The sequence below is a fragment of the Thunnus albacares genome, chromosome 2, assembly GCF_914725855.1.
Source record: "Thunnus albacares chromosome 2, fThuAlb1.1, whole genome shotgun sequence".
Taxonomy (NCBI): domain Eukaryota; kingdom Metazoa; phylum Chordata; class Actinopteri; order Scombriformes; family Scombridae; genus Thunnus; species Thunnus albacares.
Genome location: NC_058107.1, coordinates 30,916,106 through 31,056,196, shown reverse-complemented (window position 1 = coordinate 31,056,196; position 140,091 = coordinate 30,916,106). Strand labels below are relative to the sequence as shown.

General features: G+C 39.4%; 5 protein-coding genes across 6 annotated transcripts in view; 2 read left to right on the top strand and 3 right to left on the bottom strand.

Moving 5' to 3' along the window:
- The window catches only part of LOC122971096 (calcium-binding protein 7), a 23,658-nt gene extending 6,872 nt beyond the window's left edge, over nucleotides 1-16,786 (top strand). Inside the window, exons 2-5 of the mRNA XM_044337581.1 lie at nucleotides 10,379-10,522; nucleotides 10,680-10,792; nucleotides 11,910-12,060; nucleotides 13,885-16,786. Of these exons, the coding sequence (XP_044193516.1) occupies nucleotides 10,379-10,522; nucleotides 10,680-10,792; nucleotides 11,910-12,060; nucleotides 13,885-14,015 (539 nt within the window). The 3' untranslated portion in view covers nucleotides 14,016-16,786. The remainder of the gene's footprint in view (nucleotides 1-10,378; nucleotides 10,523-10,679; nucleotides 10,793-11,909; nucleotides 12,061-13,884) is intronic.
- A 17,595-nt stretch (nucleotides 16,787-34,381) lies between these two features.
- On the bottom strand, nucleotides 34,382-37,031 carry zgc:112294 (transmembrane protein 17A). The gene is made up of 4 exons (XM_044337566.1): nucleotides 36,767-37,031; nucleotides 35,930-36,036; nucleotides 35,188-35,301; nucleotides 34,382-34,880 (listed from the first exon to the last, which is right to left on the bottom strand). The coding sequence occupies exons 1-4, from the start codon at nucleotides 36,891-36,893 to the stop codon at nucleotides 34,554-34,556; spliced, it is 675 nt and encodes a 224-aa protein (XP_044193501.1). The 5' UTR covers nucleotides 36,894-37,031; the 3' UTR covers nucleotides 34,382-34,553.
- Nucleotides 37,032-37,417: 386 nt separating this feature from the next.
- selenoe (selenoprotein e) lies at nucleotides 37,418-39,703 on the bottom strand. Its single transcript, XM_044337681.1, has 4 exons — nucleotides 39,557-39,703; nucleotides 39,134-39,210; nucleotides 38,764-38,842; nucleotides 37,418-37,832 (listed from the first exon to the last, which is right to left on the bottom strand). Exons 1-4 carry the CDS (start codon nucleotides 39,662-39,664, stop codon nucleotides 37,689-37,691), a joined length of 408 nt encoding a protein of 135 aa, XP_044193616.1. The 5' UTR covers nucleotides 39,665-39,703; the 3' UTR covers nucleotides 37,418-37,688.
- An 8,867-nt stretch (nucleotides 39,704-48,570) lies between these two features.
- On the bottom strand, nucleotides 48,571-70,243 carry scarf2 (scavenger receptor class F, member 2). Its single transcript, XM_044330191.1, has 11 exons — nucleotides 68,551-70,243; nucleotides 65,938-65,996; nucleotides 65,739-65,840; nucleotides 65,010-65,529; nucleotides 64,261-64,479; nucleotides 63,866-63,994; nucleotides 63,418-63,521; nucleotides 61,955-62,069; nucleotides 61,525-61,622; nucleotides 54,697-54,852; nucleotides 48,571-52,283 (listed from the first exon to the last, which is right to left on the bottom strand). The coding sequence occupies exons 1-11, from the start codon at nucleotides 68,658-68,660 to the stop codon at nucleotides 51,046-51,048; spliced, it is 2,850 nt and encodes a 949-aa protein (XP_044186126.1). The 5' UTR covers nucleotides 68,661-70,243; the 3' UTR covers nucleotides 48,571-51,045.
- Nucleotides 70,244-71,735: 1,492 nt separating this feature from the next.
- On the top strand, nucleotides 71,736-83,637 carry prodhb (proline dehydrogenase (oxidase) 1b). Of its 2 annotated transcripts, XM_044330203.1 has the most exons (14): nucleotides 71,739-72,390; nucleotides 73,441-73,649; nucleotides 75,777-75,811; nucleotides 75,901-76,050; nucleotides 76,308-76,372; nucleotides 76,477-76,593; nucleotides 76,720-76,793; nucleotides 77,005-77,086; nucleotides 78,421-78,513; nucleotides 79,027-79,173; nucleotides 79,990-80,165; nucleotides 80,934-81,032; nucleotides 81,151-81,239; nucleotides 82,350-83,637. In XM_044330203.1, the coding sequence occupies exons 1-14, from the start codon at nucleotides 72,022-72,024 to the stop codon at nucleotides 82,538-82,540; spliced, it is 1,896 nt and encodes a 631-aa protein (XP_044186138.1). In that variant the 5' UTR covers nucleotides 71,739-72,021; the 3' UTR covers nucleotides 82,541-83,637. The 2 variants fall into 2 exon arrangements, 1 of the variants encoding a protein (XP_044186138.1); XR_006398346.1 differs by lacking the exons at nucleotides 81,151-81,239; nucleotides 82,350-83,637 and adding an exon at nucleotides 80,551-80,642 and having other exon boundaries at nucleotides 71,736-72,390; nucleotides 80,934-81,022.
- The last annotated feature ends 56,454 nt before the right edge of the window (nucleotides 83,638-140,091 follow it).

Here is a 140,091-nt window from a genome sequence, read left to right as displayed (position 1 = left end):
TTGGCAGAATTTATGGGACTTTGCAATTCACGTTGACTGACAGCTGTTCCAAAAACACTGACACTACTGTGTTCCTAATGGCATAAACTGCCTGTGAGGCGATCTTGATGTTTCTGCTTAACTCCTACTGTAGCTGCAGCAGAAAACATTGACTCATTCCTTCGCCCCGCGGTGGAGGGTTGACTTCCATTCCTTTGGAAATACTTACATGAATACAAATGAAGATATTTAAAGACACCGGCATCTGCTTGGCAAGACAGAAATTATGCACATAACGTATTGCTGGTGCAGAATCAGTGGGTGTTGTGGGGGTGTACTTCCAAGGGGTCAACTGAGACCATTTTAAAGCATCTGCTGCTAAGAACAACACATAATAAAATGACCAATCATGACGGTAGCGGATATGCTGGCTCATTTTCAGGAGGTGGAAAGGATCCAGATGTGTTTACCAAAAACCAACACTTGTTTTTCTTTCCTGTTCACTCTCAGTTATTGACTGCTATTAGCACAGCTCTCTCCCAGGAAGCCAGAATTAATTCAATGATTGTTCTCTTACGGAGAAAAACTCCTCATGGTATCATTTAAGTGGATACCCTAAACAAACTGTTTATTTCCCCTTGCATAGAAGAGTTTTTTTCATACCTTCCTAGAGGAAAAGTTCTTCATCAAAGCATCTTCTCCCTGAAACAATATTGAAGCAAAATTGAAGAAAGAAATGAATCAAGTTAACAAATTAAATGTTTTTCCAATGCCAAGACCACTGCATTTCCACTTTCTGCCTTTTAAATCCTTTTGACAGTGTAACAAGTCTTGCAAATATCAGTTTATAAGTCAGACGGCTTTTGTTAATGATCAACAAAGAAGAAAGACATGCGGCATCAGCAGCATTGACTGCTGTAATTGTTAAATTACAGTTACAGTTAAATGCCTACAAAGCCTGTGCTTTATTTAGAGTTCACTCTGTCAGAATTTGGCTTTAGTGATGTTCGACTTTGTGCCTTTTTATTCAATAAAACAGTGATGCAGGATGGTGAGATAATGTTACAGAGTGGAGGGAAGGTAGTAAACTAAAGTGAAATGAAAAGCCTCAGAGGAGTTTTTGACTAAAAACCACCAAAGAAGAAAAGCTACAGACCTGGCTAAAGAAAAACAAAACCCCACAAGATTAACTTCATCCATTTTGGAAAGGGACATGGATCGTGACATTACAGATGTGCGGCACAGGGGACACCCATAAAAGCATCCTCCTCCTATCTAATCAGGCCAAGAATAATAAATCTCACTTTGTACGTCTACCTGTCACTCAGCTCCATCCTCAACCGTTCTTACTCTACCTACATGATGGAGGGCCGTCTTACACAACCTGTCAGACAGACAGGCAGGCAGGCAGGAAGGCAGGCAGGCAGGCAAGCAGGAATGGATTTCAAAATGGCTCTCTCGAATGTATCACCTGCCTGGATGAGACAGGCGGCATATGAAAAAGCTCTACTTGACATAGATGGTGATAAAGATGTGAGCAGAAACAAGCCGTTTCTCGGGGGTAAGGTGACCCAGCACTACAGCTGGTGAGCCACAGGTCGTATCTGTAGAGTAGTACCGCTTTTAGAAGTGTGTACAAGACATTGTGGTCATGATTGTGAGTTATAAAATTTGAGATTCTGTAAAATAAGAGAAATATAAAGGATTTGGGGGAATCTGTGATATAATTGGTTAAGATTTTAGTAAAAAATATGTAAAAAGACACAAGAAAATTGATAATTTCTTTGCATTTATTATGAAATGGGTACATATTTTAAAGCAGAAAATCAGCTAAAAAGTTGAAAATTACATTTTTTACTTTTCGCTCACTTGACATCTCATCACATCAACAACCACAGTCACATAAATTTTCAGTTAATCAGTTGCTGCTATCTGCTATGACATCTTACCTTGGCAAATTGGGTTTTGATGGAAAACGTGGTGCAGATTAGCGAGGAATATCATGAAGTGCTGTGATTACGGCTGTCGGGTTGGTTAAAGTTAAGTCATTTATTTCCATTGTGATCGATTGCCATGAAGGAGTGGATCCAGCAGACTTTATTACCTGTGAAATGAACTCTGATGAGTTCTGGAAGGTGAAGTGCTTTTTCTCCGGGGTAATATTTCCTCACTTTTGATGAACAATACTGCAAAGTCTACACTAGACAATAACATAATACAGCAACAGAAAAAAATCATCTATCCATAAGCGAGTGCATACAGTTAACATGGTGGAACTGAGGGAGTGTTGGATAGACTGTAATGCATAGTGGAGGCTTTTGATTGTTCACATCTGACCTCTGTTTGAGGTGCTTCTCACGGGGTTTTTCGCCTCGTGGATATTGGCGCTGGCTCAGCTTGGTATCGGCTGTGATGATGAAAACTTGCAGCTTTGAAAACATAAGAGCGAGGGAGGGAAAAGAATGGAGACAGATCAATGATTCCCCATCCCTGCTGGAAAAGAAAACTGAAAGAAGCAACGGAGACGGGCTAAAATTTCACAGCCTTTCACTGACTTCAATCATTCAAGGTCAAGTGGGGTTTAAGAAGTTGGCTGGGGGATTTCTACTTATTGAGGATAAAGCAACTCGACCTTTCCAACTTTTTTCCCCCAGTATCTCCCTATGGTTGTGTTAGTGTTGCACTGGCGAGGTTAAAGCGTTTCAAATTTCATAATGGAGGAAGGAGTTTTTATCCAAACCCAGAACTGAGATTTTTTCCTTAAGACACAGATGACTTAGACTCTGCCATATACCCCTTTTGAATACTCCAGAGCCTTGTTAAAAGCCTGTTATGGTAATATTAAAATCTTCTGGGTGCCCAAGTCGGCCCATATCCAGCTAAAGATGGATTAAGGTTGCTATGGGTGTTTAAAAATAGTCACCCGAGGTTCACACACACACACACACACACACATGCACACAGCAAAGCAGTGTTTTTCTCACACTGATAAGGTCTTACTCAAAGAGTGGGTGTGCTGCAATTACCGATCCAAAGCAGCTCTAAGTAGATGCAGGTCTGACAGAGGCGAAGAGGATCTCTGGCTCTGAAAAACAGGCCCTGGATTACATTCATGGACTCTTCACCGCTACAAAAGCCCCAGCATTAGCTCGCTCTGCTCAAAGTAAACCGTGCGTAATTAGCAAAAGTTTTCATTGATGCTAAATTTAGCCAGAAAAGGGGTAAAGCTCTGCTCCAGGCATGCCTCAAAAAACTCGTGTAAATATTTCCCATGTGACGTGTTTCTGTTCTCTGAGGATGAGGAGAGTTCATTTCACTCATTTTTTATTTGTTTTTTCCCCCCATTGTTGCTATAATAGAACACACCACATTGAAAGTTGATGTCACACCCTTTGTCATGATCCAAGAGTTTTCTATTTGTCTGCATGAATCAGCTCCTTTTCCAAGTGATTCCTGGCTTTGTCTAGTGCCGCGTACAGTTCACAGACTGTTCAGCATCTCTGTGCTGCAGCCAGGATCCGGTGCACTTCATTGATATAGTGTACAGGGAGTACGGTGCGATGGGAGTACGCTGCACCTTTCACTTGTGAGAGTTCAGCTTTAGATGCTTGGTTCTCACAGCTCCCGATCTTAACTTAGGCTTTTCATCCTCTGTCAGATCATACCACAGGGGACCGCATGGCTTTGCATCTTTGAAGGCCAACAAGCACCTCTCTACATCAAAGCGAATACCACACGCTTTCAACAAAAATATTCACACCTCCCCGGTGTAGCAGTGGTCCCGGAGACTGAGTGGAAGATGCAGCATCAACAGCTTCTAAAATAAAAAAATGCTAAATTTTCTTTATAAGGAAAGTGAAATGTCATTGAAGCTGAAAGTGAGAGTTGCTGTAATTTAATTAGGTGAGGTGCTGTAATAATAGCTGCAGCAGCAAAGGAAAAGTACAAGACAGCGGCACTTCAGTTCACATAAGGTAAAATTTAACTTTAACAAACATAGAAAATCACTCAGCTTTTTGAACAGCTTCACACTTTCCTGAAAGCTTTGAAGGAATTTGTAGCAATTCTAAAAATTTCAGGCAGTAGGAAACTATTTCTATTTTAAGAAAAGGAAGGAATGTTTTTCTGATTTGAAACCTCCCCAAAATGTAATGTGTAGTACTGTGTTGCCATTCAAGTCACCGTTTTTTATTATAATATGAAGGTTATTTTAAAAATCTATAATGCTGAAACTATTATGTGCACCAATAGTAATGAGTTTCCAGATGAAGACTTTGAAAATACATTTTTATTTAAAAAAATACTTCTAAAACTTTCAGTCGACTCATTATCAGAATATTAGACATCAACAATTTTGATAGATAATCATATAAATTATTTATTAAGCAAGGATGACAAACAGTCTTTTAGTCCTGCTTCTCAAATCAAATAGGATATAGCATTACTGTCCACCAAGGTGGAAAATTGTCCCACATGGCAGACAAACCTTAAAACATATACACTGACAGTATGAACACTGTTATTAATAAAATACAGCACACACAAAACTTTTGATTGAGGAGGCCAATTGCCTGTGGAATAAATTACTTTCTATGTTTTGTGTTGCCAAAAACATCCAGCTCAGAGTTGTTAACCTGTTAAACTTGGAAAATGGAGACTGTGAAGGTTCGTCAGCCTCAGTCAGTCCACCTCCGTTCCCAGAGAACCCGCAACTGGCTCTGTGGCCCTCTGATTAGTTTACTCACCAGATTGATGACCCTTTCCAGCTTGTTGTGTATCTACTGTTCAGGTATACCATGCAGAGATATTTTATGACTGCTGATTATTTTATAGACTACTTGTAAAATTTATGGGCTTATTCCAAAACTGTTAATAACATAATAAAACAAAACTATTCCAAATGATACTCGAGCGTTTCTTTATTCTCTCTGTTTTTAGATCATTGTAAGTTGAATATATTAGGGTTTTAGTTTGTTGGTCAGACAAATCAAGCAATTTGAAGTTGGAAACATGAAAGTGGATTGTAGTTATACTGACCCACTGTCGCTTTAGTTAACTATGCTTCACATTTCTATCTTTTTATTTCAAGGCTATATGACTATGTATATATATACCTCTCTTTGACTCTCTTTGGCCAGTATAAGTCAGGTCATTTGTGCAATTTCAGAATTATTCTTTTTATTTTGCCTGAGCATTTATTCACAGTCAGGGTGAGAGAGTTTTTTTATTCTGACAGAGGCTATTTGTCAATTACAGTAGAGTCACTGCTGGGGCATACATGTGAATTTGGACTATTTTGGGCTCACAAATGAAAATGGGAAAATATAGTTTTCTCTCCTGAGGACAATGAAGATAGTTAAACTTTCAAAGAGATAACACTATCTGGATGGCGTGTGGTCAAAAAGAAATTCATTCTTTTAGAGGATGATTAGTCAGCCCCTTTTGATAAATTGTTCGAGGAGGGATTTTGTATGGTCTGCTTTACTTCAGAGGTTTGCCATTTCATACTAATAGTACTCTGGCCTGATTTCAAACAGAGCCAAATGGTTTGATAATGTATTTGTAATAGCTGTATATATTCCAGCATTAAGGTTGTATATCTCACTGGGCTTGATAAACCATTCATTATATTTCTGGCCTATACAGCTTCAAAGCATTTGTATTCTGGGAATATAGAGTATAAAATCCTCCTACAACAATTTTTCTCGTATTTCATCACACAATACCAACTATTTATATCAAATATAATATACACCACTCACCAGACGGGATGTTTTGCTCACCTTGACCTTTGATCAATAAATAAAGCTTTCAGGGGAGATAGAGTATTCGCTAAAACTGTTTTGGCACCTTATTTAAGAGTGTGTTTGCCTCCTGCGAGGCGGCAACATGTTGTTTTTCTTCTGTGACGGTCTGCTGGAAAGCCCCTCTTTCTAAAGTAAACAGATGGTGCAAGGACCTCAGGTGGATACTGAGGTATTGTTATTCTATAAACAATAAGATCACACCCTGGGAAGGAAAAAGCATAGCTGGAGGCTCTCAATGATTCAAACTATACCTCCAGTAAGACATTTTGTGGGGAAAAGCAATATGAAAAATAGCTGCTGCGAATGTTACTCTGCTTGGTATTATAAACTGCATGCCCAGATGTAGTCTATTGTAATACATGATTGCCAAGTACCCTTGTCCCTGTGGCACAGTTTCTATTCTGTGGATGTGTACTTGATTACAACAAACTATTTCCTGAAGCCCTGCTACCACATTATACACAGAATGACACACAGTTTCCTGCCATCACCGATATTTCATGTTTTGTTTTCCAACTGAAATATTTGTCACAGAATGTCACGCTGTGGATTTTAGCCCGAGGCTTGACCATTCGTCGCTGTTCTGACACTCCGGTAAATCACCAGAGCAGCAATTCCCATTTACACGACTTCAGGCTTTGCAGCGGATTGATAAAGTTTGTTTAGTATTACACTTCAGTAACTTAACAAAAGCTAATTGGCTGTAAACTGAGAGGGGAAAGTCACATTGGACTTTTTTATTTCTCTACCTAGAAGGCTGTTACTGTCAGTTAATTGTATAACAGAGACAAGTTACGCATTATTTAGCAACAAGATTCAATACTTGTTTTGTTTTCATTAATCATTCAAACCTCACTCTACATTTTCTCATTTACAAACTTAAATTTGCTTTATCTTTTCTCTGACCTAATGTATAATTATCTCTCAGACCTCTGCAAACCACCATATTTCCATAAAACTTATTTTCAAAAAATTATGACTCTTACATGCACGTGTAATGATGCCTTTTAAGGTTCCTGATTCCAGCAAATGCTAGATTAGAGAGATTATACACATTACATGTAATGTTCAGGAGATTTACTCTATGCATCATTTCTATCTTAAGACTCATCTCCTGCTCTGCTCTTTTGTGTGCTAATCAGGCGTGTGACACGAGGATGTGACAAGTCTGAAATAGTAGGTGACTTGGTTGTGGATGTTATTGCATATAAATGAATGGATTCAGTTCCTAATAAGGAGTTAACAAGCAGAGAAGATTTCTGAATGAGAGGAAATATGTTGTATGGCTGAACTGAGGAATTAACTGCTTAAAGTTTTCCTATAGTGATTGTGGCTCTGTAACAGCAGGGGCCATACACGCGCTGGATTTTATATTGCTGAATTTGTCTTCTGTTATTGCTGCTGCTGATAACATAAAGTACCAGTGAGTTATGTTAAAGGGGTACTCCAGCAATTTAGTATTGCGCTTCCATAGAGCTTAGGGAGTTACAGACAGATTAAAAAAGTATGGTCTAAATCGGTATTGAAGGCCAAGATAGTTTTTGTCTTAACGATGAGTTCCTAAAATCCCCTTACACTCAAAAATGTGTTTTGCTTCTTGTTCCCTCAGTTGGATGTTTGAGCTTCACTGTGCAGAATGATGTATGTGTAGAGTTTGAAGAAGGCTGTTTTCACATTTATCTGCTGAAGAGAAAATTCTCTGTGCTCACCACAAAAACTGGATTTAAGACATGTACCTTCAAGCATGATTAGTGACATCACAACTAGTCTAGATCTAGTCGTGGTCCAGTATGCAACTTATACAAGTGTGATGTGGAAACTTGAAAGCTCCAGCGCACATATACTAAGAATGGACTTTACAGTAAAGTAGCAGACATTTTTTGGCCAGCAGCAATATTGACATATTCAAATATTCTCAAATATTTAAGAAGGAGAAGATGGTAAATGGACTGTACTTGTATAGCGCCTTTCTAGTCTTCCGACCACTCAAAGAGCTTTTTACACTACAAATCACATTCACCCATTCACACACATTCATACGCTGAATGGTTCAGGGGCTACCATGCAAGGTCCCAACCTGTCCATCAGAGGAAATATAATCATTCATACACATTCACACACTGACGGCACAGCCATCAGGAGCAATTCTGGGTTAAGTGTCTTGCCCAAGGACACATTGACATGTGGACTGGAGGAGCCGGGAATCGAACCGCCCATCTTCCAATTAGTGGACGACCCACTCTACCTCCTGAGCCACAGCCGCCCTAAGATGTCATTTTAATAATTTAACAAACGTTTTTTTGTGGAAAAACCATATTAGACATCAGTTATTATTCAAAGTAGAACATTTTATATACATCTTAGAATATGTCTGGAGGGATCTTTATGTATCGATCAATCTCAGTCATCACAAGGTTGAGTGTCTTTAGATCATGAGAGCAGGGCAGCATCCTGTTGCTAAAGACAGAATAGCTAGCACTGATTCAAACTGAAAACTTATTTTATGGACTAAAACTAAAAAGCACTGACCAGTCCACACCTGCAATCCTTCGATTTAAAGATTGAACATTCTTGGAAGCTTTCATTGACCACTATTACTACACATCATGGATACCAACACTGCCAACACTACACCAAAACCATTCAAAAGAAAGACACAGAACTCTCCCACAGACACAGATGATGTTCAAACTAGACAAACGGAGGTTGGTCTCCTAGCGAGTATCAATTAAAATAAATGAATTTTTTAGCATCACTTCACAAAGAAATAAAAGACCTCTGTTCTGACCTCGAATTTGCACACAATAACATCATCTGTTGAAAAAGCAAACTGTAATCCTCTGTTAAATCATCCAGCGAACAGACTGAAACCGTCCCAGAAGAATATGGACTGATGAAAGAACCCAAACTCAAAGCATTTGTGACAACCTCATCTTCTCTGGTATGCCAGAAAACGCACTCGACAACCTGGAGGGTCTAATCAAAGGCTTCATCAAACGCGCACGTCAAACTTCCACCAGACACTGTTAACAAGATTCCCTTTCAGTATGCCTCACCAACACATGATCAAGAAAAGGATATAGACCCATCACCGCAAAATTCTAACATTTTCAACAAAAATAATGAATCAAAAGTTAAAGGAAGACAAGAGGGGTTTTATGGATCAAGTTCAAAAACACTGAACCATATATTTGCCATGATGCAACTCGGTAGCATAGTATTATCAACGTTCACAATGACCATGAATGTTTGTACCAAATTGCATGGCAATCCATCCAATGAGGTATGTCACTCTGAACCACAAATGGCAAACTGCTGGTGGTGCTAGAAGAAATGTCAGGGAATCATCAGCGTCATTCAAATTCATCCTCCGAGGATCTGCACAAAATTTAATGGCAGCCCATGTAATAGTTATCGTGACATTTAACTAAAAAAACTAAAGTGTCAACTTCATGGTGGTGCTATAGGAAAAGTCATTAAAATTCATCCTCTGGGGATCATGAATGTCTGTACACAATTTCATGGTGATCTATCCAGTGGTTGAGATATTTTGGTCTGGACCACAGTGGTGGACCCACAAACTGTCAAACAAACTGACAGACAGACACTGGCATCCATAGAGTCATTTTGCTAGCATGGCTAACAACATGTTGTCTTGCTGAGATGACTATCATCAGAGTTATTTTCTCAAACTGTATTCATTGTACTATTGCCTATTGCCTGTTCTGGTTTCATGTTGTAACGGACTTCTTTGCTATTCACTTTGTAACTGCTGTTCAGAAAAGTGCTCTTTACATAAAGCTTCTTCTTTTTATTATTATTATTCTACATAACTAACAGATATATAACATGATGGACATCCTACTGGGGTCTTCTTTTACACAAGCATTACATGCAAGGCTGATAATCTCTCGATTTTAGTTCTATTTGGTCCACTAACTCTTGAAACTAACATTTGGCTCTCTAAATATTGACTTATCTTAAGCACTCACATATTTATCATTTTCTGATAGTAAGTTTGTGCTGTGGAGGAAACAGTTCATCAGTGGCACTACTAGCAATCTTTTCACAGTACAGGGAGGCATTTGATTTTATGTTAATGTCAGCGATCTTTTTTAGATAGCAGTAATTGTTTCAAATAGTGGGCATTTTCTTCTAACCTTTTTGACATTAATTTGTCTTGCTTTCTAAGAAATTATTAGAGTGATGGGAATCCAGGAAATGCAACCAGGTTATTTTGGCATCAAGGCTTTTTTCAGATTGTGGCAAGAAAGGAAGTTTTACTCATCCCCATGAAATGTAAAAATACACAGAGGTGAGGAAGAACTGCACTATAGTGTTGACAATTTGTTCTGATCTCAGCTCTTTGTTCAATTTTTACCCACTTTTTTTTGCAGGTTTTTTATCTTATTTTGGCTCTTTTTTGTAATTTTACTGGTGGAATTTATGCTTTTGAGCTGCCAACCCCCATATAACTATGACTCAAGCACTGATGCGGCATAACAAATGTGTCTTTGGTGCGTGGAACATTTCCCATTTTCATATCCTGCTCTGCCGTAAGCAGCTCGTCTGTGTATGTGTCTTCTCTGCAGAGATCCGTGAGGCCTTTAAAGTTTTTGACCGCGATGGGAACGGGTTCATTTCAAAGCAGGAGTTGGGAATGGCCATGCGCTCACTGGGCTACATGCCAAATGAGGTGGAGCTGGAAGTCATTATCCAGAGACTGGACATGGATGGTGAGGCAAACACACACACACACATGGTACTACAGCTTGGATTTTATCTTAACTCACACAAGCACAGAAGCATTGCTCTCAATGTGCCCACAAAACTGGACTGTACTAGGCAGTAAAACCAGCTACAGTAAGTGCCAACTGTTCCTTTTTCCCGCAGGCGATGGCCAGGTGGACTTTGAGGAGTTTGTCACTCTTCTGGGCCCAAAGCTGACGGCAGCTGGGATGCCAGATAAGTTCAACGGCACTGACTTTGACTCCGTTTTTTGGAAGGTGCTCATTCAGTTACTCATTTCCTGCCTATTAGAGAAAAGATAGACAGTAGAGATGCCGCTGTTGCAAACCTCCAAGCGCAGAAACATTTAGGCGCTGCCGCTGTACAACTTTAAAAGAAAACCAGTTTAAATAGCCACATCCACTGGTTCTTTAATGAGGGATTTAATTCTCGGAGAGGTTTAGGATTCCCTTAAGAACTGTGTCCTACATCGAGACTTTGAGTTGATATCTCAGCCTCTGTGTGTGCGGCGGCCGTCTTATTACGTAGAACATTAAAGTCTATTTTTATGTAAAATACATATTAATTTATTTACAGACATCTCATTAGATAATCAACTGCTCACTTTGACAGTGGGATGGAACTTAATGGGATGTAGCTCGCGTCAAAGCCGCCTTTGTTGTAGCTAAGTGATAACGGCTCTAGAGTGGCTGTCAGAAAGTGAGGCTCAAAATCAAGTGTGAGAGAGAAGGGATTTATAGGAATTCTTGGTACAGTCCATGTATGAAAAAAGAATCACAACTACAGACACCTGCTGGGAGAGACAAGAAACCCAGGGGACTGTTGCAAAGGCTGCATAGCTTCACATAACATTATATAACAGAATAGTAGTATGAAGCATGTGCTGCTGGATTGATCACACAGAGCCTCTGGTCACACTGGTGAGCTGAAAATAAGTAACACAGATGAGCTTTCCAACAGGCGCACATCATGGATTGGTATTTTTGCAGGGATTTTGTTTTTAGATTTGTCTTATTCATTCACAGAGCCTTTACTTTATTTACCCTCAACTTTACATAATTCCCACAGTGGATTATAACCAAGATCATTTACTGAAGACCTATACTTTAGTACAATTTTAAAGCTTTTTACTAAACTAGATTTATCTGACAGCTGTAGCTACAAATCAGATTTTACATGATTTGTGCTTATAAAACATTTGTATTTTAACTTAAGTAGACTTTTGAATGCAGTTGCTGTTATTGCGTGATATTGTGTGAGTGTGCATATACTGTCTGCATGTATGTGTATTGTATTTGCGTGTGTTTCCATACACACCAGCCTCGTGTCTATATTAATGTTCAGATACATGTTTGTGTGTGTGTGTATCTCCAGTGTGACATGCAGAAGTTGACGGTGGAGGAGCTGAAGAGGCTTCTGTACGACACCTTCTGCGATCACCTTTCCATGAAAGACATCGAGAACATCATCATGACTGAGGAGAATCACATAGAGAACCCTGAGGACTGCCAGGTGGATATAGACAGTAAGGAAAATCCTCCTATACTTGATTGAACAGAACACACTCCAATATTCACCTTAAAACACTTCAGAATCCTGCTTTTTACAATGTATTTTGCATTTCTGGGGCAGTTTTGTTGTCTGTTATACATTGTTTACATACTTATGGAACAGACAAAACAATATCATCTCATTACATCATCATTGCACACCCTACGGGTATAGAAATGCAGATAGTTTTAGTTTTATTTATGGCAAGATATATTTTCATTGTTATTTCTCAATGCTTTGGGAATTACTAACCTTACTTGTTTGAATTATTTAGATGGTAGTTGCATCTTTTTGACAAAGTGATTATGAATATATTGTTTAAGGGAGTTATGACATTATTGTGCAACCCAGCAAACATCATTTGTTGTCTTCCACCACAATGTATTAATAATATTGTTACAGTTAAAAAGAAAAAAAAAACATTTGGGATTTCAGCTTTAAATTATCAAGTCATTTTTATTTTTATAGCCCAGTATCACAAATCACAAATATGTCTCAGGGGGCTTTACAATCTGTAGAGCAAAACAATGTTTCCTTAGATACGGATAAGGAAAAATTCCCCCCCATAAACCCTTTAACGGGGGGAAAATGGAAGAAATCTCAAGAGGAGCCACAGAGGAGTGATCACTCTTTCAAGATGGACAGAGATGCAGTAGATGTTGTGTGCAGATAGCAAAATTAGATAGCAAAAGTACAGAAATACAGCATGGAAAAACAGGATGACGAAATTGTAGAGGGATTGATAACATAAGAAAAGTAAGGGCTCCTCTTACTTACTCACCATTTTGCATCAACATCCAGCAATCACAGGGGAAGAAGAACTGTGTTGTAGGAACAGCAGAGTGACCAATTTCTCCTATTAGCTGTCTCACTAGATCATAATGTACTTGTGCAGCCAGTCATAAGCAGTATATGAAACACTGTGCCCCTGTTCAGCTTTTCTTCAATTTGAGCAAATGTGCACAGCAAAGCATAGCATTGTTCTCTCTCCCTTCTCAGTTTTTCCTCACTTGTAAAAATGACCGTATTAATGCTAAAGCTCTGTCCACCTAGGAACAAAGGAAATCCCTCACTGAGTTAGAAGTGTAGGTATAGGTTTTGGAAAAATGTCCACACAGGGTTAAAGTAAATTACACCTTTTCATGGTTGTTGAATATGGCACCATGGTATCTCAAAAGAGTGGAAATGTATATTGATGATTAATTTACAGAGGGCTGTGATTGCAGATGCTTTGCTTTGAGGTGGATTATATGGCATTTAGATTTAATGCCTGCTGCAGCCATTAAAATTTACATGATTCACAATAAGAAAATGTTTTATTTATTGTTTCTGAAGATGTGAGATGTTTTTCTCCACAAACAGCAATGACCTCTGGAGGAAATAAAGATAAATCAAACGCAAGATCAATTTCAAGGATTTTGAAATGTCACAAAGTTTCTGTTTGAACCTCTTTTTTGCCTCAACTGCTTTAGCTCTTTCTTCAGATGATTCTGCAGGTATACTATATCTTCTCTTGGAGTGCCAGTGTTTTGATCAGCATGTTTAATATGCCAGTCAGGCACTAATAAATTTGTCTGTTGTTCCAAAACTCCAATCAACATTTCAATCTCCATGCAGTTATGTACCATACAGGTGTGAAAACAAATTTTCTTGGCAGCGTTCATCCCTTATGATTGTGTTTATGTAATTGTGATGAGCTCTTTCATTCAGAAATTATTATCAAATATCTTGAACGTGCCCTCAAGTAATCTCTTTTTCTTTCCCTCCCACCTCCTCTTCTTCTTCTTCTTCCCTGCAGGTTCCAGCCCGACACAGCAAGTCAAGCAAACCTGCGTGCGCAAGAGCCTGATATGCGCCTTTGCCATTGCTTTCATCATCAGTGTAATGCTCATCGCAGCCAATCAGGTGCTGCGGAGTGGCATGAAATAAGAGTTGCGGCATTTTCAGCCTTGACCACCACCCAAAGGCTGCCTTACAGATAAATGACTGTGGAGATAAAGCTCAAAAAAACAAAACAAATACAACAGACAATCACACAGCTGTAAAACAGGCCGACATATGACTGCTGAATAACGGACATCACCAAGGACACGTGCAGGAATTTGTCTTGGTGACAGAGAAATGACGACAACTTGCAGAGTTTCAAGGACAACAGGACCTCACAAACAAAGAGGCAGAGTGTTTAAATTGGACAGCTGACTATACATATCACTCTTCATAATACAACATTTAGTATTCATTAGCTATGTGCATTTGAGCAGTGTTGCATTCAATATGGTGGCAGCTATAGAAAGAAGTGTAGTGACTGTCCAGTTTTGTATTTGTCCAGTGTACCATGCGGTTATTATAAACAAGTAGAAAGAAATCTGTGAAATATTGTTAGGGACATTGGAGGAAATGTATTCCTTAAGATGGAAGGTGTTGTCATGTTCAAGGTCAGGAGTGCACAGTGTTGTGGAGTTTGCAACATTGTTGAAGAACCACTTGGGAATAACAATAGCTTGGTAAGAAATAGAGGTAATAGGAGGGGTTTGCAGGGAGGTGCATGTGATTGTATGGATGGTTTCACTCATTCATAGTCTGTGGGGACTCAGTATGAGAAAGATGGAGTAGGGTGAAGCAGGTTAACGGCTCTTGGGAGGAAGATGTTTAGATCTGAATGGACAGGTAACTGGCTGGAAAGTGGCTGGACATGCAGTAAACACTCGACTCTTTCTGTCTCCACAGCGGGGCTTTGCAGGCCTCAGAGGATGACCATCATCTATGCATGAAATGCATGGATTTAAACAGTTGTCTTGACACATTTGTAAAAGTTCTTATCAATGTATTAATCATTATGACTGTGTAACAGAACTGTTTTCAATTACTAAATGACAACTGTGAGCAATTGTGTGTGGTGCGAGGTATCAGCAATCACAACAAAAGTAAAGCATACAACTGCATGAAAAAGAAGGGCTGCTTTAGTACACGCTCGTAAAAATTATTTCCGGGGTTTCTGAGCTATGGACCTTTTGCCTCACTGGGCACCTGATGATCATCTCTCACTGCCACCGCATAGCGAACAACTTCAAGATATGTGCCACTCAACCATTTAAAGAATATGCATCAAAACTGATCTGGTTGGTAGTGAGGATACAAATGTGCAGGAATCTGTTTTGTTCTTTCAGTTGTTTTCTGTCTGGATGCGTTGCTATAGAGCAATAAATGTATGTAAAATAGACATCTCACAATGCTTTGAACAGATATGAATCCTTGAAAACATTAGCACCAATGGACCTACTAACTGGTGAGGTCTTTAATAATAGAAAAATGTCTATAGCACTTTTCAAATTAAGGCTTTGGCAATACAATAGAGACATTGGTTCTGATGTTCAAACATGGAACCTATCACTCCTATTTAGTGAGATACAAAGATTAAACAGATGAGTGGAAAGCTGTGTGTCAGAAGCTGCCCAGCGTGTTGATGTATGACAAGGGCCAAATGGTGTAAACTGTTGCAATAAAACATTAATATCTGTGAATCACCACATGAATTTGATTGGGTGTAGTTTAGGATTGTTGTGCATGCATCTGAGTAATGTCTGTCACTATAAATGTGAGTTGTACATATACTATATACCAACTTCAACCAAAGCTTTGTAGGGGTCTGTGACATCAAAACTGGGCCAACTTATACATTGTCTTCAATTAATGTTTGACAGCTTTTAAATTAGAATTAGAGAGAAAATGGAAATCCTGCAGTACCCACGCAGTATGTAGTTACAATGTGCTGATCAGTTGATGTATGTCAGGAAAGATTGAACCTAAACCTGAACTTTTAAAAATTTGAATCTTTTGAAAGGGCCAATACATTTTTGGAAAGTCAAAACCCTTCAAAATGCCCTCAAAAATAAGACATAGTAATATAGAGATGTAAATAATTCACATAATATAAATATCCCTATTTTGGTTCGCTATTGGCAGCTCCCCAAACTAAAACTTAGATTTCATGCCAGTGCCTCAAAGAGGCAACAAAATTAGATTACCCTATCGCCCAGAGCCAGGCAGGATAACGATTATCTGATGCGCCCAGGCAATTTGTCATAAGTGTCAACTCTGTGGAGAGCCCAGTTTTTAACAAATACCTTTGTTTCCATTTTGCACTTTAAGAGGCGCTGCAGCGCACAACAACAACTCACCGCCATGATTGTTCATCCATTTCAAGATATAGTTTAGGCATAAAGAATTACTTTACCATAGATGTATCTATTTTTGTGATAAGAATGTGATGGAATAGAATATTAACTGACTGACAAATGATACTGTCTCATTCCTTTTCTATTATATCGTTACTGAGGGAACATTTTCATGGGGAATAAAGTTATGATAATAATTATTTGAATTGTTGCCTTATTCTTTGACACACTTTGGCATTGTGCATACACATAACAATACACTAACCATGGGTTCATTATTTACTACCAGAGAAAAATGTACAAACCAATATTTATTTTCTTTTTACAGATGAAAAAAAAAACTGTATGAACATGTTGATAGTCTACTAAATGTTCTATTTCCATTGTACTGTACTTTGATACTTGTCTTTGGATCTTGCAAAAAATGTTTATTGACCATGTGATATATGTTCATTGACTCCACCCCGATGCTCTTCTGTGTCTGTGGAATGGTATTTCACATGAATAAAAATCATATAACGACGACGTTATGTGTGTGTGAAATAATTTTCGATTTGTCAAATCCTCAATCACAGAGCTTGAGATGACTCTATGAAATACTGAGGATCAGTTTCGTGGTATTGATTGACATCCTGACATTTTAGATTGAAATCCATAGAAAGTGATGGATTTTTCAAGCTTCAGTTATACCATTTTGAGATGCCCTTTGGTGTTTTGGGCCCCTTCTGTCACATTTACCTCAACAAAATCACTTATTATATCTCTTATGTCCACTAGCAATGGTCAGGCTGTCTAAAGCAGATTGGGAGGAATTACCAGCTAGAAAATGTTCATTTAAATGTGCTGTATATAATTGGTACCCGAGTTATCTAGACAGACACTTGCTATTATTATAATTTCAAAAGGTAGGTAATTTAACCTTTATGAACTTAGGCTGATGCAGTGACAGGCAAAGACTGAGGCATTCCCCACAGCTTTCCCATTCCCTCATGCTGCAGCAGCTTGTAATGGCCAGTAAAATAGTCCAGATGTCACTGATTCATCTTGTGAGGCAGTTTTATATCAGCATACAAATACTGGAAACATATTGCTGCAAGGACATTTGTTTTTCTGGCTTGAGAAGGAAACATCTCAGCCTTTTTTTATTTTGATCATATACTGCTATGATGCTGGCCTCTTGCTCAAAGCACCATGCTCTGTCTTTTAGCTGCTGAAAATGCAAGTAGGTGGGAAAGGAGATTAGGAGTGTCTGAAATTGCCAGGAGGCAGAGAGTTTCTTTACCAAAACTGGGATTCAGCTAAACAATACATCCTGAATGCAATTGGATGTAACTGTGTGCTATACACACAGAATTTTGGTCATTTTGTTCTATTGTTAAATAAAAAATTAAGGTGGTGATGAATCTTTTACTGAACAAACAAATGTCATTGTGGAATTATTCATATAAAAAGGTTGTCTCTAAATTTCCACCCATTCCTATTGGCGTTGTGCTGCATTTTTCTATCTTAGCCAGTAGCCACACAAGTCATTCAGATGTCTCAAGTGTCATTTTTTATTTATTTTTAGTTCATTTACAGGGACCATAAATATGAACAACAAGATAAGCGATGCAACAGATGTAATGTACTGCATGTATTGTATATGACTGTATGCATTAACTTATGAGTGTTATGTTGTGTGTGTACAATATGTAATCATATATTTAACAAGTGAATCCAGTCAGATATTATTCAGAGTTCACATCTTTGTTGTTCTGCATATTGAATGTAAAAAGGGACTCATACTGTTGAGAGACAGTGACTAACATTCCCCTGGAATCAGACAGCAGTATAATGATCGATGCAGCGTGTTATTGACGCCTCAAACAAAAGTAGCCTAAAGAAACTATATCTGCATGCTGAGAGACACATTATACATGTATTGAAACAGTAGCAACTGAAGATTTCCTTATCCCCCGTGGAAATGTCCTCATGAATTATACTAGAAAAGAATATGAAAGATACAAATTCATGTAATAAGTCAATACCATATTTAGAGTTGCAAAGGAAATTGCAATTCCTGCAGGGAGAACTGTACAGCATTGTTCCATTTTAAGAGTGGGTCACTAATAATGATTATTCTTTATGTCCTTTAACACATTTTGCCAACCAAATATGCTCTACAATGTTCCCAATGGTACAAGCCCTTGCCAGAATGAATAACGGTTTTGTCATTCCCAGAGGGAGAGGAAATGGGAAAAGTATTTCATTTCTTTTGTCTCAACATTAATCAGTTGCTGAATGCCTCAAGGTGAACACTAGTAATCAAAAGGAAATAACTGGCATGACATTCATCTTTTTTGTGTGCTGTGTAAAAACCTTGGAGACACGAGACAGAGAAAAAAACAACAACAACAACAACAAAAAATAAATAAATAAATAAACGCAGCAAGCAGCTGATGACCAGCGAACCATTACAGTGACCTGATGATCAATGGAGGTCAGAAACTGAAGTTCCACATGAACAGATAAATCATAATGGAAGAAGATGAGGTACTTGTCAGTTTTTACATGGTGGTGGAGCACCAAAGTTGAAAGCCTTGTTTTTTACAGGAGAGCCAGATTTATCTCAGATTCCTCTGTGGTATCAGTGACTCACAGTAACTTTATTACTCAACTGCAAGGTTCAGAAAGAGCACTACTGTATTGCATCAGTCCGTAAAGGGCTTTCACTGAAGTTCTTCTGCGTACTGTACCACCAGTGGCTTTATGCACCCAGGAACGATCTCCCTCCTTGGCAAAGCTTAAAGGCTTTTCATTAAAAAAAAAAAAAAAAATCTTGATGCTGTTTCAAAAGAACAAGCCAAGGTTTGACATGGTTCTTAATATGACTTGAAATCCCGAGATGGCAAAAGCCCAATAGGTGGTGGTATGCTACAATGTTGCCTCCGTCTCAGTCCTAGAAAGGACATGAGATGTTTCAAAAATACCCAAGATAATACCTATGAGCTATGTAAACCCTTAGAGGAAGTTTTGTTAATCTCATCAGAGCTGCACAAACAAAATAGGCAATTGAGCATGTTTTCCTCTCTACCATACCTAAATAAGCACTAGAGCTAAGCCGATATGGTGCAGTACCAGTGGTAATCAAATTTATTTATGGAAGGGAGCACATTAGAGAGCAAATAAGTTTGTTCTGGGGATCTCCGAATCCATAAAAAACATATTTACATATCTAGGCAAATGTTCACAAGGGAGGACAGCGATATTCATGCAGGAAAACATTGAATATTAAATTGCTAATTGCTTGACTGTTGCCAGTCAGGTGCATAATGTGTATTTGTGTGCAGATAGTGAATGTGCATGCAAATGTTTGCAAAGTAATGGTTCTAAGTAAGGCTCAGCCTCGGAAATAAAGGCTGCATATTCTTGTTTTAACCAGTTCTTTCAATCGTTCCTGCTCTCCCAGGCTTCAGAGTACTGAGAACAGATCATTATCATTTCCCAATAAGGTGCTAAATACATTTGCTCTATCCAGATAACTTAATTGTCAAGGGACTGTCTGTAGTGTTGCCAATCACCATCAATTTGGACCGCCCAGTCTGCATACAAATTGCTGGTTTGTAATTTATATATGTGGCAAGCTTTCTGGAACAAGAGTACTGTAATTTGTAATGGTACATATTTCAGCATCAGATCACATTGTCTACAATGGGGACATTAGTAGTCACATCAGGCCACACTATGAAATCCCACAGAGAGTGAGTGATTAAAAGGACTGCTTCTCATAGCAGCGGCAGAAAAAAAGAGATATTTTTCATCCATTACTGATGAGCCTGTTTAGCCTCCACAGATGAAACTATGGATCTGTACTTATTAATGATTTATTCTTTCAATCTCAAATTTCAATGAGGGCAGAGCTACAATTGTTTAAATGAGCTTTTTGAAGTCATTACATCAGCCAGAGTAATCAATAGCAAAACAAAGGTGCTGAAAACTAAAGCCATTTAGGGAAGTTCAAGGTGATCAATTAAATTGACCCGAGTTATTGTGAGTCACAAATGAATCTCTGTAAAATAGATTCACTTTTCTTTCTTCTCACTAGATGCATCAGGCTGTATCTGTGCTTGCTCTACAAATTTAAAATGTGCACCAGCCATTGCTCATCCTTTCAAATGTATATTTACCCAAACCATCACGTAACATCTCAATCTCTTAAAACTCAACAACCAAAAAGCAAGCATGAAGACAGACAAACGCTTGAACACGTAATGCAGTGATAGCTTAGAGCAATACTGGAAACAAGTTAGACCTACACAAGGCACAGTTTTTGTATCTTTGGTAGAACATGCTTTGTTAATTAGACAAATGATTGTGATCCCTGTGAAGAGGATCAAGCGGATATCCTAATTAAATGGTTAGCCAACTCTAAACATCCGTAGTCAGGGTCAACTATAAATCTCAGGGCAGGTATTTTGTGCAATATCATCTCCACCACCACACTGCATACCACAGTACACCATAATGTCTGTAAAGCTTCATCTCAATCATCCAGTTGGATCACTGCACTGGGGTTTTGATTCCAAGGGTTATGCTCTGTTCACACATGGATTCAAACACTGGATGAACCTCCAAACAACATCCTGGCACCTCCTTCAGTTATTCAAGACTCAAAAGCTGGAGAGGTTGAGAAAGGTTTAACTTTGCGTTCCCTAACACACAGGAGTGTGTTTTCTACACATCCTGATTTCTACTCCTCTCTATTCTACGTAAAAGCACCTCAAACAGGTGTTAGAAAAGCAGATCGACAGGTTCAACGGCTTCCCCATTCAGTATGACTGAACCTTAACTAGCTGCAGGGATTTGAATAAGAAATACAATACGTGGCAACACATCGCTTGGGAAATGAGCCACTGTATTGTGCATCTGTACAGTGTCACTTGGAGCCAAACATGTATATTGTGCTTAACATACTTAATGTTAAATATACTTGTGAGAGGAAAGAAGGCATTTGCTACTTTGAGTCTGTTTACGTGAACATTCATGTAAACAGAATTGGATTGAACTTTCTCTAGATGCCCAATCTAACCCTCACTTCCCAAAATTAACTCATTAATTTGATCCCTTATCGTAACTAAAGTGAACCTGAAAATCTTAAGTACTAAAATGATTATACCTTATCTAAATCTCTAACCTCAATTCTAATTATAGCAACACAAAATTCATCTGGTTAAGGTGAAACCAAGTGGAGGATTTTCCAAATGGACTGTCATCAGGGCTAGGACAATTTCTCCTCTCAATATTACACCCACACTCGCATGTCCAGCCCACACAGATACATTTCAGTCAAGGCGAGCAATATTTCAGAAGCCATAAACATGCCACACACACACACACACACACACACACACACACACACACACACACACACACACACACACACACACACACACACACACACACACACACACACACACTTAAAGATCTCATTTTGCTAATTTGCTAAAGATTTTGCCAGATGTAGTGTGAACTAAAACTGCATGAAAGCAGCTCTTTTCCAGCTTCCACTTAGAAATTACCCATCACTGGAACAACACATCTGTCCAGCTCAAGCTGCCACTCCTTCCCACCCTGTGCCTTGTCTGGCATGTTCACAGCTCTAGCAATCAACAGACTTCCAGGAAGTCAAACAATGTTATATTTCCTGCCTCGAAGAGATGTCATTCAAGTTGATCCTGAGGTCAAGGCCAGTTTGATTATGTGAGTGAAGACCTGTTTAATGCCATCAGTGCTGGACTTGATGGGAGCAGATGGAGCACTTGCTGCTGATGTTAGGACAGCTGCAGCTGCCAGAGATTTAGAGTTTTATTTTCTCTTATCCTTAGTAATTTATTGATGTTTTTATCTAATTCATGCATGTTCTTTTTTGACAGGAGGTCCTGCTGTTCCTCTTTTGGACAGAAGAGGTTGTAGTTTTACCCTCCATTCCGCGCAGTACAGTTATTGAGACATCTGGGGGCAAAGGGAACTATTTGAAGTCTGAATTAATGTATATCTTGTCTCCAAGTTGAAGTTCATGGATTATTCAGTTCACAAATGGTTATCATCCTTTTTACTGAAAAAATCCACATTTCCTCCACTTGTTAGATTGAAGATTGCTGATGAAAGGAAGCTTTCCATATGGGCCACACGGGCTTATTACTCTTAGATTCTGTATGAAACACTGTTAAAGGGAATGTTACTTGTTTCTTCCTGATGTACTTAGCAATAAAAAAATAACTGCAGTGGGTTAACAAAGATTGCTTACTGTACAGTGATGCAAAAAAGCAGTGTTTTGTGTGTTCTCTGTTTTCTCCTCTATAACAGCTGATATGTTTTGGACCACTTTATGCCTTATTTGTGATATGTTGGCTGAATTTGTGCTGTCTTTGAACTGGTTTGAGCATATATGGTTCCATCTTTAGAAGTCTTTTTTCCCATTTTTCTATAATTAAGCAAGAAAACAATAGGGAAAACCATCAAGGAGAACAAGAGAAAGTAAAAAGACCCAACAATAGTATTTGAAGTCCTGTGTTTGTGTGTGTGTGTGTGTGAATGACACAAAAAGAGTTTGTGTACATAAAAAACACATGTAGTGCATGTTCACTGACATCAAGTGTGTGGTCTAAAAGGATAGATTTGTTTTCAGATTAGTGTTGCTGTTGTACAAGCTGGCCTGTTGAAGATAGTGTGATTTTACCAAAAGTCGATGTAATCCCTAGCAGCACTGTTTGAGCATGAGGCACTGTAACTTTCCATTCACACAAAAGGTTATTAAGTGCTCCGGTACCTAATGAGACCTAGTTGGAAAAAATGCCTAATCATTTCACTTTTAAAATGCTCTTAATTGAGGTCATTGCAAACCAAAGGTCTTGCATAGTCAATTTCATGAGCGCTCTAATGTCTTGAATATAGGGAGCCTGGGTTTCAACATTCAGAGACATGACCCTCTGCCTGCTTATGGCCATCAACCCAGTCAGGCCCCTCTGCCTGGATAATACAGCACAACTCCAGATTTAGAGGCTCAAAGGCTCTGTGCTGCAGGAGTATCAGGCAGTGGTGCTGCAGGAGGTCACACAAGGTACTGAGGGATTACAGAGTGATACTAGGCTTTGTATTGTGTGAGCTTCCTCCACAAATTCACACAGAATAGTGGTTATTCCTTAAACCTGCATACTGTATATCCTAAATATATTGAATATCTTTACCATCTCAACAAAGTAGACAGTTATTTATAACTGTCAACATCTAAGAGGAATGAGAAGTTAAATTTTCCAAACATTATACAGTATATCTACGTTGAAGCAAAAAAAGCAGGAATGGTGTATGTGAATTAACTGCTTTGTTGATTGCAAAAGTGGTAAACAAACTAAATTTTTGTTTACTCCAAATACTTAACCTGACAGTCAGACTACCATTTTGTTTCTCTTCATTCGTTCATTCAGCCTGACATCATTTTCATGTAGTCTATTTCTATACAAGTGAAATACTGTATATGTCCTGCCTATGTCATAAGAAGAAGTTGTGCTATAGCAGTTGCTAAGAGCATTTAATGTTTTCACAACAATCTGAGAAAATGCTAATTTAAGAAATGTCATTTATGTAAGTTCACTTACAGCAACCTGTATAGCTGTTTCTCTGTTGCTGTTGTATTGTATTATATCTTTTGCTATCCAAACAAACATGGATGCGTCATGTCAGTCAAGGTAATTAAACCTAAATTGAATGGTTATGGTGCTATATTGCACTTTTAACCCTCACATGGACAACTTTGCAATCATACAATTATCTTGTGTTGTTTAATGACGTGTATGTTTTCAAGTCATAAACATGGGAATCTGTCCCATTTCTTCTACCATTCATTCCATACAGTATACCATGATCACTTCACAATCTCCAGCATAGGTCTGCCCAATATCAACCTGAGCGGCAGAGGTGTAACCCTTGGAAAGATCTACATGAATGTGCAGGTCCACAGAAATCCTTCCAAATAGTGCAAATTTGACTGACTTGAGACTAACTACAAACTAACTAATTACAAACTAGACTAACTTGAGATTGAAATGTAAAGTTGAGAGCGATTATAATATAATAATAAATACTTCAGTACTACTATGATTCAGTTCTACTTTTCCGCTACAGCATGGTCTGGTATGACTAGTAGCTTATGCTGGCTAATGTTACCAATTCATTACATTGACTTAATGACTCTTCTCTTCTTGTTGTGCCATTTCATTTTGCTGTTTTGGTTTATATTTCTGAAATGTTATTTACACAGTACAGTAAATATTGAAATTTCAGTCACATCAGTGCTGTTTTTCATTTTGCCATTGGTTAATGTTATCTTTCTTTTCTCCATTAGATTGACAAAGCAGCGCACGGTGCAGCATTGGAGAAGATTTATTATTCCCTCTGCTCAACCTTCTCTTCTAGCATTGAAACTGAAACAACATCATTATAATCTCCAGACATCTGGTCATCATGCTGCAGTGACTTATAGACATATGCTTGTGCTCATTGTTTTTAATTCATCTCACTGTTATAAATTTCCATCACGGTCCTGCCTGCCAGATTCCAGTGTGTCATATCTCTGTCTGTCTCCAAGATTGTTTTTGGTGGCATTATCATTCACGTCATGGTCATGGACCGGAGCCAGGAGCTTGATTGGATCAAGAGTCACCGAACTTCCAGATTTAATTGAATTGAAGCCTTTCTCTCCCTAGGAGTCTATCAGTGCCCATGGGTAGAAAATACTAAGCAGAGCATTAACAATATGCATGAGATAGTCAAGGTGCATTAACTGCAGCCTTTAATGAGGTTAATAGCCATTGAATATCAATAATACATCAATGTTTTATGATACAGGCTATCTGTAAGTACCCATTCTCTTAGTCAGAATACATGTGACTGGATTTCAGATTGAATATAAACAAACCATTACTTTAGAAACTATATAGCCTGAATAAATATTTAATGAAAAATGTGATGATGAATGCAGCTCTATGAGATGGAGGTTGTGCCTATATGGCTGATCATAAATTTGAATCTCTATATCTTGATTGTCAAATATTTTCCGCTTTTTATTTCTCTTTGATGTGTTGGGCTTCACATACAGTATTGTCAGGCTGGAAAAGGACTTTTGAGTTTTTTGTTTTTTTTCCTCAAAAGCCTGGCATCACTCTCTGCCATGTTTTCCCTCAGCTGTTTGTCAGCTTGAAGGCAGCTCGATCATCCGACTAACTATCACAGTTAAAACATGTTTTCCCATAAGCCCCTGAGGAGAATTCTCAGAAGCTCTGTGGCTTCCGTTTCTGCTGTCGCTGCCCCCGACAAAAACACAAACACACCAGTCATGCATAATACTTCATAAAAGAGTATTTTTTTAGATAGTTGGGGGTAATGAGTCTTATTTTTCCTGAATTAATTATTGTTATTCAAATAATTATCACTTTTGTGTGTTGGCACACATGCCACATGCTTGCATCTTACAGATCAATTAGCAGGAATTTCACACACTAAAAGCTTTAATAGTTTTGTCAGAACACACCTCAAACAGATATCAGAGCCTCGCCTGAATCAAACGTCTGGCAGGCTCATGACTACTTCATCTCAACTTGGAAGTGGAGCTCTGCTGCTCTGTTGTTTAATAGAAGGGCTCGAATAAGCCCTCAGAAATCAGATTTCTTTTAAGCACAAAGAAAGCATTAGTAAACAGTGGATTTAATTGAGGAGTTGTAACTTTATGTGCAATATTAATGTGAGATTTAAGAACTTATTTACAATGAAATGAAAAATGACTTTTGACCCGGTATAATTAACAGCAAATGTCACAAATATTATACATATACAAGTTAGATTGCATAATGTGACTACATCATAACTGATTTAGCATCTTCTGTTCAATAACTGCGGTGGCCGTGAGGTGCAAAACACAACAACATTTCAGGAAACACGACATTTCGGAAAACACAACATCATTTCGGAAAACACAACAATTCACAAGACAACACTTCACAAAACACAACATTTCAGAAAATATTGTGTCATTGTGTTTTGTACCTCAGGGCCACCGTACACAACACCTGCAATTTCACAACTTTCAAAGTGAATCAAATTGTGAAAAATGATATGTCATAAATTTGCTGCTGGAATCTTTTCATTTCAATACAAACTACAGCATCATTTTCCATGTTTGTCATAGTCCAACCACACCTCAATTTATTGTACGGCTATATACCTATATAACTATAGCTATATAACTGAAGAGCAGCCACTCTGGCTAGAAGAAGCAACGTTAAATTTCCTTTAATTTCCCAAGATATTCGTGTCAGTTGCCCTAAAGATGTCATCAGTATGCGACTTGATCGACAGTGAGTGGAATGGGATTACAAGCAAGAAGAAACAAACACACATAACAGCTAGCTTAGGTACAGTGCTTTTACTATTTTTTAAAGACTTTTACAATAAAATTATTAAAATGTTTATCTGTGACATGCTGAAATGTTGTGTAATGACAGCCCAAGTTAAAAAGGAGTAAAAGTCAGCAAATCGAGTTACACATCCATCTAAAGTTTGCTAACATTAGCCACTATAAGCTACTGGTCATACCAGACCAAGTAAGGCTGTACAAACAAAACAGCTGACTGTTTGAGTTTGAGCAAGAGGGTGTTTTATCATTTATGATTGCAATGTTTATTTGTAAGAGGAAGATTGTGATTTCTTCTTTGAAAATTACATACTGTTGCTTTAAAATATGTGTTCTAATTTGAGTCCCAGTAAATATTGTGCTGCATTTAGTTCAATCAGCTGTTGAATACTTACTTTGCTACATAAAAAAACAAACGAACAAAAAAAAAACATCAGTTAAAACTCTTAAAAGTGTGCACAAGTTTCTTTGTGACCTTTGTGTCTGCCCGAAGCAGGAATGATGATACTTCTAAGGTGATGAAAGAATTCATGTGTTCAGTCGCTGCAACAACTGAGGTTACTGTCGATCCGTCAAGTGTCAAGTAGTAACCTCAACCTGCTCACTCAATGACAGACCCTTTGATCATCAGATAAATGGTTAAACCGCAATTCACACACACTCAAATACAATGTTTTTGTCATCTGTTCGATTATAAGTTGAACCGTACTCACTGTGAGTGACAACTGTCTCACAAACCTGGGATTACTGACATGTCTACTAATTAAATAAGCAGTCTTGGTAAAAGTAGCAACAAATCACAGACTGGTGACTCTGAAAGAAAGCTGAGGATAACTGAGAACAGTTTTTGGAATTCAGTGTGTCTAGAAATCATGTCATAATGTTGGTCAGTTGCACACAGCATGTTTGCATTTACCAACTTGGCCAGGCTGGGATCTTAGTATGACTAAGACAGCCAAAAGGACAAAAGGTTTCTTTGAATGAACTGCTTGGTGTCAGATGTTCAGGAGCATTATTTTGCCTTGATACATTGCTTCAAATAGTTACTCTACTGGGCTGCATTTAATAGAGTTGGGATGTTTTTGTCAGTTGGACATCATGATCAAAGTAGGTAGGATCCAGTTACACAATCATTTTGCCTTCTGCAACTTATCTCACTTTGGTAATTGTCCTTTAACTGAAGGCTCACAAGTTTTATATACACACTACAGGTACTGCGTCTCAGATTGTATATTATATTTAGTGTCCGCAGCTATTATCAGAATCAGAAACAGAATCATCTTTATTGGCCAAGTATGTTTACGCATACAAAGAATTTGACTCTGGTTTAGTGGCTCTCAATGTACTTACACAAAAAAACACAACAGTCTTCAGAAATATACAAAGAAATGACTATATACACAGGTGAAACTGTTTCTGTGAACTGTGAGCAAATACTGTGTACAAATAGTGCAAAGAAGTGAAAAGTGCTGAGATAAATAAAAAATGATAAAAAAAGAAAGACTTTATATACATATAGTAGGTGGTCATGTACAGTATATACAGCCTGTTCAAATATACAGTAATGAAATGTATTGCACATTTTGTATTTTAAACTAAGTAAATATGTATAATTTGTAGGTACAGTGGGTATTATAATACTTTCATTTAGCTGTATGCATTCTCATAGGCCTGTTTCTCCACACATTTCTCCACACATTTAATGTTTACAGTAATAATTGCTACTTGTAGAAATCACCAAGGACAATGGATCTGACAGGCCGATGGATTACATTTATGGTGTAGTTAGGTTTTATCTGTAATGGTGGGGGATGATTTTTATGTTTGCTGGCAAGAGTTCTGGCTAGTTCTGGCTCTAACCAGACTAGAGTGAGATGCTTTTTCTGTTTTGCCAGTTTGTGTATGCCATTAAAAATGAATCCCTCATTTTCTTTATTCATACTGGTAGCTGGTTTGGTGCAATAAGCAGAATTCCACACATACCAGGTCCTTATCAATATGTATAATACTTGTTTCTGCACTCACCTATGTGTGGAGCAGTTTCAGTTGGGTTTACTTTATTTCCAGGCAGTCATGTGGGTACACATTTTATGAATAAATAATAAAACATAAGACAACTGGTCTATTAAAGACCAACAGCCAGGCTTCCAGCACTATACCATATATATATGATTTGGGCTCCATCTCTGGCCCTTTATGGTCACTGATTCTGATTCTTTGTTAAAAGGCAGATGTTAATGTATTAAAAATTTTATATTGTATAATGTATATTTGTCATATTTTTGCACATCACCATTTACAGATGCATTGTGTTCACCAGCCGCCAGTCAAAACTCAGCCATCATTAAAATCTTGTCCTTTTTTTGAGGTCAACATTTACATAGTCTCCAGTATAGTAAAGGGTGGGAAAAAATAGCTGCAGCATTCCAGACTTCTAGTAAAACATGGACAGAAAAAAAAACAAGTGTGCATTAGAGGTGAAACTCTCTGCTTTCCTTTTTCTGCATATACATATATACCACTTCGGCAAACCCAGTCTGAGCGTATAATAACATTTGTTAGAATTCTAGCACCAGGAGTGAAACAAACCTCCCTCTTATGTAAAGAGCAAAATCGGGTAACATGCATGGCTCTATTCAAAACCCTCTCAAAATTATATCAAAAATAACCCCCCCCCCCCATAAACTGAATATAACAGCCTTTAGGCAGTACATTTCCCCATGACATCAAGCTCTGCAGATTTAATACTGTCGCCCCTGATAAAATATTCATCTGTACAGTACTGCATGGTGAGTGGCCATTTAAACCACAGGGAGAAGTGAATTGCCCTGCCATTCCCCCTCACCCAGGTAATCAGACCCAAATTGAAAATATCCAGCCGCCAATTTCAGTCTGAGTTTCAATATTCCCTGCCTGCCAGTATGATGTCACATTCTCTACGGCGCCTGGTGGCTATAAAGGTGGAGACAATATAACTGGCTTATGAATGAGATTTGAATTTCATGGCCCAATATCATTTAGAGTCCATAATTGTGCAATATGTATCCTGTACCCCTAAAAGGCAGCCCACTCATTCAGATTTGAGTGGGGAAGCACTTGGGTCATAGGAAAGGCATCAAAATAATGGAGCCATACATGTGTTCCTATCAACAATCATATTGCTATTTCTTTGCAGATGCCAGGTCCTATTCTATCAGCCACATCTTGATAAATGAGAAAGGAAGATTGAACAATGTCCTGGAGGATTTGCAGCAGGCTTGCAGCTTGACACTCCCTGCAAGCCTGCATGTCTGTTATCAATACTTGCCAAATTCCCCAACCTATCTGTGGCTCTCAGCCCCAAGCCCATTAATTTCTACTGAAGACATAAATGATCAAAAATGGGTCACAAATACACAGTTTATCTTTGAAAGAGGTTTAATAATATCCAAAACATTTCTACTTTATACTTTAGTGAATGCTACTCAAACAGAAGTAAACATGATTTTGTTGGAGATTATTTTCAGCTGCAGATTTCATGCTCTGTTGAGAACACAAGAAAATATGTGGTTATATATCAAAATAAATACAGTGCCCATGTTAATGCTATTGAAGGAATATGTCACCCAATGCAATACTGTGGCTCATGGATCAATAGTTTTTGGACAACAATGAAGCTTCATGGCTCAGTAGAATGAGCTTTGGCTACACAGACAGTACTTGTTAGTACGATCAAGGATAATAGGTTCATTGTATGTTTGGACCTTTTCATTGGATTTGTTGACAATAGAGAAAATTATGAAATATCACCAGACTTTTCCCTTAAGTGAGAAAATTTTGTGCTCTTGTAATTTGACTGAACTAACCCTTGAAATGTTGCGCATAAGGAACTTGTCATCACAGTTTGTGAATGAAGCTGAACTACAATAGTTTGTGAGAGTTAAAACTCATTATGTAGCCACCTGGGATTAAAAGGATGGGAACATTTCCAGTTGTCTTGGCAGGACCGGCGGGCTCTCCACTGTGAGGGATTACTGAAATAAGGGATGAGGATGTCGCTGTGATGTCTTGGATATTGCTTCCCGCTGGTGCTTAACACAGCCTCGTCAGTCACATTTTCTGAATACCTCTGAGCTGCACCCAATCATAATTAAGGTGATGCCAGAGTCACCAAAGCCCAGCTAACGATGCTATGCCGTGGCATTGTGGAGAAGATGTAAAGAAGAAAACTTGATCAGAAGTTTTTAAAAGGATACTAATAAGCATAGAGGGAAACAATATGTTTAGTGAAATTGGGAACATTATGTCCCCAGACTATACCAGGCTATTATTCACTGCACTCCACCAAAGAAAGACAATTTGATGAGACAAAAGGAGCGAGGAGCTGCCTCAGATGTGACCACTGTGCCTCAGAGGGGAATTTCTATTCTGTTTTTCACCACCAGCTGGTTAATCTTCTTCCTCTCCATCACCTAATAGAGTTCATACTTATTAAAACCGGACACAGGGGAAGCTGAATGGGGCAGAGCATCCTGGTGAAAATACAACACCCTCTTGAGAGAGGGGAGTGTGAAAGCAATGCTAGTTCACAGGGCACACGTCATAGAGCACATGTCAGTTTTTGATGCTCAACAACAGGTCTATTATTTCATCTTTGCAATATGATCACCATATTTCAGTCGACCATAAAGAACGTTGGCTAGAGGAGAGAAGAGATTTAATATTGAAGGATTCTGAGTAGCATTTAAAACAAATCAATACATGGCAACAAGATTAATTAATACTGCCAGCAAATGAGAGCTTGGTTGAGAGGATTTGTAGCTCCATCGTTAGATGCGTGCAGTTTTATTAGAGCTTTTTCTCTGAATTGTCTCCTTTTTCTGATGCCTCGCTGCATGCATTTGTGTTCTCTTTGGCTTTACTGAAGAGGATAAACATGTTGAAAGTGACTTTGACATAGTGATTTCAGAGTTTTACCCTCTGCCACTACAGGCAATAGTCAAACCCAGGACATGTTTTGCATAGTTATAGCATGGAAGTGTTCATGTCATCGGTCAATTTCAGATGGCAACTAATAATGTTAAGGTGTCAACGAATAATAAGTGGTCTGCTCTGGTAACGCAGGAACTGGTAGCCAAATGAAACAATGACAATCAGGCATCACAGGTACAGACAGTCCTGTACAGACAGACCAAAAACAGTCTTTGAAAGCAACAAATGAAAATTTCCCCTCTATATATAAACTGGGAAGAGTTAATGACTAACACAGTGCAGCTGGACAAGCAGGTGAACAAAATCAGATGATCAACTGAAGAAGAAACCCAGAGAGGAGAGGAATAACAGGGTCTAACTATTGGAAATGATCTGACGCAAAATGTCTGTGTTGTTTTTCAACACTTAAATTACCCTTGGGATTAATAGAGTATAATTTTATCTATTTCCTGCCAAATGAATATATCACCGTTTTCTGATAAATAGTTAATTCCCAGTCGCAATTAAATTCCCGAAAATCCCAGTTGCAATTATTCTTGGATAAATTGTAATCATGGTAATTTCCATATGTGAATGTAGATTAGATCACTATATCTGTATCAAAGCTGTGCTACCCTGACAACACAATGCTAAGCACTTAAACACTGAATAAACTGTACATTTGGTCCTGTTGTTGGCATTGGTTGCTCTCAGTTTATCTTTGCCCTAGAAGCACTAATTAACCGAGCTGCCTAGTTGTTAGTGCTGTTTCTTCCATTTCAGCAAAACAGCACTGCTGGTTGAAGGTCATGCCGGTAAAATTCAAAACATCCAGTGTATTGTTAATTGAGGTTAAAGGGCAACATGTTTTTGGAGCAGCTTGTTTAGTCCACATACACTTGATTTAGTCTTTAGATTTTAGACTATCAACAATAAATACATACATACATACACACATATACACTACATTTTAATTCCCCAAAATGTGTCCACATGTTAAGAGTGTCTTTTGACTACTCACTTAATGAGGTTTCCATGTTCTGTTCTCTAAGAACAGAGCAGCAAACAGTGCATTGTGTTGGTTCTTGAATGTAAAGTAGAGTGGAATAAGTATGTTGTATCACAGAGACTGTAGCTCATACACCCAGCTTGTTGACTACTGTGTACCACACTAATTAATTTCTCACCAACAAAGAAATAATGGAGCATAAAATGCTGTCTGTTCGCTTGTGGTACAGCAAGTACGACATCTGTAGTGGTTAAATTTATAACAAAGTCATATCCAAAAAAGGTAAACAACTGCAGACAACACAATATAAAATTGATTTCCAAGTAAAGTTATAGATGATCAAATAATGTATCATTTTCAAGGGTGGACAGCCTTAACCTTTATTCCTCTGCCAGAGGGTTTCCTGATCAGGACATGTGCTGCATGATAATCTGTTCTTGTTGGACTTTGCAGCACAGTCCTCCTCTTTTGGTCGCTGACTGCCACTGTGTGGTCATAAATATTTAACACAATTCTCATGCAGTCAGGTTGAGACTCTTTCACTTTATAAGCCTTAACAAATTTGATAACCTTCAACAGTCACAGTAATATTTTACACTGTAGGTACAATTTGAGCACAAATTGGAAAAAATATCATATTGTTCCTTCCAGAAAAGAAAGAACAGTTTACTCTGTACCTGGGGGGAAAAACAAATTTTGTCTCGTGTACGAAAAATTTCATTCTTGCTTTGCCAAAACAACTCACATTGTTCCGCCAACACCAGCGTGTCCAGCCTCCATCATCCATCATCATCAAAGAAAAGGTAAAAAAAACCCCACTGTGACATTATTGCAATGTACTGCCTTGTATTTCTGAACCCATTTTGTTGTTTAGTTGTACATTTTTGTCTATTTCTCCATAAAGTCATGTCACCCATGACAGTTTGGATGACATGACATTGGGTTTTGACATTTATAGTGGGGATAAAATGATGCTTTTCACCTTTTTGAAACATCAACAGCATAGGTCAGGATTTGACATCAGTGTTTTTTTTCCTAATCAAATAGTCAGGCCTGTTTCGAGAGATGTCATTTTACACCAGTGATCAGCAATCATACAGGAAGAAGAGGTAGACATGGGGCCAAGAGGTTTCAGGCACTGACCATGTAATCGTAATATCCCCAGTTTAAGGTTGGCGGGGGACCTTTGTTGCATGTTAACCCTTCGCTCTTCCCTGTCAGATCAACTTTATCTACTGTCTAATAAATGCAAAAATGGCCAAAAATATACTTAGTCCCCCTCCAGTCAAAAATTGGCTTAGCTTATTGTTCCTTTAGTTGGATGTTTGAACTTCACTGTGCAGAACGATGTATGTGCAGAAGTTGACACTAGAGGGCTGTTTTCACAATCATCTGCTGAATGTGAAAAGTTTTGCTGTGCTCACCTTAAATCTGAGTTTAAGGCGTGTACTTACAATTATGATTTGTGACATCACAACTAGTTTGGAGCCAGTCGTGGTCCAGTATGCAACTTACACAAGTGTGATGTGGAAACTTGAAGCCTCCAGCGCACATATACTGAGAATTGACTTTGAGTGAAGTAGGAGACATCAGCAGTTAAACTTTTGAAATGGAAAATATTTGCATATTCATAGATTCATAGATTTTTTAATGAAGGAGTAGATGCATTTTCATTAACATGAAGGAACTTTTTGTGGAAAAAACATGTCAGACACAATTTATTATTCCAAGCAGAGTATTTTTATATATCATAAAACAGGACTGGAGGAGATCTTTAAAAAAAAAGAGGCATGGACAAATTTCTTCACACTGTGTTAAAGTATCTGATGAACAAAAATGTGCAGTAATTAGCTATAGACATCACACATTCAAGAAGTTGAATTTTTTTTTCAATGGTACATATCACGAGTGGGTGACATTGACATGGGCAGCACACTGCGGTGGTAGGACAGCCCGTACACAGGACTCATCCTTGTATGACGGAAATTGTCCACCTTGCCAAACTGGCGCAGATGGAAGAGGAGGGTTAGCTTTTGGGTCATGGTCCTGAGTGCCAGGAAGGAGGCCAGGATCTGGGTGAGCAGGAAGATGAGGTAGAGGGAGTGGACAGCTCTCTCCAGAGGCAGGATGATAATTCCTTCATCGGTCAGGAAGAACAGCAGTACTGGCAGCTGGAACATAAAAGAGAGGAGCCAGAAGGCTGCCAGCTCTGGCGTCTGATGATAGCAAAGGAGAGAGAGAGAGAGTTTGGGTTGGTAGATGGAAGCGATGCGAAGATAGAGCAGTCAGGCATCGAGTGCTTCAGTTGTATCCACATAAAAGTGCAGATACACACCTTCATGGACACACATACACCTACACACACACACACACGAATTCCATAGACAGTTGTAGCCAAGAGTTGATTGTTTACACACACAGGCAGAATACTTAAGCAGCCACTTCCTCCGCTCTGTTATTCAGGAGACGAGTTCATAAAAGAGCTCTGTGTTGTGGTTCAGAGAGGATGTTGGTTTGAATTACCTTTTCTTTAAGGTTGCCAATGTAGCCCAGATAAAGTCGGACCACTTCAATGACTGTGAAGAGGATCATCCCAGTTATGAGCAGAGCCTGGTAGTACCCAGGCAGATAATAGAACTGGAAATGAAGCAGAGCTGTAACTTCAGTATGTCAGTGTACATGAGCAGGTATGGAAATATCCTTTCCTCACAAGGAGTTCTGATACTTAAAAAGAGACTACTATTTAGTAGCCAAAAATACCTTAAACACAGTAAAAAATTATGATTTCACTAAGTTTCAGCACATCTAAAGTACAACTCCAAACCACTGTGTGTATAACTTTAATGAAATTATAATCTTCCACAATTTTCTGATGGCATTAGTTTTTGTTTTTCAGAAAGATTAGATAATCCTAGTGAAAAGTGGTGCAGTCTACTTTATTCACCTCAGTGTTTCTGGGTTGGATCTTTCTTGTTAGATGCTACCACTGTGGGGTGCCATCGTTACAAGTTTTGCAGTTTGACACACTGTCTTTAAGTGGTTTTGATTTAATACATCTTTTTACATACTAAATACTAAGTATGTTTTATATACTTGAGTGTACTTTTTCTTTGGTAAAGCCTTTAAGTGCAATAAAGCTATCAGTCACCAGAATAAACTCTGTAATTTGTCATTTGATCCAATCACTCTCATTTTGAATTTGCTTTCATTTTATGTTATGAATAAAAATGTAAGCTTGGTGTCACTTCTCTTCCACCCAACTAACCTTTACTTCCAACATGAAAACCGCTGAGAACCACCAACAGGGAAAATAAAACATGTTGAAGTAGAGGAGCATCTGAAGGGGAAGGTGAGAAACCAACTCGTTGACCACTGCAAGGCAAGTAACAACAGTACATGAACACTAATACTCACTACTTATTATCCATTATCAAAACATTAGCAATCAATCTTTAGCAATATTTTTGATTGCTTTTTTAAAATTTGCTTTTCAATGTCATCAAGACACCATTAAAAGCAACACAAACAACAGACAGAATAATATAAACACCTTATGAAAAAGGACTTAACTCTCATGCAGCTGAAAGACAATTACATTAATTACATTTGGTCAATGCCAGTACTTTATGACTGTATAAGGCAATGTAAAACAGCTAAGTTTTAAAGAAACCCAAACATATTGTATGTGTCTACAATACAGGAACATCAATAACTGAAAAACAGCAGCATTAATTACAAGTTGGAGTTGAAACTAACCATCAGAGATATTATTTATTTCAAAATTTAAGGATAAACCCCTTAAGATGTGCCATCTTGTTTTTGAGGGGGTCCTTGATTATGTTCAGTACAGTGTATTATACATACTGTACCTTTAATGTTTACAATGGTGATTAATTTTCTTCAGAATATGCCCAGTAGTTTATTCCGTTAAACTGATATTGTCTGCCCCTTGAAGTGAGTTTGTCTAAATTATAATTACATGTATTCCATGTCCTTACTATATTTTATTATGACGCATTCTACATCACTATGATATATGTTACAGCATATTAAACTAGACATTTATACAACAGCTGCAAACAGTCTCTTGCCAGTAACCAACCAGAAACATCCTCCTGCTCCCTGGTGAAGTCACTATCTGCCGTCCTGTTGTTGGTGAACACAGAACCTCCCATGTAGGCCAGACCCATCTGCAGGTTCTCGGGAACAGGTGAGTAAAATACAGGCATTGTGGGTAGAGATGGTGATCATGACCAAGCTGCGAAGTCAGGAAGTGTAACCGTCCAAAACTGTGTTCGTGTTTCTATGTCTGCTAATCCTTGTTGTCTTAAGTCACACAAATGCACAAATGCATGCGCACAGAGATACAAATGGACACACACAGACGCATGCTGGCAGACGCTACTGTTAATCAGATTATAGTGAAGGAGGCGGGTTGAGGATTAGGCTGAAACAGTGGCATGGCAGTTGTTAGTCAGTTAGTGGCCATTTATTATGCTCAGTAAATTTGTTTATCTAATTAGAGAAAAAATGTGTTTCTTAAAGTCTACAGAGAAAAAAATAAGGACAAAAATGAAAACCGGAACAATGCCTGTTAAATAAAGAAAAAGGAAATCATAATCATAATATAATAATATATATTTATAGAGCACTTTTCAAAATCCAAATTACACAGTGCTTCACAAAGGCAGCAAATTAAAACAAGACAAAACTATAAAATATGATGGCAAGAACATAATTATTCCATACAGATATGTGATTCAGTTTACTGTATGTACACTGTCCAAAATTCAAGGTAACTGGTGAGAGAAGGAAAATAAGGCTCATCAAATGCATTGCCCCAATCAACATTTATTGTAGTGTTTCAAAACTCCATTTTTTTAACAGCAGTGTCTATAACCCTGCACAGTGCACCCGGCCAACAAGTCCTCAGAATGGTGCCTGGCCTATCGTTTTGGCCTTGGGGCCCCACTCGTCATTAATGTGGCCAGGGTGCAGTGGCAGAGTTTGGCCACAAGGTGTCATCACAGCTCGTCCCTGGGGGCATGCATGGGGAAATGCTGAAACTCCTCTGGCACCTCTTCCCCTTTCTGGGACCTCTTGTAGAAACCGAGTGAGTCTAACAGGCTGCTGATCTCGTCTGCCTTCATTTTCTTCACACGAACAGTCTGAAGTGTCGGGAAGCACACACACAATCACAGAGAGACATGTGGACTCGTGGTTAAAGGCATTAAATAATGAATGTAATGTTTCTATAAATGAGATACGTATATAGCTACACACAAGTATATGCATGCAGACATACAAGATCTTTTGATTCAAGTTAGGTTAGGCTGATTGTTTTGCCAATATCTGTATTCTTTAATTTGTTCTGTTGCTGCTGATATGATGGCTCCTCCTGCTAATTTATTTTCATTTATTTGTTCAATAATATAGTCTCTGCCAAAAATATTAATTCAAAGTCAATTTACGGTCTCACATGAAACAATAAATGAAAACAAACATAATAACCTGAATGAGACAAAATAAAAACTCCCACATAAGTCATAAAATGGAAAATAAAAGATAAATACCCTAGGAAAGCAATAAAGTATGGAAGCAGTTTCATATTAAATCAGAACAATGACTCTTTATGCATTCAGAGGAAGGTTATGCTAAAGAAATTCATTAGTATTAGTTTCAGTGGAGAGTTTTATTGTCCTGTGCTGGTATAAATGCAGGTTCAGGGGCTTTTCTTAACAAAAATAAGTCTGTGGGGAAAAATTGAACATTTATAATTTGGGGGAAATAAAAAGGTTCAAATCTATATCAACATTGGTACCAACTATCCTATTTCAGGACAAAAATATTGCTCAGCTGTCAGAAACCTTTATATACTTATCTCACTCTCCCTCTTTCTTGCCATTCTTTTTTTTTTGTACCTCTTTCTTGCTCCTTCAAACACACTCTATCTGCGTGAGTCTGTGTGACAGAGGATTTGATATCAGATGCAGCAGTCTTAAAACCTCCCTACATGAATGTGTCTTGACTTTCTGGTGCTCTCCAGATAAGCCCCATCACAAGGCGGATACGTAAAAGATCCCTGAACTCACATCTCACCTTTACAACCTCGTCCTTTTCGTTATAGAATATCAGACGGGGATTCTTCTCCTCCGATGAATCATATTCCAAGTTGTGGCTACACAGGAAAGAATGGATCAAGGGAAAAAAAAACAGGTAGGTAGTGTTGTGAAGAATAAGGCACATCCATCTGTTTAGCTATTTTTAGACTCACTCCTCATGATTTCAACTTGGAAGAGTGGAGTTTTGGAAAGCTTTGAGGCACTCATAGAGCTGGCACTGGACTTGGCAGCTTACTAAGAACACTGTTTTGTTTATGAAGGAGGTCATGAGAAAGTCTGTGGTGTTTTTTGTTAAGGTCACATCTCACCAAAAAGCCTGAGGAAAATAAAAAAGAACACAAGGATACTACAAAGCCCATCGCTCCAAGAGAAAATGATGGAGCTCGGGCATTTTCTTTATGCTTCATCCGACCACACTAGGAGCCTGCGGGGATGACAACAGACAGTTGTTAGAACAGCATGACAAATAGCATTGTGCACGTTTCATTCTTTTGTGTGATCAAAGGTGCCAGAAATAGGTTTCGTATCTCAGCAGAATACAAACTGACATGACAGCACAGGGCTTATCCCTCGTCTTACTCATTTCCCCAGTTGCTCGTTGAATGCTATTACTATGTCTCCCCGCCATGTGCATATTTAATTTCAGACTTTTAAAGTGCTCATATATCTGCTCTGATATCACAAAATCCTACACAATTTATGGACATTACAAAACATCCAGATGAAATCTTGATGTTATCCATGCTGCACACGCTTCCATCTGTACTCACCAACAGTTTACCTCTGGCTATAACAGGCTTTTCTTCAACCGCCGTGTCATTGGTTTTCTCTGACGCCCCAACGACAAGGGCAAGAGTGAGCACCAACAAGGCCCACATTTTATGACAGAGTAGTGTCTTACAGTGCTTCTGCCTAAGTTCTTACCAAGAGAATAGTTAACCTTTTGATCTGCATGGGCAATTTCTCAGGGTGGACAAGCCCATGACACATTCCCATAGGGGGGGGCAGTGCCTACCTGTGTTAGATTTTTCTTTCTGTTTCTCAATCATATCATGCTTAACCTAAGCAGTGTGTCACTGTTTAACAAACTGGCCTACATACAGATGTTTTTTTTTTGCTGTAGTCTTGTTTATTTAGCTGTTTTTGATTTTTCAAAAGCTATACAGAGGCCCCTGGCATTATAGTTTCTTCCACATCAGATGTCATTGGGGGTCCAAAGAAACCATGGAACATCTGTGCTCTTATCAGTTTTTCCCATGCAGCAAACGCGCAGGTGGTTGATGACCACTGAGAGCCAGCCACGCACTCATAGCTGCTGAAAGCCAAATTTCAGCTGAGCCAGATTTGAATTGCAATTGTCCTCATGTATCTCTTTTTTTAAAAATAATTATTTAGAAATAAGAAAGGAGTTTTGGGATTTCTCGTAGGATAGTATCCACATTATATATGTGAAGGGGACATTTCTACATTCTTTGACTTAAACTTGCTGTTCACCAGTTGTTAACAACCAAAACTATGTCACAGGGGAATTTAACAAATCATTTCTAGTCACATGTACAGTATATTTTAAGACTTTTTTTTAGGGAACTATGCCCAAAAATCAGGAACATCAGTGTTTCAAATGTCAAGCTTTCCTCAACTGAGGTTCCTTTCGGTTCCTTAATCATTTTTTGATATAGCAAAGCCCCAAAAACTGTCACTTTTTTGCAAGACTTGTGGAACACATTTTTACATTTTTTATTTTTTTGTTTTGTATATTTTCATTTATAAATGTAATTATTTAACATGTTGGGAAATACACAGTACCAGTCATCAGTTTGGACACACTTTCTCATTCATGTGAATGGGAAAGTGTGTTCAAACTTTTGACTGGTACTATATGTTTATTCATTTTCTTGCAGAGAGCAATATGAGAAGATCAATGCCACTCTCATATTTGTGCATGAAGCTGGAAACTGGGGAAATCAGCTATGCTATTTCACTCCAAAGTTCAAAAATACATCTACCAACACCTCTAAAGCTCAGTGATTAACATGTTGTATCTTGTTTGTTTAATCCAGACACAAACAGAAATCAAAGGACGATTTGTGGTTTTTGGCTTACGTGCTGCACTGTACTATTTCTTAGCAAATAACAGCCAGCCATACTGACTTCACGGAGTCTGGTGGTCACAGTTAGGTTGTAACACAAGTAGTAGGCAGAACGATAAACTGTTGTTGTTCATCAAACTGTTGTTCATCAAGACTTACACTCGATAACTCTCTCTAAACCCACAAAATGTTGTTTTTACATCGCCATTAACTCTTATTCTGTATGCAGATCCTTATTTATTAATATCCCCTGTCTCACCATTTTATATCCTAAAATAGTTTTTCAAACCAAAACACAATCTTCACACAGATACAATCAAACTACTACATGGCAAGCCTCCAGTATCTTTCTTACTAGAAGTTGCATGAGAAGCAATGTTTAATTCCATTGTGTACTCGTGTTTGAAATCAGACCTTATGACATCATGACACATTTGCACTGTGTTAACACCCTGAAAGAGGAAAACATCTCTCCCTTCCAAGTTAACCCAACTTTTGTGTTGTGAAAAAGCAACTACATTAGGTCACCACAAGAGGGCAGTAACACCCATATTTACACTTCCTGGCAGTTTGGCGGGTAAAATGTACTTCCAAATCCTAGCCACAGACAATTATGTTTCCAACAAAAATAAACCATTCCTGCCTGGAATGCTGAAGCAAAACCATCTTTCTGTCTCTATCTTTTCCAGACACAGAAGGCTGAAGCTCAGAGTCCTGTGCTCTGCATGTGCTGTTTGAGATTATGTGTCAAATGGCAGTAAAACAGTCCCCCCCTTTTTTTTTAACAAGGTTTCCTCCCCTTGGCAGCCATTGTAAACCTGCAGACCCGTACGCTCCCCTTGCTGAAGTTTTACGTTTGCGTCTTAAAAGTTCTTACGAAGTGGATTTTCCCTGAACGAAGCTTGGACAACTTAACTTAAATTGTTGATTCGGCAAAAGAAAGTTGATGAGAAAGACGAAGAAAGAGCACAATGAGCGGTGGGGGTGGGGTGATCTTGCCATGGCTGTGCGCAGAGTCCTCTATATGTGTGGATGCATACCATATGTGTTCACAATCAGCATGTTTCAGCTTACATCACGTGGTGCTTGCCAAAAGGAGACGTTGTTATATTAATCTGCTGACAAAGTGGAAAATGCAGTCATTTATAACCAGAGGGTTATGGAACAGAGACATAGTCGATGAAAACATTTAAAAATTTGTGGTGAGCAACTTTTTCCAGTAGGAGTTTTTGCAAATTACAACAATTGCAGCTGGCAAAAGATCAAACGCTAAAACACCTCACTGTAATTCTGCCTCCTTCAGTGAGCTTGTTATAAAGACACACACTTCCTGTTCCTCCAAAGCACCGTATGCTGCCTACCAGCTAGGGGCATGTCAGTTTGTGTGTGTGTGTGTGTGTGTGTGTGTGTGTGTGTGTGTGTGTGTGTGTGTGTGTGCTCTCTACTGTACCAGTCTATGATGTGCACACTCATTTGGGAGTGAAAGTATATTAACTCTAGTGTCTATTTCTCTCAATTGTTTGTATGCTTAAGGATGAGCAAGGGAGAAGAATAAAAATATAAGTTTGAGTATAAATAGTTATTGTGTGTGTGTGTGTGTGTGTGTGTGTGTGTGTGTGTGTGTCTGTCTGTCTGGAGCCTCGGGGCAACTGGTGGGAAAGCCTGCTGCCTGTCTGCCTGCTGTGCTCCAGCCTGGTCATAAAGAAGAGAGGCAGTGTTGAAGGAAGTGCAGGCCATGTGGAGGGCTTCATTCAGTGAGAGTACAATGCTAATGAGTGTGCCGTACTGTTGTACAGTAAGTGGACATAACCTCATTAAAGTTCACGTTCAAGGTGCAAAATATTATTTCCTTTTCTTGGAAAAATTGTTTGTCCAGTGTAATGCATAAAATAACATCACATCTGGGTGGGAAAATGAACAGGAAAAGCCAGTTCCTGTGTTTTTGTATTGTTCTCTTATGGGAAGCTTATACATATAAAATACTCTTTTTTTCATTCCATAAATTGTTGGTCTGTTGCATTTGTTTGTCATGATGCTCCTGTATTGTTCATGAGATAACTTATAAGCTGAATAAAGAGCAATCATAGTAAATTAAGCAATGGACAGAGGGGAATAGAGGAAAATGTCTATGCGTGACGGTAACTGTAAGCAAATTTACAGCTCATGGAGTAAACGACAACGTCACCGAGTTTGATTTAGCTTGTGGTTAGCTTGAACCTACGACCTAAAATAAGTGGCTCCATTTTTCCCCACATAGGGAGGCCGCAGAAGGCTCTGAGACGCTGCTGGCCTTGGCAGAGAATCCGTCTTGTACAGACACGGATGACGAGGATGATTTGCTGCCAGTGACCTTATTTGCAGTGTCTTTGTTATGTTGTTGGTAAGATGAGAGAACACTCCTGCTTTTTACTAAGATTATAGTCTATTCACTCAGATTTGTATCTACAGCATATGATACAGTATCTGACACTTGGGGAAGTATTAATTATGGGAAATTGACTTCTCCTGGAACAACTGATTTCTTTTGAAACAATGCACTACTCTAAATGTTGATTGAAATAACACAGCAGTGGTTCAGCTTGCAACTTGCATTGATCTCTTGAACTGGAGATAGTTTTTGCTTGCTTTTCCCTTATTTCTGCCCTTATGTCATTTTTTTCTTTCAGGAAAGATTAGGGTACTTGACATGTGAGTAGTACATTACATAGTTTTTTATTAAAAAAAAGTATTTTGACACAATTTACTGTATATCCAGAGGGCTGAAGGGATTAAGCTCTTACACTTCTGTTCTAAAAAGGTAAACCTGCACAAGCTCAAACTCCACTGACAGAAAAAATGTTAACAGAAAGAACTCAGATAACTGGCAACAGTGTCTGACTGACAAGTAAGATGACAAAACTAGTATTTTATGGATTATCACATCACAATTTTGGGAGGAAGTGTTTTAAAATAAAATTAAATACGACTTGCTTTAATGACAAGTCTAGAATTACAATCTATGTGAGGAATGATCTGCTTTTCGTGTGGCAAGGTGGCCACTGGCAAAGTATTCCTTCAGTCTCACAATTTGCGTTTAGGCCGTGTGACAGTATACATTTACCCTGCTGAAGAGTCCTTGAGGTAATCATCGTGAATCCTCATACACTCTGGGACGTTGCTCTGTAGTTGACCCTGGCCTCTGACTTCTCTAGAGGAAAGGCAAATCAAAAGAGACTCTTGTCCTGAGCCACGACCGTGTTTATGACTTAGTAATAACAGCACATTCTCAAGAATTCGGCAGTGACAGTTTGTTGCTTTCAACACGATATGTGGGTCAAGTAGGAATAATTTCACTGACAAAGATTCCAGTGTTTACATATTTAAATGTGGAACAGGATAAGGTGACAGATAGGCCTGGTAATGACATCATGACAGATGCGGGAGAGGGTTTGGCGTGGAAGTGGGAAGGGGGTGAGGGCGGCGTAGGGATTTGCACTGATGGATGTCCAGTTGCTGGCCACATCAGAGGAGCCGGGGGGCAAGCAGACAGCAACCGCTGCTCCCCTCCCTCTAATCTCTGCCTGTGTAATCAGAAACACATGGCTCCCCATAATGGCTCCAGTGTTGTCCTGTGAAGTAGAACAGGGCTGTGAGGGTCGTGTACACACCAGCACACAGCCACGGTGATGGTAAATATACAGCAAACACTTCCTTTCACATGCCAGTGCACTGCAACCACATATAGTAAATGTGTTCTGGCATTAATATACAAGTAAAGGCAACTTCTCTGCCCTTTTTTAAGTTATCAAACTGTGTCTGACCAAATAAACCATGGATAAGAAGGGTGTGAATAATTCAGACCTGGCCTCTGAGTCACAAAGATGTGATAAAGCAAATCCGATGTGGTCTGAAATAATGGGGGAAACTTTCCTCCAGGCTAAAGGCGAGTAATGCTGCATCGACATGTGTTTATGTGACTGGTCTTGGCAAAAAATTGGAGTGAAAGTTTGCGTCTCAAACAACAAAGCTGTTGTAAGCTACAGTTCGTCGGTCACAGACAGGACTGATTGTCGATACAGTTGGGGTTCAGTGCATAAAAACATAAGACATCTGCTTATTTTCCCTGGGTTTGGGCAGGCACATTTGGTCTTGTGATCATTTTCCGTCCTAATATCTGGAATAAGGCAGCAGCTCTCTCTCTCTCTCTCTCTCTCTCTTTCTCTCTCCGCTGCTCCAGGTTGGAGTGAGAGGCAGAAAAGAAAAAAAAAAAAAAAGAAAACTTTGGGTCAGCCTGTGGAATTATGTGAAAGCTGAAACCTCAAGCCACATTATGAAGTCTGAAGTCCCACTTTACTGCACAGATAGCGGATGGATGGGTGTGTGAGGGAATAAAGGATAGGGGGAGGGGGGAGAAGGAGGAAGGAGTGAATGAGGGAGAAGGAAAATAGGCTACAGAGAAAAACATGAGAGAGGGAGAGAGGGTTTAAAAGACAGGAAAGGAAGGAGAGAAAGAAAGGAACAGAAAGAGAGAGCATCTGACTGATCTGCTTTCTATTAGCCATCCAAATACTATAATACACTCGTTCCATAGAATTATGCTGACAAAGGGGGAAAAATCCAGGGCAATTTGAAGTCCCAGACAACAGTTTGCACACCCCTCCATGTGAGAGAAACGGGAAAAAAGGAAAAGAAAATCTCCATCTGGATAGAGAGCGACTGTGGCCTTATTACAATTCTGGCAATTCATATTCATTTGTATTTCCACATTTGCAGAACTAGTCAAGATGAAAACTGTGTGTACTGTTCGTGTCTTCCAGAAGCACTGTTTGGTCACAGCTTGAATAATGATGCATCGGTTTGAGCTGATACAGACACATCAAAGTGTGCTGAACTAAATAGTAGTTTTACCGACTCATACACTGATTTTAATTAAGTGTAATACTGATCCCAAACCGAGACTCCTTCAATCTCAATGAAGCAGCTCTTTTGACCTAGTTTTAGCACATCACCAGCTTGTCTGAGCATCTGTTTGGGAGGTCGTCTCGTTGTGTAGTTGCTCTTAATTTGTGCATTAAGAGCGGCCTATTTCAGCTTTGTGCCACTGTGAAGAAGTTTTGGGTCTATTATAACGACTATCTTAAATCACAGAATGAGTAGATGTCACTGGAAATCTATAAACACACGTTCGATGCTGGCTTTGTCCCCCCCCCCCCATTCTGGTTGCGTGCTGACCTCAGTTCTCAGTGGTTTTGGCTCAAGAGAAGCACCAGCTCCATTTCCAGTAAATGTCATTTCATAGTTACTGCATTTCCACAGGGCTGAGAAACAACATTTAACGTGTAAGGAGGACTGCAATTAGACAGTGTTTCTCGCAGACAGCGCGTCGACAGGGATAAGAGACGAAAACAGCATTTTCAAATCTCCTCCGGTCGTGTCTGATGCAATGAATCAACCAGGGAAATGACTGCATTTTAGGAAATCGTAGTGCAATACATTTATGTTAGGCAGCCAGTCAGTCGTTTGAACAATAGAAGAAAAAGCTAATTTTCAATTGAAAATGTCAAAACCTCAGACTCTTGGGGTTTTTTCAACAGGTTTTCCAGACAAATAAAGGGATTTGCTTAGAAAAATGTCTTTCTATGACCCCATAAAATCTTTCCTTTATTTCTTGAGCATACGTATGCATGCAGATAATAAAAGCTGCTTCACACTGAATGCCATTTTACAAGATTACAACTCAGATGGAATAAAGCCTAATCTATTATCCTGAACTTACATGGGCACCAGAAAACGGCTATTGACTCAGTCCACAGTAGAATTCATATTTTCAACCCCTTTCAAGTGTAACTCGACTCCACTTTCTTTCTGCTTTGCATTGCAGAAAATATTTGTCTTTTTCCCCCTCACTCATAAATTTCTTTCTTCCTCTCCTTGCAGGGACTGAAATGGCTACCAGATGTGGTTCCAATCTGTTCCCGTTGCTATGGAAACACAGGGACTGGAATAGGTTTTCTGAGTCCAGGGCTTTTGGCTGACTCATAGGGCCTGAGTTTTAAAGCGTTGCTGTTTCTATAGAGTTGGCACACTGAGGGGCGCAACAGCTCCAATTCATGTTTAGACTGGCAGACGACATGTCATTGAACCCCCTTCCCACACTCCTAACCCTGACTCTTCGACCATGCTTTGTGTTATCCTGTATAGTCACTCCTTTGTATTCATTTGTGTTGCAGGCCGAAACAGATTTATGTTTCACACATCGACCTTCAGTACCAAGTCAATAAAAACAGCAAAATATTACTCTTAGCTGACTGCAGAGGGGATTTAAGAATTCCAAGTTTTATAATCATACACAGACTTCTCCCATTTCAATCAATTAAAAAGCAGCAGGCTCTGAAATCCATCACAAGCCGTACACATGCTCAATCAACCCAGTTTATCCTGAAATGCTGTGCAGTGGTGACACGCAATGTACATTTCCAAACTGTGACTTTCCCACAACATGTTGATGAAAAGCAAGAGAACATTGTGTTGGCATGCTCAGCTGAGACTGAGGATGGGCAGATGGAGGCAGTTGTGTCAACATTCCTCTCCATCCTGGCACTGAATCAGACTTTGAGTCACATGTCACATGAAAAACTGGATGATTTGGGGGTGGGGGTGGCGTGGGGGTGTATAGACTCCAGTGTGGGTCTGTAAAAAATACTTAAAGGAAAGATTGATTTGGAGACATCAAGGTTGTGGTAGTTGAGTCTGACGTAAGACCAGGTCCAAAACGAGGCCAGACAAAAGAAAGACCTAATCCAGATCAAAATGTGAAATAGTGAAGACGTAAAAGGGCAATAAACAAAAGAATTTTGCTGAAATTATTTTGCACGCTTGGGCGAAAACAAAGGAGGACCATGTGGTAAAAACCTTTCAGTACTTTCTATCTTTTTAGATTGTTTAAATGTGAACAACCAGTGGTGTTTGAGACCAAGACAAGGCTGATCATGATAGATGCGGGTTCCTGAGAAGTTCAAAAGTGGATTTGAGACCAGAGTGATGTTCTATAGCCCTGAGAAACTCCATACTTTATCATAAAATGCATACATGCATTCAATACACACGTACATAGTAAGTAACACCATGTCAAAAGAATAGAGTCCAAAACAAAGCTGCTTTGCCTTCTGGTTCTAATTACCTATGACATGACCTTTCCATCCATTCTTATATCCATCCATTCACTGCTTCACTGCCTTGTGGCCCAGTCCTGCCTATATCCCTCTTCACCCCTCTAAAAGAGGACACATATGCAGCGCGTGATTAACTCCTTAGCACAGAGTTTCCACTGTTTCTCCCCATGAAAGGAGCTCTTGTCCCCCATCCTGAAGGAACCAAATGAACAGTCCCCTGGTTCCCTCGGGCTCTTTGAAGAGCTGCTGTGACCGAACGACTCTGCAGGACTCCCGCCTCTTCCCCGAGACTCAGCAGCCCAGAGTCACAGGAAAGGGTCAAATATCAATCAGCATTCACATGAATCTCTTTAGAGAATACAATTGGAGATTTATGTGGTTATTACTCAATACATACTTTTTAACCTCACTGTTGTTCTAGTTGAGTGTAGACTAGAATAAGATGCTGGCAAGAAGCTGAGGAGAGGACGTGCCCCCATGAGAAATAATAGGATGTCCATGAATTAGAATCTGATAACTATAAATCGATTAAATGAGGACTGATTTTTAAGTTTTGGTTTCACTATAGCTACATGTATTGCTTTCTTTATTCCAGAGAAGTAAATGAGGAAACACCAATTTAATGACCATACACAAAAGGAAATCGAAGTTGCTAAAAACAAACCACAAAAGACAAAATATACCTTACAGTTGGTAAATGTTTTGCAGCTTTTTAGGCCCTTCTTTACAAAAATGCACTGCAAGCCTATAAAAACAGGAAAGGGCCAGTCAAATAAAAATTGCCACTTCATAATTACACAATGTTATGGTTTTACGTATATGCAACTGTTTCAACAGTGGTATCATATCAAGTATTGTACAATCCTTTCTGTGAGTTATCTTTTATGGGAGGCAATAACAACAACTGGAGGGAACAAGAAGGTTACAGATTTCCTGTGCAGCTATTAATGCCATATAATTACACTCTGCGTCATGCAGTTAAGTGTTACAGAAACAATAACATCAACAGAGAACAATTACAATGCCAATGTAAACTTTACAGGAGGAAAGTACTCATACTGCAGGTTCGCTTCAGAGCCCAAAATAAGCAACATATCAAAAAAAAGCAAATACAACATGAAAGCCAGTTCATTGACATCAAGAAAAACAGAACTAAAGAGGTCATATAAGCACAGCTTACAAAGATAATAAAAAGTACACAATGTATACAAGTAGAAAATGCTGAAAAAATAACCAAAGAACCTTGTTGTACCTTGAAAAAAACACCAAGAATTTTCAATATAGCTGTCCACCAATAACTGGAATAAAACTTTTTCCTCTTGACAAGCGTGAAACTAAATCAGTCCAGTTTAGGTATCTTTGGTTCCACTTTTTTTGGTTTGTTCATTTAAGATAACAGTTAAAATTAAAATTGGCAAAGATATGTAGGCAAACATAGCTTCTTTTGCTTAAACCGATCCACAGTTGAGGCATATTTAAACACTGGAGGCATGGTACCATTTAGTCTTACAGAGTCTTAAACCCTAAAACAATGCAATAAAAGCAGCTTGTTACTTCAGCATAAATCTATGAGAGAATCCTTAAGGGACAAAACATCTCTGATACAAGGTTTTTTTTTTAAACAATACCCTGATGGCATAAACAAATTATTGTGAAATGAGAATAACTCACATGGTGATATTGGCCTAGTTTCTTTATGTAACTGAAAGAGTCTTCTCTCTTTCAGACATGGCAGTCTTCCTCAAAATATGTTTGCCAGAGAAGGTAATGGCCTAATCATGTTCACTGATCTGTAGAGAATGCCACTAACAGCCATTACATCAACAAAAACTATCTATTGCATATGATTTACAGGGAGTGTGATTGTCCTGCAGTATGTTTTTTTAAACATAGCATTGGCAAACTGCAGATGTTGCTGCATTACAGAGAAAGTAAGGGAGTTTAAAGTGATTTATAAGCATGCCATAAAGTGAGGACATAGGATAGCTTGGGATTTCATTTTTGGTTTAGTGGTTTAGCTGACTGAATAAAACCTACAGTAAGAGCACATTCTGGTGATTTGGTGTTAGCAGAAGTATGAAAGAGGTTTAAAACAGCCCTTTTGGAACAAAGATCAAAGACCTTGTTTGGGCTTCAACAAACCATATCTGACAGAGTTGGAGAAAAGGGAGCTAAGTGTTTAAATCCAAAAATATAATATTTCTGTATGGAGGAGCTATACAGAAATAAGTGAGGAATTAAAGGTGACTCACAAGCGCAGAAAACAGCTAAGTCCTTAATGTAGCATAACTTCTATACTTTGGAGTGTCAAATTTATTTGATTAAAGAAAAACTTTCCTAATAACATGGTATATCAACCTGAAACTTTTCCTGGTAGCAAAAAAGAGGACAAAAGTAAAAATCTGTGTGCTTCTTTTGCTGGAGATTTTTGTTTGTTCTAAAGCTTAAGGTATAGAACTGTATTTGTGCATGTTCGTCCATTGAAATGTGAAAAACCCCAAAACAAAATAGCTTGCAATCCTCAGAGGATTTAATTTTTAGTACCTTCAGTACTTGTGGAAAGCGTACACAAAAATATCTTTTTCCAGAAACCTGTATAGCAAATTACAGTTATGAAACCTAAAAAGCAATCCATATATAAATATAGTGGTGGACATACTGCAGAATAGAGATGAATGAACTATGGATTATGTCTGTGCGCCACTGTTCTCACAGTTGTGTCCGGCTTAGCCACAGGTTGTGGTGTGAGACTGATACATAGTTGTTACGCAAAAAATGATTCTTGAAGTGTAATACAATGGTATAGAGGTCATTATAATACAACTCACCAATACAACTCAAGTGCACCCTCGGTTTAAAAGCATTTCTCACTCTTGACTGGTCCTGGAGTTACAGCACACTCAAAGAAAAATGTTTAAATTCCTTGATTGAAAAGCTATGTGCTTCACCTTCCAACAAATCCATTTTAGTCTCTTTGGAATCCATCACAAACTTCAGCAATTTGTCTTATAAAAACACTTATTTCACCATCTGTGGTGGCATAATGGCTGTCTTTTGCTGGGGTGTTTTAATTTCCGAGGTATCCAAAGTACCCTCCTTGCCTTTCTTCCTTGGTGGCTTTTTTATGGGAGTCTTCTTTGGTGTAGGATCCAACTTTGGGTCCCCTGCCCTTGAGCCGTTCAAGTCCTGCTTCTCCGGGCTCTTCATGTCAGGGGTCCCGAGGTCGGTGGTGACGGGCGCCACCATCTTCTGGAGGCTGCTTGAGGTGGGCAGCAGGGGCTTGGTGGAGCCCTGCTGGTTCAAGCCAGTGGAGGGGGCCCTCTTGGCTTTCTGTGGAGGTGTGGGCTTCTCCCGGTTTCCCTTGGGTGTTGATAGACCATTGGTCTTTGTCAGGCCTGTCCCCTCGTTCCTGTTAATGCTTTGGGTTTTCTCTTTGAGCTGAGCAGCCAGGAGTGTGGCAGCCTCAGAGTTCATATGAGGATGGATGACCTTGGGGCTCTTGGGCGGCTCCTTGGGGGTCTCCTTTGGACTGTCGGCACTCTTCTTCTCAGATGAGGAGCTATGGAAGTTGCTAATCTTCTTGAGGGCATTCTGAACCACACCATTAATGTGCTCCATATGACTGGGACTGCTGTGCTCATCCCCAGACTTCTTGCCTCGCAGAGGTTTGTGCTTGCTGGGGGAGCCATTGACGTCTGCCTCCTTACCCTCCTGTTTCTTCTGCTGCTCACGGCTTTTCTCCTTCATTTTCTGCCGCTCCTCACTCTTGGCTGATCCATCGCTGGAGCTCCTCTTTTTCTCCTTTGGAACTGCAAGTACTTTTATTCCCCCCTGCCCCTGCTGATCTGGCTGGGAAGACCCTGTAGTATTTCCATGGATCCATGACACTTTGGGCTTAGTGGATGGGTCTGGTGGGCGTGGTTTGGGCTTGCCAGGTGAAGGTGGTGGCTTTCCATTGCGCTTGGGCTCTGGGGTAGGAGTGCTATCCCCATCCTTGCCGCTGCTTTCATCCTCCTTGGACTGCTTGGAGAGGCGGGCAATGCGGGCATAAAGGGCTGCAGTCGTGGACTCAGAGCCACTGGTGGAGCCTTCACTGTCGGACGACTTCAGCAGGGGCTGCTCGCTGCCTTCTTGTTTTGTGATGCTGGTGTCTTTGAGGGAGGTGTACTCCCCTGCATCGTCATCATTAGGGACAGCTTCTGGCTTCTCTGTTGCTGGGCTGGGACAGCGTTTTTCCTTATTTTCGTTCACAGATTCTGTGGATCATTGGCACATCAACAGGTATTAGTCAAGGTTCAAAATTAAGTTACAACAAAATCCTTTTCTGACAAACCATTTTAACAGATCAGACACTATGAATATTCATGCAAAAAAATCTCATTATTCCTCTTACAAATGAAAAGTTGAATTCATAAAGAATAAACAAATCGTTGCTTTATTCACTTGGGAATTTTGCTAATACCGCCATACTTGGTCTGGTATGACCAATATCCTATGGTGGTTTTTATGTTAGCTAATGTTAGCCAACTTGAGATACAGTAGATATTGCTTGTGTCACTGGCATTACTGATTTGGTTTGCTGACCTGATGATTCTCTACTTGTGCTATTATTACACTGTGTTTTAGCATTTAAGCTATTATCTCATAATTACCACATTTGGCCACAGTGGCCACTGTTCAGCAAAAGTTGATTTGCTGAACAACTTTAGCAGACATTATTGGAAACTTGTGCTGGCCCACAGGTATTATGAAACATTTACAAAAACATGTACTGATGCTGCTATAAATCTTGTTTTTTTGTGGAGTATTTTTCTTATTTGAATTTTTGAATTAAGGATATAGGGTGTCATATATTATACAGACTGTAAAGCCTTTTGACAATCAATCAAAATTTCTCCAATAAAATAAAATATAAAGTAGAAAACAGACTACATAGCTAAAAGTAGCAGCATGACATTATTTTCATCTGTAAGGGGACATTTTTTTCATTTTCACAAACCTTTGACAAATTTCAAGATGCACTCTTTAATTTGAAATTAGTCCTGAATTCAAACAAGACTAAAACTATGCAATTCTCCAGAGCCAGAGATATTGCAGACAATAGTTAGCATACTACCACCCTGAATGGACACAACATTGAGAGGGTCTTAGAGTATAAATATCTTGTTATCTGGCTGGATCAAAAACTTTGTTTTGACACACTTCTCAGCAAGCTACAACAAAAAAGGGATATTTGTACAGAAATGTAGGATGACCACCACTCCACCTGGCTAAATCTTTGTAATGTGGTGGAAACATCAACATCATGAATAGATTTTTCACTTTAGTCAAAGTGAAATACTGAAAAATAGATCTAAGTGAGCAGTAGTGAAATACTGCATAGATCTAAGTGTGCGGAAATCTTTTATCATATTTGTACAGAAACAAAGCTAATTTTCCTATGTTCAGTAGGAAGCGGATAATCAAGGCTGTCTTCTTGTCTGTTTTGGATTATGGTGATGTTATCTATAGACACGCCTCTGCCTCCACTCTTAAACCGCTTGATTCAGTTTATCACTCTGCCCTAAGACACATTACAGTGACAGTTATTCCACACATCATTGCTTCTTGTATTAAATGACAACTTGCCATCATATGTTACTCCTTCATTAAATCAGTCCTATTGTCACTATTCATTTCATTCAAGTGATTAGCTAATGCCTTAGGTCCTGTGCACAAACACTGAATTTGCCTTTAGTTTCTGTGCTGCACACAGAAACTGTTGTTGTTTGTTTTCTCATTGGGTGTTTTTTTTTCTTTATGTTTATTTTATTCTGTGCTCTCTGTAACATTGTAAATGAAGGTTCTGTTGTTTGTTTGTTTGTTTTCTCAATATTGTTTTTAGGTGTATTTTACTCTGTACTCTAAGCAACATTGTAAATGTAGGTATACCCTCAATGTTCCCTGAGAACTAAATACGTCAAGGTTGAAATTTTTTTATTCCCACCAGAAACACACAGGCACACAGGTTATTCAAAGACTGATTTCTGTTCTACGTCATTTTTGTAATTTGTGTACACATACTTGAGAGCTGGAGCATGGAGCAGCTCCAATACAATAGATATTATCAGCACAACTCTAATTCAAAAACCTTCTCATGATGTTTACAGTAATTATTTTGTGCTCAAGGCTTTTTTTTAACTCACAATCAATTGTTTCAAAGTCCTTGAACCATTCATGGGGGGAACTAAACTCTGAGAGACTACTTGAAGTCAGTCAATCAAACAGACAAAAAAAAATCCCCTAAAACAAAACCTGACTTGCACTGTCTGATTTCCAGAATAGAAACTGGTGAAAAGGGTGTTTTCCACCAAACTTCAAGGAGTTAGTCACAGTTTGGATTTGTGCCATATGCTGACTTGACCATTCCATTTCCTGTTTATACTCTCCTTGTTCTCATAGAGAAACCTGGACCTAGATGGCACAAGATAGCAGCCAACTATCTCTGTAATGAGATTTACAGAAGTGGGTGAGTCACTGCACAGTCACACATGGGATCTTGACTTCTTTGGAAACGTATGAATATCAGCAAGCGTGTCTGTGTGTTAATGCTCCTACATGCCAATTTACGGATTTTTTGTGCGTCATTCAAGATAACTAAACAGTTTATTTATTCTTACGATGACTCACCTTCATGGGGCACACAGTAAACTGGCCCCTCATCTCCGCTCTCAAAGGAAGAGAAAGACTCCTGGGATGACCATGAGGAGGGGGAGGGCTGCTCAGCCACTGAGGGGGGCTCGATGAAGCTGCAGTTGAAGGTGTTCTCCGGGTCGTGGTGGGCTACTGAGAACAGAAAACAAACGCAGAAGCCAAAAGGTCAGTTGGAGGGTATTATACCATGTTACAAGAACAACAGTCTGTTCTCACTCACTCTCACAACTGCAGCAGAGTTGTAGAAAGTGTTGGTTTAAGTGAGTCTGTGGACAAAATTAGGTTTTATTGAATTTACTTGTGAGTTAAGAAAGGCCCCAACATTATGGGCTTTTCAAAGTGAATATTGATATTTTTATATATAAGCTTTTCAGCATTTTTATATTTTGACACCAAAAACCTAAAGAAATTCACTTTTTCATTCAGATCTATATTTGAGACTAAAGTTCTCAATTTGCCAACAAGAGGACTTAATGGGTTTCTTTTTGGTCCATCACCAGATCTCTGTTGACCCCAACCATTCTGATTGTACAGGAAAGGCAGGGTTGCATTTGTCCTTTAAATAAGGTATAAATAAATAATGTGAACACAGAGCCCAATAGACAAAAAAAGCACCCTACACAATATTGAAGAGTTATTGTGTTATTGTGTTATTGTGAATTATTATTGTGTACCTGTAGACATTACCACATAAAGCCACTAAGGTACAGATATAAATTTGCTAGATCATCAATTTATGAATTAATAAATAATTGAGGTTATGTGAGCTCTTATGTACTGTTATTTTCTTGATCTATGAGATGCTAAAGTAAAGATTCATAATCAATTAAATGAAGCATAGCGTTAGTTCAGGTGGAACACTGAAGTGGTGCTAGTATTGGCTGATTGGCATCAGCTACATATGAAATTTACAATCTTTGGCTCATTCACAGCTGTGTGACTAGTAACATCCAATCATATTTATGCAGGTGTACATTGTGGACATTATAATCTGTCGCTTAATCACTGTTATTCTGCTGCTACGCTCATGCCAACATCGTTTCCTGCCGCTGCTCCCTCCACCACTCCAACTTCCTTGTAATGTTGATTAGTAGTAATAGCAGAATCCTTGTTCATATTCTTTGAATCTCACTCAGATTCTTTGAGAGCACCATCAAAGAGCAGAGTTTTTTGCCAAATCTAACTCTAACCATTTGCTATAAATCGTTAAATCCTTGATGTAAGTGTCTCTGACTGTAATTGAAATGAAAGTAAAAAGGAAAGTAAAATTTAATAGTTTTCTTCAGAAGGATTATTCAGTATTTAAGGAATGTAACCATATTTGCTTTTTTTCTGAGAGATGATGAGAGGATCGATATCAATCTCATATCTGTGAGACTGACTACAGAGCTGGAATAGCCTGATATATGGACTGGAAACAAGGAGAAACAACTCGCCTGGCTCTATTTGAAGTTAAAAAAATATTCCCACCAAAACTTCTAAAGCACACCAACTAACATGTTGTATCTCGTTCTCCTGTTCTAGTCTTTCCCAGTGTTTAGGTGTTGAGCAACACCTTTCACAAATAATTTTCAATTGAATCCTATCCCTCAATGATATGTAGGTCAAGTCATGTTTCTCTCTCGCTGTCATCGTCTCTCCATCTTCCTTCCTCCCTTTTTGCTGACCCCTCAGTCTGTGAGGACAGCTGTGGTTTCTGAGGGATGGTTGTGCTTGATCTTCCCATCTGGCGTGAACAGTGCAGTTTTGGCCTAAACTGTACTGGGCGTTAACTCGACATGACCGACCACATCAGATGCCCCTGCTTACACGCCCGATGACACATGGGTCCATCCGTTTGTTTAGTCCTCAGATAAACCCTTCATGGAAGGAATCCTCCAACTGTGCCAGGACCCTGGCCAGGAACAAATCTTTGCTCCTTAGCTGTTGTTGTTTGACTGTAATAAAAAAGATGAGCTACTTAAAGAGATCTGCGGCCGGTGTTTGTTGACTTCGTGGTGTTTAGAAGCAGCATCTGATAAAAAACAGCACCGACTTTGTATTTCAGCAGTAATATTTGCCACTCAGATTTTATATAGATTTGTTTATATTTTCAATGCATCTCCGCTTGTTTTTGATATGCATGCACTACTGATGCATATAACTTGAGAATATAATATTAGTTTAGAAGTTCCCCTCACCCTAAAGTGTAAACTAAACATGTCTGGTTTATTTTTCATCATAAGCAGATCTAATGTTTATTCCCTTGCTTCCCGTGTCCATCCCTCTGCCTCATACCATGACTTTCTGAAGTGCCTTTTTTTTTTGCTTTCAACTTCCAGCATTTTCTCAAACAACAACCAGATTTAGTCGCAGCAGAAATTTTGTGTGTGCTGACATGTTTGTACAAAGTGATTTTCAAGGACCCAGATTTGTTTGATTTGTTTTTCCATGCTGACTTTTATCTAGTTTTCCAAATTATAGATTTTAACTGTTACTTACTACCTATTGAACCAATAACTCAGACGGAACATCTGTTTAACTGTCTTGCTAGCATGCTAAGAAATAAGATGCAGATTAATCTTTACTGTAACAATGATCTCTTCTTAAAAAGATTTTCTTACATTTACCCAAAACAAGTAATCTAAACCTCTGAGCAACAGATGTCTTTGTGTGTTACTTCTAGGGCAGATAATGTAAACACAGAGGCAAAATGTCTACAGTAAGCAAGTTCAGATGTGTGTAAAAAAATAGCAGAACCAAAAACACACACATAGGTATGTGTAGTACAGTAAGTGTTTGACCATTGTGACTACATGACATGAAGTCATGCACCAGTGTATTTATAGCAAATTGACATATAGATGTTAAATTAAAGTTTTACGACACAATGCAAATGATTCAAAAGTCTAACATGGTTTAACTATTCTAGTTGGATGTGAAACTGTGAAAAGGAATTCAGCTTTGTGTTGATATGGTAGATTAATAACAAAATACTATATACAGAACCCAGTAAAATGCTTGATCCCTATAGTGAAGGGATCTGTTGGCTCTGTTATGCTGTGGGGGGCATTTTGCTGGCATTGTTTGTGTCCACATGGCCCCTTAGAGGGAAGGGTCACTGCAAATCAATACAAAGTTGTTCTGAGTGATCACCTTTATCCTATGATGCAACATTTCTATCCTGTTGGGAGTGGTCTCTCCCAGGATGACAATGCCCCGGTCACCAGATCTCAACCCAATTGAACACCTATGGAAGATTTTGGACTGACGTGTTAGACAGCGCTTTCCACTACCATTGTCAAAACACCAAATGAGGGAATACCTTTTGGAAGAATGGTGTTCATCCCTCCAGTAGAGTTCAGAGACTTTTAGAATCAATGCTAAGGTGCATTGAAGCTGTTCTGGCAGCATGTGGTGGCCCAACACTTAACTAAGACACTGTATGTTGGTTTTTGCTTTAATTTCTCACCCTTCTGTATATGTATGTATATGAACAGGGTCCTTACTGTGTAGCAGCACACAGATAGGCAGAGACTCAGAGGTACTGAGGAATGTGAAACAGCTAACCAATGCAAAGACTTCAGTTATGTTAGTCAACAGGCTAACACATGGGCATTTTGCGACATAACTTCTGTGCAGTAATGAACAACTGCTGCCCTTGAAAGCTGCTCTTTCCAGACTACGGGTCTAGAGGGGCAGATAGTTCCGCAGAATGGACGCCACTGTGATCCCTCCCTATATGGAGGCCAAAGCACAACAGGGCATTATTGACATGTCCCAGCTGCAGAGCTCTACCACCACAGTTGCTCAGTGGGGGGACACATTTACAGACCTGGGGCAGTGGTAGTCTAGAGGCTAGAAAACTGGGCTGGGACAAGAAAACTGCTAGTTCAAATGCCTTGCCCAACCGTGGAAAAATGGGCATAGAATGGGAATGTTACTCGCTAATAATAATAAGAATCAATATGTTTCAGCCTGAAATAGCCTTTGCAAGGGTTACAGTATTGCATACAGAATCTAAAACAAATACAGCATAAAGTGACATTTAGTATGGTCACTGCAGAGTCTAACAACCAATCACTGATCATATTTATTAACAAATACACAAAGAATTTACTGATAAAGACTACTGCAACATTGCACACATTGGTTCACACTATTAAAACCCGAACAGCTTTATTTTGCGTGCACTTGAGAGTTACTTTAGGGTGTGAGAATGCTTTCTGCCCATTTTATTAGTCAACTAACAACTGCATGAATGTGAAACAGAATGTTGTTGGAAACACATCTGCAATCCAAGCCAACTTTTCCCTGGATAAACAAAGATGAAAAAAGCAGGTGGTGCTGCTCTCAGCACTCATCCATGGCGAAGCATTTGGACACAGAGGATGCAAGGAATGCTGGACACACTTGAATCTGTAGGGTGTGGAGTAAATATGCTTAGAATGGAATGCCAAACTACAAACACAGCCTTAGTTTTGCCAAGAGGGGAATAGGTGACAGAGTGTTCCTGTAGCTACTTCTCTGAGGCTAAGTATGCTAACAGAGGAGTAAATGTTGTCTTCCTCTCCTACTTCCCCCCCTTTCCGTTTTCATTCTGTCTTGCCACATCTGTTGCCACTGACCCTGGTGTGGATAAATCACAGTTCTGACACGGGCTGGGGTAAATTTGACCACTTCCTGTTTCCAGCCCCATCGGGCCCCCTCTGGAATGTGTGTGTGCAGGACTCTGTAGCCCCAGTCAGAGTTAGAGTTTCTAAATGTTGGCAGACCATGCTTCTGTGGGTAGCCCAACAGAAAGCAAACTAGCAAAAATTTGGATAGGACAAACCAGGAAGGACAAGAGAGACTTCGACCAGTTGTAATAATTGACTGGGTATTGAGATCTGTTCTTAAATTTGATTGGTGTGTGGTAGTCTTATTTGTTTTGACAATATATGGCTAGAAATCTTGATTGTAAAAGCCTAAACATTTATTTCTTTGCTTGCAGTGTAAAAAGCCTCCAGTATCTTTATGTACAAGTATGAAATAGATTATTCATTTCAAAAGGAATTTGAATAAGGCAATTCTGCTTTTTATGCCTCTGGCTTGTGGCTTCACATGGTAAATTCAAGCTCTTCACAAACAAGCATATTCATGTCCAACACTGTGATGACAAAGGCAACTCTGTCCCTGTGTTGTATGTTGAACTAGGGCATAATGGAGACAGATTCTAGCTTAAATAATCAGCTGGATAACTGAGGAAGCACATGCTGCTCAGACATGCAAAAGAAACCAGGTCATCATGTTTTAACTCCTTCCACACCACACTGACTTCAACAACCCCTTTTAAAAGCATCAGATTAGAATGTATCACAAGGATACTTAAGCCCAGCATAGTTAGAAAGCACTGCATCGCTTTGAATAGAGAGAGTTTTTTTTAACCAATCAATAAATCATTCTATCTATAAATGTATGAACAAGTTCCTAGAGCCCAAGCTCATGGTTTATTTGGTCCGACCAACAGACCAAATATATTTAATTTAAAATGTCATAAAGTGGACAAAAGCAGCATCTTCACATTTGAGAAACTCGAACCAGGGAATGTTTGGCATTTGTTCTTGATAAATGGGTTTTTAACAATAAATCAATGAAGTAAATTGCTGTATATTAATTTTATGTCAGCTGATTAATTGACTGATTGTTTTAACATTACGGCAAATGTCATCCCTATTTTCTGTCTATGTATTTAGCTAAACATTATTAATCTCCTAGTTTGACAAGTAAATTAAAATATGAAGCCCGATTAATACAATTAGGCTCCTATAGGTTTGTGGGTCTGTACAGAATTACAGAAAAATACTACTATTGTGGTCTAAATGCAGCACATGACAAAACATTTACCTCTGCAATTGACGGTATTGTCACAGTTGAAGATTAATCATGTTATAGTGATATAGAACAACAAATAGGGGCAAGAGAACTACCTGCTTATACAAAAAAATGATCGCTGCCTGCTTATACAAAAGATTGAGGTAATTAAGCGTGTATATTTAAACTGACCCTGAACAAAAACAACCAAGTTTAACCGCTTATCGAGGTTTAAAAGATCAGCATATCTCCACTGCCTACTATAAAAAAGACCGGGGTCACAGACAGATCTGTCACATACCACAAGACCTCCACATGGAGCAAGAGAGCTGCAGCGTCCACCCAAACAGTGCGGCCTTTGATAACGCGTCACTCAGCACCACCCGGGCCCCCCAACAACCACTGGCCTTCTTTTAATAACACAGTCTCCTCCTCAGCCCAAGAAAAATTGTCTTGGGGAAGAAGACGATGGAAACGAGTAAAGAAAATGGGACGAAAAAAAGCCCCAGTTTAGGGTTGTAATAATATGAACACATGGCATTTGAGGGTGCCAAGAATAATAAGGGGCTCTAAAACCAGTGCATTCCTTTCAAATGAAACCCCATACTCGCCTGGCAGCCACCATACACTTTTCAACCCTATTCATCATCTAAAAAGCAGACTAAGGTAGCACCAAAGGAAAATGCTCACTCTGACTGCCATTCATTGCTGTCATAGTCTCTGGTGTTAGGCTAAAGAAATTTAAAAGCACTGATAGCCACTGCAACCACAGTTTTCATAGTCTCTAACATCCAAATTGTGAATCAAAAATCTTCATGACCTGTGCTTGTTACACTACGGCTAATATTGAAGCTAAGAATGATGCGACTTTAGCAGTCTGTATTATACAAGCACCAGAGAGTACAATTACATAAAACATAGCAGCTTCTGGCAGCGCTGCGGTGGGATATGAGAAGGAGTTTTAGGGCTTACCGACTACTTTGGGCAGTTTCTGTCGCCTCAGTGGAATACGGGGAAGTTTAGTGCTGATTCGGCTGAATCGTCCACACAGGATCCGCTTGGCTTTTTTGCTGTTGGTAGAGTTGTCTTGGTTAGGATTGAAAAGGGATGACGCCATGGAAATCCAAATGAATCATTCAAAAGAGGCATATTAAATTTGGCCCTTAGCCTCTTTTGAGGGCTCAGGGGCTACTCACATTGCTACTCACACTGTAATGTCAATGTATAAAAGTATTTAGAATACAATTTATATGCATTTATTCATTTAACAACCTGGCACCTATGAGAGAAAGAAAAAAACAAAACATTTTCCCCTGTTTTCATAACCAGGGCAAGCCCTCCTACTACAAAACTGAGCCCCCATCACACACTGCTACGGTGAAGACACCTATCTGTCACTCACTTGTGGTCGTCCTTGTGTCGACAGAGGCAGCAGCAGCACAGCAGCGAGAGGAGGACAATCAGTAAAAAGGAGACCAGGGTTCCAGCCGCGATCACACCCATCCGTTGGTTGGGCTCTGAAAAACGAGATGCAGGGAATTCTGGGTGTGCCACACTGGCGCAGCGAAGAGAGTTTCACAAAATCTCTCTCTCTGTCATCACTAACACTAAAGACCTTGGCATACAGTAAAATATTATGATGGACTATGTCACTGCATTCAAATGACTTAAATAGCTGGTTTAGATCACTGTATGTAATCTTTATTAATGTGATAATGAAGATAAATCATGGTGTTGCATTAATGATTGATTTTCAATAGCGGCTTGACATGTGATGCATCTCTGAGGAAATGCATCAGGGTGAAATTCACTATTAATTTTATCTCCCTCAAGACATGTGACCACTTACACTTTCACTTCTGATTTCCTGCAAACAACTTCCTCCCATCCTTCCTTCACTACACACCCCTCATCATAACTCATCAATGATTTATTAGCACCCCTCCCTCTTCATGTGGGATACACCCCAAAGATAATAAGTGCTGTATTGCATAAGTATGGACGGCATTAGCACTTGCAAGGACAGATGCCACCAGAAGAGAAGCAAACCATCAGTTAAAGGCTAAATGGTGGTGTCCCTCGGGTCTTTACACTGTCACATAAGTCTGAGATGGATTGTTGGGCAGTCTGGGTGTGGCGTGTTGTCATTTCTCTGTGCTCACAGCTGGATAAAGGATGGAAAATGGTTTGGGAGGGGGGTAAGGTAAAAGTGACAAGGTCTTATGATATCACTATCCCGCCTGCCTCCGCCCATAATGTCCACAGGCCAAAATCTCTACTACCTTTGACTCCTATAAAACAATATTCTTCCTGCCTGCCTCCATCAAACCGTCCACTTTTTCCTCTGCTTTCTGTCTCCTTTCCAAGTTCTCTTTTTCTCTTCCCTTTTCTCTATCCCTTTCTTTATTTTTTCTTCCTTCCTCTCTTGCTCTCTCTTTTTCTTTCTCTCTCTCTCTCTCTCCCCCTCTTCCTCTCTCTCTGGCTGGACAGGAACAGAGCCAACAAACACAGCCATAAAAAGGACACCGGTCTGGGTCTGGAAACTCTATCAAGGCCTCGCTACGTTAACTCTCCCACTACACACACTGACCTGAATAGATGTGTTTGTTGGTACTCAGTGTGTACAGCCAACTATTAGACATTTAATACACAGGCAGCACTAGTTGCTTCTGGCATTTTCGACAAACAGCTTGGAGGGTTATAATTCTTTCTGTATGTGCATCACGAGAACAACATTTTTGTCTCAGTAAAGGTACATTATTTAGAAAAACACTGGTTTCTGACTCACTGCTGTTTGCTGAAAACCCTTTAAAAAAAACATCATAACCACAAAGCATGTGGTTGCTCTTAAAAATATTTTCTTACGGAGATAGCAGGCACCAGACACAGGATCACAGTTCTTGTCATGGCAAGAGCAGGTTTTGTTGCAGTTAACTCCGTATTGCCCAGGTTGACAGGTCATATTGCAGCTTGAGTAGAGAAAGGAGAGACAAAAACAACATTTGTTTAATATTCATTCCAAGTGACAGATGCATAAACTGGGACATAGTTCTCCATACGTCTTTGTTCCAAGTAAATTTTTTCCTGTGATAGAAGTTTTTTTTTTTTTTTTTCACTTGTAGGAATTCTATACTCCAGGATGTTGCTGTAAAATGTGCCTCAAAACACAAGCATGCTCCTTCAATTCCCAAGATATATATACGTGTGTGACAAATGTAATATGAGAGCCATCAAGCTTTTTCACTGTGTACAGTAAAGTTGCAGAGGGCATAAACACAGGTTTTTCTTGGGTATGAGGTGTCTTATGACTTACTAGGTTCCATAAAATCCCGGGTCACACAGGCACTCTCCGGTGACAACATGACAGATGCCGTTGTAACAGTGACTGCAGTTGTTCTCACAGTTTTCACCATACGTGCCGTTAGGGCAGCGTACCTCGCACCTATCGCACAGAGAAGGAATGCAATGATTACAGTCATTATCAAGCTTAGCGGTAGGAGTCATAGACATTATCACAGTGCAGAAAATGGTATTACAGCAGCTACTAGTTAAAGTCACTGCCATTATGTTTTTAATGTTGGACACGATAAAGCACCATGTGAGAAAAGGGCTGACTGAACAACAAAATATAAACAAAACAGCATGTTTTTTTTTCGTCTAACATTCTTCTTTTAACATTTCCAGGTTGTATTGCGTATGTTTTCTTACCTGTCCCCAATCCAGCCAGGGTTACAATGTGAGCACTTGCCATGAATGGGGTCGCAGTGGTGACCGTCTTTACAGGTGGGACACACTTCCTGGCAGTTTTCACCAAAGAAGCCTTTGGAGCAGAGCTGATCACACCGTGTCCCATTCCAGCCTCTGTCGCAGGTGATGCAGCGTCCTTCTGTCACCTTGCAGGGCTGCTGGCCCTTGCAGTGCCCACACCTGGGATCAGTCAAGGAGCAGAGGAAAAATAGCTTCATTTATCTTGTTTACACAGAAATTCCTCCATCTCATTTAAGTGTACTAAAACGATTAAGGATCTGAAACGTGATGTGAGGCATCTGAATGCTTTGATTTGTTGCTCTAATCATCATTGAAGGGGAGATAAACAACACTGAAGTCTAACTGTGTGCTTTTTGGTTTATAGCAACTGAATCGTGTGAGAACGACACAGTCCACGGAAGGTAAAGCACTTAACCTGAATTGCTTTTACATGTTGCCTGATGATGATGGGATAATGTGAATACCAATTCCCATATCTCACTTTATTATTGTTCCATTAAGTAACCTATTCAGATATTTTAAGGGTTATCAGCTGCAGCATATATCAAATCTTATTTCCTATCAAAACCACAAAACCACACCATAATATGGATCAGACAGGGGAACTGAACATTAGGCATCTGTAAAACTGCATGTTTCCTGTGTTTCTGAAATGGTACATTTGCTCTCTGCCAAGATATTTCCCCCACCTGTTCCTGCAGTTTTGACCATAGAACCCGGCAGGACATGGTTCCCTGCAAAACTTCCCACGGTACCCTGGTGTGCAAGTACACGAGCCGTCCGCCTGGTTGCACTTGCCGTGGATGCACTGGCAGTATCGTTCACACCTTGGGCCCCACAGCCTCTCCCGGCACTGGCAGCGTCCCGTGAACTGGTCACATGGTGAATTGTTACAGTTACACTGGATTGCACAGTTCCTGCCCGTCCAGCCGGGGTTGCACTGGCAACGTCCTGTCATCGCATCGCACACCGAGTTGATGCTGCAGTAGCAGTTGTTGTTGCACTGGGGACCCCAGGCGCCAGGGTGGCATGTGCATTTGCCAGTCTCTTGGTCACATTTGCCCTTTTGGCATAAGCATGCATTCTCGCAGTTAGGTCCCCAGCGATTGTGATTACAGGTACACTCGCCTGTCAAGTCATCGCACTGGCCATTGGGGTAACAATTACATTTACCCTTGCAGTCAGGACCCCAGAACTGGGCAGGGCATTCTGTTAAAAGACAGTGCAGTAATCAGGAAATAAGCAGAATTTCTTCTGACTTGTCAAATATCCTTGAAAAGATACATTTTGACGCTCTCAATGCAAGCTAGAAATTGGTATTTACAAGGTGAAATATTTTTTCTTCGTTTGACCTTTTAAACAAACAAAAAGTCAAAAAATTGGTAGAAATGCCAGAAAAATAATTAAAAGTCCCTTACTAGTGTCACAGCTAGCTCCAAAGTATCCATGACGACAGCGGCATTCATTTGGCCTGACACACACCTCATTTTCCTTGCAGGTGAAGTTGCCTTCACAGAGAGCTTGGGTGAACAAGAATAGGGTACATTATTCAACTGGCTTGTACAATATGTAATATGACATGTATTGATAAATGTTAGCACTCTGTATGGTACATACGTGTCGGGCATTCATCCCCTAGCTGCCCCCATCCGCTGCAGCACACTGATCCTGATGATCTGGAAAAGAAATTATGAGATTGAAAATGAGAGGGGAAAGATGAAGCACCTAGCTAAAACATAGTAAAACAAACACATATCAAAGCTGCAGTATCCACACCCAACTCATGGCTCTTTGATCTCACAGTTTTCACTGATGTGGCTGATGCCCAACACTGCAAACGTATGCAGGGCATTGTAACTATGGTACATATGTTTAACAGATGATTGTATAATTATCTGAATGTGGGGCATTCACATCCAACTGTATATTGTACATACATTCAAAAGCTCTCATCTCCTGAATTTGCTCAGGTTATCAGCTTCTTTAGCCTTTCCTAGCCTTTGCGGAAAGACGGGAAGAATGTGAATATTCAGAGACAACATTTTGCAGCCAAGTTTTAAGCCTGTCAGGAAAGGACGGATGCGTCTCCTCTCCCTCCCACGCCTGTGACCTCTGTGGGGCCCCTGCAACACGTCAGCTTCCCCTAAAATGTTTGAAGATGGCAGTTTGCATTCAGTCAATGAGCAGGGAGCAACGTTGTTTTTTATCCTGCCAAAATAGGCGCGTGGTAGAGATCACTTGTCTAACCTCTGTATGCTTTCACTTTTTATGAAAGGAGAATGATTTAGAAACAAGTCTTTACCACTTTATGTACATAATACAGCACTGGATTTAACTTTTTGCAACTGTGCTACCTCAACTTTTTACAAAATCCATGTATGGCGTTGACCCTTGCTGACCTTCAAGACATAGCCAATCCATGTCAGCACTCAGGAACAAAGATTACATTCACTGTTTTGTGGAATTAAATCGGTGTTTAGAAGTATAGCTGCACTCGTGTTTGCTTTCCATTATTGCATAAGGAATGTACCAGCTACCTTTGCCAAGGACATCAATAGCTGCTCTTTCACTTATTCAAAAACACATTTTTCTGCATCAATGCTGAAAACATCACATGACTAACAGCTTTCCCAGACCTTTTTTTTTTTTTTTTTTTTTAAAGAATTCTTGATGCTAGAAAACAATGAGTGTTGATGGCATCATCAAACATTTTAGTTTCCATTCCACCAAGATTCAGCCGTTGATTTTGTAATCCAAGGACGCATATAGCAAATGCTGACTAGCGATGATAAATGCTGATCTACTTCCTTCTATTCATATGATTCAAGACAGAAAAAAATAAGAACATAATGGGTACAAGTAAGTGGTGAGTGGAGAGTGCACTGCAATGACTGTTAGATACTGAAAGAAGGGCAAAATGTCAAACTTGTAGAGCAGTGAAGGCCAGCACTATATATATATCACAATGACAACTTTTAAAGGCACTAAAATTAGCAACTTTTTTGGTAAATGATGCATATTTTGTTGCCCACCAAAGCAAAGTAGGAATCTATGAGACAACAAACAACATCAACTCTGAAAAGCAGTTTTTGATTGTTTTACATTTGAAAAAATGCCAAGTATGGCTTGGCTGTAATCTGTACTGTAATCTATAAAAACTGTTACTACACATTTTTACTTTTTATTCTCATCTGTCCCAAACTCTGCAAGTGAAGTCAAATGTGTTCCATTAAATAAGAAATACTTAAACATACTATGAACACATTATTCCTTGTCATACAGCTTTTTATAGCATATTGGAGAATAAGGCACAGACTTTGCTGTCTACCACAATTTCAAAATTCTTCGACATCAGTCCAACAACTGTGGATGCTGCACTCAGCAATTGTGGACACGGATGTTTTTCTTTTACACTTGTAACCAGAGATCCACAGCTATAATCCTGGAGTCATTAAAAAGCTTGTTGGATCTTCACCTTTGAAAGTTGCCTGGTTATGTGGATTCTAGGAATACACTTTTCACAGTATTAGGCTTTACTCTGAAGTACGTAATCATAACCAAGTTCCTCAAACCACTCAAACAGTTTTCCAAAACTTCCCCATATTGAATTTTAAGTACATTATCAACCCCAGCGTGTTATGGTGCCACGAATGCTGTGAAGGTCAATGAGAGCGCCCCCTACGGTGCAACGCAAACACTGCGTGTTCCAGATGTACACATCTGTATAGCTACTTTCTTCAATGGACTCCTCCTCCTGCTACGGTGGACAGGGAACATGTTATACGCAGAAAAAGTGGTCAAAGTTAAATTACAAAATGGGGAATTATAGTGTTACTACGATTTCTTGATAAAAGCATAAAAGCAAAGTTTAAAGAATGAAGATAATGGTGGATTTCAAATAGTTAAAGCGACTCTTTCACTTTAGTGAGAACCGTTATTCGTGCATATGACCACTTGGATCACACTGGATCGCACACACTGCAAAAAACTGCAATTTTATAAAGTTGTTACTGTCTCGTGCTCGTTTTTTAACCCCACGTTCTTAAAGAAAATAAAAAAATGCTTGAGGAATGTGATTATACAACTTGTTTTCAGTGCTATCTGCAACTCTGACTGGATTATTTGAAACAAGGGAGAATGAGGGAAAAAACGTCACAAGGAAAAGAAACAAGCTGATTTGCATTAACAACCAGCGGGATAACTCTTTTTTTCTTTTGCAATGATGCTTACCCAGATGCCTTGCATACATTTCTGCCTTTAGGATTGAGTTCTTGGCTGACACAGGAGCAAAAAAACAGACAAACCACCGCAACAACAGCAAAAGAGTTCTTCACTTCCATTGTACAAGCAGCAGCATCCTTCTAGACGCCTTTTGTACTCCACATTTCCCTTCTCCAAAAGTAAAGATGATGAGTTTCACTGGATTTTAAACACTCCGATTTCTTTCACGCTCATAATCCAGATGAGTTTGCTGTAAGAAATTCAAATCCTTGTCCAAAAGAGGTTTTTAAAAAGTCCTACGCCATCGATAAAACTCAGCAGCGCAAAAAAGTGACCTGCGACAACAATCCCAGAGAAAAGTCATAAAACCCACTCTTGCAAATCACAGTAATCTTGATAAACGCCGTTCTCATGCATTGCGCCGTTAATTCCACAAACATTTCTAAAAGAGGCCATTACGCAAAGATGGGTCCAGACTCATAATGACATTAAAACAACTTTTGCCCATGTAATGTCCTCAGAGCGTCTAGAAACGTGTCAATTGACAATAATCTTGACCAAAAATAAAAGTGAATGATTTCTCCTTTGCTTTTTCCTCTCTGATGAGAAGTGCTTAATCCGTAACTTTTGTCCTCTCTTGCGCTCCCAGGAGTGGCAGGAGGGAAATTCCTGATTTGTTACTCTATCTTTGGCTGTGTGCGCCATGCGTGCGCCACCAAATTTGCATAGGCCTGTGTGCAGAAGGGTCTGCTTTTGTGTCGTTGGATAAAAAAAAAAAAACAACCTATAACTTATTGCCTAATTTGGCATTTAAACAAACTAAAAGTGTATTGTATGCGATTTCGGTGAAAAAGGATTGTTATATTTTATATAATGAAAAATATCACCGTTGTCATTGTTCTCATAAACCCTACCAGTAGTTGCATATTTTAAGCATCAGTCAATCATCTTGAACTAGATTTAAAATAACAGATATGTAGATCAACACAAACTTGGCGATGTGGTAATCGATTTAATTTAGTTTTAGTTTTTAATTGACGGATGAGAAGAATGTGTGTGTGTATGTGTGAGTGTGTGTGTCTTTGTGTGGGGGTGGAGGGGGCAGCAGTTCAATAACTACATGTGAGACAATGGCTCCCCCATCTGTTAACACGGACGAAGGGATACTGGCATATGGCACCCCCTGAGCTAAATACTGAATGCCATTGCCTGCCTGTGCATAGTTGCACAATCATGCGCCTGGGGTCTGGAGGGTTTCTCACAGGAGCACCGTTGATCTCTTTAAAAGAGTTCAGGTCCCCAAGTTATTCATTACCCTTCTACAAAATGTTATGACATGTTTGTAATTTTACTCTACTGGCATAATCACTATGTCAACATTAGTAACAGGACACACAATTTGCAGATTTATTGACTTTTATAAATGGCTTAACATTATACAACTGCTCTTTTATAATACTGTCTAATATTGTTATGGTAATTCATATGGTCAAAAATGTGTGTAATTACAATAAAAATGTTCCAAGGGTAATTTGTGAGTCTTACTCAAATTTAAATTAGACCTACTTGAATATTAGTCAAACATATGATAATTTGTGTTGCAAATTATGCTTAAAGATAGTACTCTTTATTTCTTATTTTAGTCACCATGTCAATTTTATCAACCAATCCTTCTCCATTTTAGCATTGTGCAAAGTAGTGAGGTATTTTCCTTGTAAGAAAAGTTTCTGAAATGTTACTGATTGTGTCATAACAATCAGGGGTGTGGTGTAAGAGGTATTTAGGTTATTTAAGTAAAAGCAGCAATGCCTTAAGGGTAAACTACTCAATAACAAGTAAAAGAACAAAGTTTTACTCAAGTGTGCCAGCAAACTGAAGTTCCTGTTTCACAGAATACGGCTTTTCCACTTTTCTGTTAAGAAACTTCTCGTGTCATCATTGATACAGTGTCATTTCGATTATGCGTGCTCTGCTTGGTACAGTGGTTTGACAGCTAAACTTAGGAACAAACTGCAGGGGATGCAAATATTCAGTATTTATTAAATGCGTCCTCTCAAACTCATGTTGGTAGTGATGAATTCAGAAAAGGGTAGGACTGCTGCCGACACAGCTCAGAACAACAGAAGCTGCATAAATATTATCAATGGGTATGCTCCTCAATACTTGTGTTCTCAGATAACAATAGTCCATACTCAGCATAACTGAAATACCAGGGCTAGTGTGTGTTCATGTTAAGTGCCGCGAGGGGATAATGTAGCCAGAAGTTTCTTTTTTTACACCGGTGCAATGTTGTGGAACAGCTTTCTATTATGAGGGGGGCTTATAGAAGTCAGGTTAGGACTTTTTTATGGAACAGGGTAAAAGATTTATGATGAAATCTGCAATGACACTGTTACTTCATCTGTTGTTTTTTATTTCTTAAATTGTGGTGATGTGTTTCTGGATTTCAGGATTGTATTGTTTAATTTTTATACTGAATGTCTGTGGTTTTTTTATGTTATGTTTATGTTTTCTTTGTCTTTGAACATCTTGGGACCATGTTGGAAATGTGTGTTTTTACTTTAACATGCTATCCTTTGGACTTTTGTCTTTTTATGTGTCTGTTAAATTCATAAAATCAATCAATCAATCAATCAATCAATCAATCAACCAAGTACCCCATTTCAGAGTAATGGGGTTTTAATTACCACATTACTCTGAAATAGGGCACCTAAAACACCCCATTTAAGAGTAATACTTAATATTAGTGGATTACTTACTTGCAAGGACATACAGTATGTTATTACTGGGCATCTTGTACAGTATAGACTATATTCAGTTTAGTTTATATTTCCACATTTATGTTAGGCTGTTATAGTTAAATGTTTATTACATAACTCTTGAAATGTACTTAGCTCATTTTAACTACTTTAAGTCATATAGGCTACTGGTATTAAATCAATAGCAGTGCATCATATTTTAAGATGATAATATGAATCTGCAAGTAACTGGCCTACAGCTTTTTAATAAATACAGTGAAGTAGCTTAACTTTAGGCTAAGGCTACTTCTAAGTGGAGTAGAAGTAAATTATAGCCTTATGAGTTTAACTATGTAAAGTATAGGATAAGCTAAATAGGTCAAAATTTTAAGTAAGAACAACAAAAGAACCTTTCGTCACTTTTAGCCTGATGGTAGCCTCACCTGTGGATGACAGAATAATGTGCGTCACTACATGAGCAGACCCCTCTTAAATTCTTAGTTTATTTGCACCGCTGCAACCTGCGAAAAGCGGGTTAAAACACGACTCAAAACGAGGTGTGCACTCGTGTGGGGCGTGTGATGTGAAAAAAAAAAGTTTGGGAGTGAAAAACAAAAGTAATGCGTCACAGCTTGTCCACCTGTTTGGCTTCCTAACTGTTAGCACTGTAGCGCGCGCAGCTCGCACAGATAGATGGTCTGTGCAACTTCACCACACTGCAGACACCTACACTCCCAGGCTAATGTTTTATGTCAAAACCGTGCCAACCCTGACACGGGCAGGGGCGGATATTTCCTTTAAACGGGTACTCTGTAGCCGAAGACTCCGGTCCACTGTCACCTCCACCTCGGCGACCCAGAGGGAGCAGCAGGACGATAGCAGCCGCGGCACCGCTGAACATGACTCGGCACGGTCGGAGTCCCCCGGATCCGGACCCGGACAGCCCGGTACAGGAGGAAGATGCGGCACCACCAACGCAGCTAATGAGATCACCGTAGACTTTGACCAGAGCCAGGAGGCTTATAAGAGCAAAGACTCATTAGAGCTGCTGAGAAGTTTGGTGGTTTTCAAACTCTGCTCCTATGACTTCCTGGTTGATAAGAATAAAGAGGTAACGAGGTGATACCTGCATAAAGATAAAATCTGTTTGTTAATGTGCCTTTTGTTCCTCAGGGGACTTTATAATGACACTGCAGGCTATTAAAAGTCAGCATAATTGTTTGACATTTTCATACAGCACAATGGGGAAAAGGGGTTGTTAACACTATCAACCAAAAAACAAGTCTGAGTTATATAGGCACTAGACAAGGGAGTCTAGAGACATTATCAACTTTTATCACATAGCAGTGTGCACATTTAAACAACCTGTCTTAGTACTGACAGCTTATTGATAACAAGATGCGTCTATGCTATAACATGAAAGGCCTCAGGTTGTGTTCAATGCAAACGCTCAGTCAGTTATATGTCAAGTCTGAACCCACAGGCCCGACTGTTTGCGCCTCAGGCTCACGTGTAACACTCATCTCTCAAATTACAACCTGTTTTTCCAAGCATGTAAGTGAACCCCTCTGAAGCCCATGATGCTCATCCTCAGCTCGATGTCATGCCAGTTTTTACTGTGGTGTAATATTTATACACAGCATATTGAATTGATTGGTGATAACAAGACACACTTTACATTCATGAAAATATATCCTTTTCAGCCCATGTTGTGAGTCTTTTAATAGACTGCAGGTTAATTCTTTCAGCAATTATCACATCTCACTTCATGTAATCAATGAAATAAATGTAAAGCCGGAAGCTACACCGAATGTGAAGTAGTGATCTAATCTGACGTTAGTGTGGTTTTCAGTTGCAACATGTTATCTTCTGTCATTGTTTTAGTCTGGCATGCCCTGTGTAGTTTCTAGCTTGAGGGTAGCAACAAGATTTGTATTTCTTTTGCTCATGAAAGAGCAACTTGCTGCTTTTTGTCTTTTTTTAGTCTGTCAGGTAAAACCTGTTGCCTTAAAACATGCCTAGACATAGCCTGTTTTTTTCTGGGACATCATAGTTTACATAATGTCAGCCAAATTACATTGTGGAATTGATTTAAATGATTAATGAGAGTTTATAGATACCTATCAAAACTGGTTATAATGTCTTCTCTCCTTCTGTTTAGATAATGGATCTAGGTAATAAGATTCTGGGCCAGAGAGGCTTCAACCAGTTCATGAAGATGACATTTTATGGGCAGTTTGTGGCTGGTGAGGACCATCGGGCCATCAAGCCGCTGATCCAGAAGAATCAGGCCTTTGGTGTTGGCTCTGTCCTGGACTACAGTGTTGAGGAAGACATCAGCCAAGAGGAGGCTGTACAGAAAGAGATGGAGTATGAAAGTTGCGGTATTACCATACATTTCAGCAGATATTAAATTCATAAGATGGTGTGGTCAGTGTTTCATGTAAACTGTTCAACAATTAATATCAAAGTAAGAGGAATCATGGGACTACTTACTGAGAAAAACTGACATCAAGTTACAAATATCATTTCTCCACTGTAAATGGAACTGTAGACCCTAGAGTATTTTCCTCTTGTTTGATGCCAAAAATAGATTTATTTTTATTCCAACCAGGAAGTAAACACCCTTTAAAACCTGATTTGTTGGCTCTGACATGGCCCCTCACTCTGGATTGGCTGTCTGGACAGAATTTCTCACTTGTTAGGAATCCTGTCACATGAGAAGCACAAGGCTGCTATGAGCTGATGTAAACTTGGATGACAGTGCAAGCCTTATGCAAGCAGTCTCTCCGGACAGCAGGAGCAGCAATGTTACTTAAGTTGTAGCTCTGGGCATTCATGCAGTTTGAGTAATTAGGACATCTCTTCGTCCAAAATTAAATTTGGACATTTTGGCTCATTTAGGATTTGATTCACAGTCACATCAGTGAATATCACATCAGTGACATCGCTAAAGTGAATATTTTTTGATGCCCGTTTCATTCAAGTGAAAAAGGCAAATGCATTTGTCAGATTTACCTATCAGGGGCATAATGCTCAGCCAAAAACGACTGACCTTTATTCTCTCACACAACACCTCTACTTTTATAAAGGTCAGGTGCAGTGAATAAACAAGGTGGCTAGGCAGTAAGTATCCAGTGTTTAAGTCTGTTGACGCAGACTGACAGCTGACTGCAATGTCGGCTTGTGCCAGACCAAATGTCCTTTATTATTGTTTTATTGTGTTATCACATCCTGTGCAATGATAAAGCTCCCAGGCAAGCCCTTTGCTATGACTTTTTTGACCCTTCTTGTAAGTTTTTCATACCGTATCACTAGTAACAGGATATCACTGTGCAGCTTTGATATACTGTGTCTAGGGGATACCTGCTTGGAAACATCAAACGAGTTATCAAATCTCAGCCTATAAAGCTTTTGTTTGGCGAACGTACACCTTAAAACCTAAGGCAGGACGACAAGGTGAATTAAGCCAGCTTGATCTCAGAGAGCACTGTTTGACAGGCACCCCAATGATCTGTCAAGATAGCAACAAGAACATTAGTCTGCACCTTGCCACAGAAAGAGATATAAGGAACAGAAGAGAGCCTTGGCTTGATGTTGAGAGCATGATACTTACAATGCCAGGGTTCAGATGCGTAGGCCATCTTAACTAAAAATATAATCCCTGATTTTACAGTTAGGATTTGACTCATGCAGGTTTTTGAAGGGCACTACTGACATTTTTGTAACAAAGCTGCCGATAACCAATATTTTGTGCCAGATGTCAAATTCAATTAAATCTTTTGACGCTAAAAGATAGCTATAATCAGATGATGGCTATAATCAGTGCTTCACAGTGTAACACGGAAAGCATCTTCAACAGAATTGAAGGTACACTTAATCCTTCCTCTGACAGCTGGGTTACTTACCTCAGCTATTCAATGCTACAGAAAACATTATGATTGGTTTTGATTTTTAGATGAAAAATGAAAGTACATAAAACAATACTGAACAAGTGGCCTCAGTGACTAAGTAACATCTGTTTAAGGAAATAAACGTTCAGCTGGTGTTTAATGGATTGCATTGGAATCACATCCAGATTTCTACAATAAAAGTGCCGGCCAAATGGCATCTAATGTTAAAACAAAAGAACTCCTAGCTGCCTTCCCACTGACGTCCCTTATGTCCAGTCATCTGTCTGGTTACATGAGCTGCCCAGTGCTCTATGATGAGGGTAGAATAGGTCAAGTGTGGTGTGATGCTACAACTGCCCTCACCAGAGGATCAGCAGACTGACAGCGAGACTATTCAGCACATATAGGATCACTAAACACAAGGTCAGCCTCTGGCATGACACTGCAATAAGGCCAAAATGTTCACAGAAAGAGTTCAAGTTCTCAAATTGAACTCTAAAATGCCAGATATTTGCTAAAATCCCGATGCAACTTACATTTCTAATGATGCTTAAATTCAGGGTAAACTAACTTATTGTATCCCTTTGTGTTTCCTCCAATTTAGCTCATCCATCTCGGCTGCAGAGAAAGAGAGCATAGGTAAGCTGCCTTGTTTTGTTCCTCATTTGTGGACACAGTATATGATGTAATTAGAGGTAATAGGGATGCAAATTTGTTTTCACCCTCAGGCAAGGACCACAGTGAGAAAAAATTTAAAGCACACAAGCGATTCGGTGACCGACGTGGAGGAGTGACTGGAGCCCGCACATATTTCTATGCTGATGAGGCCAAATGTGACCAGCATATGGACACCTTTATCAAATGTATTAAAGCGTCTGGTAAGTAAACAAAATTAAATTAAGTCATTAATACAATTTCTCTGTTTTGGCACTTACAGCTGTATCTGTTCTAAATCCGGTCGGTTCATATTGTTATTTTTGGTATTTTCTACCAAATATTGCAAATATTGTCATCCCTCAACCCATGGACATGTGGTCCAGTTCTGTTATACACTCCATTTATTACATGCAGCACACTCTTAAAGCATGCATCATTTGATTTATTTTAAAACTAAGTACTTGTGTCCTACCTCTAGGTGGGAGTACAATGGATGGCTTTTCTGCCATCAAAATGACTGCTCTAGGACGACCTCAGTTTCTGGTAGGCACTAAGGGGTGATTAGGAGGTCAATGCACCAGTTTAGCTGATATTCTTGCAGCAGAGGTAGGGTGGGTTGACATGTTTTTTTTTTTTTTCTTTTAAAGCTCCAGTTCTCAGAGGTCCTGGTGAAATGGCGCCGATTTTTCACCTTCTTGGCATCACAGCAGGGGAAAGATGGCATGGAGGCCTTAGGGCAGAGGCTGGAACTAAAACAGATGCAGGTGGAGTTTTTCTTCTTCTGTTGACCTGGTGATGTCTGTGACCCACACAGTGTAGAGATGTTGCTACAGATATTTTTTCAGTATGTAAAGTGCAGTACCTTAGATTTATATACTGTATCCATCTAGGAATTCTTGACCAAACTGGGTGCAAAAGGTGATTTCTATGGCTGGTTTACTGGAAGAGAGGAGGAATCTTCAGGGTAAGCATGAACACAGACTACCAAAATAGACCAGAAATATCTCTGAAATATCTGTCACACAATGTCAGTGTAGGAAGTGGGGAAAATTATTTTGTTCAAAGCAATTTATAAGAAAATGTGGATATAAGAAAAAAGTGGCTAAGCTATGAAATGCAACCAAAAATAGTTTTTCTGGTTCCTGTTGATATCTTGCAATCCTCTGCCTCGACAGAACTATTGACATGCTTGACTGGAACAGCCTTATAGATGACAGAACAAAGATATCGGACCTGCTTGTTGTCCCAAACGTAGAGGTCAGTGAAAAAAATAATGAAATTACTTTAAAAATGTTGCTAAGTTGTTTTTTTAAGACATTTAAAAATGCTCTGCTTGGTATAATAATTTGTATCTGATAAGGTTTTTCAATAAAAAGACCTATTACCTAAATAAAAATTACATCTCCTCCTTCCCCTTCATTGGAAAATCCAGAATTTATAAATATGCAAACATTGTTCATTTCATTTCATTCATTGTAATGCCCCAAAATCATGTTTGTATGTACACACCTTAAACTGAGATTTAAGGTATGTACAGAGTAACTTTCCCTCTTCAGCAGATGAATGTGAACAAGAGTTTTCTAGTGTCAAAACTGCACATACATTATTCTGCACAGTGAAGGTCAAACATCTAAGAGACTTAACAACAACAAAAAGCACAATTCTGAGTGGATGGGGACTTTAGATATATATATATTATTCAAAGACCAAACATACTGAAACAATAGCTGACTTGGTCTTTGTTGTTCCAAGTTTTGCATCAGCTCCACCTGCCTTCAACCAGAATGTTGGCTGGTAGGGATGCGAAATCATTTATTATTAAGAACGATTGTAAGGATTTGCTACAACCTAGAGAATATGCTAGAGATATGTAAGCAACCGTGTGATGCAGAAATCCAAGTGTATTTAGGGTTCATTCCACAATCTAGGCAAACACCAGACAAGGTCCCCTTTATATAAAGAAGTTTTTGATACTTCCAGGACAAAAACTCATTTCAGGGAAATGTGAAAGTAATTACAATAAAAAGTTGAATAAAAATGTAGTCAAATATACTCTAATTTAAAACACTTCACTAATTGGCTCCAATCATGTCAATGTCAAGTTGGTAATGAACAGTTGTAAAAATGTAGTGTTTTGTCCACACACTTAAAAAGTTTTGTTATTTTATTGTTATTAAACTTGATTAATTATAAGTTCTCTTGCTGTAATTACAATTTGAAATTGATAAGGTCAGAGTTGCATCAATTACAGCTCTTGTTATCTTTAGCTTTTGTTATTTTATCATCTTCTAAATCCTTCATGGTTTGATGATTCTTTTAGAAATTCTTTTAGGGTTATGTCAAACTTTGAGTAAATGTGTGTGTAAAATGTCTCTATTCTAGAGCTGTTTTAGCTCCAATTTCAGGTGTGGTGCTGGGTTAAGGAAAGGCTTGAGTTGATTGCATGTCTACAGAAACTGGGCAAGTTACCATAGACATACAGCATCTGTTTTGCTTGGACTAAAGACAGCTGAAGGGTGGATGAAGTAAGAAGCACTAATAGGTGTCATGCTGTGTGACATTGTGTACAATCTCCTGGGTTGTTTGCCCAGCTAGGTGAGCTGGAGCCTCTACTGGGGGAGTTCACTATAGAGGAGGAGAAACAAATGAAGAGGATGTTGCAGCGCATGGATGTCTTAGCGAAGGTAATATTGCATACATTTAAGAGACTGATTACTGCACACACGTAGTAGCAAATATATGATACAAATGCAGGAGGAAGCACTTATAGTATAACTAAATATGGCATGGGTGGTGCAGTAGTGATAATTTATAGCAAGCTTTGCTTTCTTGGTTGCTATGACATTTTCTGAGTAGCGTCTTGCAATGTATCTTGTTTTTTCTTGTTTTTATGCTTATACAGTACACTAATATGAATAGATACTTTATTAGTCACTAAAAGCCATATTATACAGCAGAGCCATGTTTAATCTGTGAGTGTTGCTAAACCCTGTAACAATAAGCACAATAATGAGCCTCAGGTATTCTTTGTATTGTAGAATTAAAGTGTCAGAAATCACAATGTATGTGTAGACAGAAACTGCGATCAAATGTATTTAGTTGAAGAGAGTTTCAACTATAAACAATATTTTTAATTAAGCTGTAGCATAACACACAGTGTTTATTACAACAAACAAATTAGATCTTTTGTATCCCAGCATGCCTTAGAGAATGGTGTTCGCTTGATGGTGGATGCAGAGCAAACCTACCTCCAGCCAGCTATCAGCAGACTGACACTGGAGATGCAGAGGATCTACAACAAAGATAAACCTGTCATCTTCAACACCTATCAATGCTACCTCAAGGTCAGAACACAAGTGGCAAAAAAACTGGTTCAGATGTGTTAATGATGAATATGCACACAAAGCATGCAGACACTTGTCATAAAGTGTAAACCGACTGCTGTGAGGCTGCTAAGTTGAGGATGAAACAGTTACATGATATGATAATGTTGGTGGGAAATTGGGGAACATTATTTGTATTTTTTCTTATACACAATTTCAAATGAGAAGCCTTTTAGGTCCTGAAAGAGCTGAATGCTGCTAACATTAATCAGACATTCACTTGTTTAACATCCATTTTTCAACCTAATTGCTACTGTACAAAAAGTAAGTAGGCTTACCATATTATGACCTAAATCATACAGTATCAAGAAATAAAAATAACCTATACCATGTGTTGGATAAATTAGAACTATATAGATTATTGTTGGTTCCAATTAGTTGCTGTGCATAATGATACACCACTGCTTTGCTGCAGACATTGAGAAAATGTTGATTTTTCTTTTCCTATGAGGATGACTGTCATTTATGTGAAAACACAGCCATTGATTTTCCTTTCAGACAGATGTGGTGTCTGGTTGGTGAATGATGTTATGTGTTCAAGGCTTGGTTAGGTAGATTAGAAACAATAGACTTGACATATGAAAGAATAAAGACGTATGAAAGAATAAAGTGTTGTATTGTTTAGTGTCGTTCGATCTTGATGAAAATTAAAATGTTTTGCTCTGCTCAGCTCAATATACAAAATAATTGCTTCTAAAATTGTATCCAAACTTGATTCCAGTTGGGTTTTTTTTCTTACTTGCTAATGAGTCTAACGTCTCCTTTCTTGCTGTGCAGGAGGCTTATGACAATGTGACTATGGATGTAGAATTGTCTCGACGTGAGGGATGGCACTTTGCTGCCAAGTTGGTGCGTGGGGCCTACATGTATCAGGAGCGAGAGAGGGCTGAAGAGATTGGTTATGAGGACCCTATTAACCCTGACTATGAGTCTACTAATAGGATGTACCACAGGTAAGGGCTAAGAGCTGTTGAAACCCAACCTCCGCACCCTTATATTCACACTGAGAGGCTGTCCATTATTACTCTACTCTTATGCTATTGGACAGCAAACAGTTTAGAGTTACTCATCTTGCAAAAAGACACCTCATTTTTTTTACTTTCACCATCCCGATTCTCCCAAGTGGTTCACAGATTTGAAATGGCAGCCTTCTACTGACAAGCCCATGGCAGTGGAAGAGCACAGGGATTTAATATCTAGAGAAGATGTCCTTCAGGGTATCTGAGTTTAAGATCTTGTGTCAGCAAGCTCCCGCCACATTGAGTTGTCCTTGTGCAAGTTACAGAAACCATCCAACTCTTGAGGTGCTGTGTCGTAACAATTCTCTGACATTCCTAGATAAAGGCAAGCTGAAAGAAATAAGCCTGTGGGGATGTTTTGTGCAAACAAGAGTAAAGGCCACCCTCCTCAAGCATTCAATTATACTTGAGGTAAACAGCAACATAGGAAAGACACAACATCTGGATGATAGGCAAGGTTTGTTCGGTGTTTAAGAATGTTTTTTTTACTGTTTAGTTGTGTAAAGATAGTCCTATACCACTCAATGGTATAAATCATATATGCTAATGAGAAAGATGAATTGGATGATACAATGTAAGCCACAATATGCATACAATATACTAAATAACATATAGTTTAACGTTTTATCTTCAACAGTTTAAGAGAAAACGGTTGTGGTTATTCTCACTTCACATTGCCTTCCTTTTATGTGTTTGTATAAGGTGTCTGGACTACGTGCTGGATGAGATTGCGCTCAAAAGAAATGCTAACGTTATGGTGGCTTCACATAATGAGGACACGGTGAAACACACCTTGAGGAGGTACAGTTTAAATTCTTTTCCTTACACACGGTTGAAAACACAGGCTTGGATTTTATACTGTTTCTACATTTGCATCCATATAAACAAAGTTGTGTTTTCATCTCTCTCTCTCATTTAGAATGAATGAGCTGGGTCTGTTGCCCAGAGAGAACAAGGTGTACTTTGGTCAGCTACTGGGCATGTGTGATCAGATCAGCTTCCCACTGGGTGAGAAAAACACACACACTCACACGCTCTTACACCTAACCATAGAAACACTAGGTACTGCTTTTCCCTGCCCTACATAGGGTTGACAGTTAAAGCCCAGCCTCTGAGGATCAATGTCGGCTATCCTCCTCTATAGCTCTCTCAACTGTGTCCCTTAAGACCTTTGAGCTACGCACATGTACTCCATGCAGACCACATGGACTGCACAGGGTACATATGTAGAAGTCAGTCTGCGGCCCATAATGTGACATACAGTATTAACACAGAACACACGAACACACCTCAGTATTGACAAGCTGTCTTAATGAAGTGTTGCTGCCGGCTCTTACCACTTTGTTTGTCAGTCAGAGACAGATACAGCGGTGTCAAGCAGTTGTCTGTCAGTGTGAGGCTCAAGTTGAAACGGCCTTGACCAGCACCGATGTAAACAGACACACATTTGTTTCTTTGCTGTTTTCTCGAGGGATAGAGCAGTCAGTGCTGTGTCTTTGAATCCTGAAACAATAAAGCAGTTGTTTTATGTAACACAGAACATGGAGTTGAGATCTTTATTTGTCCATCACTATTTTTGAAGCTGCCATATTATTCGGTTTTCATGATTTTATTTTATTTTTTTCACTCAGGATGTTGTTTTCATGACTTTTTTTTCATTGTAACCTGTTTTGATGTTTTGAAAAATAATTGTGGATTAGCTAAAAGGGCATTTATTTTAGAGTTAGCCAAGGCAAAACTATTGCAGTGTGTAAGCCTAACTGGCAGACAACAGCACATCCTCTAATTCAAATGCAGCAAACTGAGGGTTGCTGTGCACCCTGCAAACTTGCCTGATTACAAGAATTTTAATCATTCAGAGAGGGAAGCCAATCAAGATGACTGGAATTTGTTTAAAATAGACTGGAAAAAAGATGCTGCTGTAGATGTTGAAGTCAGTTTAACTAGTCCAAACATTTCACAATACCTTGAAGTGGCATTGATCTTATTTGTACATAAATTGAAGAATATTCTCATTGATCCAATTTGTCTACATGTATCATCTACATCCATATCATGTCATGCTACAAAGCTCCTTTTTCATTTGTTTGTCTCCCATCCCACCCAATCCAACCCTAGGCCAGGCAGGCTTCCCCGTCTATAAGTACGTCCCCTATGGGCCAGTGAATGAGGTGATGCCCTACCTGTCTCGGAGAGCCCAGGAGAACCGAGGCTTCATGAAGGGTGCCCAAAAGGAGAGGGAGCTGCTGTGGAAGGAGCTGAAACGCAGACTCGCCTCCGGGGAGCTTCTCTACAGACCGATGTACTGAAAGCACAGAAGAAGAGACAGAGAGAAGAGTGTGTCAACATGTCGAGTTTCTTTTTTTTTTTTTAAATCTTCTCTGCTTGATGGCTGCTACTGTGGCTGTCTGTTCTATCTCACCCTCTGTTCAGCTCTCTCTGGATATATGTCTCCTCTTCTACCCTGTCCTGGAGTTTTTTTGTTGATGGACTATTCTGAATGTCACTCTCTTACTCTGTCCTTTTATTTTTTTCTTTTCTGTGTTTCACTGTTGTTTTTCTCCATTGCTTGTTCCCCTTCTGTTCCTCCTTGATGTCGCCCACCTTCACCCCTGTCAGCTTCTTATATGCTCTGCTCATGTTCTCTCTATTTCTTTTCTTTATCCGCCTCTGTATCCATAAGCATTCCTCATTTTGTCTTCCCGTTGTCTATAGAGCTCTGGTATCCATCAAGTGGGCATCTTTACTGTTCTAAAAGGACTCCCTAAAATGTCAACGAGACCAGGGCGGGCGTTTCTTTTTATCACCCTATTTATCTTGGAAGGGGACAACAATAATAAAAATAACAGGCTTGATTTAAATGGTAGTAAAGGAAACATCAATATTCCCCTCCTATATTATTTTTTTTTTGACTCATGGACAGCCATACAGTACCCCGAGGAGGCTTCTCTATATATTTGTGTGCTGTGTTTGAGGTTGCATAGCTGGTTTAAAAATGATGCCTGTTTGTGAATCAGTGAGAAAGTATAAACAGCTCTTCACAGCACATCCCTCTTCTCATAAGAGTGGGATGCTTTTGTTATAGTATTTACTGGGGGAAGCTATATTCTTGGTCACCGAGGTGTTACAAGAGAACATACAGTGTTCAGTATTCAGTGAGTGAATCTCCTTTTCATACAGACACCTGCAAGCCTGACAGGTTTTTTTTTTTTTTTTTTTTTTGACACAAGTTAATATAGAAGGGAATAATAAATTAGAGGGTTTATTTTGGGTCTTATTGCATTATGATGGATTAACATTATGCATTTCTGTCTGTACATATGTTTGAAGCAGGTGATTCCATTTGTAGGTCACACTTTATGGACCTGTAAAATTGCTCAATAAATGAATATGTGCTCTATGAATATCCAAAGTCTACATCACAATTTTGTGAAAAGACAAACTGAATGTTATTGACTGTAATATTGCTGCCGTGAGCTGTTTGTACAGGTTAGATTGTTTGGGGTTTTAATTCTGTGACATATTCCACTTGGTTATTGATACACAATTAGTATTTGAGTCAGAGGGTAACCAAGCTTCATGATAATTATGGCCTTGTCATTTTATGAGAGCAGTCAGTGCTCTGTAGACCACCATTTAATTACCCATGATGCTACGCTCAATACAGATCACAGAAATTGGATGCATTAATCATTACTCAGAAGAAACTTTAGTGGCTGTTAAGTTTTACTGTGGCAAAGCACCACAGAGCTGTCACTGCTGCTGTATTCTGGTTTAATTAAGAATCAAGTCCACTTTTGATGTAAGATGTGCCTTCGGGTATACATTTGCCAACAAATCCCTTCTTACAGGGCACTGGAGTTTTCCTGGTTAGCTTCAGTTGCAAAGATAATTTAGAGGACACATTATAGTGTGGAAAATTCTACACAAGTTTCAAGTCAGTCAAAACCAGCACGGGCTCAGCATATTCTTTGAGACTTATCGACACTTCTCCCGACATTATAGCACACAGGCATGTAATAGAGGCAGCCGGAGCTAATTTACTTTATGTAATGATGTTGACATTGTGTTACGCAAGACATGAAGGATGGCATATGTAACAGATTTTGTTGGGCTCTTCTGGCATTAGTTCCACATGGTTTGATGTCTTAGATTGTTTGTTCGGCTTTGCCCTTGGTTTTGGGGGTCTCAATGGGACTACACAGCAGTCCGGTGCTTTTCAAAGCACAGCTACATATGCTGTGACAGGCCTTGATGTGAAAATATATTGAGCATCGTTTCTCAGGTTTGGATAGTTGAATAGATTTTGTTTTTCTGTCACACAATGGTTGGATTGGCCTGCTGCTTGCACTCAAGCAGCCACTTAATCTCTAATCGGAGTTGGTGTGCGAGTAGATGAACTGACAGGAGAGCGGTGGCTTTGAGTCACCCAGGAGTGTTGTGCTTTTTTTGTCTTTTGACAGCAAACTGAGAGATTACTGGCTCATTGTGCATAAAACTGAAAACTAGGCCGAAGCATAGTGAGTTCTATCTGCTGTAATGAGTAGATGTTAAACCTTTATGTCACTCCAAGAGCGCTGAGAAAGGTTACTGAAATCATTTCACAATATACAGTAGAAGGATGATTTGATCTTGCAAAAGTGTAAAGGGAGTTGTCCTCTGTCGCCACAATTGCGTAACATCACTTTTAACATTTACATCAGCGACTTGATCCTTGTATTCACCATTTTAGTCAGAACCACACATGAATAATCAGTAAGAGTCAACTCCTACATATGACTGTGGCAATGCTAGTACTACTCACTCACTAACCGCCTGCTGACTGAACTTTGGCTGCTCTTTTCCTTCAACCACAACAGGAAAATCCAGTTTAGCTGCTTTTTCAGTTCCCATCAGCTCCAAGGACTATTCCCTATGACAAGTTGAATTTTTTTTTTTTTGCTCCTCTGTACAAATATAACTTTAACGCAGTAGAAATAGGAGGAAAATGCTAAAAAGAGACCTTGAACAGTAAACAGTAGACTGTATTTCGTGACATTGCAACATGATCTCCACATAATTTCTACATGACCGGACAGAATGACAAGCACAGTATAACACAGTATATTGGCATCAGTGAAAATGCTGCAAGACATGTTGTCAATATTTTATAACATCTGAGACTAACTTGGCTCAAATGTCTAACAAGGAGAAAGGGTTGTTAACTTTCTGCAGGACACTGACATTTCCCCCAGTAAAATAACTGGTAACACATTACAATGAGATACACAAAAAAGAAGAGTTTACAATTAGTACCTGAATAATTAGGAATAATTAGGAATTAGGAACACTAAAGTCAATAATGTATTACATAAAAAAGACTGCAGGATACTAATCAAATCATTTTGTGACAGAGAACTCAAATTTAAAACTTGTCAGCAGAAAAATTAAAATGCATGAGTACTGTAGTACATTGTTAATCAAGCAGGAACACTCTGTGACTCCATCATTTATTTATGAATTTATGTAGGTATGAATCATTATTTGCTCATGTAGACGTGTTTGCTTTCTCTCCTGTTTTGTGTGAAGAAGGGGGTGGGGTCCAAACCAGCCACTCTGACCTGAAACTTTGAGTGTTTTGCAACAGAAGAATGTGACCTTTGATAAAGGATTAGCTTTTCATCAATAATATTTTTAGATATAACAACTGTAAAAGCATTTAATCTTTGGAGATTTTGTCATACAACACAATTTATGAATACTGTAAACTTCCAGTTATCCAGGATTAACATATGTGGGTATGGCAAATGGATGTAGTGATGGATGCTAATTCCAATCTATCTTAAAAAAAACATTACAGTGGATCATTTTGGGTTTCAGCAAAGTTTCACTTGTGAATGAGTGTCTCCAGCTGTGTCAGACCTGCTCATCTATACATAATGTGAAACTATGCAGGCTTGCTTTACATCACCACCTGTCCTGTCAAGCCATGTTCACACAGCTGTCGACAGCAAAACTGTTGGACTTGTCAAAACTCCCCAAGTAAATGAGCATGTGTGAGTCCTGGTTAACAGTGTGGTAGAGCTACAGGTAGTGAAATAGTTGGTTGACCTGTCAAAATGTACATTTTGTCTACAGTTCTCATTTTGGATTCTTTCAGATGGCATCTTTGATTACTTTTCCTGTCATTACAGTCACAACTGAAGGGAATCTGTTTTGTTCATCACAGCTTCTTAGTGAAAAATGTGAAGAATCATTGAGCTAACTTGACCTCTGAGCCCAGACCCAGCCCTGAGCTGAAGGAATCCCCCTAGCCACAGTGAGCTCTGATGTAAACCAGCGAGTAAACAAATGAGTCGTAAACACAACAGATGGGACAGGCGATGACTAATCTCATCGGTCCAAATAGAGAGGCAGAACGTTGCACAAATGATCAAAAGCCGAGGGAGAGCAGGAGAGAGGGGAGAAATGGAAAGTTTGTGTTTTCCGTCCTGAACGCTGTCAAGTGTGCAGGACGGAAAACACTTTTATTTCACACACCAAAGCGTCACATCGGTGTCATCACTGTGCTATCAAACACAAATCACTGAAATCATCTGCCAAATCTCCCGAGTGGATGTGTGTGGCGGAGTGTTGTCACTTTTCACAGGTTTTGTAACAGGGAGGGTTGAACAAATGCAAATAACATATCACACCCATATCACACATCCCTGAGTTATTATTTTTTCCTTCCACTCAGTCTTTCATTACTGACTGGTTTGTGTTATTAGTAATCTCATTTGGAGGCGAGTAAAGCTGTCAAGGAAGAATTAAAAAAACAATGACAGTGACTCCCAGTTCTCTCCCTCAAAGTCACCAGTAAAGGTGGATGACAAAAACAAATCTTGTCTAGATTTCTTACAGTCTGCTGTTTCTCCCCCAACACCCAAACCTTTTGTTCTGTGCCAATGAATGGCGCCCATGTATTATAGATCATTAAACCGCTTTCATCTTCTCTCTTTGAGATGCACGCTGTTTTCCCTTTGAAAACGATAAGCATGGTGCTGCACGAATGAACCATAAAAAAAAAAAAAAAAAAAAAAAAAAAAAACAGACAGGGGGTCTCTGTCGAAGAGGAAACTGCTTAGAGATTGCCACCAGTGTGGAAAAGGAGCAGAGCGAGGGATCCGTCACAGCCGCTGGCCAAACAACCTCGTTCCAACACTTATCCTGGAGGCCTAGATTTCCCACCTTTGCCCTAAACACACACATGCGCCTGTTCAAACCCATGAAGGCACCCATGCATAATCACATATGTGCATGCAACCATACAGAAAACATATAGCTCTGGAAACAAACATCCATGTACAGTCACACATCATCAGGCTCAAACAAACACACCTGCATCCACACATACACACACACACATGCACACACACACACATACATACATGCACTCTCCTCCTCCCATCAGTTCCCATATCTATCAGTCTGGTGTGAGAGATGAATTGGAGCAGCTCAATGTTTTGATCATTAGTTTGGACTCATGGAGTGCAGCAGTAGTGAAAAATGAGACTGGTATCTCATGGCCACCTGTTCTTTTAATAAGAAAAAGAACAATTCTCCATTACAGGATGGATTGGCTACCTGATGCCGGGAGAAGAGAACCATATTGATGTGTGTGCTCTTGGTTGAGTGATTATTTATATGTGTCAGCATTTGTATACATACATACATACATACATGTGAAATCCACTCCGCCTATTTGTGCATACACTGTATATAAGAAAAAGAGCCTGTATATAAATAACACGTAAATCCTCTTGGAGTGCAAAGATCATATAGGTGACAGGCGTGAAAATATATCAATTTATAGAGTGTGCAAGCCATTATTTCTATGCCATGTATATTTCAGGATTCTTTATTTTTCAGTTACAGCTGAAAAACCATCTTACCCCCTTGGTAAGTATTTCTTTATTACTAATTTCTGTATATAGCAATGTTCTAACTTAATTATAATTCAGTAGCCCTTTTAAGTTAGGCTACTATTAAACCAGAAGTTGGCGTTTTTGCTTACAAGAGATTCTGGCTAGGCTGATGTAACTTTTAAGTAGTGTTAGCTTAGACACAAAAGCAACAGTATGGCTCACTGTCTGTTAGTTTATGATAACAGTAAGCTCCAATGTAGGATTGGGAGCATTACAAATATTGAATGAATTATTTCTTTATTCCTGGTTAAAAAGAACGTATAGGGGAATTGCGTGTCATAGTTTTATAGCTACTTGGCTAACTCTGGAATCTGTTTATAAAAAACAGGATAGAAATCATCTACCTGCAAGAATGTGTATCCTTAGGATTTAAGTCCAGTACCAATGAAAGAGGTAGTTTTTCCTTTATGTAGTAAGGTGAAAAGTACTGGGGGGCTAAAAGATGGATGGAGTCCAACTATCATGTCCTGGGGACTGGAATAAGCGTCTTGTCACAGCCCTGCTAATTACATTTTTATTTAGCATAACCACAGTCTTTACCTAACTTTAACCAAGTGTTTTGGTGACCAAATCTAACCATACCTTAATCATAGTTTATTTGTCATGGCATTTCCCTAACCGTAACCATACCGTAATTTCAACAGCATCTTTGCCAAACTGACCTTCTTGTCTGGTGACACGGTTGAAATATAACCATGATAAAGATAATACAAATATTTTTCAGTGTTAATTGTAGGCCTATTAAACATACAAACTTATCATTTGACCAACCTGGCAGATGCAAGAGCCACCAGCTTTACTCTTGGTCAAATGACCGGATACTCTGTAAAATCAACTTAATTTAATAGAAAGACAGTATCGATCATACGTCAACATGCTTAAAGCAACCTTAACATTTTCCTGACAAGTGACCTCTTGTGGTCATTTGAATCATGATCAAAATAGGTAGACATTGTGTGCTGGAGGAAGTCAGGGTTAAAGATTTGGCATAGAAAATGACTTTGTCACTGGCATTTCATATCTCATCGTGCACGAATAGTCAACACTATTTTTTCTTTTTTCTTTTTACTATGACTGCGATATTCTCATAACCTTAACCAATTAGCTTTAATTACCTGAATTGACTAAAACCACTATAAAGGTGGCAGGTCAGAAAAGTCTCATAAACAGTTGTTTTGTCATCTGAACTTGATTTTTTTTTTCTATCAAATTGTTGTTGAAGATCTCTCTATAAAGAAAGAAACATGTTATTTTCCCTATGCTGTTTACACACACAAACACCTGCATCTGTCTGTTTCTTTGCATGTGTTATTGGATATGTGTGTGTGTGTGTGTGTGTGTGCCTATAGAAAGCAGCATGCTTCCAGGCAAACAGCATGGCATGGCATGGTGCTCTCTGGTTTGGGGATCCAATTGTCATGCCAGAACAGTCGAAGAAACATTTACCCAAGCAGTGATGCTGAGATGAAAGCAGAGAGAGAGCAGCAGCCAGGCTGGTTTTCTTGCTACTCTGCGGTGAGCAGACAAACAGTGATCGACCAGATTGGTGTTTGGATTTGTCAGAGATAGCACTGAGGTGCTTTTGTGAAGGCAGCACAGCTAAACCAAAGTAAACAATGTTGAACCGAACCTTATGGATCTGACCCACTTCCAAAATATACCTATCCTTCTCTTCCTCTCTCTCACTGGCATTTGTTTTATCTTCATATCTGGTTTAGACTCCTATTCTTTAAGACTCCTTGTATTTCCTATTTTCTGAAAGGGTCAATTCACCCAAATCACAAAGAAGTACCAAATATTTTCCACCATAGGTGCATATTATGCAGATAGTTGGTTAGATAGTTTTATTTGCCCATGGTTTGAGACATAATGTTGAAAAATTATACTCAAATTCAACAGAAACATCTCACTGCCAAAACTGCTTCCTTGTTATTTTGGATAGTCCACAGAACATGATATCAACTGATTTTATAGTAACAATTTCCGTTAGCATTTTCCCCTCCTGTGGTGAAATCTGAATAATTTGACAACCTTTGTTCATTAAACTAGCTTAAGAAAGAATAGCATTTATAAAAGTGATGGATGGAGTGGTTCTCTCCAGAATACAATGAATAAATTAATGAATTAAATAAGGCTGAATGAATAGAACAAATTTAACACAGGACGCTTAAATCACATGCCCCATTGTGAACAGATTTTGGCATGAAGAGACATTCTATAGAGAATATAGCCTACAGTAGGTGTATTGAATAGAGTTGAAAAGAAGCATGATTGGAGGTGAACTGTGAGCCATGTCAGCAGTATTAACTTATATGATCACTTCTCCAAACAGGACATGAATAATTGCATGGGATGATGAGTCAGAGAGTGCCTTCCTATTCTTACACAACCTGAGGCTGAACGTGAGGCTACAGCCTATAAGAGCACTGATTTTCCGGATAAGAGAGCCAAGTCTGGCACATCTTCATTGATTTCTCCCTCTCCCTTGTGTTTGTGTAGGCTCCCCACTCTGAGATACAGAAAGCGGGCGTGTGAAGGGGAAAAATATGGACATCTCATCCGTTCTTGTTCGGCGTTTTGGACACCCACATCGTCATTGAAGCCGCTATCATGATGCCTATATGAGGAAACTGAACCCACACGTTTCTGCCTCGCCAAATGCTTAGTCGAGGTGAGCCTCTGGATGAAAGCCCAAGTGGGAAAAATGTGTCATCCTGGTGGCAAACACCAGGGGGCAGTAGTAGTCTTCACGGCCCTTCCATGAACCTCAACCCAGCTGTGTGTATGTGGTGTGTATGTGTGTGTGAGAGAGAGATCCTCAGCAGCATCTTCTCCTCCACAATCCTCAGTCCTAAAAAGCCCTTTTAAAAGGCTGTATGAAAATTCATCGTGCTTTCAAACTGACCTATTTTGGGAGATTGGTTGCTTGGCTTCTCTGAATTTTTCTCCCCAACTCACCCCCCCCCCTATATTCTCTCTTATCGTGATCAGGATTTTGAGAAGGGAGAAGAAATATTGGCAAGTTGCTGGGGCAGATTTAAACACATGGAGGCACCAGCAATGGTCTTAGAACATTGGTGCTAAAAATAGAGCCATAATACCCAACATGTCTCTTATTTTCCATAAATTAGGCCCACCTAAAGAACATATGGTAGATACGCACCCACACACAGCCAGTGTGTGCACACAGAGAGACATAACACTGCTTCTTGCATTCTTCCTCTTTCTTCTTTTCTCTCTCTTCTTTTTCTCTCTCTTCTGCCATTTCATAAAGCTTCTTGGAAGTCCAAACATGCCACCATCACTGGGTGAGAGCACTCCATTTCCACAGACATGCACTGTAGTAAACAGAGTAATCCCCTCCTCCATGTTTTAAGGATTAATAATATCTTTATTCATAAGCATAGCAGGAAGACTGCTCTCGTGCTTGTGATGGGACACTTAGGCTACACACACATGCTCGCTGCTGTGCACGCACACACACACGCACACACATACACACAGAAGAGCATGCGCAAATAACCATTAAGTGTCATGCGGGCTGGCTCGAACACACGTGGTCTTGTCTTCTTTCCGTGATGACATGATCTGTGGGTGGCAGATTGATTTGGTCCAGCGAGAGAGAAACAATCAGATCAAAGAGGAAGAGGAAGTGAGAGAGAGAATAAGCAAGAGGGGGGTGAGCGAGAGAGAGAGAGAGAGAGAGAGAAAGAGAGAGAGGGAGAGAAAGAGAGCTCTTCCACTTTGACTTGATGGATTTAACTCTCATTCAAAGGGGCAGACTTACGACGCATGGGAGAGAGATTCGTTTTTCCTTTCTTTTATCTGTGGAAATACTACAGTGTCTCTTCTACACGCACAATACACACACACACACTCACACATTACACAAATACACACACACACACACACACACAGTTGTAAAAACACTGTGCACACTATGCTCTACTGTCGTCTCTCTACACACACCCCTCAAGCACTCATCTTTCCTCTCTCTCCCCTACTCTTCTTCTGTCTCCCCTTCTTTTCTTTCAGAGGTGGCTCCAGCTAACAAGCCCGGGGCTGGGAGGTTGCATTAGTGAGGTCCTTGGTCCACAGTTCCCATCACTGAGCTGGAGGAAGGGTTTCAGAGCAGTGCTATCTATCTGATTGCCTGTGTGATAAAGGAATAAAGCTGTTAAGAGAGGAAGAAGAGGAGGAGGAGGAGGAGGGTGAGTATCATCATAACAGCCTTTGGGGGGCCACAAGTTCGCCTCCTGGGGGCAAGATTGGACGCCTCTGATTTCCCTGCAAGCTTGGTACCCAGACTGATAAGACACAGGCAAAGTGTGGGGGGTTTCAAGATGTATGTGTGTGTGTGTTTCTTGGTGGCATTTTGTTCATGAGAGTGTGCGAGCATGATGTGTGTTTGTTAGTTTGTGTTTGCACATGGTCCTAGGCGAGGATTACCTTAGCACTCATTATCACTCATGGTGAAGATCATCATTATAGCCTCATCTGTCCCACATGGCTCCTCTACCCCCCTCCAGTAACTCTCTGCTAATACCCACCCTGCCTTGAGACACACTGTAGGCTGCAGTGAGCAGTAAAGGGCACATACTGTACATAAAAACGAGGCTTGCAGGGATGCTTTGCTTCCATCAGGAAATATACACCAGATATAAGCTGTAAGTTAAACACATTCATCCATAGAAAGCAGACGTCTCAAAAGCAGGCAGGCATTCGCTGCTGATGGAATTGTTTTGTCTGAGTGAAAGCTGCTTACAAGCTGCTCCAGTGGTTTACAAATCTGTCTGTGGAAAACAATTTTACTTCCTTAGACCTCCCTCACACCCATTGTTCTCAGTCTTCTGTGTCCCATGTGGGCATTACAGCCAACTCACCCCTTGATCTCACTTTCTGCTGTGAGTGCATTGTTCCCAGATGAAGGCTGCATAGGAGATCTATCGCTTTGTGATGCAAATCCTGCATGTGCTGAATTTACTGCACGTATTAATAATGCTAATGTGAATTCAGTTATATTAATGTTGTTTTATCCCACTTCTAGCATGGTGATGATGAAAACTTTCCAAAAGTGATTCAAAGGTGTAATGGCAAAATGTCAGATGAAGATATTTTGTGTGCAGAACTCCATTTTGCAGCAGCACAAAATGCACTACAGCATGGATCAGCCTGGCCGCCAGAATAAAATGGTGGCATTGTACATTTCTGCAAACCACAGAAACGTTGAATATCTACGTTTCAACACGTGCAACGCATAGCATATTAACATTTCAACAATATGTATCATATCAAAATTTCAAGAAAACGTGTCATCTCAAGATTTCAACAAAACGTATCATATCAACATTTATAAGGTGATGTAGTTTACATACGATCTGTATGAGCTGACTTTCCTATTGGGTGGAGGAGGGGTCGGTGGATGGCTAGTAAGTTTCATGGCAGAAAGTTGAAAGTTGGCACAGAGCACGGTTTGAGACCACCTCGAAACCAATGCCCGCCCGTGTTTTTAGCGAGACGTCAGGACATTTATTTTAGTTTTTATTTTATTTTAACCCAAACCATGATCTTTCCCTAACCTTAACCAAGTGGTTTTTGTGCCTAAACCTAACCAGACCTTAACCACAGCGTTGTCTCATTATGAAACATCATTACTCAATGGATATAAATGTTAATATGCCACGTTTTGTAGAAATGTTGATATGATATGTTTTGTTGAAATGTTAATATGCTACGTATTGCACGTGTTGAAAGGTAGATATTCAACGTTCAATACCAACATTTTGTTCTGGCGATTGGGTTGCATGGATTCAATGTTCTAAAGGCTTTAGTGCATGTATCAACATAGTGACAAAACAACACTATAGGTTGTAATGTCAGTTACCAAAAATGACCTATAGTTACGTTTGAGTGACAGACGTCATCTAGCTGCTGTAGAAATTATGACCTGGAGAAGGGATGCTGTTAAGATGACGTCTATATAACACAAATTTCCATATTTGGAGGTGGCCGGTTGGTGGCTGGTTAGATGCTAACTTACAAAAAGTGGACTTTGGACTTTGCTGCAGTAGACTGCTGTTCATGTCCCACTTCCAAATGTGAGTGTCATGTTTCCAATCGTGAGTGGGGACAGTTTTTTAAAAACCGTAACTACGATTGTTGTAGTGTTTACTGTTGCCATGAAGATGAAGGTTGCCTAACTTCAAGGAAGTAGTAACTTTAACTCACACCGCGTTTCAAGTGATCATTTTAATCCAAATCGTGATCTTTTCCTAACGCTAACCAACTGGTTTTTGTGCTTACACCTCACCAGACCCTACCCAGGGCGTTGTCACACCATAAAGCATCATTCATTTTTAAAAAATATGTTGTCCTGCCGATAGAAGTGTCTTATAGAAAATGCTCCTATGGGTTGTTCTGGAGAGCATGGTCAAATCACTTAATTGGTCGTTTAATTTGGAGGACCTTTTGGACTAATGTGAAGATTGTGATCTGGGTCCTGTTTTCATTTGGACCACTCGAGGAGTACTATTCAGTTGTAGATTGGAAAGTTACACATCAGAAGCATGGAAGAAGAAAAATACTATGAAAACATGAAATATATGCCACACAGTAGCAAAGCAAGCCTTTTGTCACACCAACAAAGTGAACCTTTTTTTCCCCCCTTTTTTCACTATTTGTCAAAAAGTAATCTTGAAAAGCTGAAAGCTGTCATCTAGTTCTTATTGCAAGTTGAAATATAGTCTTTAAAAGTACAACCGTATTATTATTCATGACTGACATCAAATCACATTTCACCTACATTTTAACATTGACTAAGGAAAAGTGGTGGGTTGTGAATAATGTCATCTCAAACAGTTGAAGTTCTGATTATCTTGCCACATTCCCCGAGAATAAGACCCACCATCCCACACGAGCACTATAGTAGTATAGAGAAATACTACAAATGTTAGTAGAGAAATACTACTAATGTCTCATGTACTTTCAACATAGTTTCACTAACAAAGACCATGCTTTTTGTGTGGTATTTAAAAGAAAAGTTTATTAGCTTTGGCGAGAGGACGCAGGAAGAATTGGATGAGGGTCGATTGTGGGGGGGAATGGTCAGGTTTGTGTATGGTGGGATGATAGGGGACGAGGGGAGGGATGAAAGGGGGTTGATTGGTTGGGGATGAACGGGGCCAATTGGACTTTAGTCGTGGCTGGAGCATCTTGGAACCTGGGGATCAAGACTCAGGGTGGGGGAGTGTCTCTATGAGCTTTCAGCTTCATCATCCCCAGTGGTTCCTATAATGAAAGAGGGAGAAGCAGAATTACTGAGATGGAAGTATCAACCCTAACACATATATCTTCGATAGTGGGAGGAAACCGAAACACCCGGCGGAAACCCACTCAAACAAAGGGAGAACATGTAAACTCACCACAGAAAGGACCTGGGACAACCTGGGGGGGGGGGGGGGACAAATGGGAGAGAGAAGGGTTAGACACACCTATATATGAGTGCACGGGTGATTGGCTTAGTGTGGCACAGATGACTTGGGTTAGTGAGGCACAGGTGTTTGTTAGTTAGTTAATTAGTGAGAGAGTGGGGCTTGTTCTTGAACTTTAGTTATAAAACTCCATTCAATGAGAACTTGACCTATTAAACATACTTTTTTTGCCTGGTCCATAGCCAATGAAACTTTTAGACGTCCTTATGCTGTAATGCACTGCATTTGATGGATGAACTTCAATCACTCATTCAATAACATCAGCATAGAAACACATGCTCCAAGGGATACTTCCTTGGAGCTGATCCTGCTCTCCTTTTAAAAAGAAGAAAAACAAAAAGAAAAAAAAAAGCCTTCTTGGGTCTTTAAATGCTGATTTGTTGTGTTATGTAGTGCATAATAATAGAAAGGAACCCAAAGGGCACACAGGATGCAGTGGGGAAGCTAACAGAAGAGTTATTTTGTGAAGACAAGAAGCGAAATTAAGGGCTCCTTGTTGATGGCATTCTATCTCTCTCTCCATGAGCTGGTGTGATTGCGGCATGGCCAATGTTTGCGGCGGCCTCTCCTAGTTCCAACGATGCAATGTCTTTGTCAATGTCTACATCTATGTCTTTGTCATCAAAGCAGCAGTTCCAACAATCATGCTGGCTAATGTTCGATCTCTGGACAGCAAAATGGACTATATAACCCCTCCCATCCCCTCCCCCCGTGCTGGTCACTCGTTGACATGCACCAGTTGTCAACATCGAAATGAAACATGCACTTTCTCTCTAAATGCACTTTAATGCACTTTACTGCTAACTTTTTGTTTTTTGTTTTGTTTTTGTTTTTCTTGGGATTTATATATTTTTATCATTTTTCAAGGAAATTTTTAGATATCTATCTTTTTCCTTTCTGTTGTTGTTGCACTGCTGTGGGCTGGGTAGAACAGCATTTCTTTTTTTTGTGTATGGAAGTATACAAGAAAACGACAATAAGCTAAATCTTGAATCTTGAATCTTGAACAGTGGTTATTATCTCAGTTCATTTGACAATGACATATAGGGACAATCCTAGACAGAATGTGTTTAAGCACTTTTCTGGTTGTTTTCCCCCTTTTGTGTTTCTCCTTGACAAAGAACCTGCACTAGAAATTTCACCTGATGTTGGCGGAACTCCAGTGGGAAGGAGCAATGAGGTGTGGTTGAGGTGCGCAAGACTATTTCTAAATGTAAACAGAGGCATTCACGACCATTGAGTCGCATCTGTCTCTGTCTCCAGATATGCCTCAGTGTCTTTTTTCCTCACATAGCCTCAAAATATTCACTGACACACACGCTCACACATAAATTCATCTCGTTCTCTATCCCATCATCCCAATTCACACTCCCTTTCAGTTGTTTAATCACTACAGAGGATTGTGGGGCACAGCGCTGATAGAAAAAAAATAACAGAAAGCCGAGCAGATATTGGCTAGGCAGTTGCGGTCTACACATATTCCAGTCTCAGCAGTCCCAACTTCAGTCGACCTTGAGGTGGTGTTAGAGGAAGGTATAGAAAGCTGTCTGCCTGTCTGGCTCAGCAAGGGCCTCTCTCTCTTTCACTTCCCTCTCACCTACTTGTTTTTCAATTCCCCCTCTTAACTCGATCTCACATAAAAGTATACAGTGTTTTCTCTAATCTGTCCACCTCTTATACTGTCTCTCCCTTTCCCTCCCTCTGTCACACACACACACACACACACACACACACACACACACACACACACACACACACACACACACACACACACACTCACTAATCTCATCAATTGTAACACCTAGCGGAAATGAGTCCCTCCCTGCCATCCATTATCAGCTGCCACATGTACCAGAATGTATTACATTTGTTTATTTATTCTTGATTATAAATGAATGTGTCTTTTGCCTCTTTCTGTTGCCAGTTGATATAACATAATAGTGATTCAACTAATGGCCGGTTCAGGAAACCTTTTATATTTTCTGTTCTGTACACCTGGGCCCTGCTCCAACCAAATCATATGTTATCCGGTTGAGTAAAACTTGGAACCATTTCACATCAGGAGCACCAACAGAAAATTTGAAGGTTTTACTAAAATAAGTTACCCAGATTATTCAGTAAACCTAAACCTCCAAAAACTCCAACAGTTTCAAAGATAATTGCAATAACTGCTCTTTGGGACACAGGGGATGGTCTTGTTGCAGAACCATGGTTGGCTGCTGGCACAAACTAGTAATAAGGCCAACTAGCCATTCCATATCCTCCATATTAATACCTCCATGCTTCTGTGTTTACAAGAAAAATGAAAGTCTGGGAAGGAATGTATTTGCTATTTTCCAGAAACAAATGATAAAAAATGAGCACCGCTTATTGGAACTCAAACTTCATGTGCAGAAAATAACAAAGACATCACAGCACTGAATACAAAGGTTTACCAATGATAAATAAAATAACTTCAAAATACAATTTGAGCTGTGTTTCTTCACTAATTACACATTTGTAACATGACTTTCACAAGTAGCTCTTCTAGTACATCCCACACACAATATGCTGTAAGTTCTCATTTGTTGTCACTATGTTTTTTTATATCTTTATCATTGTTACACAGTACATTGCATATACAAAATACATATCTTTTGCACCAACCTAATACAACACACATTTTTGATGTATTTGTGTAATGTTCATGCTTCCTTTATGTTCCACACTTTCACTGTTTTCTAATCCATACATTTTTCATTCTTTTCAGTGGTGGACTTTCAATAACGTGTTAGTAGAACATAAGGCCATAAATATTAATGTTGTAAGCATTTGAAATTGTTTGGGAAAAAAAATCAACTGTCTGCATTGTTCCCAGGATTGTGATTTTTTTTTTCCAGAATATTAATTGGGTTCTGTTAAAATAAAATAATAAATGTCTGTAAATGCATGTCAAATTAATGCATGAAAGTCGTGACCACAATGGCTAGAAAAATAAGGAGGGAAACACTGCGGCATTATGGTTAAGATGTATACCATATAACTGCGATGCCCCCAGTTTGATTCCGGCCAGGGACTTCTGTTGCATGTCAGGCCACTTTCTCTCTCCCATCTCTACATCAACTGTCACTACCCAATAAATAAGGCAAAAAATATGATCTTAAAAAAAGATGGGAGAAAAACCTAATTCCCCCATTGAGACCATCCACTGCTGAGTTTAATGAAATTTTAAAGATAGACCCAAAAGAGAAACTTAAACTAGTGTAGCTCATTAATTAAAAAGCAACGTCCTTGCAAATACAAAAAATTTGCCAGGAGCATTCATGCAATCCAGCATTGGTGAAATGTTAACAATGGGTCTAAAATGGATAACTAAGCTGTGGCATGTAGGAGTAACCTGACAAAAAGTTAGACGGATTAAAAGGTCATCTTTTGCCTCGACTTCAGTGAAGTAGAAGCAGTTGAGCTGAAGAACAATCTGAGGCAGCGAGAGAAGGGGATTAACCCTATCCTCCAGCACAGCAGGATGGTGTACATGTCTGTCTGCACCAGTGTGTGTGAGTATGCATGTGTATGTGTGTTTGGGGATGGCATATCTGTATTCTGCTCACTTCCTCTATGCATGTGGGATACAGCCGGTAGATGGAAGGTGGTCTGGCATTTAAGCGTTTGACACTATCAGTAGTGTGCGAGTGAGTGTCAGGAGTGTGTGGGTGTGCAAGCATGGGCGAGACGAGGAGGAGGGTGGGCGGAGGAAGAGGGTGTATGTGTGTGAGTGCGTGCTAGTGCTGGGGGGGTGGGAGGGATTTCCACTGAGCCACAAAGCAGATGGTGCAGATGTGAGTGGGTGTTCTCAGTCTCGGCAAGGCCAGGTTTATCCAGCAGCCATGTGGAAGTCCAGGGATTCATCTTCGTCTCACTCTCCATTGAGGATTACGCTGCTTACTAGCTCATTACCAGCCTTGGGCTAAACTGTGAACATTTGTATGTATACAGCACAACTGGCACAATACCAGGCCACATATTGTGGCAAAGTTTAGCTTGGGGAAAGTAGAGGCTTTAAATTCTGTGATGTGTCGAAGCGATGCATCATCATCTTGCATTGCTCATCACAGAGGGGAGGAGAAGGGTTAGGTGTAGGATGAAAAAAAAGGTTTGTCAGATTGTAGCTATTTCTAAGAGAGGTATTGAGTGTCAAGGTGTGATACATCTGACAGCATATGAAGCTTTCTTTCATATCGTTTCATAAGCCACAGTCATGCATATCTCAACATTATTCCTGCTTGTCTGAGAGAAGATTACAAATGCTTTTCTCATGTAGTTTTGGTTAACATTCTTCACTCCATGGTGGTTGAAAAAACATCACATCATTAATAAATGTATGAACCAATTACTCCAGAAATCAATTATTCAATTTTCCCATTAATTAACCATCCAAGCAATAAGTCACATATGAGTCAGTCAATCACTGTTGATCCAAGAGAAGCCCCCCCACTCCTTTCTCCTGACACCATTCTGCCCTTCTCCCATCTCAATAGATAAACGAGATGGGAGAGATACTGTAGATGCAGCGTCTGATGTTCCTGCCTACAGGGTAGCCTGGGGCCAATTTTCATCATTACTTCCATGTTCTTAAAGTATTCGTCTGTGGCCTGTTCTTGACACATTGATGGCATTTTCAGCATGTCAGGTATGCCTGTAATCAGCTTTAACAGTCTCAAGTAATGTAGCATCAAGAAATTCTGTCTTTGCACAAGAGTTAGTCCCAGCTCACCTGGCTTGAGCTAAGATCGAAGTGTAGCAGGCTGGCTGCAAAGAATGGGCTTCTTCCATTAGATTATTTGTGGCATTTAGTAATATGTGACATTTATGAAGCTTTATTGACCAGCAAGAATTTCAGAAACATCAATACAGCTGGAGAGTCATGGGACCATAAGAAACAGTCCAGTGTTAACTTTTGATTAATCAATTTATAAATAAATGTATATATATCAAATGATAAATGTACCCGGTGAAGTTTCACTCCATCAGAAAGGCTATATGGAGCAATGTTTTGATGAATGAGTGCTTGTTTTTAGCGTTCTGTGTACATGTGCACAAGCAGGGGGGCAACATTTTCACACTAATCCACTGATTACCAGTTGGGGGTGGTGGTAACTAATGCCAAGAAATGTAGAAGGGCCCAGCAAAAGGTGGGGGAGAAGAAGACTGCTGGCTGATGTTAACATCATTTTCTGACTCTCTGGATTTAAACATAGCTGTTTGTTTACCACAAAACTCCACAAGGTACCCTTAAATTAGTAAATGGACAAAATAGTAAATGGAAAATATAAAAATGTTTTCACAATTAATTTAGCAATAACATGCTAACATGCTCACAATGACAATGTTAACATGCTGATGTTAAGCAGGTGTAATGTTAACCATGTTCACCTTCTTAGTTTCGCGTGTTAGCATGATTTTAATTGCTAATTAGCACTAAACACAAAGCATAGCTGAGGCAGATGTAGGGAATGTCAGTTTTACAGGAATTTGATTAAACCAAAGCAATGTATTCCCAACATGATTGCAATTCATCCTGAGGACAACATGAATGACTGTACCGAATTTCATAGAAATCCCACCAATAATTGATGAGACATTTTCCTCAATACCAAAGGTGAACCTCCAGAGGAATAGTCAGGAGATCACCAAAGTCAGTCGGATTAATCCTTAGGGGGCTGTTAATATCTGTAAAATTTTGATAGGATATTTAAATATTTCAATCTGGACCAAAGTGACTGGATGGATAACATGGATAAAACAGAATAAGGAAATAGAAATATCAATTGGCAAATGTGATTACCTTGTTATTACTGCATATTATATTTGAGTTTTTAATGTATTGATACAATGCAAATATAATTTCTGCTTTTAATTTGGCAATGTATTAATTTAAACACTGAATTAGTCTGTAATTATTCCAGTGTTACTCTCTAGACTCAAGTTTGGAGGTACCTACACAGCCCAAACTACGTGACTAAACTATAAATCCTGTTATGGACATGCACAGTAAAGTCATGTTTTCACATCAGAGAAATAAAGAAATAGTGATTCTACTAGACATGCGTTAGCTGCCTAATTAGGGCCAACAAAACATCTAGTGAGGAGGTAACATGATGTAAACATACCCAAGTATCTTGCTTTGTTTTTGTGTTTTTTGGCTAGAGAGAAACGCAGTGTAGTTGAGTTATGTAGGTAGATGTGTGCAGTTTGTCTTCCAAGCCAGAACAGAGGCTGCTGAAAAGTGAGTTTTGAAAACCATAAATGTTAAATAGAGTACAATTGTAATTTTACAAACTAATTGAGTCATTGGTATTTATCAGCAATCTGCTGTGTCCCTGCAGATGAATTGTTCATTTCCTTTGCTATGGGGCAAGGAAATTTTTCTTGTCTTTTTAATTGCCCCAGTAAAATGTGATCAAATCTATCTATATTACAGATACATTACAACATTATAACTAAACTGATTAACTCACAAAATTGCGCATTTGCTACCATGTGATATGCATCATTGTGTGTCAGATTACATGTGGCCACTACTGCAATATTCTCCCTCTCTATCAAAACTTGACTTCAGCCTCTGGTCATTCCTCCCTTCCCTTCCTTTCATCATCTTAGTCTCATTATAATAATCATCCTCCTTCCTCCACTTCTTTTTCTGTATTTTTCATCTCTCATCTTTATATCTTCCCTTCCTCCCCCTGAAACCTTCAGCATGTAACTCCACTTTCCCCCATCCATCCCTCTGTCCTTTCCTTCGTCAAACAAACTCCCACAATCCCTCTCGTTCTGTCTAATGAGTCAGGCAGAAGGGCTCCTGTGGTCCAGAGGACAATGGCAGAAGCATGAGAGCAACGATTTGGCCATTTCGAATTGATTAAGACACAGCGCCCCACCTCCCAGCCACCATCAGTGGCTAGCCAATTAAGTTTCTGACTGACAAATGAAATGGTGATCGAAAAAATAAAAAACCCTGCACACACACAAGCACTTAATGGATGTCGATCCAACAACTCCCACTCTTCCCCCCCTTGTGTACGTCCAACAGGCCAGAGGCACAGGTGTTTTACAGACATGTAACATTTCAAAATGTTTTTGCACAGATGTTCTCCGACTTTTTTGCTGAAAGCTATAATATGTAACTATTCAGCATTAAAATGTCTAAAAACAACTAGTCTAGTTTCCAACAATTTTCAAACCCAGAGAAATCCGTAATTTTAATCAAGGTAATGGTCCGTTTCATTTGGTCGCCTGTCAATGGCATCATGCCCCTCTACCAAAGAGTATACACACACCAGATGCAGGCGCCAGCGTTGTGGTTGTCTGGCACAGTGGCATCTACAAAAGAGTACACACCTACAAGATAATACGTTGCCATTGTGGTTGCCCACCATAAAGTTTTTAGATCTTGGTCGTTTTTAACTGTATCTTTTAACCGGATGAAGGATTTTAGTCATCAGACATCTAGATCTTAAGTTAACAGAGAAACAAGCTGAGCAAACGTTAGCAGCAGCTTGGCTAACAGCCCCTCCTAACATCCTGTATCTGCTGAACAGCATCAGAGAAACACTGATTTTTAACGTGAAACTGCTTTATTGAGTGGTTTTACCAGCATTAATCCGTGTGTATTTGTTTTGGAGAGGAGGAGACCTCTGTGGATAATTCAGCTCCTGGTAAAGACCTGCTGAACATCTGTATCTTAAGTTGTCAGAGAAACAAGCTGAACAAATGTTAACAGCAGTTTGGCTCGCAGCCCCTACTGGACATCCTGTGTCCACCTGACAGTGTTGGATAAACACTGATTTTTTTACGTGAAACTGCTTTATTTAGTGTTTTTACTTCTTTTAATCACCAGATCTGTTTGTTCTGGGGATGACTCGGCTCCTGGTAAAAACATCCTCAGTGATGAACACTGAAGTAATCCTTTCCTGGAGAAGCTGGTTGTTTAACAATGAAGACAACAACTCCCATGATCCCATGCTAATTCACAATGTTTTGATTGAGAGACCCCTAGCAGCAGAAATTACATATTGTGCATTTAAGTTTACCCCAAATATATGCCCAAATATATGTTTAAAACAATTCTTGTCACAATTGGTAAAGGCAGACACAGACAATGGAATTAAATAATATAAAAAGGGTTTATTGTAGAAATAAAGGGGAGTGAGGATGGCCAGCAAAGCAGAAGGTAGAAAGGTGATGGCGGATGGCAGAGCTGAGCTGAGCAGGATGGTGGTTAGCAGAGTTGAACTGAGAAGGACAGGTGGATGAGGGACGATGTGGCTTGCTGAGGATAAGCTTGGGGGTTTAGCTTGGGACCATAGATATAAAACACTAGATGTGACATGTCATAATGACTTGCCATTCTGAGCCGGAACAATATGGCAGCCTGGGTCCAGTTTTAAACATGTTGTAATTGACACCTATGGTCTTTATAATCCTTGTATTTTTCTACCAATACACCAATACTGTTTTTTATTCAAAGTAATGAGAGCAAGACAACTGTGCCTGTCCAGAATGAACCAAAAAAACAAATATTCTGGTAGAATTTTGATTATTATAGCTCTAAAAGAACAAATCATACTTTCAATCATGAAAATAATCTGATAATTGTGCATTTATACTGCATACAATTTTATTTTTGATATTTTGCCTGAACTTAATATGTAAGAACTGAGTTTGGTATTCTGAATGGCTAATATCTTTTATGTAGAAATCCTAAATAGATTCAATTTTTTAATTTTCAATTTTATTATGGCCTATCAGTCAAATGTTAGGATGATATTAACAACTTTGTTATAATGTTACTAAATGTTACCTTTGAGCTCTTAGTTAGTGTAGCTAACATTAAAACAATGGTTCCTGGTTATATTTGACCTGTTTAGCTAACAGATCGATGTTTTTGAGAGTTAGCAAAGAGCAATAACTTTGACTTAGAAGTCACCTGGTCCATTACTTGGTAGCTAATGGTAAAGTCACATAGTTCACTAACTTTTTGTAGTTTTATTCAACCCATATGTAAAAAAATAAATCTCTCATCTACTCTATACTGACAGCACCCAATGGGCTTGAGCGGAATTGTGTCGTTTGACGGTCTGGATGTAGGCAAGGTTCTTGTGATCTGTCCAAACAATAAATGGGTGTTCTGCTCCCTCCAGCCAGTATCTCCATTCCTCCAGTGCGAGCTTGACTGTGAGCAGGTTCCTGTTTCCAACACCATAGTTTCACTCAGTGGGGGACAATTGGTGGGAAAGCAATGCACACGGATGGAGAAGCTGAACGCTGGGAAAGTACAGCTCCAACCCTTGTATCTGAAGCATCAACCTCCACGATTAACTGACATGAAGGATCTAGTTGGATGAGGACACGTGCTGATGTAAAGTGTCTCTTTAGCTCAGTGAAGGCAGTACTGGCTGCAGGGGCCAGGAAAAGGGGCTAGCTGAAGAGGTGAGTTGGGTAAGGAGCGCAACCACACAGCTATAGTCCCCTTCTGTAAAAGTTAGCGAAACCCAGAAACCACTGGAGTTGTTTCAGGAATATGGGTATGGGCCACTCTGCCACTTCCTGTATCCATCTTCACCTGCCCACTCTCAATGATATATCCTAGAAACCCAACAGAGTTGACATGGAATTCACATTTTTCAGCTCTGACAGTTTGCTCTCAAGTAGTCTTTGGAGAACTTGCTTCACATGCTGGATGTGTTCCTCCATGTTCTGGGAGAAGATAAGGATATCTAGATAAACAAAAAGCAACTGGTTCAGAAGATCATGAAAGATGTTGCTGACAAAAGCATGGAAGACAGTGGGGGCACTGGTTAATTCAAAGGGTATGACTAAATACTTAAAGTGGCCAAGAGGGGTATTGTAGGCAATTTTCCACTCATCTCTTTCCTTGATTCGGACCAGGTGGTAGGGTTTTCTGAGGTTGAGTTTGTAGAAGATGGTGGCTTCCTGGAGTGGTTCAGAGTTTTCCATAAGTGCTGGCTGCCGGATGGCTGCACATTTAAACATTTCCAGTTGTCTACTTTCTTGCTGTTTTTTTTTTTTTTTTAATAGCTAGTTGCTTCTCACCCTATTGATGTAAAGCGCCTTGCCTCCAACTGAGCGGAGTCATGAGGAGGAGTCATCAAGTGAAAGCTAAACTGTCACTCACTGCTTGTTTGTGTGTATGTGTTTGTCAGTCACACAAGGAGTAGGCAGGACAGGTAATGAGGCCACAAATTTGTGGGGTTTGCCAACTTAAGTCCAAATGGTTTTCTGAATCTTTCAAGCAAACAAAATAGACACATGGCTTTTTGTTATTGTGAGCTGCTTTTCACGCTGATTGTATCATGCTGATTGATTGACGTGGAGTGTTGTCTTAGAACTCGTTTGTCTTGCCCGTCTACTTTATATTGCTTTTAATGTCAGTAATGCCACTGAAAGGTATAATATGAATAAACAGCTCAGCTCACAGCCCCTCTGGATGTCCTGTGTCCACCGTAGAGCATTGGAGAAACACTGAATTATTCAGAGTTTTTACCGGTTTTAATTACCAGGTTCATTTGTTATGGAGCTTAACCATGTCATGTGATATGGTACTTCAGTACATTTTACTAGCAAATATTACTGGGACCACTACAGAAAATTGCAGATGAACATTTAATATCCAGGAATTCACATTATAAATCACTGATTATCCCTGTAACAAATTGGCCACAATTTCATATACTGACCATACATATACACCAGCCATATGCTAGTTTTTGACCTAGTCTTGTTCTGACCAAAGCGAGATATAGCACTCCAAGGTTTGATATACATTTAATTGACAAAACAGGTTTTCTAACCATGAATGTTTGTGTTCAATAGCGCAAACTATGCAGGAAAATAGCCTCAAACCATTTGGAAATGCACTCGGAATTATCTATGCACTGTGTAGTCTTTGATTTAGCGTAATCTATGAAAATTTCAAGGAAAGAAAACACCCTTCATTATATTGCCAATTACAGTATGTAAGGAGGGATGTGATGGCTTTAAAGTTTCAACAGCCATGTTCATATTACCAATTTAGAAGTCGCACCCCTTAGGTTATAGTCTGATCAAGTGTGAAGTAAATTCTTTCCCGGGGTTATCGTGTGGGAATGACAATAACGATGTCAGTCAAAATCAAACGTTGATGTAGGCCCACAGAAGTCTGCTGCTTCATCCCTCTCACTGCATGTATTATCATCTTCATTCTTTTATCATATTACAGAGAAGCATATGTCATGTAAAAGGAAAAGAGCACCTCCAAGCCCAACTCAGAGGACTCTGTCTTCCTTTAGGAAACCTGTTGGTCAATTCATACAAAATGATAAAAAAATATATATATTTCCTTACCTTTTAACTTAATAATGGCATCCATATTACAATATCTTATTTAATATTTTTGTTTAATTCAGTCTATTTATATCCATTCAACTTGATAGCTAGATAGCTATACATGCACACAGACAGACCATTTTCTTTGTGTTTATAGAGTATGAGGAGGGAGAAAATTTTAGAACCAACCAGGGACCTCCCCTGAGAAAAAGGCAGACACAGAACGAAGGAGGCCCACAGAGAAAGAAAGAGACACAGTCCCAGGTAGATCCAAAGAGAGAGAGGAAGAGAGGTCCACTGAGAAAGAGAGAGACACAAAAACAAGCATCCACTAAGCCACTTGGTGCTATGGAAGGTCGGACCCCACAGACTCAGAGTCAGGAAACAGTCCCTGCATCTGTAGCCATGCAAGTATTACAGGAATACTTTCCTGAGGATATGAAAAGGCATGCTGTTCATTCATTTATACTTGTTCTAGTACATGTTCCTCACTCTCTGTAACAGAACAATCACAAATAAAAGAAGGGAAAGGGAAGACCAGTTTTAAACATAGCTGGCTCACAGAAAAAGCCATTTCTTTTTCAGACGACACAGGGCTTTGGTGGCTAATATATACATAGAAGGAAAGATGTATGTTCTGCCTGTTATGCAGAATTCATAATTCATCTAGCAAGTATAATAAGCAGATAATCAGTCAGCCTCCATCAATTTCAAACAAAGCATCCAATATGCACACTGAAACATTTCAAAGGAGTTAGAAGGAAGTCCTCTCTGGCTGCTAAATACCAAAACAGCTAAAGGGGTGAGAGATACAGTGACATACAATGCCTTTCATTCTGCCTATTGGCTTGGACAGGAGGAAACAGCCAACCGCAATCTGGGTCCACTGCTTGAACTTGAGGAAGATTTGGGACTGACACACATGAAACCTTTTAAACAAAGGAGCCAGAGCCAACAAAGCATGAGACTGCTGCTGAGGCAGCTGATTAAAGAGAAGCTGATTGGTAAGATTCAGGAAGCAAAGTATTATAGCATCCTTGTCAATGAAGTCACTGACTCTGCAGTCATGAAGCAACTGCTCATATATGTTGGTTATGCCGATGTCCATGGAGAATCTCATTTTGACTTCCTTGAAGTTAAAGACATTCTCAAGCCAAATGACTCTGCTAATGTGAAAACAATCACTACTGTCATACTTGAAGCGTTACATGTATGTGGCCTACCACTGGAGAATTTGTGTTGTTTTGGATCTGATGGTGCCAGTGAAGTGACAGGTTCAAAGGGAGGAGTAGGTGCCTCTTATGATAAGAAGTCACTGTATTAATCATAGGCTAGCACTAGCATGTGGGGACACAAATGACCTTGTGAAGTACATAGAAGCGATTGAGGTCACATTAAGGCAATTGTGGAACTGACTGGAGTAAGCACTCAGTGGCATTTGTCAAGTCTTGCAAAGCCTCCAGGATGATAGAGCTTGAAGCTGGCAAGAGCATGACCAAAACTGAGATGCCATGAGATAACTTTTGTTATGATTTCGTGCTATATGAATAAAACTGAATTGAATTGAATTGAACTATGTCCCTCAAGGTCCATAAGGCATGCAGGACATGTTGGCTGTCAACTGGTTAAGCTGTGGCAAGTGTATGCCAAAATCTGGTTTCTCTGCCACGGACTCTCAGGCAATTAAATGAAAAGGATGCAACTCCATCAGACCTTCTCTAGTGGATAAACAATACAAAGTTTGGGTGGACTGCATATGTTAAACAAAGTCCTGCCTCATCTGAATAACCCGTCAAAACTGTCTCAAAAAACCACAGCTGCAATACATGTCTCAAGCCTACCCTTGACTCTATTAAAGCCAAACTAGATCAGAGAAAACTGCCATTGTCAGTGACCTGACTGAGCAAAGTATCCAAGTTCCTGGAAACATTGGTGCATAATTACACTGACGCAATAGAGAATATGCTGGACAATAAGTTCCAGGAGGCCGGCTGTGTGCTCCAGGCTTTCTCAGCATTTGATCCAACTTGCCTCCCTAAGCCCACAGATTCTAATATTTTGGATTATGGAGACCAATGCATAGGAGTTCTGTCTGAACAGCTGAAGATGGATGAGGACCAAGCCATTGAGTGGAAGAACTTTGAATATCTGCTGGCAGATTGGGAGCTGCCAACTAGCATCCTTAAAGGGGAGGGCATTTCACCAACAGCATATGTTTTGAAGAGGGTTTTTGGGGAAAAACCTGTTCTGAATGTGAATTTCCATTTCATTGTTGCAATGACAACAGTTTGCCTATGTCAGCCATTTTCAAATGCAGTGGTAGAGAGAGGAGCAAGTGCAGTCAAAAGATGCAAGACATGCCTAAGGAGTCATCATATCAAGAATGATATGCTCTCTGCACTTCTTCACATTACTGTAAATGTGCCACCGAGAAGGTCAGAGGAATGCAAGGGGCTCATTACTGATGCCACTAAGATGTGGAGGGAGAGCGACAGGAGGAACCTTCCCTCTCTGAGGAAGCTTCCAAAAATTGGTGGAACAGACATCCTGCAAGCCAAACTTCAAACAAAAGTCAGTATATAAATATTTTATAGACAAGGTTGCCAATATCAGGGCAAACATCTCACCCATGCCCAGTCTGCTTACTTGTGGCTCCTCAAATCCAGCCATCTTGGACCTCCTTCCATACTTTACTTTATACACTTTATTTCCATTTTATTATATTTTTATGTTTATAAAGTAGGCCATCTTGCTGTGAAATGTAAATGCAAATTAGCAAAATGTAAATGAAAAACAGTTTGTTTAAACAAATTTTAACTAATGTAAAAAATAAGCCTATACTATTTGCCCTACTAGTCCTATCAAAAGTAAAAGAGACCTTTCATCCAGAGAAAGCTGCTCAAAAAGCAGTGTAATAAGTGTTTAAAAGTTTGTTACGATCTTTACTTACAAAAAAAATAAGTAAAAATGTGTGATAGACAATTTTAGCACACGTTGTTGAAGGCAGGGGACCTCCTGGGAGCAGATCAATGATGCAATCGAGCGATGTGGGGGCAAAGAGAGAGCTTGCTGCTTACTAAAAGCTTTTCCCAGGTCATGGTAAACAGAAGGAACAGATGACAGGTCCAATGAGGGACCAGCAGCCTCTGCTGGGGCTAGGGCAGATTTTAGGTAAGATGAATGACAAAAAGAGCTCCAGCTCTGAACTTTATTGGTGGACCAATTGATGAAGGGATTACAAAGTTTTAACAAGGTTTGACAGAGGACCAAGGGGGTATGAGGACAAAACCACTTTTACTGATGAACCTCCTCTTCTGGCCTAAGGGGGCAGGAAGCTAGGAAATGGCGGGCTTAGCCTCAGTGCACAAACCCGCTTTCATCCTCTGGAGGCGTTCAGCCAATGAGAGGCGGGCTCTAGCCAGTTGCATGGGTTTCTCAGCTGGGGAGAGGGAGACAGGAGAACTAGAAAGTGCACAGAGGCTTGGGGAAGAACCAGGGCTAGTTCTCACGAGAAGTGGAGGGGATATGCAAGAGAAGGCTAAAGACGGAGGACGGCTAACTTTCTTTCTATGGCGCTCATGAATGATTATCCAACTTAATGGCTAGGGAGATTAAAGCAGCTAAACTGCCTGAGTCATCCCTAGCCGCTAACTCATCTTTAACTGAATCACATAGCCCATTGAGAAACACCCCCTGAGGTGAAGCATCATTTCAACCCAAATCTGCAGCTATGGGCCTAAACTCAACTAAATATTCAGCTACGCTGCAGGAACCCTGACATAGTAACAGGAGGCATTTAGCATCGCTACCATTTACAGGATGGTCAAAAACTTTTCTCATTTCAGAGGCAAAGCTAAGGTAAGAGAGCTAACAGGTGACTGGCTATCCCACACAGCCAAGGCATTCCCCCTGTAACTCCAAAATATAAGATATGTTTGCCTTATCTGTTATGTAGGTAGAGGGTTGTTGCTTATCAAATATATCATTGTTGTCCAGGATATGTAGGAGTTGCTTACAAACTACTTTCTTCAAGACTTCAGAAATGAAAGGAAGTTTGGATATAGGTCTATAGTTTCTGGGAAGTAATGGGTCATGGCTTGTTTTTTCAAGATTGGCTGAATAATAGCATTTTCAATGTAATCAGGCACACAGCCAGAGCTAAGGGAGCTATTCACAATGAAGAGTATGATTGGGCCTAAGGAGCTGAAACATCTTTAAAAAGAGAGGTTGGAACAATGTCAAGAGGATTAGAGGTGGAACACATTTGGGGATGCAAACTGGCTCAATGGAGGAACATAGGCTAGACAGTCAACCCCAGGTGTACAGGCAATATCTTAGACCTTATGTCAGTGACCTTATCCACAAAATATGATAGAAACATTTCACAGTTGTCATCTGAAAAGACTGGTACAGGGATAGGGGCAGGGTTCACCAATCTATTGATTGTGTTAAACAAAGCTCTAGGATTTTTTGTTATTACAGTGAATCAGGTTTGAAAAACTGGCAGTTCTTTCATTTTCTGATTAAAAGATGAAATTTGTTCCTTCAATGTACCTAAAGTGAAAATCCAGCTTAGTGTTTTTTCACCTACGTTCAAGCCTTCTGCACTGTCTTTTTAGACAATGTATGTTATTGGTCATCCAAGGGGATAAGTTGACAGTACAAATCAATTTGTTTTTAAAAGGAGCAACCGAATTTAAGGTTGATAAACAGAGGTTGTTAATCGAGCAGGCTAGTAATTGGTCTGGACAGGGAAAGTCATATCTTTACTAAAGTCTTCAAAGACAGAGGAGAAGTTGTCTGCAGAGTGGCTACTGAGAGTGTGAGAATGGGTAGTGCGTTTAATGGATTGGATGTCAGCATTAAGAACCGTATCAAAAATGCAAAAAATGCATCTGAGTCTGCTCTCATGTCTTTATGGAATCTGTAAAATACATGAACCAACCAATCAGGTAATGTGACACACTTTCTAACAGGCATATTATAGGTCCAAAGCTCTTGGGCAACAGCAGCTGTGAACAGCTGGTTGTTTCTAAACATATGACTTGGCTCTCTTTCAAATGAACTGAGTACACACTTCATTACTGTGCTCTTTTTGACTGGGAGCTGTTCATTTCACCATTGGTGCATCAAATCAAGTTTCTTCAGTTTGTTTGGTAGCTTGTATCAACATAATGTTGTTACCACATCTGATTAGTTATCAGCTAGTTGTAGAAGTTGTTCCCTTATTGGCATTGACAGCAGGGTGATTACTGGACACAAGCTAAATGCATTATAACAACAAGCAAAAAACAAGCTTGTTCATTTACCTATTCATTACACAGCCATACAATCACCTTTTTTATTGTCCTAAGTTCTACATTCATATTGTCTCTTGTGACAGTAAAGTCTCATATGTTTGGCATTCTCTTCAAAGTTTAGTCCAACTGAAATCCCATTTAACCACACCTTTTTCTAATTAAAAAAACAATGTCAACATGTTCTCTTAATATAATGGGAATAGTTTTGAGTCATTAAAATGAAGAAAAAAGGTCTTTGGGGAAATATCAGAAATGCTCTTTTTTGTCTCAGCAGACTGGAGGAGAGTGTCTATTTTGTTTGGCAGTAGCTGGCAGGCTGCCTGAGTGCTGGTGTTAGACCATTAGGAACAGAGACAAAGTAAACAAACTGCTGTGTTGTATGATTTGACTGATGTAACATTTGCAGGTATGTGTACATGCTGTTTAATGTGCTGCAACTGAGCAGTTTATTAGCTATCTAGCCTGCTAACTGACTTTAGTGGTGCACTTTTCCCTAGTGAATGTTTGTTTGGTGGCTCGTTCAACAAGCTAAGATGCAGGACAAGATATGTGTGTTCATGTCTGTAAGTTAGATAAGACTTTAGTAGGAAAGCTAAAGTGGGTTGTTCAGAGTCAGTGGCTCTTTTGTTGTGTAGCAGGATGCTATCAGGCTTAGTGTGCCTGCCTGCCTGTGATCGAACACCACATTATTGCTTTATTCAAGATTTGATTTGCTGTATCAAAACAAGGTGAACAGCTATATAAGTGGATTACGGAAGGGCATTTTATCCAATTATTAATTTATTCAATTAATGAAAAACTAGGGGGCACAATCATGAAACCAGAGAATTTAAAATATAAAGTTCTCCCTTTGTATTTCAGATTTTTTCTCAAAAGAGAATACAAGAGAAGTGATTTACAGAGCAAATGTGTATGCTGCAGTAAAAAAAAAAAAGCTATTTATTTTTCAGTTGGACTTTAAAATTTCAATGAAATGTCATTTTGAGACAAAGTGTAAACCAATGCGAGAACTGAGAGAGAGGAGGTTTTACTGTATATGAAGGGAGGGGTGTAGGAGCAGCATTGTACAAAAATGTGAGATTGTTCTATTGGTTCTAAGTTTTATTTGTACCTCCTGGCAGGGAACATAGTATTTTCTTTTTTTTCCAGGAGGTAACAGTAAAAGTAACAAGATCTGAATATGAAAGTGCAAGAAAATGTGTTGTTAATAAAATCGCCGTAAATCGCTTTTCATCCTATTGGAACTTTAAATTCCATGCTCACATAAGCATATACAGTAAAATGGTATAAACATATCATGAAAATAGTCACACATAATATCTGTATCAGAAAAGCAAGTAGGGCAAGTCTTCATGGTTGGTTACATCTGCAGCACACTAAATTGCCATTATATTGAATTTACAGCTCTCGTGACTAAACCTATCAACTATTGCAGTAGTTCATTTAGCAATTTAATGTTTACACATTGAAGGGTAGAGAAAATCGATGATACAGTAATTTCACAGACTGTGTTTTTTATTGTTTTTTATGCTTTTTTTCATTTAGAAAGGAAAATCCTTTCACACACTCAACACACAAATCTCTGTGGTACAATCTCCTGATGAATAATTAACCACTAATTGTAATTGATAAACACATCTGCCCAAATTGCATATATTTCTAGCCCAGTTTATTAAAAAAATGCTGTCAGATTAACCAAATCCATGCTTATGTGCAATAAAACGTCATGGCACATTTGCAGGCAGTTAACAATTTAGATTGTGCTTAGAGGTTCAGACTCATCACATCTCTGTCAATACTAGCAGGTGGTGGCTTTTCGGCTTGTAATGAGCTTTCATTCTATATGGATGGCTGGAAGCTACATATTAGTCGAGCTAGCCTCTTATAAGTGCCACTGCAAGGGAGCTATGACATGTTAACATTCATAATCTGTCTATACTGTACTGTGCATATAGCATTGTCACGTGTGATTGCCCGAGCTGTATGGGTATAGCAGAGGACAGGGAATATGTGGGCACCAAGCAAACCAAGAGAGTGGACAGCTTGCCAGAGATGAACAATGAAGGTGCAAAGGGTCCATCTGCTGACAGCATAAGTTGGAATTTTTAATTTGTCAGGCTGAGAGTAAATTCTAATTTTCTTCTCAGTTTTTGGCACCATAATTCTCATTAATTACATGGACATAAGCTCACCAGATATAGGAGTGTGACATTACAAAAAAGTGTCAAATAATGAGTGATTTATTTTTTATTTTTTGATTTTACATCAATATTTGTATCATATATCTCAAGTATAACACATGTTAGCATTGGATGTTGGAATGGCTGATAAACAAATTCTATTCTAAGTTTAATATTTCCATCTTTTTCACACAGTTGAGTCAGTCAGCATGGAAATGTGATTTCCTCTTTGTCTCATTCATGGATATTTAAGCATCTTGTTGTGGATAGATGGACAGATAGTGTTTGCATGCCTGTGTGCCAGTGTACATGTGTGTCTCCGTGTATGTGATGAGCAGTGATGATTAATGACATTTATATTATTCCAGGCTACCAAATTGTTCCCACTAGCTCCTAAGCAGACAGAGGTTAGCACAATTTAACCTCTGCTCATTCTCTTCCCCTCTGGACCAAATCCAGCCTCAGCAAGACTGATTACGCTAAGAAACATGCATAAATCATAATATGTCAATTGTTGGGCCAATTCATTATATTTTGTACCCCACTTGGCTTAGCAATTACATTGATTCACAAAGGCAAGTACAATGCACAATGGGTCTGTTTGCCCTCAATATTGTCTGTGCAGGTGCCAATTACTGTATCTGGTAGTCTTAATGCCTTCTCTGGTTAGTGAAATGTGTATGTGTTTGTGTGTATGTGTGTCTTTGTCTGCAAATCCCCATACTTACATGTATGGATCATACAGGATTATCTACTGTATGTGGGGATGTCTCTACACTTGTATTTGTATGTTTTCAGTGATAAAAAATGCTTTCCAGCCTAACGTCACACTAATGTCACAACACACCTCCGCATTTTCCTCCTCCACATACTCCTCCTCCCCTGGAGAGGACCAACAAGAGGCGAGATTCCACATTGAGCCAATTAAGCTGATGGGTAGCTGCTGCGCTGGCACGAGCATATGTTTACGATCTCATTATAAACACACTTCCTTGTCCTGATAGAGGCTGGCTCATCATTATTCCAAGCCAAGAGTAATTCCCAGGTCCTTAATTTGGCAACACACTGAAAGCAGTTAGCCCACCAGGAGTGGAAAGGTAAATTGAGATTGTTGCTACCTGTGACTCAGAGGTGGGGGTAGCAAGTCATGCTGGTGGTGGGGGTTTGAGGTTTTGCAGCATTATGGGAGATGTTTGTTGACCAGCCATCACTAATTAAAGATGCTTGAAGGTGTGAAATGCCGGGGTTCCCTCAAACCAGGCCTCCAGCATAATTCAGCATAATTCAATTCACTTTCCTCTATCAGTATTCAGTGTGTTGCAGTCATCAGTGTGTTGCAGTTATGACAAAAATATGGCTAAAGACATATCGTAATCGCCCCTGTTGAAGCGCCAAAGTCATGCTAGTGGGAAAATGATAATTTCTTGGCATATACAGAGGACATAGCTGGATAGAGTAAAAGTGGATTATGCTGAGTGGGTTTAGACATTTCTATGGATGTGTTGGAGGCCACCATTGGAATCCACTGTAAATAACATAAATCAAGTTGATGCTGTTTTAAATGAAGGAGCAAAATACAAGCTTTTTGTAGCCCCCTTCTGATGCTTTGTGAAGTATCACTTTAAAGTGTAACTTAGGGTAGGTCTGAACCTAACTCAGCCCACTGCATAATTTTAAAAAATGCTAAAAAGTGGCAAGGGGCTAAGAGGGTGTGAAGGGAGGGGCCGAGGAGGGGGGGGTCAGAATTCGACAGCACCCGGAACGATGCTGTCAAACTGGAAACATTGCAGCCACTCCTTATCTCAGTACACAGCACAGCACTACTATGCTAACGATGCTTGTCATGCTAACTAGCAGCTAGCCACCTCCAGTCTGATAAACTGATCCTCTAGCACTGTTGTAGGCTTCAGCAGTTCCTGATATGGATCAGGCTCTTCCACAACGTGATCAAATAACAGATCAAGGAGAGTGGTGACATAACCTACAGTAGTTTTCTAACAAAACATGGAAATAACAAAATTTACCCATCCATAAAATTCATGCAGCACTGATATTTATCAAAAATAAGTTACCATGGGTGAGACTGGTCTTGAGAGGACACATAGTGTAATCTCCATGCTTGTACTTGGGACACAAGATGAAGAAGATAGATATAACTAAGAAGAAGAAGATATAACAGTAAATAACGTGAGGACTGGCCTCTCTCATGAACTTCTTGCACCACAGTATGTCTGTTACTTACGACGGTCTTGATGGCTACACCGTTGCATTCAGGGAATTTAAGGCTTTGCTCAAAGTCTTCTTTTTCCATTTGCAGGCTGTTTCCGACCTCATTTCTCTGTATAATAAAAAAATGTATAATATCATTACATTATAAGGTAAGGAGGAAAAAAATGCAGTGAAGGTATTATACAACCATAACCAATTGTGAGCAATGTTACAAAAATAACTTTTGGCCTTACCTGCACCAATTGGATGTCCAGTATTTTGATGGCCTTGAAGTCCATAATAGTGTAATTGCCCATCTTAGCACAATATCCTGAATTTTAAAAACAGAAATGTACGTAACATTTCTTTGCTACTGTTTTCAGTAAATGAGTTAGATAATAATTTCCTGTAACACACCACACCATCACATAAATACTTACCTGGTGTGTCTGCTCTCATATCACCACCAAGAACCACATCCCCACTGAGCCTTAGAACAGGTCAGTTTGATCTTTCTTCCACTGCCAGTTGATGGTAGGGAGGGGCAGGTTTCTCTGATGTTTATGTTAAGTTGACTGGCTGACTCCTTGAATGTTGAATCCCTTTATGAACTAAAAAGAAGATAAATTATGCTGTGGATCACGACAGTAACTTTACACATATATCTAAAATGTCAGGTATATTCATAATTACTGTATTCATTCATTTTCTAGGTGCTGTAACAAGGAATCAATTATTTTGTTAACTTTTATCGGTATGGTGAATGTTATAAGGTGAACAATGTATCGTGCCTTATCGTTTAAAGTGATTACAGTACACTTTCCAGTGAAAGTGCATTAGTTAACCTGATCAGTTTGCAATTTCAGGCATGAAGCATGGAATTGTCTCACTTCATTCTCAAAACACTTCTGCATTCACTAAGCCCACATTTTTGAGTCTAATGAGCTGAGCAGAATTTAATTTCTGAAGTAAATTATGAGGCTAAAATAATTTTTTGTATTCATACCCATTACTCATCTGTGAGACCTTCAGAGATGAGGATCCTGTGAACATCACAGCTGCAGCGAGCTGAAGGTTTCCAGCTGGGAACCTATTCACAGAGGGCTGGATATCCCATTGGAATGAATATTCAGTTGGGGCAGCTCTGGTCAACATGCAGCAGGGAACCAGCAGGCCTTGTGCTGACAATGCAACTTCTGGTGTATAGAGGACAACACTGAAAAAGTTGCATTAGGTTGTCTTCATATACAATGAACTTCATCTTGAGAGACTTAGTCTCAACTGATGTACTATGAATGAGAAGATGAAAAAAAGATGAAACAATTGTGTACATTAAATCAAACCAATCTGATGCAATAGGTGTGCCATTCATCTTAAATTTAAAGAGGACAAAGGCATACATTTGGTTGATATCTATAATGCAATAAAACAGGAATTCATTTCACCATCAATGGTACTTTCAGTAACCCCAGGACAGAAGCTTGAGTCATCTTCACACACTTCACGCCTGGGCCTTTTCACTGGGGTTGATGATGCTGGAGGTTGCCATGGAGCAGCATCCAAAGAACTGGTGTCACATGCAACACTTTTGTTTCAGCTCCTGGCCCGAGTGGCTGTTAGATAAACAATACATAAATTATACACAATGTCTGTGTCTAATACAACAATTTCTGATGAATTTCTATTGGCAACACAGGTGCACACAACAACTCAATTATACACATCAAGTGTTGGCACAAATGTACAGATACAGAATAGGGTTCAACCAACATGTAACTAAAGCTATACACATCCTTTTATTCACACAAATGTTCAGCAATATCAGAGAAATTAATAGAAATGACCAGTGACACATATACCACTTTGAAACAGAGGAAATCACACTGATAAATGTAATCAAAACAGCAAAGTAGGCACTCACCCTTACTTCTCCTGTAGGGCTTCACATTCGCTTGTACAGTGGCATATTGCAGACCTACTGGACAAGTTTGACATGCAGTCTCTTTCACTCCAAAGTTACTCTCACAGGCAGTCTGACATCTGACAACCTCTCTAAAAACACAGGTCTGGAAACCGGAGTATATTGTTATTGGACCATTCATGAAATGGGCACAGTAACAGCATTTTGCATATTGTAATGTTATAATGACAATGTCAGTGTTTGCTTGCATAATGTTAATTAGAGGGTAAAATTATGACAATGTTAACAGTATAGAATGAACAGAATTATGAACACATACTGTTGTTGGCAGGGACTGCTGTACATTATTACAATATGTGCGTTTGTCAGCATACAAATTTTGGATAGTTAGCAAGACAATAACATTAGCTAACATTACAGATTTCAGATAGTTTACTGTATCATTAGCATCAGCTATAATACGTCCCATCAGGTCACACCACTGACTGTATATAAATATGGACATCATGACAGCTCCCAAAAAGTGAGCTGTCATGATGTGACAAAAAAGGAATAGCACTCTCGTGAAAAATGCAAATTGCAAATGTACAGCAGTGGTGTTGCTATCGAGGGACCATCCTGCCATCTGCTGAGCCATGTGAGGGTCTGAGGGGAATGAATGCAGTCCGGTGGTGCTTCTACAGTCGTCAAAAGAACAAGTCCAAACCACTGTGTCAAAATTGAAAAAATACCAAGTAGGTAGGAATATACATCTTGGTAGAAAATGTAATAAAGGTGCAAGGTTAGCGAGTCTAGCAAAAAATAGCGTAAACTCCTTTGAATGATGTGTTTCGATCAGCATATATTTTAAAATGAGCGCAGTTTCACAAACTCACACTAAAGGTTGGGGGCTGGGGGAGGTGGGCGTTAACGTTCTTTTTTTAAATGTAAATTTCATGACTTAGATAAGTCCCAAACAGTCGACTCTATGTCAGCATTGGCCATGCAAGGTTCATACCGATTTAAAACAGTAGGTGGTGTGTTGAGCCATTTTCAGTCCATGAAATGTCAGTTTTTATAAATTTGGTGTCAATGTCAATATTAACACCACCATTGATGTGTTTCATCACAGTACAGTCAGATAATTTAGTTAACAGCTCAAAAACATGTTTAAATGTGCAGTACCTCAACCCTAATGTTCTGTATAAATGCTACAATTATCTTTTGGAAAAAGGTAGTATGTAGAAGTGTGCAGATGTTAAAGGAATATTGGGCATTTTGGGAAATATTCTTATTCCTGTTCTTACTTTGAGTTAAATGAGAGGATTGATACCACCATCATGTCTGCACGGTAGCTGCACCCAGCAGCTGGTTAGCTTAGTTTAGCATAAAGACTGGAAATATATGGAACCAGCCGGTTGCCAGGCAACCAGACTCCAGGAGGTTAGTGATCCTGACCAAGAAACAGTCCAGGACAATACCTCTCTGTAAAACGACAATTTGTTAGTTTAAAATTTCTGCTCGGAGTAAACAGTTATGTAATGTGTTAAATGATGAGCTTTAGGGGTGCTGGTTGGTTACCACAAAAGGCAGGCTAGCTGTTTCCTCTTGTTTCCAGTCTTTACGTCAAGTTAAGCTAAATGGCTGCTGTCTCTAGCTGCATATTTACAGTGAGTGGCATCAACGGCAAGAAAGTGAATGTTTTCTGGGGCCACATACCCTTACAATATATTTTTTTATGAATACTGATTTACTGTCTATGAAAGTTAAAATTCACACAGTAGGTGTGGCTAGGGGATACCAATAAAACTGATATCACAGTAAGCACAAGAAACATTAAGTATCGATATCTATCATAATATCTACAAAAATACAAAATAAGTTCCCATTATGACTTAATTTTGATGTAATCCTATTGAATGATGAAATGATACCGCCTTGCTGCTCAATGCAATAGATTTCAATAAGTTAAGGTTACCACACATTGTCCTCTATTATTCTCTCTCTCTCAAACATTGAATTTGCTGACTCTGGGCTGAATGTTATATCGTGTGGCAGGATCTTTATTGCATGCGACATGCTGGCTGCAGTACTGTACCTTGCATGCATAAAGCCTGTACAGTAGTTTCAACTTGGACTCTGGACCTACCACAGTGGGTGTCTCACCCATATGGATGACTCAAAGCAAGGATGTTCCGGTGACTGAGGCATGACTAGAATTGGTACATGCTATCATGCTCTGGTGCACAGAGAACACACAGGCCTGCACACACATGCAAACTAACACACTGATGTTGGCAAAGCACGCACACTGGCTATCACAGTATGAATACAACAGGTGAACAAAAAGTGTCTGACAGTCAAGAAGGCACACGTTGTACCCACAGTGTGATGGGAGCACAGACAAACACATAAATACACAAAAATACAGGCAAAAACAGAAACATTCTGCATAAGAATAATTGCATGAACAATATGAGCGTGCATAGTTATGTGTGAGCAAATTGGGGAGAGGAGAGTGAATTTTTGAGCATTGTACATACAGCTAACGGGGTTAATAAAGATCAAATATAGAATAAGTCATGAATATTCACGAGTTTGCTGCACACTAGAATCCTGTGAAGCGTGAACATAACACAAGCAAGAGAATACATCACTGTAAATACATCCACATGATTTATGCACATGCTTTCTGGGTGGAGATTGGCTTTTCCTTTTGGCAATAAGAGCAGAGACAAACTTATGGAACTTGTGAGGTAAAAAATAAAAACACTGAGATGTTTGAAGGAACACAATAGGAATGCCTAAAAATGAGCAATGTCCAGTGCTGTGATGGTTAGTCACTTCACCTTGGAGTGGTTTAATGCTGATATAACAGAGAGTTTAAGCTCAGCACTTTAGTCAAACACCCCCCGCTTTGAAGTGTGGGGAATATGACTGAAGTGGAGCTGGACCAAATTTCACCCAAGACTCTGCAAAGGTTTTGGTGGCACCCAGTAGCAGGCATTCACACTGTCACCTTGATTGGTTCAATAGGCCGTGAAAACCAGCCAATAGCAGTTCACGTTCAGTCCTCCCCTTCTGAGCATCAGCAGTCAGCCAGCCATCCGGTTGCTAAGTGAAAGTGAATCTCCATCAATAATGATTAGTCAGTGCCGAGCACTCTGTCTCACCCTTTCTCTCCAGCTGTATGGATATAGATGGCTGTTTCTTTTCTACCAATATACAACATAATTACTTCTAGTGAACTGTCAAGTGGTGAAAAGAAAGTTTTGCACTAGCCTACTTCACCGGAGCCTTGGGTTCTAGTTTATGTAAGAAACAGGATCCTGTATTGAATGTTCATAGTTTCTGGAAAGAAAAAGGCAACAGCTAATTAGTTGTAGCTATGTTTTCTATTACCCTCTGCCCTGCATGTAAAATGCAGCTTTATTTTCCAACATGTTTTTGTCACATTGGCTGGCTAAATTTTAGAGAACTCTTGAGGATACAACTGTTGTTTCTGCTAGTCTTTTGTCTGAATTAAATCTCACCTTCGCTAGTCTCCAAGTGATGCAATTCCCAAAAGAATTGCTGGCAGGCAAGCAGATATCACCCTGTGTGCTCTCAGCTCATTGCCCACCAGCAGCTGAGCAGGCAATGCATACATGGCTCACAGCATGGGAGAAGCAAATAACATGCCTGTATGCTGATTGCTTAGCCCATTGAATGTGATTGTCAAGGTGAACGGACAGGAGAAAATTATGTCCTCCCCTCCCACTGAGCAAGTTTTATACCTTTCATTACAGATGCGAGCTTTAGTCCATTGAAAATAACAAACAAACATTGCACGCCTTCAAAAGAGCCATCTAAGTTAAAGTGGGGAAAAGTGGTGAGACAATTTTCAAGCCCATAGCCTCGTCAAAGCATATTAGGTATCTGATTGCCACTTTCATTTTTCTCATTTAGCTACAAATATGGCACAGAACTACTTTTTTCACCCACTTAAGTTTACACAAATCATATTTATGTCATGACATGTTATACATATGCATATACAGTCTATGATTCAGCTTGAAGGGAAACCAATTTCCCCACTGCAACGTAACTAAAAGCGCTTGGAGAAAATAGAAAATGGATTGCATTAACGTGCAGTGCACACTGCGTGGCAGAATGGATATTGAATCATTCCTGTGCTCCCCCATGAGCACATAGAGAAAAAAATGAAAGCAGTCAAGTAGTAAGTATAATGACACCCGTGAGAACTACCTCTAAAGCCCACATCTGTAACCCCACCCCTGTCCCGTGACATGATGCAGTGGTCAGTGGTGGGGAATCAGATGTGGTGATCCTTCCAAAGATCAGTGATGGATTATCAGTTTTTCCTCTATGTGAGGCCAACTCTGTCTATCTACTTCTGTCTGCGTGTGTGTTTACTGAATGCGATTTCTGATATGGGCCCCTTCTGGTGACTCGGAGGCCAGAGGTCCCTGGAGAGAGTGCATCCTTTAATTCCTCTAAACAAATAGATAGCGGGTTAGCCAAAGCGCCTCTGTGGTGGCATAAGACCAACAACACACAGCTGCTTGGCTGGCTGTGGCCAATCCGCCTCCAAGACATGCTCAGGAGGCTAGAGATCAGAGAGAGAAACAGAAAGAGACAGAGAGAATGTGTGTGAGAGAACACTGAGTGCTGCGAAGGAAGAGAGAGGGAGGCCAACTGACAGGGAGGAGGATATACGTGAGAAAGGAGAGGTAGCAGAGCAGCATAGAAAGGAGCAAGCGAACCTGAAGGACATAGGGAAAATGATGCAAGGTGGGAACGTGTTTATGTGAGAGAGAGAGAGTGAGAGAGAGAGAGAGAGATCCAGCAGATATATGCCTAAGCCTGCTTCTAAAGTGGAAATTCAGCTAGGGCGGAATACAAGATCCATCATATTTCTATTCTCGAATGTTGCAAGCATCGACAGATTTAGATAAATAAACCTTCTTTTCATCATATAAAAGGCCAACCACATTTCATCCCTAATACCTTCCATAATCATAACCTCATTCCTCAAAGAGCATATTCTTTACTTCCCACGTATCAATCCATTTTCTTTCTCTATTTTTACTCAATTTCAAGGGAGTGCACAAAGAAGCTAATTACATTTACTCAAGCACTTTACTTAAGTACAATTTTGATGTACTTGTACATTACTTAAGTATTTCAATTTCATACATCAAATCCACATTTACATTTTATAGGGGGATATTGTACTAGTTATTTTGCAGATCAGGATTTTACATATAAAACACTATGAGCTTATACTGCAAAGTAATGCTGTTAACTACCCATCAGTATAGTTAAAATTAGCAACCTCAAACAGCTAACATTCACACAGTCATTACCACTCACCTTCTTTTTGGTGGAATTATATATAATATATTATAAAAAACAAATTGTATTATAAATAATATAAGTTTTGATAGATGAATCTTTGCAATGATTTTTGCAAATTAAGTTTTCAATAATGTATTACTTTGTTGGACTTGCTTTGAATGGCTGGAATGGCGATACCATATTTGTAAAGTCTTAATTGTACTCTCTGCTGCTCATTGTACCTGGATTATTTTTATAACAGAACAGTCTTTTGTTTATATAACACCTTTTAAACAGTATCACAAAGTACTGAAAATTAAAATTAAGTAAATATTAATATATGCTATGATAATGTTTAAATTATCATATCATCAGTGGGATAGTGTGTGGTAAAAGGTTAAAATGTCACTTAATTATAAGGCATCAACAATAAGTACTTTATATAATAACTCTGCATAATGAGTACTTTGATACATTACTTTAACACCAGGTGTTTTCATTTTCATTTTTTGCGCTCTTCTCAGGACTGTATGGGTGTGTGACTGATTGACGTCTCTCACACTCTTATCTTATATAGATCATTCTTATCAGTATATTGAGTTTGTGGATATCACATAATTACCAGCACAGCTCTGCCCAACATCAAACTGAGTAGAGGTCTAATTAGCCAGAAACTGAAACACCTGTGTGGGTGTGCAGGGTCTTAAGGCTGCTATAATCAATATTTTTATCTGAATGAATAAAATTGAATAATGTTATGGGGTCACTCATAGTAGAGACAAACCCACAAAAAATGATCACTCTGCAGTTCTCCTCAGCTTTGTTGAGTTTATTAGTTCACTGTTTTGAATTTACCGACTGCAACTGTTCTGTTTTGGTTTACTCTCACTGCTCACTTGGTTTAGTCTCACAGCTCTCATCAGCGTAGTTTCCTACAGCAGGCAGCTGATAAACCCCTCTATGCTACTTGCCCAGCACAAAGCGACAAACAAAAATGAACTAGCTGGTGTATATAGGGGAGAATTTAGCATCTCAAGAGGCAGATATTTCCTTCATTAGTAGTATATCAGTATATACCTACCCCGCTAGGTATGTATCACCTATATCTAGATGCAATCCACACGTAATCTCTACATGCCACAAACACTTCTGTACTTAATGTCAAGTCAATGTTATTCATTATTATTTATTAATAATAAAGAATTTTTCATTTGTTAGTTATTTATGTAGCCTATAACCACTAATTTGCCTCAAGAGCTTTACAATCTGTCAACATTCAGCACCCTCTAACCTTAGATCCTGACTCTGATGAGGAAAACCCCATGCGATATGCTGATCACACTATACAGGAGCAAGGCTTAACTGCATGATGTAAAACTGTTGCCAAAACAGTACAATCCAGTGTGTATTAACTGTACGCCGATGCTCTGAGCCGAGTCATTGACTGTGGACTGCAGCTTTATCGTTGCATAAACAGATGGAGCCGGCATCTCTGTGCATCTCGCTGGGTAGGTCACCAAGCTCACCAAAACAGTTTTAATTAACCCAGATCTCTGTAGGGTGAGTTTCTCCTAATCCTTTTGTGCTCCCAGCTGGGCACCTCCGCCTGCTTGTGTTAGTGTTACGCAACTCCTCCTGCCAGCCAAGACACACTATGGAAACACACACAAACACACACACACACACACACACACACACACAGACACACACACACATCTCATCTGCCCTGTCCTGATGCAGTCTAAATGAACAATCTGCTGTGAAACATTTTGGCACTGGTAAAATACAGCTGTTGGCAAAGTACCCTCAAATTATAGGTCTATTTTGTTATCTAATGTTGTTTTTTTTTCCCACTAAGAAGAATAACCAAACATAAAGTGATGTCATGTCAAAAACTTGTGGGTGTATCAATAATAGAGTTTAATGGAAAAAAAAGCAACATATCTTCTGTTGTCTGTAACATCAATGGTAAACGTCAGGCTTCGGTGTCATTCCCTTGATATCAAAGAGCAAAGCCGTCTTTCTAGTCTCATAATTTTCTCACATGAAGAAATCCAACACAGAAGCAGCATAAATCTAATGTCTCGGTACAGCCTCAGTGACCCAAAATGAAATTCAATTATAAGAAATTCTGTCTTAAGTAAAATGCATGACTGTCCTTTTCCTCTCACACTTTTGCAGTTACTCTGTCATCACCATCACCATTGCTATTGCTGCCAACATGCAACACATTCATGTATGAGAAGATACGACATTACTCACTGATACTAGATGTAGGTGAGGCAAGTGGAGAAGGTAGTAGACACACCTAGGTTGTCACCACTGTTTGTATTTTGGGTAGCACGAAATGTGATTCTGGGGTCCTGCCTCATTCAGAAGAAAGTGGAAATCATGTTTGACAAAAACATATTTTCATTAACACTTTTTAAAATAAAACTGGTAATTTGGCTGCTTAACTGGGTTTCCACAAATTTGTCCCCAACACCTATAAAGAACTGTTAAGTGTGAAGTGTTACTGAGTGACAATTTCTTTTTGTTGACTGCAAAATTGGGTTTCAAGAAGAACATGAAATGAAATGGAATTGCTAACTAAGTTAATAGTTTGCTATGAAGTCTAGCTGCCAAGGTAATGACTTGCTGGTGATTGTCATTGTTGACACTCAGACTAATCAAACTGAATTCTTCATTCAGCTTTGATTGCTGTTTGGGCATCTGTTCTCTGTTTGCTCCTCTTACCTTATAGTTCCACAACTGAACAACAGTTGCTTTTTCATGAGCTGTGCACAATTACAACTGTAACTTCTTTGCAAGATGTCTTTTCTTAAGTAAAACACATCCTAATTCATCTTGTTAGTCACTGCATCACACTGTGTGTGGTCTTGATCTTCCCATCTAGGACCAGCTTGCTACTTCTGTATAGGTTGCAGGTCAGCCAGTAGAGTAAAAGCTACTTGCAGTCTGAAATGTTTTTTCTGATTGCCCGATGAATCAACTGACTTTGATGTTTAACACCAGAGTGAGTACTTTGAGTTTCAATTTCCTCTCAGTCCAGCATAAAACATCTTTTTTTCACTGCAGACATTTTGACATGTCATAGCAGGAAAGCACAGGTTTATGATTCTGTTTGGACCTCAGAAATAACTGAGTTAGAGGTTGAGACACCTGTCCACAGAAATTATGACTTTCTAATCAGAAAGTGACTTGTTTTGAATTAAATGAGCATTATTGATTATACCCTGTCCTGAGAGATATTCCATTGATATTCTATTGAGTAGACGTTCATGCCACTTTCTAAAAGATGGGCCATCTGGTAGTTTATAGCCATAGCATGATATGTGTCCCATGTTGTGCCTCCATTGACGTGTTATATGCTACATTCACTGTAGGCCATGGTCTAAGTGATGGTTCGGGGAGTCACAGAAAACAGGGTTGAAGGGAACATGACAGCTGTTAAAAAAGCAGCAACAGCTCGGTGTGATGGTATCAGTGAGACAGGGCATGTGGTGCAACTTCAAAGCAGCTTAGATAGATGGGAGATATTGCTATTGTGAAAGATGGCATGCTTTGATACGATTCAGTAGCGATACTGACATCAAAGTGACGTATGTAATGCGAACCATGGATGATCTTATTATCTATGCATGGATAAAGATCCCCAGCAATTAAATCGTAACACATCCATTTCTTCAATTACACGTGGGCAGCACACACAGATCTTTTGTTTTTCACTGTCTTTCACAGTTATTTCCCTAATGTAGGCAGACTACCAATTAACATTCAGTATGCATTTTCTCACTTTATTTTAGCAATATATTACAGTCAAGTGGTTTTGGTTTTGCTGTTCTATTTTGGAGGAACTTTTAAAGGGTGATTTTCACCGTTTGGCTCAGGTTCAGTGCTCATCCACAGGAACAGAGGACTGAGTTGAAGCTTTGAGGAACCCTCTAAGTGACACAGCAGCTTAATTCACTCAAGTTTGTGAGCCATATTCAATATGTCTCACTGTGTTTAAGCACAACAGGTAGTGATTTGCAAAACCCCTGTGAGTCTTCAACACTGACAACCACTGTGAACATATTATGGGCTTAGCCAAAGCAGCAAACAAACTACAGCCCTCCCCTTGTCACTTCCTCAAGGAAGCCATTTTGGTTAATCCTTGCTCCATAGACCTTAGTAGGGGGTTCCAAAAATTAATTTAACTACTTTAAATCCCCCTATGACTACAATCCCTGGTTCCTTTTCTCACTAGAAATCTTCCCTGAAACCATTAACCTTTGTATCATGCATATCTGATGACAAGTCAAGGGGCTTGGAACATATTACTCAATTTCTTTAAAAAGAGAAGCTGTCACATTTTGTTCATTAGGGCTTGGCTATAGCTAGGATGACAGTCTTTTAATCTGGGGTTTTGGTACTTTAATCTGCCTCACATATGGCCTTCTGAATAAATCAGACAAGCTCCATTCTGCCTTGCATTGCACTGCCCCACTGGAGTTATCAACATGTCTTTTCCGCAGCAGTAATAACTACGAGTGCAATAAGCTTGAGTCAACTGTCATCCACTGTTCCAACACTGTTGTCATTTCTGTCTGACATCCTCACACTAAAACAGTTTCTGTCACTTACTGTTGTAGCATACAGGTAAACTTTGCATAAAGTAGTTCTCACCTCATTTGAATCGGGTTGAGTGTGAGTGTCTTGTGTATTTGCGTGCATCTGTTTTTGGTGCGTGGTGTAAGAGAATGTTGTAAATAGACATGACATCCACTCCTCTACGCTGTCAGAATAATTTACAGTTGTTAGCTTGCTAGCTCTGGGCAAAGTGTTAATCTTTTGCAAAAAATGACACACCTCAGACTCGCACAGCTCAACATTAACTTGAGCAATCTCAACTGTCATCAGGATTTGCTGAACTGTTTTTTACGCAAGTAACATGTGGGACGCAGGATGTGATCCCAGGTGTTGAGCTTTGTACGCTCATCCATCCACCCCGACCTCCTACCTGACTTTTCTGGTGTACAGGAATATTTCAGGATTAGGAAAATGTTGCAAAATTAACAGATTCTGACTGACTGGAATTGTGAGACCATCCTAACCTCATCTTTATGTGACTGAAGCTTTGATATGTTGTTTTGTTTAAGTTCTAATGCAGCTTTAGCGAAAGTTCAGTCAGGACTATCTTTTGTATGCTCAGGTCTGTAGCTTTAATTCTCAACCATCTGTCATCCCCATCCCTCATGCTTGCTCATTCATAATTCCCTCACTGTCATTGCCAGAGGGGCATCAATTGAAACGTCAGCTGTTCACATCAGCTGGTCACATATAACCAATAGCATGGTGACACACCTTCATTGTCAGCCTATCCTCTTGCAGCAGTCTCTTTAAATAGTTTTCTCCCTCTCTGCCTTGGTGTTTTCATGCTGCCATTATGCGTGCCCCACCACCTCCCCATCACTGCTCATTCTTCGCAGATTCATCAGTACATCACTTCATCAATCTCATCAGCCTTATCAGCCTCAGCAGAAGTCATCAGCCACCACCAGCACCAGTGTCTGCACTCCATGGGGAGATTCATCTTGCTGCTGCTTAGGACTGATGTCCCTCAATTATGAAATCTCTATGTAGATTCTAAGACTTTTGACAAGACTTAATCAGTATCATCTGTATAATAAAGAATTCTTTTTGCTTCATTCAATTGTCTCTCCTGATTGAAATGTATATTTTACAGCCATATCTGATTCTGTACCATTATGCGTTCGTGAGATTAGTTCTATCAGCAGAATCCCTTTTGCTGCTTGGATTTGTTGACAGCTCTCTCAAGGAGCAGAGCCTTTTCCGCCAAATAAAACTTTATAACCATTTGCAATAAATGGCCAATTCCTCGCCATGCTGTAATTTGTCTTTGACTGAGACCCAATTCAGGAACCCATTTCTTCATGCAATCAATTCTAAAATAATGTGAAAAAGCAGAAAACCAACCTTTTCTTGGTGTTGCATGTAGGAAGTGTGGAACTGAATACAGAAAGATGTCGATTTTGCTCACAACATGTAATTCTTGGCACAGTTGACTCCATACGCCACTAGTCTGTACCATTAATTGAAATATTTCCCCAAAGAGGTCTTCATTTCCCAAGACACTGCAGGGAAATCACATCATCAATCATGCAATCCTGTTGAGCTCTTCCGGTTTGACTTGCCTTATTGTTTATGGGCACACTAATTTGAAAGCTCCCTGTGAGATGATTATAGCAGGGTCTCTATTGGTGTCCTCAGCAATTTGTAAACTTGGTAATGGCATTTATTCAGATGCCTAAATGCCATCATAATGATCTCAAAACACTTAATGCAAATCTGAGGAGCAGTATAATATTAATATAGTATGTATTATATATAGGTTGAACTGGCAGAGTAGATATTATTCTACCTATAAGGGCTTGTTAAACAAAATGCAATAAGTAAGACAGGATCAGCAAATCAAAGGAAAACAGTTGCTGTTCAATCCTGATCTAGGTCATAGTGCCAAATTTGGAATATAGGAGTTTATATAAAATGTTTCTTCCCTCATCACAATCAGCGGAAAGTGATATGTTGTTTTGACACAGAGGCTGAGGCCTCTAACTGGATGTTGTTAGGATTAAACAGCAGAATGAAGGTTTACGGTTAAAAGGTAGGCTGGATATCCTCTGTTGGCACATATTTTCAAAAATGATAGATGCAGTAGGTAAACTGAGGGAGCGTGCAGCTGAGATTTTTTTTTATTTTTATTTTTTTCCAAAAGCAGGGATTAACCTCCATTGGTTGTAATTAGATGGAGCAGTCACTTCCACTTTACTACAATGGATTTGTGTACCGGTAGTTTTAACATGCTTCTCCCTGATTCATTTGTCATTTGTCTGTGTTGAGTGATCGCCTTAGACAAAGAGCTCAAGGAGGTAAATGGGCTCTGCACCACTGAGCAGTACCCTGTCACTTCACATAATTTTTGTAAATTACGTTTTAATTACTTTCAATCAATAAACATATTTGTCATTGCAGATTAAAAGAAATGCAATATAATCAGGCATAAAGGTGATCTACATAAGCTCTGCATGTATTCAGTGTTCACTTTGATTCGATTGTTTATTTAGTCACTTATTCTGTTGGTGGCATAATAACTAAAAGCCCACAAAGCCTCTCTTTCTCCAACTCCTCTTCCAGTTAATCATAAGAGCAGCAGACTTATTTATTCAACAACATTTAAAATGTGGGTGGTGACACTAGATGAGACTAGCCTGCAGCAGGTTGGCCAGCAGGTGCAATACTACATGTTTGCCATGTCTAACTTTTCTGCCACCATCCCCTTTCTTGTCTCCCCTCAAATAAACTTTCACATGCTCACTTGGAATCATTCCATGCACATATTCATACACCTGTTAACAGTAAAATATTCCTATCTGCTCGACATCTATTCCATATGGTTACTGACATCAGCAAATCTCCTTGGCAATGCATTACCAGTAACACATCTTATCTTACTTTTCTTCTATATCATGTATTTGTGTTCTCAGTTTGATCTGTTTCTAGTGATAACTGTCAGAGATGTGGCTGTTATGTAGAAAGTAAAATTAAATAATCATCCTATAAACCTTATCAGTATGGGTGCTTTATTATAAATTTATCTTTGCCTTTATTTTTTATTTTTCTATTGTTATTTTGAAGGGGTTATCAATTTGATGTCCGTTCAGCCTTTGCATTTCATTGTGTTTGTGTGTTTCCAATGTATGCTCATGTTGTGAGCCACATATTAATGCTCTTCAGAAGTCTTCTGCAGAATGACCCTTTTCTACTTATGATTTATACCACTAGCCTCTACATTTACTGTAAGACTGGTGGCATATTTGACTGATACCTTTTCTGTTGCCTCTGAGTTTGATTTTATTCTTACAATGAAACCAGGAGACAACTTCACATCGGCATCACAACATCCTTCTCCTTTGTGATGGCATGTCATGTGCAGTATTTAGACTAAGATACAGTATGTCTTGATGTTTTTAGTGACCTTTTTTTCTGACTTGATATTGTATCAGGGTGAAAGCGAGAGAGACTGTAGGTGAAAGCAAGGATTAACATCCATCGGCTATAATTATATGGAGCAGGCACTTACACTTCTGGAAAAATGGATTTATTTACCAACAGCTTTAACATGCTGGTGTTCCATTTTCCCTGTGATTCATCTGTCATTTGACTGCGTCGAGCCTTCAGCTTGGACAAAGAGCTCAAGGAGGTAAATGGGTTTTGTGCTAGGGAGTTTAGGATTTGGCAGTGATATGTCATTAGACCCCTGCTCCCCAGTGTACACACACAATCACACGTATTCTTTCATCCTGTCTTGGAAAACTACTAAATTATTATGCAGATGACACAATCCTCATGACAGAAACAGAACAGCACACCTTCTAATTTACCAATGAATCATCATACCCTTGGCCCTGCTGCATGCAACAGCACACATCACATCTTTATTTTATACATCACTGTGTAATTATTTTATCAATAAATATGTTAATCATTGCAGATAAAATCAGCCCAACACCAGTAGGTGTTCAGAAGGTGATCTACAACAGCTCTGCAAATTTGCAACCCTCTAGAACAATCCAACAAAGCACTCTTATATGACAACCACCCAGGTCAGAATAGATAATCTCCAAGCTGCAACATAAAGAAGACAAGGCCAAGTGCTGAACACCATATCCACCATGTCAGTCTTATTTACCAACCAGAAAATCAAAGCAGCCTCTTAATGAATCAACACATCTCCACACCGTCAGCCATTTCAGTAGAAGACAATACTAAACAGCATCAAAATCCATAGTTCCACTGGAGACAAAAACCCAACGTGGAGGATTATCCGTTCAGCAAATTAGGCCAAAGAAAAACAGCTAATGTGTTAAAATGGGAGAAAATGGAGGAAGAAAAATCTTTATGGGTGTAACAAGATACAAACAGGCCGATAATCCGCTTTTAACAATCATGGCCTTTTGTCAGTGCGTTGAAGCTGCAAAATCAATGGTGGTGATTTAGCCCCCCGTGAGCTCCAGGGCCCCCTCTGTAACAGAAGTCTGGATCTTCATTTATCAGGCACACGTCTTGCACAAGACAGCGCCCTTGTTGTAGGGGCGGCTGGTCGGGAGTAGTGGCAGAGGGTCGGAGAGGACTTCAGAGGAGGCAGAGAGGATGGAGGTGGGGGCGATTGGTGCAGACAGAAAAGGAAAGACAAAGAGGACAAGAAGGAGGAGGGAAACAGGAGGGATGGAAATTTGAAGGGAGGCGAAGGCTCTACTCGTCCACTCTCCTGCTGTCAGGTAAATGCCATCTGGGTGTTTTACAGATGAGACTGTAGCTGCTGGCATTTTGAATGCACCTTCTACACTTTATCCTTCTCTTCTCCTTGCTTATTCTCTACACTGTGTCTCCTTTTACACAAGCTCTGCTGAGAATGGCCCAACATTTGACATTATCTAAATCTAGTATACTTTCAGAAATGCCAATACATAATATTCCTGCTGGAAATCAGTGGCAGCGAAGTAATAAAAACGATTAGGAAAATTACAATTGGGAGTTGTTGCTCACTGAAATTATCAATAAATAATGAATAAGAAACCTAAGGGATACTTTGGTATTTTTCATCTCAGCAGTAGGGTTGGTGCTCATACAAATCTTGATTATCAACAATCACAGTAAAACACCACACACTGACAGATGACTTAAAGGACCAGTGTGTAAAATGGGTGATATATTGGCAGAAATATTGGCAGAAATGCTTTAATTAGTATATAGTCACCTGAAACTAAGAATCATTGTGTTTTCATTGGCTTAGAATGAGTATCTACAGAGGGAATGCCATGTTGCACCACTATGTTTGGACAGTAGCCTAGAACGGACAGACCAAACACTGGCTCTGGAGTGGGCCTTTCATGTTTTTTGTGAGTTTTGATGAGCCACCGTAGGTTCTCCCAAATGCTTGGTAGGGGAGGGGGAGGGGTTATCAGTTGGTTGCAATCTGCAACCTCACCGCTAGATGCCACTAAATCCTACACACTGGTCCTTAAAAACTCCTCATCTATATTTCCCGTTACCTACACTGTTTTATATACTGTAACCACAATGGAATTCCCAAGGCAGCCTACCAGATCTATCTATGCCGTTTCCGTAGTGGCACTGGGAAACCTCTATTGTGACTTCTATGAGTGTAATTAGGTTGTGTTTGTGGTGACAAACACATTGATCAGTGTCGGTCAGACTATTATTTCATATTGGTGGTCCAAACAGTTGTTCATAGCAAATTTTAGTTTGCAATGTTTACAGCCATTGCATTATCAAACTGCAATGGCTAAACCGACCATTTTCTTTTAGATGGTTTTAACTGCAGGTTCTTGGAGATTGCTATTTAAGATTATCTTCTTTTGCAGGAATAACCACTTTCATATTTGGACAAGTCCAAATTTATTATTACTCCCCTCCAGGACAATATATATAAACATTTATTTTCTATCTGACGCCCCCATCAGCAAGACAAAATCATTTGTCTCTGCATTACAAAAGTATTTGAAAATTACGGTCGCAATAATGAAACGGCTGTATGATCTGACGCCACTATAGCTAAGGTGTGGCTAGATTTTGGTACAAAAATGACTTGGTTGGGCTAAGGGAAACATTAAGGTTTGGGTGAAATACCTATACTTTGAAAGTTACAGGTGGTTAAAAGAAACCAACTTTGGCCTTCAGTAGAAAATGGTAAGTGAACAATAGTCTCCCATGTCGATATTTTGTTGACCCTTCTGACCACGCTGACCTTCTCTCTCTGTGGATTTTGCAGCTCTGTAACAACATCACACTGCTTTCTCCTTTGCTTTGTCACTTGAATGTAAACATCTCATTTTGGGTTATTTGCTGAAATGACTGATGTTGTCGTTCTTTGGATGACGATGAAATAGTCTCGATTTAGAACAAGGTGATGAGTGTACTGTACTTACTTCAGCTATCATTAATGTTTTTTTTTCTCCATGTGCAATTTAGGTTTTACCCTTTGGCTTCCAAAATATTTTGAACATTTGTGTCCTACTAAAATGAACACTACCTCCATAGCAATTTTCTCTGAAGGCCATGAAGCTCATGAAAAATAGATTTTGAAAGCCTTGAAACATTTTTACTCTGCCTCCAAACCTCTCAGCTCATAGAATAGCAAAAATAACAGTGGATGTATTATTGAGACAGGAAATGCCTGACAAAAATCATCCTCTGCCTCCAGTAATATGAGTGATTGTCCCGGGAGATTTGGAAGAACTGTGAGCACAGCCAGGGCGTCCTGATAAAATTGCCCTGCTTGCTCTTAATTCCACAATATTCTCTCTGCTGTTATTGTCCGTTTCTGAGAATGTAGGTCAGAGTAAGGCTGTTGACGTTCTGCTGAAAGGTAGATTTACACTGCCGCTCAGCCTGTCACAGCTCCTGACTCACTGACTGGACGTCGAGTTCACACCCATCCTCAGAGGAAAGCCTGGAATTTCATTCCTCCTCATTCTTCTGCCTTCAGTTTACCCTGCAGAAGCAAACAGGCTAGCTTTTAGCTTCAGCCTCAAGAATTACTATTACATTGAAGCTACTAGGACAGGGCTCCTGTTGCTCATCATAATATCATATGCACCCTGCGGGATATGCAGAGTACTATACAAGTACGATGCAAGTGCTTTGATGACAATCCATGTACAGCACCTTTCCAGACCACCCTTACATACCCTATCTATACTTGATGTTTCAGACAGTATTTTTTTTGGTTTATTGGTCTGCCTGCCTCACTGCACAGATATATATCTATTTTAACCAATGCAGCTGTCTACACCAGCATAAATGCAACCGGATGTGTTTCTTTAGGCTTCTATTTTTCCTCACTTACATGTGGTAGTACACAGTAGTTGTGTATTGGGTCGTGAGCTTTGTTAAAAGACACTAATATTGTAGTTGAACGGATCCAGTTCAGACACTGCTGAGGACCCCAGCTGCTGTGTTTGTGCCACTTTTGTTACATGGCTGATGTAGACAGGGTGCTAGCAACACATTAACATGCGTAGTAGCATAGAGCTTACTTTGCTTTGGATAAAATTTTGTTCAGTTACTTACAAATGAGAAAAGTAGCTTTCATTTGTTTCTATTTCTTAATTATGGATCAAATAATTAATTTATTGTGCTTCTTTGTTTCTTTCTAGATAGTGTTACCTCTTTGGCCTCAGTTGTGCATCCAAATTGATTCGGAAGCAGGCCAATGTAATATCAGTAATATACTGCATTTTGATACCCCAATACTGTAAAATCAATAGTATAAATAATCACCTATAAAGGATCTTCCATATACAGCTTCACTTTACAGTTTTATCCATCTGTCTCAAGAGACTTGGTTGACATTGTTGAACTATACCCAATGTTCAAAATTTCCGATGTCCTCCATCATGCAAGAGTCTGGATTGCAATGATGATTTGAAGAAAAAAAAAAAAAGAAGATTAAGCAACAACTCTGGTTGTCAAACCAATCTTTTATGCCTTGCAAAGCATGAAGGAATATATTATTGTAATCTCCCATTAAGTATGAACTGACTTGAATTGCTTGAATGATCTTGCGAGATGAATTCTTTCAAGACGGTGTCACTGAGAGATAAAGATTTAAACTTATTGATGAAAAAGCATTGATCCATTACACTGGCCACACCTTAACTATTCTATTATCCTGGTTCCAGCGCTTTGAATTGCCGCCCACGTCTGAAATTTTGTCGAGCGATTCAATGAAATGGCCATTCAGTCTGAATATCAGGCTACTATTCCATTGCTGTAGCGGCTAAAATGTCAATGGCTAATTACTAATGGTTGCCTTACTGTGGTTCCCAAGGTCTCAGCTAATTGGCTATTTAGACTCAGGGAAATGGCACTGCCGCAAGGCCAGTCACCCCTGGATACCTGGGAATGAGCAACCCTACTTTTGTGAGCAGGAGACGGAGAAGGATTAATCAGTCAAAGAGAGTAGATAATGAGGTAATGGGTTTGAAGCCTCGGTACAACATATCTTTCAAGGTTAGAGCGCAAACCTAATGACCCATGTAAAAGAGTATAAAGGGTTAATGGAGCCTGGTCCTGCAAAATTTAGTGAAATTAATGTGATGCATTTAAAAGCAAATAACATGGTTCATGCATGTACTTTGAGAGAAGTGCATCTCCTACCCACAAGAGGGTTTGTGGAGATGGGACTACAAACAGGCAGTGGTTTGACAATGAAATGGAACGGAGGGAAGTGAAATGGTTGAAGGCTGAGGGTTAGGATGGGCAGATATTTCCTTTTAACTCAAGCAACCCATTCTTCATCTCCCAAATAATGCAAGGATTTTTATGACCCCTAACCCAACTAACTCTAACCTTGAATAATCACCCTGACATTAAACCTAATCTAGCCTTACAATAGTTCTTATGCCTTCTAGTGACAAAAGAAATAGTCCATCATTATACTGAAATCACATTGCAGATTTTTTTTTTTTATGTAACAGAACATAATGTCAGCTTTTCAAGGCCAACACATAATATAACATTAGTTTTGACAGCAAGCTGCCTGTGATGTAATCACTTCCTGCTCTGTGGCGAGGATTATGGATCACTATCCGTCACATAGTGAAGAACTGGCAGACAGATTCAGCAATCAGCTGGTGAAATGAGCAGAGTACAGTTCTTAAAGTCAGTCTCTAGTTCAATTTTTTTATTTCTTGTTTGTTGTTTTTTATTAAAGACAAAACCGTTCAGTAATTGTCTGTTATGTTGTTGTTGCTGTGGTGCACTTGACTTTGACAATATGATCAGTACTTTGGCGCGCTTGTGTGACAACACTGTCATCTTTCTCTTATAATCCCAAATCCGTAGCAGATACGATTGAGTTCAGAGATATTAAGGCTAAATTTACATGTGTCACGATCCTGTCACTGTCCTGTCTTTGTTTAGTTGTTTTTTTGTGGTCCCAAAGACATTTGAAGGGAGTTGGGACATGCATGCACGTACTCACACACACACACACACACACACACACACACACACACACACACTCACACACAGTAGAGATTATCTTTACATAAAGAAAGAAGTAGAAGAAACATTTATGTTGTGTTCTTTTCACCCTCTTGTATCGAAGGGAGGTGGACGCATCATATCATCTTTCTTCAGCACTTTTGCCCTCTCACACTCAAATGCTCACTTCTGGGAGTCAATCAGTAAAACTACAGCTGTGGACATAAAAACACTTTAAAATATTTCACAGAGACACATAGACTGCTGCTGGTTTGCACTTACTGACTTGGGTAAACAGTCTGCATTATGAATAGCAACCATATGTATGATCTATAGGCCACTAACCCTAAGCAGATAGATAAGATAGGTCAGCTTAAATAGGTCATCCAGTGACTGTTAGTGTGAATTATGAATGATCTAATAGCTGCTGTGGCACGCATGACTAAACTTCTAAGGTATCACAAGCCCAAAGGATAACCGATCCATGTCCTGTCACAGCTATGACAGATGAAAGACGGAAAAAAAAGGTGGGCAACATGTTTGATTTCTCTCTGAATATTTCAATATCATAACAAAAATATCTAATGGAATTAATAGAGATGTTTAACATTGTTTTGTTTTTTTTAAATTCTGCCCCTGACTCAAACCATCTGTTGGGTGCCTCAGTTGGTTTTATGTTGCATAACCACATAAACCAGACCAAATACTAGATTAATTATTCATTCCCCTAACCCCAAATATCAGAGAGGTGTTTTTCAACCCCAGTGGTATGAAACAAAAATGGCAGCAGTCAGCACTGTAGGCTCTTGCACTGAGGGCACTGAGCACACAGACAGTTCTATTTCCAGCCACGTGCACTCTGCACTCTCCAGAGATGTAGACTAAGCTCTATCCTCATGCAACAGAATGTCAGCAATAAATAAAAAAATTAATGAATTAATACATAAAAGGGTGTGCTTCCCTTTTTTGCAAATGAAGTGCATGAAACAGCCATTCAGACATATTGTTTTCGTTTACAATTGGAACAATGACCCTCACCTGGCCGCTGCATACTCCCCCGACAAGAGATCACATACTGTTGAATGGTTAATCGGACTGTTGAATACATTCATGCTCTAGTGTGTGTGTGTGTGTGTGTGTGTGTGTGTGTATGTGTGTCATGTACTATTGGGTTCAGTACAATTGGGTTTAACACAAACCCCCAAACTATTTGCAGTCTGTACGGAGATGACAAATCTTTGAGGCGAATTGAACCAAGGAGAGGTCAGACGGCTGACAAAAGCAATTTCCCCTTCAGAAACGCATCACACACACACGCACACACACATACACACACACAAGGAAATCCACCCCTTATAAGCACATTCATTAGTGTTGCTCTGTTATGATTCCAGATTTGTCTAAAATGTTTACAAATGTATCAATAGAACATGTCAATATTGTATTCAACTTCCTCTAAACTGGACCAGAATTATTAAGCAATCAGTAGTAATGCTATTGGCTCAATAATTCTAATTTTTGAAGTCAAAGCTATTAGAGTAGTAAGCTACATTCACACAAAATGTAGACTTTAGTGCATGTGTGAGAAAGTTCATAACTGTATCTGTAACTGCCTAAACATCTATGGATATTTATGACGCAATATTTTCTTGAATATAAATGAATCTACATTATTTTCCTTTCGGTAAGGAGCTCCTCCTGTGCTTAATTAACTTCAAATAACATTGCCTGTAAACATAATCCAGGCAGCAATGTAAAAGGGAAAACAATTTAGTAGTATATATTAACATAATTTCTAAGAGACAGGATTGGTTATAGGGATATATTTATTAACCTGGTAAATTGTTTTCTAGTTGTACATTTATTGAAATGAAATGTCACTGCTCAAGCTGTAAACTTGTAAGGAAATCTGGTTTTCCACTGGTCTTTACACTTTGGCAGCCATTTGAGAGCAGTGTGCTGGGAATAAACTTGGACAGTTTTAACTTTATTAGTTGACAAAGGCCACCAGGTCACTGTGGCTTTCTAATTTTGGGAGGAAGCGCAGGCTCAGCCCAGT

Bases quoted from the DNA above. Each gene is read 5' to 3' on its own strand.
- scarf2 (XM_044330191.1), bottom strand. From the start codon at position 68,660: ATGGAAGTGAAGAACTCTTTTGCTGTTGTTGCGGTGGTTTGTCTGTTT. The intron at 65,841-65,937 runs GTATGTACCATA...TGTTCACCCAAG, and splicing joins AGGGGATGAATGCCCGACAC to CTCTCTGTGAAGGCAACTTC. The intron at 61,623-61,954 runs GTGAGTGACAGA...CTCTACCAACAG, and splicing joins CGACACAAGGACGACCACAA to CAAAAAAGCCAAGCGGATCC.
- zgc:112294 (XM_044337566.1), bottom strand. From the start codon at position 36,893: ATGCCTGTATTTTACTCACCTGTTCCCGAGAACCTGCAGATGGGTCTG. The intron at 36,037-36,766 runs GTTGGTTACTGG...CTTGCCTTGCAG, and splicing joins GGAGCAGGAGGATGTTTCTG to TGGTCAACGAGTTGGTTTCT. The intron at 35,302-35,929 runs GTTAGTTGGGTG...CTTCATTTCCAG, and splicing joins TTTTCATGTTGGAAGTAAAG to TTCTATTATCTGCCTGGGTA.
- prodhb (XM_044330203.1), top strand. From the start codon at position 72,022: ATGTTTTATGTCAAAACCGTGCCAACCCTGACACGGGCAGGGGCGGAT. The intron at 78,514-79,026 runs GTAATATTGCAT...TTTGTATCCCAG, and splicing joins GCATGGATGTCTTAGCGAAG to CATGCCTTAGAGAATGGTGT. The intron at 81,033-81,150 runs GTACAGTTTAAA...TCTCTCATTTAG, and splicing joins GTGAAACACACCTTGAGGAG to AATGAATGAGCTGGGTCTGT.